Here is a 121,896-nt window from a genome sequence, read left to right on the forward strand (position 1 = left end):
CAGCCTTGAGAAAAGCTTAAAGACTCCCAAATTCAGAATTATTCTCCTGTAATGCAACCCACTGCATGTACATCTGGCCCTCATCCTATCACCTGCGGGAATTGGGCATGAAGAATTGACACAAGATATTGCTATAAATGCTGTTTGCTGTGAATAACTAATCTTCTATGCCCCTAGCCCAGGAGTTTGGTGACTTCTGTCAGTAAATATGTATGAAACTATGGCAGGCTAACCTGCTAGCTCACTAGAAGAATACACTCTCAGACACTCCCGTTTCCGTCTTAAGAGTGGCAGAATCAAGTTAAAGTAGGCAGAGGCCAAATCATGTAGGGCCATAGATCAGGTACTGGATGGACTGTTGATGTCAAGAATAATGACAGGAGTAGCAGTGAAGAGAAGGACAGGACATCACATGTTGAACTCTTTTGTGATAAGAGGGAAGGACTACCAGGGCAGTAGATAACTGAAGAAGGGAGAATGAATGATGTAGAATAATGGTACATGCCTAAGGGTACAGGATTTTAGAAAGGAAGAGAGAAGGTGTGGAATTGCCAATAGGGAGAAAGCAAGACACCTCGCTCATCTGTAGGCTCTTTGTTTAGGGGAGTGAGGGACTAAAACCCACACACAACTTGAAAGTATTGCAGAGGAAGCCATGTTTTCAGGAAATGGCTGAGTTTTTGGTTAGAGTAAGAGGATAAAGGGAATGTTTAAAAAAATGTTAAAGATATAGGGAATTTGATCTCAGCACAATGGAAGAATCAAATAGATTAAAAGAAATGGGAAGTTAGGCTAGATTAGAGCAAAGCATTGTGGGATTAAGAATCTGTATGTGGGGTCCCCTGGGTGGGTCAGTTGCTTAGGACACTGACTTTTGATTTCAGCTCAGGTCATGATCTCGCAATTCGGGGGTTCGAGCCCCACATTGGGCTCTGTGCTGAGAGTACAGAGCCTGCTTGGGGTTCTCTCTCTCTCTACCCCTCCCCTGCTCTCTCTCTCTCTCTCTCTCTCAAAAAAAAAAAAAAAACTTAAAAAGAAAAAAGAATCTGTATATGAACTTGACCTGTTAAAAGAGGCAAATAGGGGGTGCCTGGGTGCTCAGTCGGTTAAGCGTCTGACTGTTGATTTCGGGTCCAGTCATGATCTCAATGTTTGGTGGGATCGAGCCCCATCCCATGTTGGGCTCTGTGCTGTGACAATGCGGATCCTGCTTGGGATTCTCTCTCTCCTCTCCCTGCCCCCACCTCAAAATAAAGATATAAAACTTTAAAAAAGAGGTAAATAGACATATGAGATATGATGGGGTTATATCTCATTTTTTTAAGGGAGGTATAATTACAGCTTGTTGAGATTGTTCTTTAAGCAGTTTGTAGATGTAATTTAGTCCCTTGGGATTGTTCCCTTAGGCAGTTTATACTGATAAAGTAGGAAGACTTGATGGGGTGGCGGGAGTGTGGAGGGAGCAGACTTACCAGGAGCACACTGAAGTCTGTGCCTCTAAAATCCAGTTGGGATTTTGGCTGAAAGGATCTGTGGAGCCATTATTTAAATCCAGGAACTTTGGGAACCTTGGAGGCTCCCTTTATAGACTAAATCCTTGGTCTTGCTGCTGGACAATCCTCCAGGGACATGGAAATCCTACTGTAGATGAGAAAGAGCATGATGATATAAAATATCTACCTGCAAAACCCAAGAAAAGCAACATCATTTTAGGTCTTTCCTCAGACTTGAACTTCTCAGAGGGTGCTTATTTGAACACATTATCTGAAATAGTATTTTTCACGGTCACTTTCTATCCCTTATTATGCTTCCCCCAACTTCTTAGCACTTATCACCCTGTCATATGTTTATTTGTTTAGTATCTCCTCTCGGGAGAGTAGAAAGATCTTTTTTCTTTTTTAACTTTTTTAATGTTTTATTTATTTTTGACAGAGATAGAGCATGACATGGGGAGGTGCAGAGAGAGAGGGAGACAGAATCCAGGCTCTGAGCCCACACAGAGCCCGACATGGGGCTCAAACCCATGAACCACGAGATCATGACCTGAGCCGAAGTCAGATGCTCAACCGACTGAGCCACCCAGGCGCCCCTATAAAGATCTTAAGAACAGATTTTTTTACTTATTTCCAGAACCCAGAATAGTGCCTGGCACACTGTAAGTACCCAATAAATATTTATAGAATGAGTGAATGGAAACATTGAAGAATATTAGGACAATCAAATGAGTTCAGTAATGAGACCAATTATAAAACCACAATAGTATTTCTACAGATAGCAAAAGCCATTTGAAAAATACAGAAAAAGATCATAATTATAAATAACAAAAAAATATAAGATATCCAAAACTAAATAACATTCAAATTTTACTGACAAAAGAACTGAATAAATAAAGAAGTATACCATGTTGTTGAATGGAAAAACATATTGTAAGAATTCCCCCTAAGTTAATCTATGAAGTTAACACAGTATCAATCAAAACCCTAAAGTTTTAGGGGAAAGGGGGAAGAAGACTTGACAAAAAGATTTTAAATGTCATCAGGAAGAATAAATGCTGTAGAACAGTGAATTAAATTCTGAAGAAAGGTACTGATAAGGGACCTTGCTCTACCAGACACAAAAACGTAGGAAAAGACAAATTGGTGGTATATATCAAAAGCTTTACAAAAAAAAAAAAAAAAAAGGATATACCCTTTAGCCCAGATGTACCATTGCTAGAATTTTTTCCTGAGAAATAGACAATATGGCAAAACTGTTTATTAAAGCAGTGTCTGTAATGCCAAAACAACAGGAACAATCGGTGTTTCACAAGTAGAGAATGGTTCAAACCAATCATGGCTTAAACAAATACCTGTGGAATACCATGGAAGCTTTGAGAATTATGTAGAACTACATTAATTGCTATGGGAGGTATTCACCATATATTTCTGTGTTTGTTTTTTTTTTTTTAAGCTGATTATAAAACAGTGTATCTAGCAGTGTCCTCATTTATGTAAAATTTTTAAATAATAATTTACATATACAGGTGGAGAAATAACCTGGATGGAAGGTTATACATCAAAATATTAACAGTAGCTCCCTTGAAATAAGAATTAAGGATTATAAAACAGGTTTTTGTTTGTTTTTTTGAGTTGTATACTGAAAAACTAGTTTAGTTTTCCCCCAAAATGGGATGACAGTTAAATTCTTCACTGTTGCCACCTGGTGGCTACCACAGAAAAGTTTCTTATTTCTTTGCTATCACCTTAAGAAATAATACATGCAACATCATAATTCTAAAATTGTAAAGAAATCTATAGTATCACCTAGTTCTATTCATCATTTTATAGCTAAGGAAATAAAAGCAAAAAATTTAAGCCACTTGACTGAAGTCACACTGTTGGTAAAACTTATTAATAGTAACAAACATTTGTTGAGCCCTTTTTTCTAAGTACTTTATATGGATTATCTCATCTTATTCTCATAGGAACCGATGAGGTAGATCCTGTTTATACTCTCATTTATCCCCATTTAACATATGAGGATCCTGAAGCTCAGAGAAGTTAAGTGACTTACCCAAGTTTGCACAGGCAGGGCAGAGCCAGGCATTGTGAGGTCCACCTCCCTCTCCTGAACCTTCTCCGTTGTGCCATCGTACTATATGCCAACCCCTCTTCCTTCACTGCTTTTGGTGACAATTCTTGGCATATCCCCAATGTCATGTTCCTCGTGGTTGGAAAAAAAGTATAAACATATCCTGAGAGGGAAGCGAAATAACTTTACCCCCCATGCCTTGTAAGAATCCTGTCCAGGTAAAAACAGACTTAACTTTGAGTTGTTCCAGGGTCCAGATAATAGAGACTCTTCTGTCAGAGACTTGGGACTAGGGATGGGTTTACTTGGGTTCCCCTGCTCCAGTTTTATGGTATGCTCCCTGCTTAAGTTTTTTGATCCCAGAGCTTAGAGTTAACATCACTACATGCACTTATTCATGAACTACCCCCACCCCCCTCTCTCTCTTAGTTCTTGCCCAAATTCTCGGGACAATAGTCTCTGACTTTGCATCTCTATCCTTGTGCCTCAAAACCAAATGGTGTAAGTGCTAATAAATGTAAATCCTGTGCTAGGGGTAAATCTATTGGAAGTGAAATTAGAAATCTGAAACAACTAGTGGCTTTACCCTCTGAAACCCTTTGGAAACCCAGGAAGTCTTTCAGAATTGCTCCCAAAATGAAGGCATATCTTTGAATTATCATCTAATTAAAGCTTTTTCTCAGGTACCATCTTGCTTGAAAATAAATTTTAAAATGTATACAAAGGGGCAGCTGGGTGACTCAGTCGTTTAAGCATCCTACTTCAGCTCAGGTCTCATGATCTCACGGTCTGTGAGTTCGAGCCCCATGTCAGGCTGACAGCTCAGAACCTGGAGCCTGCTTCAGATTGTGTGTCTCCCTCTCTCTCTCTCTGCCCCTCCCCTGCTCATGCTCTGTCTCTCTCTGTCTCAAAAATAAATAAAAACATTTTTTAAAATGTATACAAATATTGTAAAAGTGTTATTTTCTTTATTTTCCAGCTTTATATTTTTAGAGGACAGTGCAAGCATGAAAATACCTTAGGTGCTAGACAGTCTTGAGTTAAAATTCACATATTAACCATCACACATTAGGTATGACTTGAGTAAATTATTAAATTACATTTTCATTTAAACTTTTTCTTATCTCTAAAATTAAGGATCATAACATCCGCTTCTAGAGTCTTCCCTTCCCCTCTTCCTCCCTTTAAGAAGAAGAGATGATGATTTTTCCTGTCTGAGATTGTCTCCCATATGTCCTGCCTCCTTAAAGATCTTGACTTAGCCTTTACATAAGTCTCTCCCATTTTAAATAAAACTGAAAAGAAGAAAAAAATTCCTCTGTCTGCATCTCGAGTCAGCTGCCCATCTCTCTCTCCTGCTTTTTAAAGTCAAACTTTCTGAAATACAGTAAAACCTTGGTTTGCAAATATAATTTGTTCCGGAAACATGCTTGTAATCCAAAGGACTCCTATATCAAAGCGAATTTCAAGAACCATTGGCTCAGTTGTGATCATGTGACATTCGGTGTCATGTACTACTTGTATTGCAAGACATTGCTCATTTATCAAGTTAATGCTCATTTTGTGGAACACTCACAGAACAAGTTACTCGTGATCCAAGGTTTTACTGTACTTCTTTACCATCTTTGCATTGCATCACCTCTCATTCATTCTAGTTTCTCCAAAAGTCCTTAGAAACACCTTACTCCTGCTTTGGTAATTTTCTTCCCTAAATTTTTCCAAGACATACTTCTTTTATTGTTTTTCTCCTACTTCCCTGATTGCTACCCTTCTTGTCCCTTCCCTTAAAGTTTGTGTAACTCACTTTCTGATCTGGGTTCTTCTTATTCTACAAAATCTCCCTTGGCGATCTTTCCCATGTCCATAGCTTCAATTACCACCGAAATCCGTGTGCCCAGCCCACATCCCCCTCTGCTGGACTCACAGATTACATGACCTAGTGCTTGCTTGATTCCCACTTGGATTTCTACAAGTGCCCCAAAATAAAGATGTCATCTTCCTTCTCCAAACTTATTTCTCCTCCAGTGTTACTTATTTTTTAGTGAATGGTGCCATCACTTAACCAGGTGTTCATGGGTTTTTTTCTTGGTTTCTCCTTCTCCTTCAGCTCCTCCCACTCCCAGTCCAGCTAATCATCATGTCCCATTAATTCTACTATATTGGATTAAATTGTGTCCCTCCCTCAAAAAATATATCTAAGTCCTAACCCCCTGGTAACTATGACCTTATTTGCAAATAGGATCTTTGCAATGTGATTAAGTTAAGGATCTCAGACAAGATCATATGACTGGTATCCTTATATGAGAAAGAAGAGGTGGAAGGAAAGGGAGAATTGAGACCCAGACAGAGGGGGAAAGGCCTTGTGCAGGCCCCTGTGATGGTGCAGGGAGCTCCTGGAGTGATGCTGCTCCAGTCCAAGGAACACCAAGGACTGCCAGCCCTATCAACACCTTGACTGCAGCCTCTGGCCCTTGAAACTCTGAAAGAACAAATTTCTGTTGTTTTGAACGTATAAGAGTGTGGTAATTTGTTATGTAGTCCTGGGAAAACTAACATAGCTACCTTCTAAATATCTCTTGAGATCCACCCATGTTTCTCCATCTTCACTGCCCCTATCTTATTCAGGCCACAATTAAATCAATCTTCTGCCTTGTCTCCCTGCTGCTAGTCTCAGCCCATCATTTGCAAATGCATGAAATCTCCCTTACTATTGACAATAGTAAGTGAGTGGTTTGCCAATGACTCCTGGATTGAGTCTAAATGCCTGGTGTCATAGCTTACAGGACTTCCACTTTGGTTTCTGCTTGTGTAGCCTTATTTCTCACCCACCCTCAATTCTACACTCTGGGCACGGTAATAATTTCTGATATTTATGGGACACTTACTCTGTGCCAGACACAGCTAAATCTCACAACCACCCCACAAGACAGGAACAAGCTTCTTTCAGTGTCTCAGCCTTTTTTTCTCTTGTCTCTGGGACTTTGCACATGCTGTTCTCTGCCTAAAATAATCTTACTTCCTCTTCCCTTGTTCTTTGTCCCCCTCCTCATCTAGCTAATTCACACTTACACCTTAGGTCTCAGCTCATCCAGCACCCCCTCCATGAGGGATTCCCAGACCTTCCTAAATCTGGGTTATGTGTCCCACCCCAATTGCCCATATTTGCATTACACCCTGCACTTCTCCTATCATCATATACAATATAATTGTCTTATATTTCTTTTTTTTCTTAGTCCATTTGGGCTACCATAAAACATCGCAGACTGGGCGGGGGGAGAGGGAGCAGTGGGTATAAACAACAGACATTTATTCCTAACAGTTCTGGAGCCTGGAAGTCTGATGTCAGGGTGCCAGTGCCGGGAGTGGGTGATGGCCCTCTTTTGGGTTGCAGCCTTCTCTTTGGAACCCCACATGGTGAAAAGGGTAAGCAAGTTCTCTCTTCAGCCTCTTTTGTAAGAGCACTAATCCCATTCATGAGGCCTCTACTCTCATGAGCTAATAACCTCTCAAAGGTTTCTCTTCGTAATCTATCAGCCTTGAGGGTTAGGATTTCAACATATGAATTCACATGGAACACATTCAGACCACAGCAATGGGCCTATATCTCACATTGTGTTTTATGCTTCCTGTGGACTGAGGCCATACCCATGTCTTGTAACACCATCCCTGGAGTCTAGCACAGTGCCTGGCACATAAGAGATGCTCAATCAATACATGTTGAGTAAATGAAAGAAACTTGAATAAAGATTGCTAATAGCATTATGTCTCTAACACCAGCTAGGGTGGAAAGGAATGTACCTCCAGACCAAGTTGCCAACTGTTTCCTTCCTCAAAATCCTGATGCCTCCTAAGCCTTTGCTTGGGCCGGTTCTCAAACCTCATTGCAAAGGATTTCCCTGAGACCTGTAGGGCCAGTGAATCCTCACTTCCCTATCATGCTCAGCTCCTCCCCAATACAAGACTCTCCAGGTGGTCGTCCTCTCCCATTCTGCTCTGCAATCCTACCAGACCCTTCTTGCTCTTTTTCCCTGGGCCCTCTGGCACTCCAGCCTATTTGAAACAAACTCACCTATATTCTCATCCTTGTAACAAGATACTCCTTCTTCCTCCTGGCTTTAAACAGAAAGCCTTCTGCTTTCCCTTGAGAAGACTACCTTTTCTACCACCACCTGGCGTGGTTATGTTAACCATACTGGATTGATTATTCTTTTGGAACGCTAGGCTGTAATTCATCGGGTTCCTGAGATTTGAATTTAGTTTCGACCGTTTCCAAGTATTGGCTATTACATAATAGAAGAATTAGAGTTTCTAAAAGGATTTGAAAACAGCAGTAAAGATGTTTATTTTGGAAAGATCCTATAACCATGAATTGCTTTAAAAATGTCACTGAACCTAACCATAGCCTCTGAATTTGTCTCACAACTACCAAATTCAAAATAAAAGTACAAAACAAGTGGCACCTGTACCTTGGAGACCTCAGAAACACCACATACATTACTGATACTGCTTCTTAGCAAACACCGGGTTTCCTCTAGGCTGTAAGATCCATTGCCCATGAGATACAGCTGCTGCAGGTAGGGGTGGGGTCTTATCAATTAAATGTCTGACCTAGAGCAGTACTCATATCTTGATTTAATTTCTAATGGCCCAGGACTTTGTGGCAAATGATAAAAATCATTAGCTTTTTCTTTTATAATTTATCTCATTTCTAACCTGATGCAAACTGTTAGACTTTCCAGCTGTTAGGCTCCAGCAGTAAGGCTCCTATAGTCCAAAATGCAAATTGAAATACCTGGTGATTTTTATTGAGCACTTTCTGGTCTCTTACTCTGGCTCACTGAGACATCTTCTGACCTAAGACTTGTTTAAAGAGGATTAGTCACTCTGTATGATGACCTTTCTTGTGGTAAGTTAATACATTTAAGCCGGCAGTCTAATTTATTCAGACACTTGTGTGAACTAATCTCCCCTAGCTTTATTACCAGTGGATAAACTTCTAAAACAGAGTTCCTGAACCTGCATTTTAGCCACATTATTCCTGTTGTCTAACATAATATACTATTACTTGAAGCAATCCATTAGCTGGTCATATGTAAAAATCATGTCAAGTCATAAGGAAATACAAATTCTTTGTTACCTTACAGGCTGATTTTGATTATGGAAATTATCCACCTTGTGCTAATCAAATTAAGGGCATATATAAAGTGTTCATAACATATTTCTAGTTGAGATAAAACTCATTCATTTAATAAATATTCAGTGAGGGTCACCTGGTTGGTTCAGTCAGTTAAGCATTCCACCTTCGGCTCAGGCCATGATCTCATGTTCATGAGTTTCACACATGAGGGGTGTGAGGTGTTCACGAGCCCCACATTGAGCTCTCTCCTGTCAGCGCAGAGCCCACTTCAGATCCTCTTTCTCCCTCTCTCTCTGCCCCTCTCCTGCTTGCAGTCTGTCTCAAAAATAAATAAACATCAAAAATAAATGAATAAATAGATAGATAAATAAATATTCAGTGAGCTTTCCTTTGTGCAAGGCTTTATGGTCAGGGTAGTGAAAGATATAAGAAAAATACATGGTCCCAGGTCCCAACCCAGTTTGGGAGCAAAGATCTCTATAAATAAAAATGCCAAGTAAATCAAGAACTAAAAACAAATTTGAGTTGTCACAAACATCAGATGTTCTCATGTGAATAGTAAGATAGATAGGAGTTGAACTTCTAGGAAGGGGGCATCAATCACTGTGGCAAGGGGTGCTTCACAAAGAAAGTGAAAAATATGTTGGGCTATGGAAAGGAATGGGAATTATAGGGTGAATTCCATGCTACATTAATGGAATGAGCAAAAGCTTAGATTTTACAAGTTGGTCTATGAGTCAGTTTGGCTGGAGAGAGCTTTGTCTAGAGGAATTGTGGGAAATCGGATTGCAGAGGTAAGATGAGGCTAGACTATACCACTAAAGTCAGATGTGTGTGCCAAGCATGAAGATCCATTTCATGTTGGATGAATTTCTTTTATCCTACATGCCCCTCACATATCAAAAGCGCCCATTCTCATATTTAGACTACAAGCCTAGAACATGGTAGAGCACAGAATCACAGTAACAATCCTGATTTCTAATTTTGGTGGGGCCATGTGTAAAGCTCGCATGGCTCCAAACATATGTAAGTGTTCGATGAATGCTCCCTTTGAAATCTTAACACTATTCTCAAGTAGTCAAATCATGGAACTACTTACAATTTTCCTGCTTCTTACTGGTAGATTCATTCACTCATGCAACAAATATTTATTAAGTACCGACTATGTACAAGGCATTTAGTATACACCATGGCGGGTATATTTAAAGACGAATAAACTTGACTTCTAACCTTAAAAAGCTTCTCACCTTGAACAACATGGAGGTCAGGAGTGCCAGCCCCCACACAGTCGAAACTCCAGATGTAACTTTTGACTCCCCCAAAACATAACTACTAATAGCCTACAATGTTGACAGAAAGCCTTAATGATAACATAGTTTGTTAACATATATTTTGTATGTCATGGATTATATGCTGTATTCTAACAGTAAAGTAAGCTAGAGAAAAGAAGAAAATCAGGAGGAAGAGAAAATACATTTACACTCCTGTACTATAAAAAATCTGTAGGGGTGCCTGGGTGGCTCAATCAGTTAAGCGTCTGACTCATGATTTTGGCTCAGGTCATGACCTCACTGTTCGTGGGTTTGAGCCAAGTGTCGGGCTCTGTGCTGACATCTCAGAGCCTGGAACCTGCCTCGGATTCTGTGTCTCCCTCTCTCTCTGCTCCTCCCCCGCTTGTGCTCTGTCTCTCTCTCTCTCTCAAAAATAAAATAAACATTTAAAAAAATTTTTTTAATTTTGCATATAAGTGGACATGCACAGTTCAAACCTGTGTTTGTTCAAGGCTCAACTGTAACAGTAAAAACAATAAGGTAAATATTCAAAGTTTAAGATAACACACATATAAAAATGGCTACAAGAAAGATGGAATGTGCTATGAAAGATCAGAGAAAAAAGCTGAGAAAAATCTTAAAAAATGGGCAGAACTGGCTTAGTTGGTAATAGAGGAAAGAATATTTCAGAAGAATAGGAAGTATGAGAAAAGGCTTGGCATGGGAAAGCATAGGAATGTTTATAGAATGGTGAAAATCTTTTATTTGTTTGTGCATAGATAAATGTAAAAGTTTTCCAGCTTTTTTTTTAATGTATCATTTCATTTTATTATTTGCCTTTTCAAAATTTTTTTCTAAGTAGGTTTCACGCCCAGGATGGAGTCCCTCTGGTAATAATCAGTTTGTTCTCTATAGTTAAGAGTCTGTTTCTTGGTTAGTCTTTTTTCCCTTTGCTCATTTATTTCTTAAATTCCACATATGGATGAAATCATATTGTATTTGTCTTTCTCTGACAGACTTATTTCGCTTAGTATTATACTCTCTAGCTCCATCCATGCTGTTGCAAATGGCAAGATTTTGCTCTTTTTCATGGTTGAATAATATTCCATTTATGTATATACTTACCACAGCTTCTTTATCCATTCATCAACCAATGGACACTGGGACTGCTTTTATAACTTGCTATTGTAAATAATGCTACTATAAACATAGGAATGCATGTATCCCTTTGAATTAGTGTTTTTGAATTTTTGGGGTAGATACCCAGTAGTGTGATTACTGGATCATAAGGTACTTCTATTTTTATCTTTTTGAGGAACCTCCATACTCTTTTCTACAGTGGCTGCACCACTTTGCATTTCCACCAATTCAAGAGGATTCCTTTTTCTCCACATCCTTGCCAATGCTTGTTGTTTCTTGTGTTATTGATTTTAGCCATTCTCACAGGTGTGATATCTCATTATAGTTTTGATTTGTATTTCCCTGATGATGAGGGTTATTGAGCATCTTTCCATGTGTCTGTTAGCCATGTATTCTTTGGGGAAATATCTGTTCATGCCTTCTGCCCATTTTTTAATTGGATTATTTGTTTTTTGGGTGTTAAGTTGTATTAGTTCTTTGTATATTTTGGATGCTAAACCTTTATTGGATATGTTGTTTGAAAAAATCTTTTCCCATTCAGTAAGTTGCCTTTTACTTTTGTCTGTTTCCTTCACTGTGCAGAAGCTTTTTATTTTGATGTAGTCTCAATAGTTTATTTTTGTTTTTATTTCCTCTGTCTCAGGAGACATATCCAGAAAAATGATGCTATGGCTGATGTCAGACAAATTACTGTTTATGCTGTCTTCTAGGATTTTTATGGTTTCAGGTCTTTTATCCATTTTGAGTTTATTTTTGTGTATGGTGTTAGAAAGTGGTCCAGCTTCATTCTTCTGCATGTTGCTGCCTAGTTTTCCCAACATTCTTTAATGAAGACTGTCTTTTTCCCATTGGATACCCTTTGCTGCTTTGTTGAAGATTAATTGATCATGTAGATTTCCAGCTTTTTAATTATGATGTGCCAATATTCTATTTGAGAAAGACTTTGTACAACAAGAAAGGAATGCGGCCCTTTCTTTTGTCTTTCAATGGTCGTGTTTTCAGTAAGCAGCCAATGTGGTCCTCTTGACCACATAATCTGTAAAGTTAACCGCATGTTCATGAGCAATAATGAAAGAGTACCCAAGGCACAACATTAATACAGACTAATAACCTTATTTGGTCAGAAAGATTCATTTAACTGTTTAAAAGAAGTCCAAATGCTTCATAATAATTTCTTCTCTAACAGGAGAAAGCTCAACATTGGTTTTTCTACAGCATCTCTAAAGGGATAGTACTCAAAATATAAAGGAATTAACCATTGATATATGCAACAAAAGTGACTCTCAAAATAATTATGCTGAGTGAAAGAAATCAGATTTTAAAAAGTAAATACTGTATGATGTCACTTATAAACCTCTAGAAAATTCAAACTAATCTATAGCTATAGAAAGCTTTAGTTGGAGGCTGGAAAGGGTAGGAGAGAGGGATTACAGAAAGGCATAACGAAACTTTCTGGAGTGATGAATATGCTTACTACTTGGTGCTGACAATTTCATGGGTGTGTACATGTACCCATTGTACATTTTAAATATGCAATTATTTTCTCTTAAATACAGAGAAAAACTGAAGGTTGATGGTGGGAGGGGTAGAGGGCAGGGAAAATGGGTGATGGGCATTCAAGAGAGCACTTGTTGGGATAAGCACTGGGTGTTGTATGTAAGTGATGAATCATGGGAATCTACTCCCAAAGCCAAGAGGACACTGTATACTCTATGTTAGCTAACTTGACAAAAAAATTATGTTAAAAAAAAAACACTTCCCGGGGGGGCCCTGGGAGGGTCAGTCAGTTAAGCGACCAACTCTTGATTTTGGCTTAGGTCATGATTTCATGGTTCTTGAGATTGAGCCCCACATTGGGCTCAGCGCCGAGCCTGCTTGGGACTCTCTCTCTTCCTCTCTCTCTCAAAATAGATAAATAAACTTAAAAAAATGCACTTCCCTTTGAGGACCAACTTCATCCTTTATACCATTTTATGCCAAATTTGACTAAAAGATTAGTGTGCAGTTTTAATAAGATCTGTGTGTGTGTGTGTGTGTGTGTGTGTGTGTGTGTGTATGTTTTAATTTCTGGACCATATAAGGTAATCATGATGATAAAGACAAAAGAACTTGTATAATTAGTTATACACTATTATAGTCAAAAAAGTACCTTGCATAAAGTAAAATGGCCCACAATATCTTATTCTATAGATTGAAATTACTTAACTTTATTAGAGAACAAATATTAGGGAATATTTAAATTCAGAGTATAAGTAGTTAATGGAATAAATAGTCCTGTTACTACCTCATGTAATAATATAAAAACAGGCCATTCATTGACAGAGAAAGTTTAATTTTAAACAACATCTTCATTTAGATGTAAACTATAGAGACAACATTGCTACCTAGTTTTTGAATACTGAGTATATTGTTAAAACATTCTGGGAGCACCTGGTTAAGTGTCTGACTCTCAATTTTGGCTTGGGTCATGATCTCACAGTTCATGAGTTTGAGCCCTGTGTCAGGCTCTCTCTGTCCCTCCCCCACACTCTGCCTCTCTCCAAATAGATAAATAAACTGAAAAATAAATAAAATAATCTGGATGGTGTTTAATTTCTTTTTAAAATTTTTTTAATGGTCATTTATTTTTGAGAGATAGAGACAAGTGCAAGCAGGGGAGGGGCAGAGAGAGTGAGACACGGTATCCACAGCAGGTTCCAGGCTCTGAGCTGTCAGCACAGAGCCCGATGCAGGACTCGAACCCACGAACCTGGAGATCATGACCTGACCCAAAGTTGGATGCTTAACTGACTGAGCCATGCAGGCACCCCTAGTTTCTCTTTTATGGAGCTATTCAAAGAACATATAGAAGGCCCAAATCAGTTACATTACAGCCTCAATCACAGGCAGGTGATTGTGATTCCTATGACCACCTCATCTTAAAGGCTCCCCTGTATTACACACACACACACACACACACACACACACACACGGAAAACAAAAATAAAACAACTTGGTCTCTGCCCTGAGGAGATTATTCTAGTCAGGGAAACAAACAACTAGGCATTTTAATACACTGTACTGGTGCTCTGGGGGCAGGGGTACAGAAATGATGTAAGCTCAGAAGAGCAGTGGAGCAGCTGGGGTTTAGGGAACACCAGTGGAAGCAAGTTTATCTGGTGGAAACATTAAGTAAGAGGATGACAGTGATGAAAGGACGAGGTTGGAAGTAAGGCAACATGAGACTGCAGTGCCCTGCCAACTATTTTATTCTAGAAGCAATGGGAAGCTTCTGAAGGATATTAAGCCAAAGAATGAAATAATTAGATTTGTATTTTAGAAATAATATTCTGGTTGCAGTATGGAGAATAGATTAAAAGGAGATAAGATTAGAGGCAGGGAGACCAAATAAAAGTTGTTGGAGTAATTCAGGAAGAGATGATATTAAACTAGGGTTATAAACATGGAAATGAAGAGAAGTGGGTGCACTTGAAAGATGTCTTGCAGATATAATTAATGTGACTTGCTGAACACTAACTGTGGAGAATTAGGAAGAGCAAAACAATAAAGATGTTGCTGAGTTGACAACTGAGTGGATGGCGGCACCCAAAAAATGCAGGAGCAGGTTTTGAGGAAAAGATTATAAAATTCAATTTTAGCTCCTGTTGAGCTGGAGGACTCATGGTATACCCAAGAATATATATGCATTTGGCAACTGGATATTTGGGGTAATGTTCAGTAGAGAGACCTGGAACTCTTCAGCACTGATATCATGGGAGTAAACAAAAGCACACTTGGATATATTTCAGGAAATGGGCATAGAATGGAAATAGACATGCACATAGAGTGAAAGGAAAATAAACAGAGAAAACAGAAGAAATAGCCAGGAAGGCTCCCTGCCTTCTCAATCCACCTCAGGCAGGCAGCCTGCTAATGATTGCTCCCTTGGGCTGCCACTGTTTTCCATCTATGCATCTATCAAGGCACTCCTCATCTGTCATTGAGTATATTTATCTTTGTCTCACTTTTTACTGAACTGTAAGGATCTTTTTTGTTTCAAGTTTTTATTTAAATTCTAGTTAGGGGCACCTGAGTGGCTCAGTCGGTTGAGCGTCCGACTTCCACTCAGGTCATAATCTCGCGGTTCATGGGTTTGAGCCTTGCGTCAGGCTCTGTGCCAACAGCTCAGAGCCTGGAGCCTGCTTCGGATTCTGTGTCTCCCTCTCTGTTCTGTCCCTCTCCCACTCAGTCTCTGTCTCTCCCTCCCTCCCTCAAAATAAACAAACATTAACAATTTTTTAAAAATTGTAGCTAGTTACCATATAGTACAATATTGGTTTCAGGAGTAGAATTTAGTGACTCATCACTTACATATAACACCCAGTGCTCAACACAAGTGTCTTCCTTAATACCCATTACCCATGTAGCCTATCCCCTGCCCACCTCCCTCCAGCAACTGTTTGTTCTCTATAGTTAAGAGTCTCATATAGTTTGCTTCCTTTTTTTTTCTTTCCCTTATGTTCATCTATTTTGTTTCTCAAATTCCACATATAAGTGAAATCATATGGTATTTGTCTTTCTCAGATTTATTTTGCTTAGCATAAAAAATATGGAAGCTTCATGAATTTTCATGCCATCCTTATGCAGAGGCCATGCTAATCTTCCCTGTATTGCTCTGACTTTAGTATATGTGCTGCCAAAGTGAGCACTGAACTGTAAAGATCCTTTTTCTCTTTTTCTTAATATTTATTTATTTTGGGAGGGACAGAGAGAGGGAGAGAGAGAGAGAGAGAGAGAGAGAGAGAGAGAGAGAGAGAGAATGAGAATGAATCCCAAGCAGGCTCCATGCTATTAACACAGAGCCCCACATGGGGATCAATGTCACAAACCATGAGATCATGACCTGAGCCGAAAGCAAGAGTTGGACGCTTAATGGGCTATGAACCACCCAGATGCCCCCGAACTGTAAGGATCTTTAATTTTTTTTTAATGTTTATGTATTTTTCAGAGAGAGAAAGAGAGACATAGTGTGAGCGGGGGAGGGGCAGAGAGCGAGGGAGACACAGAATCTGAAGCAGGCTCCAGGCCTGCCAACAAAGAGCCCGATGCAGGGCTCAAACCCGTGGACCGCAAGATCATGACCTGACCCAAAGTCGGACGCTTAACTGACTGAGCCACCCAGGCACCCCATGAACTGTAAGGATCTTAAGACAGGGATCATGTCATATTCATCATTAGATTTCCAGGACTTAGTACAGTGGTGGGGTCTTTAATAAGACTTTTATGAAATAATTAATAATGGGAAAAATTTTATTGAGTACTTTTTGCCTTAGGTACTTTATATACAAAGTCTATTATTATAATAACCGTGATGTATTAAGACTCAAAAGTTAAATAAATTGCCCAATAAGCTTCCAGGATTCAGAACCACGTCTGTAAAAGACCATGCTTTTTCCACTGTATCATATACTCTCCAAAAGACTGATAGAATGAAAGCTATATTTTTGCAAAAACAGAAAAGAAGGGATTGCATCTTATGTGAAGCACAAACACTGGCCCTTATGCTAAAGAGGCGCAGTGCTATGGAGAAAAGTCCTCGCACTCTGTCTTCTGGGATGCCTGCTGCATGCCATGCCTGCCAGAGAGTGGCAAATCAATAGCTGCATGTCTTCAACCATAAGGAAGTCAGGCAGAGATTAGACCATATACTACCACACTCAGCATTTTGCACAGCAGTTCTGGAAGGATCCAGCAATTACCGCCACACCATGAATCTAGAAACATTCCTACAAAGATAAGTTCAGACATTGCCTGGGACCACCAATTTATCAGTTCTGTTTAAAACAACAGGGCCAAAAGCTGAGAAACTATAGCTCCATCCAAACTTCATCCCTGTTCACTGTTCAGAAGACAACCCTCTCACCGATCCATCACCTTCCTCTCATTTCTTGTCTCCCAACTGCTGTGTACCTGACAGCATTCCCTCTTAAGGCCTCACCCTCACCTTTCCCACAATACCCTCCTTCAACCCTATCCAGGGTGGGCTTTGGCAACCTATTTCACTATAAACAAACTCACCTATATCCTCAGCTTTTTAAATGAACATGTCTATTTCCTTGATCTCTTTCTCAAAGATCTTGCTTCCTTTGCTGTTTCCTCAAATTCTACATATCACAAGGCTCAGAATTGGTATTGGTATTTTGTCCCATAGTCCCTTTTAAAACATTTCACTTTCCTGTAAAAACCTTCATTCCTTTGAAGTTCATTCCATCCAATTTTGCCACCTTTTACCTTCTTTTGTCCCTAATATCCCTTAACCCCCAGGTCATTCCCCCACAATAACATTATACCTGGATCATGTTAAGCCTTTAAATCTCAATTTACTTCCTCATTTCCTAAGGTATCTCAACATTCCTGTGGATGGTCTGTCAAACACCCAAGAATCACAGTTCCAAGGCCACTTCAACCCATTCCCTTGGCCATGCTCTCTACTTTGTTATAGAATAGCTCTGACTGATTGCAATACCCTTCTCTTTCCATTCATATTACCTCCAGTATGCCCAATCCAGAATCTCATCAAGAGCTCTATTCCTGTAAGACTGCTTTTTCTTCCAATTTATTCTTGGTCCCTTTTCCATATCTGACCTAAATCTCTTAATTGGTCACATGACCTACTCTCTTACCAATGTTTTCAATCCCCTTCCATTTTTTATTTATTTTTTTTTTTTTCCTTTCCTGGTATTTCTTCCAAATCACATTCCTAGAACAGTGCTATATTCTGCCTGGCATCAGTGCCCTCAATCCCCTTCATCCTTGTCTTTCTCCTCTGTCATCCAACTCACAATTCTGGATCAGTCCTATAATATGCCTGGCCTATAAGCCATTCAGCTGAGATGCTAGAAATAATGATAAAGCCACCATACTTTCATGATTTCCAAACTCAGTTTGGTGGTTAACATCACGATTAATGCCTTTGTTTTTAATCTACTGTCTATTCCAGACTGTCTCCATTCCCTTCAAATCCCTTTTTTACTCCCTCCTACTCCACAAATTACATCAGCTATTTTCCTACTTCACAAAAAATATTGAAGCCAGATAGTAAAAAAAACCTCTCCTCTCACAGCTATAAATTTATTTATAACCATTCCCTTATTCCCCTAGTTTCTGAGAAAAGGTATTTTTTTTCAAGGCCCACCTTTTCTGTCTCCTTTGGGGCCTGGTCTGGCTCCATCAATTTTCCCTCTCCTTCTCTACAAGTTCTTTTTCATTCAAATTACAATCATGCTCAGATCTGTCAACTGTCATGACCCTTTGTTTTACCCTTATTTCCTTCTGGTTTCTGCCCTCCATCTCTCCTTTCCACCTTAATCTCCAAAGCATCTTGAAAAAGTGACATTCTCTTGAAGTCTAGGTCTTGATCTCCCATTTGTTTAACTTGTTCCCTGGCTTTAATTCCCACTGCTCTGTGGAAACTGTTATTACCAAGTTGATGAAGAACCTCCTCATGGCAAAATCTAACAAATGTTAGAATTTGTGAGTTTATAATAGTTTTCAAGAATGGTAATGTTTTCCCTCATTTTACTTAGGAGAACTCACTCTTTGGCCTAAAGTAGAATATGGTGGTTTGGATGAAAGGTAAGAACAGATAGACCCTACTTTCTTGGCTTCTAATTATAATACTTTAGCAAGAAAGCTTGGCAGTTTCTGATAATCAATACATCTATAACATACAGCTCTTGGCCACTTTACTACTGGCATCTTATCTTCTAGAGTAGTTTCTTTCGCAGGACGCTGTATTTCACTTAAGGGAGAGACGGATGATAGTTTCTAATTCATGGAATTGGTAAATGATCTTGGACACTTACCTTCACCATCTTAAAGATGTAGTTCCTCATTGCAAGAGGAAATCCCAATGCCAGCAGAACAGGGGTTTGTGGGGAAAAAAAAAAAAAAGAACTGTCAGCTTAAAGTATGTTGTATATATCAAAAGGGATATACAAATACTGTATAAAAATGCATAGTTTAGAAAACATCCATAGTTCAACAATTCTTTCTTCTAAAATTCTAAATAGCACAGAGCATTTAACTTCAGTAATAGTTCTCTGGGCAAAACAGTGGGGTCCAGGAACACAGCGTAGTTTAGTCTGCCTTGAAACAAAAAACTTGGTTCAAGTTCCCGCTCTAACATCTACAGGTCTGTAACCTGAACACCTAACTCATCGCTCACTACTACCAGCTGGGTGCCTTTAGCAAGTCATTTAACATCTCTGAGATATACCTTCATCTATAAAGAAGGGATTAATACCTACATATGAGCACTTTGGAAATTACAAAGGGTAGTAATGTTTTAGATATCATTGGAGCCACTTTTCCTCCTAAAAAGTTGTGTCACATATCCTGGTGGACTTCCCTTAATTCTCTCATCATTCTTGGTAAATCAGTAAAAATACCATGTCATTTTGGAGAGTATACAAACCCAAGAAAACCTTGTTTTAATTGTAGATGCATTTTTATCTAGCCATTTTTTTTAGTAGGGTATAAAATATAATAGTTTTATTGTTTTAACTTTTAAAAAATATCCTATATAGATCCAAAATTAACAAAGACATCAAATCTTAATTAACATTTTGACACATTTAAGAATGTTTTTTGAGGGGCTCCTGAGGGGCTCAGTTGGTTAAGTGCGTGACTTCAGTTCAGGTCACGATCTCATGGTTTGTGAGTTCAAGCCCCACGTTGGGCTTTGTGCTGTCAGTACGGAGCCTGGAATCTGCTTTGGATTCTGTGTCTTCCTCTCTTTCTGCCCCTCCCCTGATCACACTCTGTCTCTCTCTCTCAAAAAATGAATAAACTTAAAAAAAACTTTTTTTAATGTTTTTTAAGAAATAAAAATTATAGGCTACCAATGTGCCTCTCCCTCCTATAAAGAGAACCTCTGTCCTGAATTTTGTTTTTGTAATTCCCAAACCTGTTTTTTAAGGCTTTATTTATTTTTTAAGATTTTATTTTTAAAATCTTAAAATATACCCAACATGGGGCTGAACTCCCAACCCCGATATTAAGAGTCACATGCTCCACTGGCTGAGCTTGCCAGGCACCCTTTGAAACCTTTACTTTAGGGCATGTGGGTGGCTCAGTTGGTTGAACGTCTGACTCCTGATTTTGGCTCAGGTCATGAGCTCACATTTCTTGGGGTCAAGCCCCACATCAGGCTCTGTGCTGACAGTACAGAGCCTACTTGGGATTCTCTCTCGCCCTCTACCCCTCCCCTGCTCACTCTCTCTCTCTCTCTCTCTCTCAAAATAAATACACTTTAACAAACCCCTTTACTTTAAATAAATGTATCCATAAACCACACACTATTGTTTTACATCAAAAAATTTACATACAAGAAATGAGGCCATTTAACTTGCCTTTTTTTTTTTTTTTTTAAATAACCACCATTTTGGAGGGTAATTTGATTCACTTAATGCTGGCTTATTCATTTTAACTGTACAGCATTCCATTAAATGAATATAGCACAACTTATCCATTCTTATGTCACAGACACTTTATTTCCAAATTTTATTATTATAAACAATACTGTGATGAACATTCTTGCATGTCTCTCTGGCAAATATGAAGGAATGTTTACAGGGCATATATATGTGTGTATATATATATCCTAGTGGAATTGCTGGTTCATAAGGCTATGCACATGTTTAATTTTAGTAAATAAATACTACCAACTGCCCTCATAAGTTATACCTATTTATATTCCTGAAGACAGTGCCTGAGAGTTCCTATGTTGTTTTCCAACCTCCTTGCCAACATTTGATATTCAGACCTTCTAAAATGTTACCACCTTGATGCAGTGTCTTGATTTTGACCCTGTTGATCCTCCTCTTTGAAAAACTTTGATTCCCCAACAGCATTATTTTCTAGTTTTTTCTTTTAACTAATACTATTTCTTGGTCTCTTTTGCTAGCTTCTCTTCCTCTACCCGCTTCTCTTGGCATTTGTGAGTTATCACCTTTGTTTTTTTCCTGTGAGTCTTGTCTAGGCCACACCACTCACAACTAACTCTTCAAGATCGACAAAAGCTCTCTTCTAAACATCAGACCCATCTGCCTAGCTGCCTACTAATCTTCAGGGATTTACATGTCCTATAAACGCCTATAATTCATTGTGAAAAGACCTTTTTCCCTCAATTTCTTTTTTCCAACTCTGTTTAATGATGCCGTCCAAGGCAAAGTGTTTTACGTCCAAACCCCGGACGGACATCATGAACTTTTACTTTTCCTTGCATTGCCTTCTGCCTTCCAACAAATCAGCTGACCTATGTCCTACCTTCTTAACATCTCTTGTATCCTTGCTCTCCTCCCCGTACTTAATGTTGTTGTCCTTACTACTTTTTGCCAAAGGTTACATTCATCAGAAGCAAGCACTTTGGAGTTAGACACACCTGGGCTTGAATGCAGATCTTTGTCACTAATAACCTATGTGACTGTAAGCAACTATGATCAAGTTTTCTGTTAAATGGGAATGATCTCTTCAAGAATTATATCAACTAACAAATGCAAAGTGCTTACTACATTGCCTGGCACATAGCAAAAGCTCAATGATGGCTATTATTAGCTCAGCTTGAGTCATATTACTAGTTCTGATGATTGGAAGCAAGCTTCCAATCTTGTTCCCCATCCTCATCATATTAATAGAATTCTCTCACTTATCCTTCCCTATTTCTTCAATAACTCTCCTTTGCTTATACAAAGCCAAATCCAATCTTTTAGTAAGTCGTCTAATACTCTTATTCTGATCCCCAGCCTCATTTCCCAGATTCTATTCACACTAGTTTACATGGTCCCTGAATACATGTTTCATGTATCTGTGCCTTTAGGTACATGCTACCTTCTATCTGTCTAGGAAACTGGTTTTTCTCTTTCCAAACTCAAGTGAGCATTCTGTTAAACTTATCTTAGTCCATACAAACAGAAATGTGTACCAACTCCTAGGAGGGTTATAAACCACTGCTGCACTCATTTCTTGATTTGTCTGTCTCCTTTACTAGCCCGTAAAAAATGTGATAGGCATTCATTAACTACCAGATGGATGGAAGGACACTGGGACTGGCCTAATATCACATCTCCTAAATAGCTTTAAACAGCAAGCATCAATCTACCAACTTTGCTAACACTAGTAAAAGTCAAAATGATCATGGAGGATGGAGGTATTACAGGTGTTTTTCTCTACTATGAGAAAAGGGAAAACAATGTAAAGTTCTCACAAGTGTAAAGTAAAATACTAGGGAAAAAAAAATTGAGCTGTTAGTACCTAGGAAAAGATGATCAACGATTTTCCTGTACTTTAGTCAACAAATAAGGATAACCAAGTTGAATATTGACAAACAGGAAAGAACATCCTTTTGCAAATGCTGGTATCTGTATTGAACACTTACTATGTGTCAGGTCTTGTGGTAATCACTTTCTATACAGTATGTGCGTTACTTAATCCAACAACTATGAACTAAAAATTCTTATTAACTTTCCTCAGGCACCTGTCCTTGGGAAAAGCTTATGTTTTCAACTACATCACGCTACTGTCATTACCAAGCTACAATGGATTTACGCCAGAAATTTAGCACTTAGTCACAAGGGTCAGAGGAAAGTAACCATAAAGCATTAAGGCCAGGCTTCTCTGGGAAGAGGCTAAAACAATTTAGACTTCACAGTTTGCAAAGGTGAGGGAAGATCATCCATCTCTACGCAATCAAGAATGACAATGAACAGTATCAAAACCACCAGATTCATTTATCAAATCCTCTAACCAGCCAAGAACAAGCTAGACAGAACTGATGATTGTCTGTAAAACAATTCCTATTCTATAAAGAAAAATACTGGATTAGAAAGATTTGGGATATCTACACAGATGTTATTTCAGATCTCACAGAGCAAGTTTTGGTTTGACACAGGATTGTGTAATATGTAAATCTCCTTTCCAGGTTCTACACTAACAGGCCAACATTTAGCTTTGAATTCTGTCTGTCCTAGAATCATGGCTCCTTTTACATCTGAGATATGTAATTCACTTGTTTATGTAAAATTAGGGAGAAAAAAAAACATATGTATTTGATTGCAGGGTAGGCATGTGTGACTTTCCAGGGAGTAATACCTCACACCCATTCTTATTTAAAACCCTGCCAAGTCCATGCTTTGCTTTGGTACTCATCCACTCAAAAACTCAAGCATCTATCCATGGCAATTATATTTTAAAAGTTGCTTCAGTGGAGACAAGTTACCATGACATCCAATAAAACCATGACTTTTTTCTCTTTGAATACCAACATCTCAGGTAGTAGAACAGCAGCATGATTTAAGCAAAGAATGGACTTTGAAAACAATCAGAAAGCTCTGGACAGAAAGTTCAAGAAGTTTTCTCCTTAATGTAAGATGGGGAAAAGTTCATCTTTTTGCACTTACATAGTTGCTTCCCTCTTCAATTTGAGGAAGAAATTTAATACTATAAAATGCTTTAAATTTCATCAAGGACAGTGGGCCTCAACTTTGGATGCACCCCAACCAGGATGCACCTGGGGATGGGGGGTGGTCGGAAGAGAAGCCGACCATCAGCACCTGGCCCGACACCAGATCATTCAAATCCGAATGGCCCCGCCATTGAGAAGGTTGTCTTTCAAATAGCTCTCCTGGGATTCTAATAAACAGGGTTAAATTTATGTCTTGAAAGGATTCCATTGCCTATCCTAAATAAAGATCAACTGTGGACCACAGCTGTTGGCTGTGAACACTGGCTGTAGGTCATGTGTCTAAAAATAACCATTGCAGATCCTAACCCAGTGTTTCCTTAGTTGTAAGGATTAAAAGTGGAGATACTAGGCTGTAGACAACAGAGCCTTGTAGGTAGGTGGTTGGTGTGTGTGTCATCTGTCTCCTCATACTATCTGAAAGATGAAAAGCAACTACTGAATGACAATCTCTGTAGTGACTTAATTCCACTGATGTGATGTTTAGATGGGTGGCTGGTTGCTAAAGACACGAAGGATGTGAGTAGATTTACTCGCAACTTATGCAACAATGACCAGGCAACTGAAAAAGTTAGAGAATGGTCCCACTCATCTTGCTTCCTACAAGGCCAGTCACAACCATTCCACTGACAAACTATAGGAAAAAAGCAAAAATTTGATGTGAGAGATGTATTCAACCGAAGTAAAAACGTAATGGATCTGTGGTATTTTGAGGAAATTCCTGAGACCAACAGAGAGGCACAGGGGGAAGGATGAATGAGAATACTCTTAAGTCACAGGTACGGGATAAAAAATTTGTGAGCCTTTGTAGGTGACCTGAAAGTTAACAGTACTTTATTGCTGTTTTCTACAATCTGTAGGGCAATATTAATATTCACAGCAAATTTAACAAGGATTTGAATACCTACTATGTACTGTCCTAGTTATTATACCCCCATACTAAAATGTACCCAGTGTAAATCCTTAAGATTTCATACATTAGAAATGGATTTACAGGAGTCTGAACAAAGCATTAGTCATTTAACTTCATACTGCATTTAGACATTTCTCTCAAGTAAAAAGCATCCTAGCAGGTGAATGAAAAATGCTAAGTGCAATGGAATGCTTGAAATAACAAGTAGGCTCTTGAAATAAAACTTTTAAGTTCTAAACAAAATCACAAGTTAAACAGGTGGCTTCTGAGGTCCTCCTCAGTGAACATCTAAATTATGCTAACAGTAAACAATGCTAGCTGAATACAGGTTTCTGAATACTTCTATTACTGTTATTAATATACAGTAAATCTTTTTTATTAAGTTAATGAAAGGAAGAATTAGTATTTCACATTCCAGAGTTCAGAACTTAAAGGATCTGGGAGATATTTACTATTTACTTCTTAAATGGCTCCATTCTCATTTTTAAAGATATCAACCAGCAGTCTGACTACTGGAAAACAAATACGTAGTTTGAAAGAAAGATGAAAAGTGGTGGCCAATTTAATTATTCATCATTAATGAAGAAAACACCAAAGTTTTGGAAGAGCACTTTAGAAAACCCAGTGCCTATCTCAAGTGTGATGAAGCATCAAGCACCGGTATATGGACCCGATAAACCTGCAGATGAAAATAAACAAGGGCAAGTTCATGAAACCCCTTCAGGAAACTATAGTAGACTGGAAAGATATCACAGAATGGTATGGCAAAAGGCTTCTTGTTTGTTAAGACAACGCACAAGTAACTAGATATAGAAGGGAAATGTAATTATCAGCTGAAAGCAAGCTATGGGACTCAAATCATATTCCAGAAATCCCTTTGCTCCTATGTTGTTTCCAAACAAGAGGATCATTTGTACTTCTTGAGGCCAAGCTGATTTAGCAAAAGCAGAATCTTAACATTCAGGAAACTTTTCATCACATATTCATCAAGGTCAATTATTTCAGTTAAGAACTGTACCACTTGTGTGAAATAAAAGACTGTTAAAATAGACACAAAGGTCTAATATAAAAGCTGTAACAACTACTTTCCAGTCTTGTCGGATTGCCAAGTATCAACTTCACTTTCACTAAAGCCACCTCGAAACCAAGTCTATACTGTTTTTGGCATATAGAACTCTATAAAGAGCACTGAACATTTAAGATACTAAGCTTGTCTATAGTTGACAATTTCATACAAGTTCTAATTTAAACTACCATTTTTTTTCTTCTGGCTTCAATCCCAAGATGGTGTCCTTTCAAAGACAACTGGATAAACGGAGAGGCTGGAAACTTTAAGACCTGCTTTCCTACCGCATACTGCTCCCTTTCCTCCTGCCCATCTTTATGTCATAAAAGAAGCAGGTCTTGAGGGGAGGTAGCAATGTTACATCGGCTGTATAACCTACAGTACATGACAAATACTCTCCTCCTTTACTGAAATATGAACATTTTCTCCAGAATCTCCTGCACACTACCAATTCTTTTGACATCCACCCTGTAGGTTGCATACTAAAAGGTAAAAAAAAAAAAAAGTACACTTCAATAAATAACCTTTTGCAAAAATGTCTTATTGCTATAAATAGTGAGATAATCTTCCAAATTGGAACAAAACTTAAGGTTTCAGCTCCCTGTGGGGCAACACAGCCATTTCATGCGACTGTTTTTAATGTAGGTTTGGCAGTGGATTGAATGGCATCAAGAAACCTTGCCTGTAACTTAAAGGAGTGTAGCATGAGCTGAACAGGAAGCCTACCTTCCACTGGACAGGTTGGTCTTTCTTTCCATTCTCTTAGTAAGAGTTATTTCAAAATTTAAGGCTAGTAATTAGTAAGACGTGTGTGTGTGTGTGTGTGTGTGTGTGTGTGTGTGTGTGTCTTGTAGGAAAATTCAACACTTCACTTTTTTACCTGTCCCAAACAGATGCTACGCATGGCAACTGAAATATTCCTACAAACTGTGCAGGACAGAGACTTCCCTGAATTTATCATCACCTACCTGAAACTAGACCATGCTTGTCTGGCCTCTTACAATCATAGCCTTCGTCTCACAGCCCTAACAGCAGCACACCGTGGAGTACAAACACCCCTGAAAGACAAAGTCCTCATAAAACCCACAGAAAAGCTATTCACTAATACTGGGACTACTTTTAGCCATGCTAGTAGAGATCACGCTTTATTTTTGTGCATCGTAAATACAGAAAAATGTTGAAAACGTAGGACTCAACTATCTAATTAAAGCTGAGTAAACTAACCTGGTCAGATCTTAATTTTTAAATGAGAAATGACAAGAGTAGTAAATATAAAGAAAAACAAAAATAACTTTACTTTCCTATGTTAATACAGGTCAAGGGACCCTTTCTTCTGAAAAGGGTTGTTAACACCAGTTCTCAGCAATAAACATAAGGCACTTGTTTAGAATACAACATCACTGCATTTTTTTCCCACTTGTTTTTCTAACCCTGTTTCCCCCCACAGTATCATTTGGAATTAATAGAGTGAATGAGGCAAATGTGGGATGATCCAGTCGATACTACTCAGAGCAAGACAGTACAGTACAATGTTTCGGGGGTGCTGTCTGGACATAAAACGAACCCTGTCAAGGTCCTCTGACACCAGACAATGTATCCACTATCAAGTAAACCTGAAAGAAAATAAAATATTTATTCAATAGTTCCAGTAAAATTGGGTCGGAGTACAATATACATGTTAGGAATTTTAGCTCCTCACGGGTGGAATCTGCATCAAGAGTTCTGAGTATTTACGAATTTTCATTCTAAGACAGTCTACATCAGTTGAACATTGTCAAGACAAATATATGAACTTCATTTCAATATACAGTAGAGTTGAAACATAATTCACACATAAACACCCCCTATCATATGGCTGGTGCCTCCTCCCAACACCTCAGTAGTGGCAGAGGTAGCACTAGTGTTCTTTCCCAACAATGAGAACTTCGGTTGCCACTCATAGGAGAAGTTGAAAAAAAGTTTGTGGTGGTGGTGGGGTTTTTTTTGTTTGTTGTTTGCCATCTGTGAAGATGTTCCTGAGACAGGGCCAGTTAATAAAACGGAACAAAGCACTGGAGTTCGGCTTGTACTTCTCTTTACATCACTAAATCGTTAGACCGGGATGCAGAATGCAGGCCACGTACTATGAAAGGTTGAGTTTAGCACAACTGTTCAATCAGTAGAAGGATCAGGTCTCCTGAAAATTCCCTTTAGAATATATGCCCTAGAAACTAAAAGTACCACAAAAAGATCAATCATATATACAATTGATTCATTTTACTTAATCTTATTTGCTCAGATCTTGCAAACGCAACGAGGATATTGAGCCTGAGGCCAGTTCTCAGTATACAGGTTTATCATCGTAAGGCTCAGTCTCTCCATCAAAATCGCAGTTCTCAGTTTCCTTTCAAATTAGGAAATTAGGAATTACATTCATAGTACCTGCCACCATCCTCGCCCTCAAGGAAAGGTTCATGCAGGAGCAGCACTACACCTGCATTACGGAGTCCCCTGACACCGGCACTCAGCCCGCAGCGAACGCAACCATCTGCGCTCATTTTACAGCACGTTACATTGCCTCTGGCTTGCACCTCTGTTTCCACCTGTGTATTTTCACAGAAGCCCAACACAGATTAGTTGAAATATTCACACAACTGTTTTTCAAAACAATTTATTGCATCATATTTGGTACCTTATGTTTGACAACAAAAAGGAAATTACATCTGTAACTGCAGGAAAAAGAAGCTGGTCTGTTATTGAAAAAAAAAAAAAAATCTTGGGCCCTTTAAAAATTACAAAGTCTTGGGCTTGCCTGAAACAACTGAGCAAGAAATATATTCTTAGAAATGTAGGGCTTCAAGTATTACAAACCTGTGACACTGTGGAAAAATTCCAGAGGTATCTAAACTGCAGCACTTTTTTTCTGCATATCGTGAACAAGGCCTGCTGAGGTTTTTAACTATTAGTCTCTTGATCAGTCATAGAATGGTAGTCAGGAGTTCTGCTCTTTAACTTCAAGCCATGGTAGATTTTCTTTTTTCACTCTTGGGTGAAAAAATTCATGCGTGCTAATTAGTTGGTGCCACATCACAGTGCATTTGGTTCTTGCATTACAGTTTTAACAAGTTTGGCCAAAACAATGCTGAAAGGTTTGCATTGCTATTTTAGTTCTTCAAGTTTTAGTTAAAATTGAGATTGTTCCAACTGGTTCCTTCAGTTAAAAACTGTGGTACAAGAACACCAAACTGATCATGTACAGTGAATTTTGGAAACACAACAAGCATATTGAACACCCTCTAGGTTTCTTAGAAATTCTGCTTGGTATCTATATGTCCCAGCTTCTACAACATCAAGCATCTGTTGTAGGTTTCTCTGTAAATAGTGATTCACATTGCATACTTCCTATGGTCAGAATCAACCCCGTAACAAAATCAGTCAGATGCTAAAGCCCCAACAACTCTTTGTGCTCAGTGAAAGAATCCAGTGCTAAAACAGCATTTATGCTGTCTGAGATATAGTAAAATCTCACAAGACAAATTTTAAAGTAATATTTCTGCCACACACCTGCTTTGTTAGCTGTAATAGCCTCCAGATTTTATATAAATTAGTTAAAAAACATGGGTGGGTAGGTAGGAATAGAATAAGGTATCTTTTTTTTAATCCCTCAATTTTAGCAGCTTTTAATTTTTTAAGAAACTGAACCTATATCCTGTAATACGTTAGATATTTTATATATACTTTTTCAGCAGGATAAAAAACGTAAAACACTATTTGAAGGCAAGAACATTTACTCTTCTCATTCTGTGTAAGTTAGAGCAATGCAGCAGGTGCGTGACAAAAATATTATACACTAGATATGGTCCAAAGTCATTCCATTTGCTTGTTTAATGATGTTCAGATTTCATTGGCCAGTTCTTCAGTTTCTGCAGAACTATCTCCATTAACTGTGATCTTCATATCCTCTTCATATCCAGGAGGCATGAAAGCCAAAGCATAAGGGAAAAGCTTATGACAATTTGCTCTATAAACTTCAGCAGCTTCTTTACAGTCTCCTAGGCTACCATCACACAAGGCTTCTAATACCTCCATACATGTCTAAAGAAAGAGAAAAGGTAATATTATAACTTGTCCAAAAACAAAAAGAAAGTTTTTTACTGTAAATTTATTAGACATTTCATTATCAACACATTTTCTAAGCCAAAGGCAAATGTACATATTGAAGACACAGAAAGCATTCTATACCAGCATATTCAATCCCTAAGAAATAGTTTCTTCAGAATCGCAGGGCTTATACAAAGGACGAATTCATAAACAGGGCCAGGACTAATGTGGGGCAAGCAAGATATGCAGCGGCTACATTTAAAGACACACTCACTCTCAGCAAGTGCTTGACCCCAGGTGGCAACTTTGCCTCAGCCCAGGCAGGCTCTGTGTATAAATGTCAACTTTTCCACGCTAATGTCAGGTATTGAACTTAAGCTCTTTAGTTTTTTTTTTTTTTCTTCTTTAAGAGGCTTAGAGACAGCTGGTGGTATCAAACATTGCTTTTCAGCTCTGTATTAATTAAAGGTTTGTCCACTGAGAGGAAAGGGAGGGTCTCAAACCAAAGGGCATATATGCAAGAAAAATTTGTTCATGAAAATTGGTAACTGTTTGAACCAAACCCCTTGGGAGATATTCTTAGATTTTAAAATGATGCATGTTAACTTACATTCCTCATGTTTTCTTTATCTTTTCACTTGGAAAACATGTAGTTTGCAGATATATAGTATCCAACAAACTTTGCCAGTCTAGAAATGTTATAATCTAAATGATGTATTAATTAGCAATCAATAAGTCAAATGTTTCTTTCTTAAAAGTGTTCCTTCATTTGCTATTAAAGGACTATATCAAATGCTTTATCTGGCCAATTATCATAGGAAGTAGCGCTATGTCCTTTGTTTTTAGGCTAAACTAAAATCGGTATCTTGCAAAACATATCCATGTATCTTTTATATTTCAAGGTACATTACAAGTTATAAAATGAGTGTTTTGATTTGATCCCTGGTATGTACATCTTAAATATGTCAGAATCTTCACTGAGACTACTGCTTGGTCAGAAATGTAGAGACAGGAATGAACCAAAATCTAAAATTAACTATGGAATATATATATATAATTTTACTAAAACAGATTCCTAGAAAAAGCATTTTAAATAAAGATGTGGAACTAGTTCTTGAAGGCCAAGTAGCCTACTGTGCATGTGCACACACAGACAATCCTAAATAAATTTAAGATAGGGTTAGTTTCTGATGTAGATTCATAATGGCTTGGTGAATAATACGCATAATTAACAAAAAAACAATTATTTGGTAAATGTATTCTCTTTGTGAAAAGAGAAACAGAAAGTAGTGAGGTATCCTTCAGAGAGATTATGAAAAACTTTACCTGGAGGTTTCTGTTAGTGAGGGATTCATCAAGTGTTGTTGCCAACTCTATAGCTCGCTTCTGACTAGAAGGATCTAAATAATATACCATTTTGGCAGCTAAATGAGAAGAAAAAAGAAAAATTTTTTTATTTTAAAGTACAACCAGCATCTTATCCTCTATTCATTCAAATATCAAATATAACATATATGTGCACACAGAGTGTGGCACTTTATTAGAAAAGTGGGAAAAGCCATTTGAAATAAACCAAAAAAATCATGAGAGGATAGATCAGAAATAGCTTAACTGTCTAAACTAGGAGAATGATTAAGGTAAAAAACTATGAAGAAATACAAATATTCTAATGATAGTTGTTTTTGTGTAGTGGGAACATGGATTTTTCCTCTTTCTAAACTGAACAGGGGTGCCTGGGTGGCTCAGTTGTTTGAGTGTCCCACTTTTTTTTTTTGAGAGAGAGACAGAGAAATAATGTGGGAGAGGCAGAGAGATAGGGAGCCTGAAGCAGGCTCCAGGCTCTGAGCTGTCAGCACAGAGTCTGACATGGGGCTCGAACCCACGGACAGCGAGATCATGACCTGAGCCAAAGTTGGACACTTAAGTGACTGAGCCACCCAGGTGCCCCAAGTGTCCCACTCTTGATTTCGGCTCAGGTCATGATCCCAGAGTTGTGGGATTGAGCCTTGTGTCGGGCTCTGCACTAAGCCTGGAGACTCTCAGGATTCTCTCTCTTGCTCTCTCTCCCTCTGCCCCTCTCCTCACTTGCACTCTCTCGAAACAAACAAACAAACCCCATAATTTGGGGCTGTGGGGAATACTCCATTTAATGTGTGTAGGAGTGGGGGGCCTGGGGGATTGAGGGTGTGGGAACATGGGAGGAGAGAGATACTCAAACTTGATGGCATGAGCCAAAAATCTGAATTCAGAATTCTACAAAGGCATACAAAGCTGCTGGCCTTCTTAGCCAGGTATTCTAAAAGCATCCTACTAAAGCACTATCCATACGATCCCATCAAGTGCAGATTTTGGACTGCTAGCACAGACCTTTGCCTATGAAATGATTTTAGGTGTTTTGCGCTGTCCAATTTAATATCTTATAAGCATGAAAAATAGAAGCTGATGGTCACATCCAAGTGAATCTTAAGAGCATGTTGAAGGAGGAGAAAGAAAAAACAAAGAAAGCCCTTCCTTCCTTATATGTAATATATAGTTAAATGAAGTTATATTGCTTCTTTGTAAAAAGCCTATGCTGAACCAGAAGAAACTACTGACCTTGATTCACAGTAATAATTTTAAGAAATTTAAAAATTTAGGGGCGCCTGGGTGGCGCAGTCGGTTAAGCATCCGACTTCAGCCAGGTCACAATCTCGCGGTCCGTGAGTTCAAGCCCCGCGTCGGGCTCTGGGCTGATGGCTCAGAGCCTGGAGCCTGTTTCCGATTCTGTGTCTCCCTCTCTCTCTGCCCCTCCCCCGTTCATGCTCTGTCTCTCTCTGTCCCAAGAAAAATAAATAAACGTTGAAAAAAAAAAATTAAAAAAAAAAAAAAAAAGAAATTTAAAAATTTATAGGAAGCATATTTAAGCTGCCTGTGTTCTTACAATTAAAATGTGACATACACACAATGCCTCTTCCATGTGAGAAATGTGTAACCTTGCCATGAATCCATTAAAATAAAAACTAAAATTATTTTAGAAGGCTAAGATAAAAAGAAAATGAAGTGATTACCTGATAATCTGTGTGGCAATGAATCAGAATTCCTTTTCAGAAAAGTTTCATTAAAATTCTTTGGATTTGTTGCTCCAAAAAGACGATTCATTTCTTGTTTTAATACTGTCCTAACTGTATCAGGTAAATCTTTACTTTCACACACTGCTGAACAAATTAAAAACAAAATTCTATTAGCAGTCAGATACTCTGATATGATTTGCAGAAGTAAAGAAATTACTTGATGAGGCCAATGAAACAAAGCAATTACATGTAAAGATTAAATGAACCTACTTATAATTCAACATGTAAAGAGCTTACCATATAAATGTAAAAAAATGTGTATCAGGAAAATAATAATTTTTCTAACAGCATTCAAAGACATTTCACTGATAAATGATTCATTTCCAGAAAAACAAAACAAAACAAAATGCAAAACAAATAACAAAAGATGTAGTTCCATAGTCTTCTAAGCTCTTAGGGTCTGGCCCCCTCAACTTTAAAACAAATTTATAAAGTAGGGCTCTGATGGCACCCACCTGATAAATAATGTCACAGCAATTATGCAGTGCAGAAGACAAGAGGATTTTCTTCACCTTCTCCATATTCTATACCCAAGTAAGGCATTACAAAATTTATTAATTTTAAAAGAAAACATGACTGACTTCATTGACCTTTATTTGCAAGGGCTACATAAATTTAGTTATCACTATATAATAAACTCCAAAGGACCACCAAAGTATTTTCCTATAATGAATACACTCTGATAATCATATTCCCAGGCCTTGGGATTCAGAGATGGAAAAGCTGAACCCCTAACCTCTCTGACTGAATGTTAGTATGCTTTTTTCATTACTATTTTGGTATAGACAGACAGTTTGAAGCTTTGAGCCAGAAAGACCTGGGTATGGATCTAGGCTTGAACAAGTCACAACCTCTCTGAACTTATTTCTTGATCCGTAAAACTGAGGAGCTATCTAACCTAAAAGGATCACAGTAAGGAAAAGTTACGTTTTTAAAAAAAAATTGTTTTAACGTTTATTTATTATTGAGAGACAGACAGACACAGAGCGTGAGCAGGGGAGGGGCAGTCACAGAATCCGAAGCAGGCTCCAGGCTCTCAGCTGTCAGCACAGAGCACGATGCGGGGCTAGAACTCACAAATTGCAAGATCATGACCTGAGCCGAAGTCTGTCACCTAACCAACTGAGCCACCCAGGTGCCCCAGAAAAGCTACATTTTTTAAAGTTAATTATATAATAGCTAAATATATAATTCAATAAAGTGCAGTTATTATTTTTGTTATAGATTGAAAATATATTTTCCTCATGGTTAGGAACTATGGTGGTCGCTTTAAATGTGGATAACGACCATTTGTACTGCTGAATATGTATCCTATATACATAAATTACTATGTGAGGCAAAAGTTTCATGGAATACTAACCTTAATTTTGTGCCATGCATTCTGGTATTTTCTACTCTATTCTTTTTTTAAGAGAGAGAGAGTGAGAGAGCGTTGAGTGGGCGGGGGGAAAGGGGCAGAGGGGGAGAGGGAGGGAGGGAGGGAAGGGGGGAGAGGGAGAGAGAGAGAGAGAGAGAGAGAGAGAGAGAGAGAGAGAGAGGGAGGGAGGGTGAGAGGGAGAATCTCAGGCAGGCTGCACCCTCAGCGCAGAGCCCAACTGGGGGCTTGATCCCAAGACCCTGGGATCATGATCTGAGCTGAAATCAAAAGTCCAACACTCAACCAACTGAGCCACCCAGGTGCCCCTCTGCTCTATAGTATATTTCTATATTAGGCTTTCGAATGGTAGTAATGGCCCACTTATTGTCTAATGGATCACTACACCAAGTTTAAACACACTGAATTCTTGAGTGGTTAACATCTCTGAAATATTCTACACGTAATTAGTAACTGAATAATTGATTGATGTGTCCTTTGTTAGTTAAATAGCATTTCTTCTATCATTCTATTGAATTGGGTGGTTCAAATAAATGAGTTATTAAGGAATTTTGCTTAATCTCCATTATGGCTGTACTTGTAACTTGATTTTGGCAACTTATCAACAGATTTCAAGGAGCGCGGGAGTGCAAACAGAAAGAAAAGTTGGTAAAACGGATTATAGCCAATCACAATGACTATTATATCAAAAAAACACAGGTCTTCTAAAAAAATGTTATATCCATGAGCCTTACTGGTTTGAATGAAGTGCTTTCGGGACACTATATGCAGATGGGAAAGTAACTGTATAGTTACATTATAGTTGGTTATAAGTGGACGCTATGCTTTTCATGTTTTTTATTACCTTCATTAATTTGTTTTCCTCAGATTAAAATAATCCCCCAGAAAAATCGAAACTGCTTTAAGAAAAAAAAAAAAAAAGCCCACACAATTAAAAACAAATATATATATTCAGGATGTATAAAGAAGAAATATTTATATAACTCCGAACTTCCACTAATAGCTATTTCCAAAAACATTTCCTCCCCAAGTCACAAAATGTTTGAGGCTGATTGTTAGCTCCCCTACACTATGTAGATTGGCACTATAATTTCCAGGAAGATACTAATTAAAAAAAAAAAAAAATTCAACTGCAGTAAGACTCAGAAAGTTGTATGAATTCTGTGTAATGCAATATTACCTATGTCTTTCAGGAAAGGGGCAATCTCATGCATCACAGGTCTACTACGTAAGCTTTTATTACTAAAGATTAGTAGGGGATGAACCAATCTAAAAGTCCTTTGAAAGTGACTAAAATGAACAAAAAAATATTGAGGTCTCAGGAAAATAAAACATCTGAGACTACTGAATTAGCTTCCTTGTTACCTTATGATACAATAGTAAGTCTTGTGAATCAAGGAAAAATAATAATTGAGGGAAGGGGAATAAAACTTTTTATGAGAGGCTTCTGAATCCTCTGACATCCTAAAATTAAAATAATGTTTGGTTCATGCTCTGAGCTTATTAGCAGACTGGATTAATTTAGTAATTGTCAATGGTTAAAAGTCGCACTGAAAAAGGGGTAGATTCTTAGCCAAAAGAATTTTTCTGGGTTCCTAGGCTAGCTCCCTGTTTTGTTAATAATTTGGGTAGAAAATGCTCATATTCTGTGCAAGATAATGACTACTCACTACTAGGCTCTAAAGCACAACCTACTAAGTGATTACTATTCAAAAGGGTAAAATAGGTTAAATAAGAGGATCAACAAAGCTTTTAGGGGAGAAATACATAAGCACAGAAGAAAAATAATCTGCAGATAAAAGGAAGAAATGGGTTTGTACAAATGAGAGAAGAAAAGATGTAAGATTCACTGTAGATCAAGGTGACCAAACAGTGATTTTTTTTAAAAGTATGTAAGGGAATAATAAACAACTGAATCCCTAAACTCCTTTTACTTAGTACCAAGCAGAAATGTAGTTTAAATTGCTTTAAGTCCTACAACTTTAAGAAAAAGTGAAAAACTTGAAAAGGGCACATACCAAATCATCCTCATAATTAAAAAGGGGAGAGGAAGATTGACATATATGGTAAATTAGTTTAGGCAGCAGATACTAATTACACTGGTAGTATAACAACATTCTGAAGATTTGGAAGGGTATTCATAACCAGGCTAAAATGAATATTTACTTAGAGAAGTTTCTGTAATAAAATAGGTGTCAAGGCACCGTTTTTTTCCCATATTCCCCAAGAAGGTGTTGTAAGGGTTTCTTTGTAAAGAAGCAGTTGTAAAATATAACTTGACATGACAAATGTGTTCTTGAAAAATTACTTCAAAGTTAAATCTTATTTTAAAACTACCAAAGCTATCAGTTTTATTAAAGGAAACTTGTGGGGTATATCAAAGATGCCCCTACTCTGGGTGTCTGTGGTTGCACAAATACTTTTACATACTACACAACTGTACCCAAATTCTTGAAGGCCTTTTAAAGACAGTGCATCTTTATCACTCCAAATTATCACTGCTTTAATGCCTAAATTTAGTCAAAATAAGGATTACTTTGTTACTCTTCCAGACAATGTCTGGAAGCTACGGATACAGCTCACAGCTAACTAAATAATTCTAACTCTTATATCAGGACCATTCTGCCTTTCTTTGTTCTTCTGAAGCATTTTTGTTCCTAATATAACTGTTCTAAGACAACAGCCATATGTTCATCAATCCACATACTTACTATAAGCAAATACATTTAAATATGCCACTTTTAATTCATATTTCAGAGGGAAGTCTCCAAATCCATAAGACTTCTATATATTATTTTACTACTACCTTTTAGGAAAGAGTTGATTATACAAGAACAAAGTGTTCATGTTAATTTTGAGAACAATTTAAGTGCACTCCATCCTAAGCAAGAATGGATTTAAGACCATTATTCCCGGCCTTAATTTTCAGACTCATGACTTCAAACAAATTTTAATATGAAAACACTAGAAAGAAATTTCTCTATTTTCTCTAAGAATAGCAATTCCTTCTTCTATTTTATGAGGTGGTTATGTTATTTTTTACTTTCAGAATTAAAAACACTAAAAAACAGTTCAGTGTCTATAACGAATCTTTTTTTTTTTTGACAGGCATAAATATACTTTAAATAAGGATTTACTTTTTCTTAGAAGTCAAAACAAGGTTTGTTTGTGTTTTTATTTTTTTAATGTTTATTAATTTTTGAGAGGGAGAGAGACAGAGAACGAGCAGAGGAGGGGCAGAGAAAGAGGGAGAGACAGAATCCGAAGCAGGCTCCAGGCTCTGAGCTGTCAGCAGAGTCTGACGTGTGGCTCAAACCCACGGACCACAAGATTATGACCTGAGCCAAAGTTGGACTCTTAACTGACTGAGCCACCCAGGCACCCCCAAAACAACTTTCTTCATCGGGAGGACAATTAAACATTTTTCAAAAGACTGACTGGGATGCCTGGTTTAATCTCGTTATTTCCAGGTATGTATGGATTCATATGTGACTGAGTATTTAGCAATGAGACAGGTAACTTAATAGTATTTGCAGACTGTTCTATTAAAAATTCAATTTCCCTTCTCTATTCACTTAAAAATCAAACCACCACCACACTTGACTACAGGAGTACTTTACTCTAAATTTCAAGCTCTTGTGGTAGTAGAAAGAACAATTTGAAAACCTGAGCTCTCATCCCTGCTTCATTACTAATTATTTATGTTACCTTGAATAAGTCATTTAATCTTTTAGGGTCCCATATTTCTCAACTATTATTAAAATGAAAAACAATTAGCATAACATTCTACCTTTTACTCTCTAAAATTCTATAGTTCTACTTTGTTAGTAGTAGTATATGGATCTTATTGTGAAAATATCTGAAAAGTACAATGATTGTCTTAAAGTTCTTTTAAACCTGTATTTATTAACAAAAATTTTATGACAAAGAATTCTGAAGACAGATAAATAAGGAGACAGCTAGTCAATTTCAAAGAGATCCTTCAATTTTAGAACAATTTACTAAAAGCTTTACATAACGAATATGATTCACAATTTCAACTTACGTGTTAACTTTTTAGAAACAGAAACAAAGGTGATTCTCAAATATCTGGACTAAACAATTCTATTATCAAAATCAAGTAACATTTCTAGCCTTAAAATAAATACCTTCATCACAAAGAAAAGAACCCTGCTTTTCCCCTTAGCTAATTTAATACCCAACAGCTTTAAAATGATTAAGTTTATGACAAGCTTATATAGATCACTTATACAGTCACTATCAACTACTATAACCAAATACTTAAGTAATGGAAAACAAAAACATACCAGTACTAAAGAGTCGAATCATACACTCATGAAGCCAGGGATGACTAGAATCAATAGCAAATGCCCTCTTTACTGATTGTAGCATCAAAAGAAATTTTTCTATAAAAAGAAAAAGATATATTTTGATCACATGATAAAATAAGATGCCCTCCTTTGGAAGATTAAGATCTTACAAATAGAGAAACTAATTTAGAGTCAACCACATTTGAACTGCAACGTAAGTGAAGCAAATGATTTCCTCAGATTAGCAACATTAGCTAATGATTTCCACACAATATTCTTTTAAGAAAAAAGGTTTTATGAAGTACAAAAAAAATTAGATAGCATTCAATATTTGAACTTCTGCCATAGGAACAAAATTTGAAGCCATTTCACTTCTTAACCTCCTTTAATCAGAATAAAGGGATCTTCTGCACTACTTATAAATCTTGATTGTTTATACTTGAATCTCCTTTCTTGGGTTTTGTGACATGTGAAATGGTTTCCCTCCTATCTGACTGTCCTCTCCTATCAATCCTTGACTCCTGTTTCTCCTCAAAAAGTACAGTATTTACCAAGGTTATTATTTTCAGTGATTTCTAAGCTCTCTCTATACTATCCCCATACTCACACCCCCATGTTTCCCCAGCTTTAGTAGTGTTTCCACCTGTTCCATGGAAATTTCACCTGAATACTTACTGAACTTCCAAGTCTCATCTATAACTACCTCCTCTTTGTTACGACTTCCCTAATTTGGTACCGTTCTCCAAATAACACAATTGAAACCTCCAGGCTCCTCTGACATTTTTCTCTTACCCAACACTCAAAAAGCTAAAAACACTGCCATACCCTTTACTACCCATTTCACACAACAATGAAATCCAACAGCTGAAGAGCCCTTCAGAGGTCTTTAGAACACAACCAAGAAGCCAACTGAATGGAATTTAGATTCCCCTTCCTCACTTCAAGCAGAACAACTTTTTTATACTTCGGTATTCCATTTAAGAATATTTATTAAAAAGGAAGTTATAATTAACTGTTCTTTAAAAGTTTCTAAATTACTTGACTATTTACTAAAGTTTATTTTCTAAATTTTGGAAAACAGAATTATGACAAAACACTGTAATCACTCAATCCATCAAGAGACCTTCTGTTATTTTTTTTATCTATTTCTTCCTGGCCTTTTTTCTATAATACATATTCATGTAAGTATCTTAATAAAAATTAAAATCAAACTATAGCTTTTTGTCCTATTTTCAAGCAATGCTATATGAGAACCTTTCCCCATTATTAATTACCTTTGATAAACATGATTTTTAAATGGAAACTCTATAGGGGCACCATTTTCCACCTCTTTAAGTAGAACGTAAGTTACACTGCTTGGAACAACAACCTTCTGTCAGAGCTTATTAACCAAGTTCTGTTCCCTTCCCTTAATGATATACTTAGTTTTTTTTCAATGAACCACTTGGATTACAGCAATTCAATTCCACAAAATCAGTATCTATATGTAGTTGAGGCATTCTAAACAAGACAACCAAGACCCTTCATTTATTTTCTATCTGGTTTGGGCAATACAGAAACCTCTACATTATTTACACATACTTGTGTTTTCTTAAAGCATCCTCTTCCTTTCTATCCAGCTCTTCTTTTAGAAATGATTCATCCTTCAAGATACACCTTAAGCGCCACATCTTGTAACAATAGCTAATAAAAACCAACATTTATTCAATGCTTACTGTGTATCAGGCACTAATCTAAGCTTTATGTCATTAACTTTATTCACACAAGTACACGGCAATTACTACATATGACCTTAATCCTAGTTATGGATGTTCATCTACTGTTGATTTTAATGTCCTAGAAGAGATAATAGTATCATTATACCTCCCCACAACATCTTGCACATGTAGCACGCATTTCTGTGAGGAAGCTGCATTGGCAAAAAATCCTACACTGGTAAAGCTACTGGACTTGGGTGACTATATCTAAGAAATACAGTGATCAATTTTATCAGGGCCACTATCCCCTAATTGCCTACCTTTCCTAAAGTAAATCTCAAAGGCAAAAAGATGCGTTTCTATCTTGTTCTTCACCAAGTTCTTCAACGGTGTTAAAAATTTAATAGCTTCTTCCAATGGAGTTTCAACCTAACAAAAATAAAAGATATTATACAAATGGAAGCAAGATGGAGGGGTATGATGTTATTCTCTCCATTAAAAACACTTTCTGGTTTTTTATTGTTGTTGTTGTTTTGGTAAAAATCACTTACCCATTACCCAGAAATACTGTCATATTTTAACCTCCCACAGTCTAAAGGAAGGGGATTTTGAACTCTAGAACTCTTCACTGGTTTTTAACCACAGATATTACATTATCTCTAAATAGAAACTATCCAACAAGTAAAGATGAAGATAAAACAGAACCAGGGAAAGAAAGACAGTGAGATAAACAGGTAAGATAATTGGGGTGGGGTTGGGGGGATGGGAACCGAGGAGAGATGTTAAATAGGATGAAGAGGGGTAAGAATGAGAGGTGGAGAATATTACAGAGTGAGTCAACGTTCTTTTCAAACTCAAAGTGAAGTACAATCAAGCTATTAAAAAAAAAAGATTCCATCTTGCATTGTTCTAATAATACAAATTCTATAGAATTCATATTTATTCTAATGCCATGCTAATGGTGAGATGGCATGTGAAAATATTTATACTTATAGAACTCTGTCTCTACCACCCTTTAGTAATTATATAAATGTCATATTAATTACATAATTGTAATCATTATTGGGCAGGTATAATGTTTACTACATAATTGTGCTATTGTTACACTTCTAGACTGAGTATTTAGACAAGATTCTTCTCTGTAGACTGAGTGTGGGTGGGGAACAATACCACATTTATCAGAAAGGCACTGAATATCTGTGCCTGTTTGTCTTGTCTCATGACAGAGGCAGTGACAATTTATCCTTGATGGAATCTGGATTTGCCATACCTGTCTAACATGCCTCTTCTAATTTGGTAATTGTGTTTCACCGACACAGTTTCTGGCTAAGGAAATGATTTCACAGTATTAAAAAGGAAAAAAAAGTTGAACAAAAAAGTGATGTCTATGAGATTTGCTGTATACTACTAGCATGTAAAGCAGCTGGCATTATTCTGAAAGATATGTGCTCTGAACAAGAAATCAATATATGGCACTGTCACTCTAATAGCTGTAGATACCAGGAGACAGAGGGGGAAAGAGGGGCCCTCAGAAGTATGTCTTTCTCACACATTTTTAATATTTTGCTTATCTTATTCCCATGATTCTATGTCCTACTGAGTTGGAATTTGTGATATACAGGGAAGAAATGTCTACCAAGGAAGGTAAAAAACTGGAAACTGAAATTGTAATGGAGCTGTATCAAGCTTGAAATGAAGACTGCTGTACTGATCAGGGTAATTTATCACCAGGGAGATATGGCTGCTGTTAACAAAATCGATACAAGGAATATAGGGCAGCTGAGTCATACAAACATTATACTTACTGAAATCAAGTTTTTGAACTTGGAAAAAGAAAAGGGAAATTCTACCTGCATTTCTAGTAAGTGAGAATACATGCCTCCACAGGAGATCTGGATCTGAAATTTCTACATGTTTCCTTGTGCCTTACTTGCATAGGGAAGATTTTGTTAGGCTAAATCTGAGTGCTTAAACATATGTCCATAACCACAATAAAGATAACTACATTCTACATTCATATATACAAAATGAAGTATAGGGTTATATACACAAAAGCCTATCAACAGGGATGAATTCTAAAATCAGTGCTTAAGATCAGGAGAAAAAAAAAAAAAAATCAACAGAACTACCCTTGAAAATTCCTAAAGTTGTAAAGACATATATATATATATATATATATATATATATATATATATATATATATATATATATATATATAATTAATTTGCATTATATGTATGAAAACCATATATTAGGTACCAAAATCCTAATCCCTGTAGCAAAATGTTCTCATTAGGAGAAGATGCACACAGAAACTGACAGGGACTAAACAAATGGTAGTTATACTTCTATCATACTTAGTTAGGGTTCTATGTTCACTGAGTGGAATACTGGATGAAATTGCTAGAATTATGCATACTCATTTGTTTCTCAAAAAAAAATTACATCCAGTACCTGCTCTGGCAGCACATATATTAAAAAAACTACAATGAGTCATGAAGATTTGAATTTACTTAAGTTAAAGAAATGTACACTGGGATTGCATTGTGTTGATGGGCAATATAAGAGATCTGCAAGGGTGGTTTGATCAAATGCAATTTTTAAATTTATAAACTGATGTGAAGTCTAATCCACGTTACACTACGTTATATAGGAGTACGTCTCCCTATGCTCCCAGCATAGCAACAAAAAGCTTGAAACTATTATACCTTATACAGCCAGAATATTAAGGACACACTGATAAAGAACATGTGTGTATACAGAAGGAAAAAGTAGTCCGGCTGAGGTAAGTACTGACTGAAGGTGAGGAGGGACACAAGATGGGTGGCACATGAGGGAACTCAAAAATAACAATTTATTGCCTCATGATACACTGGAGAAACTTCAGGTTTATATTCAGTTAACTAAATATTAAACTCACTCACTAAACCTTTTCCTATTTTCCTTACCTGGAATTACCGCTAACCTAACGATGCTTCTACTTCATATTATATATATAAAATCCTGAATGACACTAAATATACCACTTATCACATGAAGAATGATAAAATATAGGATCACAAAAAATCACAATCTATAGACAGTAGATCCAGACTTGGCAGGCAGCATTTAAAAGAGCCTACAATGCCATACCTTATTATGATGGCTTGGTATAATCTGGTGCTGCCACCACACTGGGGATATACGTAAGTGTGGATGCTATTAGAAGGGGGCATCCTGGTGGCAGTTATCCTAGGAAGAGAAGGGTGTTATGTGCCCAACAAGCAAGAGAAGTATATATTAAACAGCACCCCAGATCAGGGTGCCTTCCACTGGGCTCCTTCCAAATAAAGCACTTTCTGTAGGCATTATTTTCTTCTGAGACTCTACAACCCTATATAGGTATTAATAATTAGACTATAACTTGACGTCTGGTCCAAAAGCAGCCATGATAAGCTAGACACAAGAAAAACTCAAGTCAAAAATAAAAGGAAAACCCAGTAAGGAGGCCTGGTATGCTAGCATAAGAAATCTGCTCTGTGGGATTACTCTTTATTAGACAAGGACTAAACAAGCCAGACAGATCCTCTTTTTAAAAAGTATAATGTGAGGGGCGCCTGGGTGGCGCAGTCGGTTAAGCGTCCGACTTCAGCCAGGTCACGATCTCGCGGTCCGTGAGTTCGAGCCCCGCGTCAGGCTCTGGGCTGATGGCTCAGAGCCTGGAGCCTGCTTCCGATTCTGTGTCTCCCTCTCTCTCTGCCCCTCCCCCGTTCATGCTCTGTCTCTCTCTGTCCCAAAAATAAATAAACGTTGAAAAAAATAAATAAATAAAAATAAAAAAATTAAAAGTATAATGTGAGATATGAAGTGTTACAAAGGAAAAAGTCATTAAGGAAAGTCAAGGGAAAGAATGGTGCTGGCAGACAAGTTAGTGGTGGTAGTAATAAAGAAAGCTGAGGTATAAAGATGGAGGGCCCTTAAAGTTGATATTATCCCTGAATAACTGCAATTCTCCATGAGGCCTAAAAGGTCCATTTTCTGTGCTTCCTCCCTATTCTGTATATTTTTCCAATAAGCACCCAACAATAAAAAGTAGTATCTTGGGGCGCCTGGGTGGCGCAGTCGGTTAGGTGTCTGACTTCAGCCAGGTCACGATCTCGCGGTCCGTGAGTTCGAGCCCCGCGTCGGGCTCTGGGCTGATGGCTCAGAGCCTGGAGCCTGTTTCCGATTCTGTGTCTCCCTCTCTCTCTGCCCCTCCCCCGTTCATGCTCTGTCTCTCTCTGTCCCAAAAATAAATAAACGTTGAAAAAAAAAAAAAAAAAAAAAAAAAATTTAAAAAAAAAAAAAATAAAAATAAAAAGTAGTATCTTTGTTCCTAAAATAGTTACACAATTATTTGTGAAAAGATGTCAATATATCCTTTGAAATCCAAGCCAGATTTCTCTATGGTTCTTAAATAGCAACACTGCTATGAGACATTACTGTCCATCTGCTCTGGTATAATCCTAAAACTATTTTCCAACTCTATTTACTAAGTATTATAATTTTTCTTCATTATAGAGCAGTTGATTTTGGTTTTTTAGTTACTAGCGAGGCTAATACTGAACTCTAGGGCAATGTGCTCACTATATTTATTGCTTTAACATAATAAATATGCAATTATTTTCACATGGAGTAGGTCAATGTCAAGAGCCAGGAGTACACAGGTACGTTACTAATCAAAATGGTTTGTGTGACAGTGAATACCTTGGTTTCAGCTTAATGATTAAAAATGGCACATGTGATTTTGGCCTGGGGGAAAATATTTAGGAACTTTAAAGACATTAGGTTCGAATAGCAAAATTAATAAATAAGGACTGTAAACTGACACATGGATGAGAAATATACATATACACTCACTTTTTAACAAGCTCAGTTTGGTCTCTAGATATAAAAAGTTGCATGTTACCACTTGTAACAGATGCTACATTCTTTACACATATAGTTCCTTTCTTTAATCCTAACATCTCTGCCTAGTAGGGATTTTTACTAGTCCCATTTTATAGATGAGAAAATCATCAGAGAGGTTAGACAAAGTGTCCAAAACACAATGAAGTGTACATGCTGATATGTGGACCCAGATCAGAATGACTCAAAAGCCAAAACTTTCCACTATACCATACTAGATTACTCTGGATCATGATCATTACTACAAGTTTTAAATGTGAAGTATGATCAGAGAGAGAGAGAGAGAGAGAGAGACAGAGGAGACTAAAAATTAAAAATTTTCACTCAAATAATAATCAAATTGGTTGAATAAGACCATATTTAATGATAATAGCTGTCATGAAATTTCACTAAATTGTGCTAAACCCTTTATTAAGTACCTTGGCCAGTTTCTCAGGGATAAGTTCTTCTTTGGGACCTCCAATTTCTTCATCATCATCATCCTTTTTCTTTTTCTGATTTCTCTGCTGCTTTTCTTTTTCTGCATTTTTTTTCTCTTCTTCTATCTGGGCTTTCTTTTGAGCTCTTCTTTGTTTATTACGTAGCTTCTTTAGCTCTTTGTCAGACATGTTTGCTGTAGGCAGTAAGTGTTAATTAATTAAAAGCATATAAATCAGGTTAGTAATGATCAATCACTAATTTAATATTCTCACTAAAACTCTCATAAAAAACATTACATGTTAGGGGGGCCTGGGTGGCTCAGTTGGTTAAGCCTCTGACTTCAGCTCAGGTCATGATCTCACGGATCATGAGTTCGAGCCCTGTATCAGGCTCTGTGCTGACAGCTCAGAGCCTGGAGCTTGCTTCAGATTCTGAGTCCCTCTCTCTTTGCCCCTCCCCACTCACACTCTGTCTCGCTCTCAAAAATAAATATTAAAAATTTTTTAAAAATATTAAATGTTATATGTGTTCATATGCCTATGTGTATCTAGCCCTTTAACAGTTCCACACACATAGAGAATACTGCAACCTCTTTAAAAATTTTTTTTGAAAACAGGTGGAGACCTGGTGCTGCAACCATGGCAAAACATAAAAAAGTATACAAGTTCATCCAACAATATTAAACTAGTTGCAATTCTAGAAATGTTCATATTTCTATGGCTTTGGACTATGCTTTTTCTTAGTTATGCCCCTCTAACCTTGTCAGTTATTCATTCTCTACTCTGTGCTGCCACTATGACATATATTTTGCTTGTAACAATACTTTGTTTATACAGGTGTTTCTCTTTTAGACTGTGAACTCCTTGGTGGAAGAGACTTTGTCTTCCTCATAATCTTTGTATTCTCAGGGCCTAGCAGAATATACAGAAAACACTCAAGTATTTGTTGACGGAACAATGAATAACTGTAAGATAAATTAAAAATTTGACACTAAAAATTAACAATAGCTCTTGAGTATAAACTATGGATGTCTCAAAAGACAGCCTGGAAATCACTGATAAATATGTAATAATGAAGTAAAAACTCTATACTATTTAGTCTTCAAGCAGTAAATCTGAATGCTACATGTACAATTGGTATTTATTTGGTAATACTTGTTGATACCAAGAAATGAAAAAAGTCATTCTAAAATATACCACCACTGTGGTGACTTTAAAATATGCCCATAAATTGGAGCGCCTGGGTGGCTCAGTCGGTTAAGCAGCCGACTTCGACTCAGGTCATGATCTTGCGGTCCGTAAGTTCGAGCTCTGCGTCAGCCTCTGTGCTGACAGCTCAGCGCCTGGAGCCTGTTTTTGGATTCTGTGTCTCCCTCTCTCTGACCCTCCCCCGTTCATGCTCTGTCTCTCTCTGTCTCAAAAATAAATAAACATTAAAAAAAATTTTTTTTTAAATATGCCCATAAATTCTTTCCTTCAAAAGGCAGAACCTATTTCCCCGCTTCCCTTCATTGTGGGCTATACTTACTGACTCACTTCTAACACATGGAATGTGCTAGAAATCAAAGTATATGACATCCAAGATCAGAACATAAAAGCACTGTGGATTGCTCCTTGCTTTCTCTTGGACAACTCAGAAGAAACCAACTGCCATGTTGTGAAGATAGCCAAACAACTTTATGGAAAGACCCATGTGGCCAAAAAAAGGCTTCTGGGTATGAGACGAAGCCATCTTGGAAGCAGATTCTCCAACTCAAGTCAACCTCTCAGATGCCCTGGCTTTCTTGACTTCAACCTCCTGAAAGACCCCTACATCTTTCAAAATCATACAGCTAAGTGACTTCTGAATTCCTGAGCCACAGTAACTCTGATATAATAAATGTTTGTTATTTAAAGCTATGTGTAAGCAATAGCAGCAACAGATAACCAAGACAGATTTTGGTACCTGGAAGGGGGATGCTGCTGCAATAAAAACCTAAAATGTAGAACTGGTTTTGGTTCCAGAGAGTGGCAAAAGGTGGAAAGACTTGGAGAAAAGCATTAATGGAAGCTCAAAGAACCCTAGACTATTAACAGAGTTGATTTTGAAGAGGCTGCAAATCGATTTTGAAGAGACATGTTATAGTCATGTAGAGGCAGAAAGTTAAGTAACATTTATAAAATCTATCAAATGAACTGGGTGATCTAGTTAGGGGTATTTCCAGACCAAAAAAAAAAAAAAAAAAGGTAGTTAAGGGGGCATCTGATTCCTCTTTCAGCTTGTAATAAAAATGCAAGAAAAAGAAACAAATGGAAGAAGGATTTAACGGCTCTGAAAATTCTCAGCCTCTCCAGAAATGGCTGCTGAGCAAAGATCAAATTCAGAGAACTGCCAAGAAAGCATGTCAACAGGGAAAGTTGAGTTTGGCTTTAAAATCTTTTAGGACTCGGGTGCCTAGGTGGCTCAGTTGGTTAAACATCCAACTATTAATCTTGGTTCAGGTCCTATGTTGGGCTCCATGCTGGGTATGGAGCCTACTAAAGACAAGGAAGGGAGGGAGATTCCTTTAAGGCTTAGAACTCAGAAAGATGGTGCCTCAGTTACTAGTCACCCCAAAATTTTAAGGGTATGAGTCACAGATCCTCTCAAACAACAGAGCTTCTAAGAAACTTAAGGGTGGTGTCCTCTCAGTGCTCAAGGTAGACAAAGATATTTGTGCATGTGGATTCTAATAAGACTCACAAAAGATCCCTAAAAGTTTTAAGAGAATTAGATGGGTAGAAACAGCAAATCTGGACTGAAAGGAATGGAGATAGTATAAAATGAAAAGACCTCCCAAATTTTGGAAGCAGACTGAAAAACTACTAAGGTGCAAACAAATGTTAACTATCAATTAATTAATTAATTTTTAAAAAGTAATCTATACACCCAACGTGGGGCTTGAACCCATGACTCCAAGATCAAGAGTCACAAGCTTTTCCAACTGAGCCAACCAGGCATCCTGCAAATGCTATCTTTTAAGAACAAGAAAAGATGATACAGAAGGTGGAACCAAGAACCCAGAACATAGAACCAAGAGCCATAAGAGAATTATTCCTACACTGTGAGTCCTAATCCTGTACCCAACTGGACTTGAAAACTGCCATGAACCAGTCACTCTTGTGTACCTCTCATTCCTCCCTCATCACCCCTTTCTGAATAAGAATATCAACAGTGGGTACCCTATGCCTCTGCCATCAATTTATACTGAATATGTGGTTGATACAGGATTTCATATCAAGAACTATACTTGAAGAGCTATACTAACTATACTAAAGAACCATATTCAAGAACCCTTATCAGCACCTGCGCCTCATTTATATGTAACATTCTGGACTCTGAGCCAATGCTGTAATGGAATGAGACTTTTGAAGGCCTTGGGAGGGGCAAGTGTATTTTGCATTTAAGAATAATATAAATAATTTGTGTCCTGATTGTAGAACATGGCAGTTAAAAATATATCTACAAATTGTTTCATTCTTCTCCCACTCAAATATAGTTTATACTCGGTAATTCACTGCTACCAATTAGAATGTGAAGGAAGTAATGGAATGTTGTGTCAAGAGAACAGAACATTAAAAATGTTGTGGCTTCTTCCTTGCTCTCTCATGGCTAGCTTGATGAACTCAAGAAATCTAGAGAGACTGACATATTATGGCCACCTGCCAAAAGCCATGCAAGTGAGCCATCTAGGAAATGAATCTTCTAGTCTAGTTAACTAACTAGCTTCTAGTTAAGCTTTCGGATGACTGTAGCCCCAGCCAACATCTCAACTACAACTTTATAAGAGACCCTAAGCTGGGCCCACCTAGAGGCTACTAAATTCCTAAACTATAGAAATAATTATTTTAAGCTGCTAAATTTAGGAATATTATGTGGCAATAGATAACCACCATCAGAACAAATACAGACTTGTTTCTCTTTTCCCTAGTAAAGAAGCCCTTACTACTGAAAAATAAAATTTCAAACAAGGATGAAAATTTACATTCTGGAAACAAAAGACTATAAATGAGTAGCCACAAAAATGCTGACCTTTTAATGACTGGTACAATAATTGCTACCACTTGCATCCCATCCCTACGTTATTTTATTTAATGTCCTTAATAATCTCGTGGATTAGAGTATATTATTTTATGTATGAGAAAACTAAGGTTTCAGAGGAAAAACAATAACTCAAGTAATAATAAAAGGCACAGCAAGTATTTAAATCCACTTCACTCTCATTCCAAATTCTGGGATGTTTCTTTCCATTATGCTATACTGGGGGTCAGCAATCATTTTCTATAATGAGCCAGATACTAAATATTTTCAGATCTCTGGTGCAACTAAACTCAGCTCTTGTAGCACAAAATTAGCCATAGATAATATATAAATGAATAGGCTCAGCTGTGTCCCAATAAAACTTCATTTATCAAATCAAACTGCAGTACGGATCTGCCCACTGGCTAGTTTGTGACCTTATTCTATATTATCTGCCACTGCCTTGAAAGGACCCATGTAGTTAATAATAATAGAGTTGCCATACAAAAATAGGAAAGGAATAACTACATAAGAAATTAATATAGAAATTAATTCAAATCCTATTTCAGTTAATGTAGCACTAACTTATCTGGATAAGCACTGTCTAAATTTTGCAAGAATTACCTATGACTTATGTTAACATAAAAGAGGCTCAGAATTTCAGCTCAAGAGAAACCAGAGAAGAATTCTCCTATGCTAGAATATTGCACTATCTCTTAAATAAAACTGTGTGTAGGGGCACCTTGGTGGCTCAGTGAGTTAAGCATCATGGTCTGTGAACTCGAGTCCCATGTCGGGCTCTGTGCTGATAGCTTGGAGCCTGGAGCCAGCTTCAGATTCTATATTTCCCTTTCTCTTTGCCCCTCCCCTGCTCTCTGTCCCACTGCCTCTCTCTCTCAAAAATAAACATTAAAAAAAAAACTATTTAAAAAATTGTGTGCACGTATGAGTGTGCACACACACACATGAATGCATAGCAAATAACATCTAAACCTAGAGTATCCAGCCAAATCAACATTCACACAAGAAAGCAAAATAAAAGAAACCTGGCCACATAAAGACTGTAGGTTTACTGAAAAGATAAAACATAAAAAGTGAAAAATAACTTCTCAACCAAATAAAGGGTAACTACCACATATTTGTTACAAATAGCAAGCTTTACGGTGGATGGACCATGAGAAACATTATGTCTAAAGATAAAGAAGGCAGCAAGCACACACACTACTGTTTCTGTTAGCAGTTTCTGCCACCCTCACCAGTGCAGTAAAGCATGGAAAAGAGAGGAATAAATTCTGAAAGAAACCAAACTACTAATGTTTACAGATTAACATAATAGCTTACATAGAAAATTTTTTAAAAATCAACTGAAAAAACAACTAAACCTAATATCAGAGTTCAATAAGGATACCAACTTGACAAAAATTATAATAATATTCATTTAGAATACTGTTAAAAGATGGGGTGCCTGGGTGGCTCAGTTGGTTGAGCTTCCAACTTCGGCTCACGTCATGATCTTGTGGTTCATGACTTCGAGCCCCACATTGGGTTCACTGTTCTCAAGTGTGGAACCCGTTTCAGATCCTCTCTCCCCCTTTCTCTGCCCCTACCCTGCTTGTACTCTCAAAAATAAATAAACATTAAAAAAATTTTCAGAATACTGTAATGGAAAACAAGACATGTAGAGATAATGCTAGTAACAAATTCACCAAAGTTATCGGACAATAGAAGATACAATGCATTCTAGTATGCAAAGACTTAATAGTAATTGTTTAAGATATCCCCACCCCAAACAGTAATCTAGATGTTAAATGCGATTCAAATTAAAAATTCCAAAAGAAACTTTCTGGAATCAAGCTAATCATACAGTTCATATATAAGCAAAAATTTGCATGTAAAGGCAAGAAAATTCTAAAGACATAGTATTAGATTAAGAGACAAACAGATAAGAACAGAAAACTGAATACTGATGTCAATATCACAATCTTAACATCTGTATAGTAAGTTTTGATGTTGTGTTAGAACCAGACACCAGGGGGCGCCTGGGTGGCGCAGTCGGTTAAGCTTCCGACTTCAGCCAGGTCACGATCTCGCGGTCCGTGAGTTCGAGCCCCGCGTCGGGCTCTGGGCTGATGGCTCAGAGCCTGGAGCCTGTTTCCGATTCTGTGTCTCCCTCTCTCTCTGCCCCTCCCCCGTTCATGCTCTGTCTCTCTCTGTCCCAAAAATAAATAAACGTTGAAAAAAAAAAAAAAAAAAAAATTAAAAAAAAAAAAAAAAAAAAAAAAAAGAACCAGACACCATATCCACAATTCACTACATCACAGTTTAGTATTTTGTTTATTTGTTTATTTATTTATTTGAAGGAGAGGTTGGGGGTGGGGGAAGAGGGAGAGAGGGGGAGGGAGGGAGGGAGGGAGGGAGGGAGAGAGAGACAATCTTAAGCAGGCTCCATGCTCAGCACAGAGACATCGCAGGTGGGCCTCGATCCCATGACTCTGATCATGACCTGAGGTGAAATCAAGAGCCAGACGCTGAACTCACTGAGCCACCCACGTGCCACTTTATTTAGTTTCAAAGATTTTATTTTTAAGTAATCTCTATACCCAACGTGGGGCTCGAACTCACAACCCCAAGATCAAGAGTCGCATGCTCCACAAACTGAGCAGCCAGGGTCACCTAAAGATGGCATTTTAAATAGCAGGGAATATGACAACTTATCAATAAATATTGTTGAGGAATCAGCAGTCTACTTGCAGGTAATAAGCTACCTTCTACCTCACATCAGTATATAAAAATTAACTCCAGGTGATTAACAAATTGTAAACATAACAGAACAATTGTTATAAGGAAACACAGAAGATATTTATGAATATATTTTAAATTCTGATGTAGAAAAGTCTTTTTATGCAAGACCTAGAAGTCACAAAAGATTAAAGAAATCTTATCTCATAAAAACACTTTTACATAATAAAAGATACCCACCATAAAGACCTAAATAAAACAGGAAGAAAATTTCTGCAATATATAAATAAAAATTAAAGTCCTGACTATGTAGAAAACTCCTATAAGCCAAGAAGTTGAAAACTAAAATGGGAAAAGATAATCCAAAAACCAAATAATCCAATGAAGAAATGGGCAAAAGACATGTATAGACACTTCTCCAAAGAAGACATCCAGATGACTAACAGACACATGAAAAAATGCTCAACATCACTCATCATCAGGGAAATACAAATCAAAACCACAATGAGATACCACCTCACACCAGTCAGAATGGCTAAAATTAACAACTCAGGCAACAACAGATGTTCGCAAGGATGCAGAGAAAGAGAATCTCTTTAGTACTGTTGGTAGGAATGCAAACTGGTGCAGCCACTCTGGAAAATAGTATGGAGGTTCCTCAAAAAACTAAAAAATAGAACTACCCTACGACCCAGCTATTGCACTACTAGGCATTTATCCATGGGATACAGCTGTGCTGTTTCGAAGAGACACATGCACCCCCATGTTTATAGCAGGACTATCAACAACAGCCAAAGTATGGAAAGAGCCCAAATGTCCATTGATGGATGAATGGATAAAGAAGAGGTGGTGTGTGTGTGTGTGTGTGTGTATGTGTGTGTATATATATGTACATACACACACACACACACACACACACACACACACACACACACACAATGGAGTATTACTCAGTAATCAAAAAGAATGAAATCTTGCCATTTGCAACTACGTGGATGGAACTAGAGGGTATTATGCTAAGCAAAATTAGAGAAAGACATGTATCATATGACTTCACTCATATGAGGATTTTAAGATATAAAAATAGGGAGGGGGACAAAACATAAGAGACTCTTAAATATAGAGGACAGAGTGTTACTGGAGGGATTGTGTGGCGGGGGGGGGGCGGCTAAATGGGTAAAGGGCATTAAGGAAGACACTTGTGATGAGCACTGGGTGTTATACATAGGGGATCAATCACTGAAATCACTGTTGCACTATACGCTAACTTGGATGTAAATTAAAAAATAAATTTTAAAAAAAGGGAAAAAGATATGAACAGGCAATTCATACAAGAAACCCAAAGGCCACATGAAAACATAGACAGCTGTTCCCCTCTTAAAAATTTAGGAATTATTAAGCAGGTATTTTCCCAAAAATAACAAAAATGTAAAGAATGGATAATTTTCTGTGTTAGCAATAAAATAAAAGATAATCTCACAATACAGTGTTTATGGCAATAAAAACTGACGAACCTCTTAAGAAAGGCAATTTGACACTATTTCAAACTTTCATACTCTTTAACCAAGTAATTTCCACTTCTAACAATCCATGCTAAATAAACATGTGCAAAATGATGTACAAGGATTTACTATAGCACTGTAATAGTGGGGGGAAAAACACACAAAGGTTCCCACATGGCCCTTAAATGACTGATAATTGTAGTAAGTTTATGCCCAGACATGGAGCAACACTATGAAAAATAAAGTCTAAGTTGCAGAATACCAGGGATAATATGACTCATTTATGAAGCTAAAAAAATAAAACAAATGAAACCAAACAATCTCAAAGAACTGCTCTGAAACGTGTGTGTAGAGTTTACGTACACATAAATGTAATTGTGCACAAAGGAAACTGAATGTTTTATACGGATAATCTTTAAAAGAAGATGACCTACAGGTAAGAGAACAGTGAAAGGAAATTTTCGTATTTGTTAGTACATTTCTGAACTGTTTTAACTTTGTATAATTAGAGTTAATTGTATATTATTTGTATAATTTGAAGAGAAAGGCAGGAGGAGTGAACAGAAAGAAGTCAGTGAACAAAAGAAGTCAGAGGACAGTAACTCTCAGATTCAACAGTAAACTCTTCCATAGATTCTTACTGGCATTTTCTAGTTGAAGCAACAAGTAGAGAGACAGTCAAGTGAAATCTGTACGAGGGTTTCAATGTGTGGTTTTAGAAAGTTCTTAAGGGTTCCTAGGCAATAGGAAGTAAAATTTAACAACAAATTAACAAAATGATTCTCCTTAGCAGGAAGAAGGATACAGGAAACAACCAACCATAACTTCAGAAGAATAAACTCAGGACTGAATAATAACATGGTGACACACTTCTTACACCCCATCTCCTGTAACATTTTTGCCACAAATTAAGTCACAAAATATCTGGATGTACAATTAATTTATATCCTTCTACATGTCTCTTTCATTTTTATTGAAATTCTTCCCCAAATAATTATCTAAGGAATACTATACATCTGACATCATGGTAGAAAAACAGCACTTTAAAAACTGGCCAAATGATAAATCACTAGGCAATTTTACTAGTTTAATTCCAAGCTGGCTTTTAATATTGTTTTTTTTTTTTTTTTTTTTTTTTTTTGAGAGACAGCAAGCAAGCATGCACATGCACTCACAAGTGCACAAGCGGGGAAGGGGCAGAGAGGAAGAGAGAATCTTAAGAAGGCTCCAAGCCCGCACAGAGCCCAATGCAGGGCTCTATCCTATGACCATGAGATCATGACCCAAGCAGAAATCAAGGGATGCTTAACTGACTGAGCCACCTAGGTGCCCCATCCAAGCTGGCTTTTAATGTTCAAGCAATATTTGCCTCTCAGTAGGTTAATTATAAATAACTATTAAAAAGAAGAACTAGATATACTGACAGGCAACACTAATGATACAGTTAGCAATTTATAGTATCATAGTTAGCAATTTACAGTACTGGCTAAACCAGTTATTAAATGCTAAACTCATGAGATTCAACTTCTTAAAAGCTAATGACCAGTTACAAATTAAATTCTTGCTTTTCAAAGTATAAACAGTATTTTTCTTTCGTTGCTTAGAGAAATTCACAAACGTCCATCGTCATTTTCTAAGCATGTATAACATCTTCCCACAGGTGCTTAATAAAAAGCTCAAGAAAAATCTAAACTACACAAAAATATAAATATACATACACATATCATAGCAAACAATAAGAAATCTTTGAATATTATACCTGTATCAGCTTCATGTTCTTTATTCTCATCTGTTAGGGGGTTGTCATGAAGCTTCAAATAGATCTCTATAGCAATTCTTGCTGCTTTGAAGTAAAATGGATGCTGTCGAAGTACATCTTCTAGTTTTAATAAGTCCACATATGATCTAAGGGTAATCTTCCTCATACAGTAAGTATGAAAGTCAAACTGGTCGTCAGTGATTTCTATAAAATGCTAACAAAATCATCTTTTTTATTATACTGAAGTATAACAATGTTAAAAAAAGCTATAGAAATCAAACTTTTAGATTTACTGGTTTCCTATGCATGAAAAAATTAATAAATTAAAAAATATTACATATTACAATCATCCAGTATAAATACTTTCCATATCAAATAAGCAAATACAAGTGACCATCCCCTAGCACATTATATGGCAAACACCGGGCAATGATTTATTTAAATGAAAAGGAAGCACAATCATTTGAAACATATATACTTATTCCTTCTTTAACCATACTTAAATAAAGCTAGCATGACAAATCGAACATTATTAGTATACATAATGATGCAATAGGTTTACACACTAAACATTGTTTTTATATTCAGAATGATCTGCAAAGATTATAGTATACAGTATTTGGTAATTTTTCTGAAAATACAAATCTGAGTCCTACGCAATGTTATGTTGGTATGCGAGAGAGAAATCAATTAGTGAAGTCGAGCAACCACAACCTAGCTCATTTCAACTAAGTTCTGGGGTTCTCGACTTGGTAAGAGAAAAAGCATGAAATTATACAAATTATCTTTATCTGTGAAAAACACAAAAAAGGAAAGCCAACCACTAGTGATACAAATGAATCAGAAGTGAAGAGGACGAAGAAAACAATGAATTTATCAAAAAAAATGAGGAATTACATAGGCTACAAAAATACCGTAAAAAGACTTCAAAACTTGTACGAGTATCAAGAGTGTATTGCATCACCAATCAACCCCCAGTTTCTAGGATACCTTAATGAGCTTTGTATTACTGAAGATACAGCAGCAATTTGAAAGAAACATTCAAAAATCAATCAGAACATAACAAGATGCAACTCTCCAAATTTTTTACATGAATTCTTGCAGGCAGAGTAGACAATGGGGAAATCTGCTCATAATATAGTCAGCAACATTTTTATTGAAAAACTGTGAACACTGATATTTAGAATTCACAAGCTGTGAATTATAAAGAGGAAGAAAAGAAAAAACAGTTGCCCCAAACCTTCAACATATAACAGAATAAAATAAGAAATTCACATATACAGGGTACTTACTCTTTCAATCTCATGACATTTCTTAAGTGCTTCACCAAATTTATTCATTGCCTTATAAGCCTGGGCACATTCTGTCTGGAACCACATGCACTGCATTTCATTCAAATTCTCTACTGCTGATGTTCCTTCCTATATAAAAATTATATGCATTCAAGACCATGTCTTACCAAATACACTACTTCACCAAAGAATTTAAGAAGGAAAGTATGGTCTATTGACTTTAATTCTTTCAAAATCACTTTCTATATTAACCATTTTCAGAATGAGGGAACAGATATTATAAGAAATTGAAATTATATTTCTAATCACTGGGAAAAAAATGTACCTTTGTAAATAATCAAAAGATCTACATAACTGGGGTTGGAGAGTAACATAAGATACAGAACACTAGTACACAGCAGGTATTCAACTAATATTAGTTCCTTTCACTCCTAAAAAATTTCATCTGAACACATCTCAATGTAAATCAGTTTAAAAACACACTGTACAATAAATAAATAAAAAATAAAAAAGCATTGCGCAACCACCTAAAAAGAAAAATGTTTTATACTATTACTGATGTCAGTATTAGTATCAAAGGGAATTTAATTAAAATCCTGTTTTGATATTAAAAATATTAGAAAAAATTTTTGAAAAATAAGCAAGGTATACAAGTATAGACTGTTTATTCATAAGAACAGTAGCTGTACAAACCCTTGTAAACTTTGAGCACATTTCTTCAGCCTCTTTTATCAGATTGGCTTTTAGCATGTACTTTGCACACTTCGAATTGATAAATCTGTCTGCTGTGTCCAAGGCCTGGGCTTCATCCATCCACCTTGCAGCTTCTCTAATATTTCCAGCATGCTTATAGGGTAGAAAAGCAAAATAAACCAATCAGTATGCTAATTTTACTAGGCACGTAATTAGTTACCTATTGACAGGTAACTAAAACACAAGTGAAAAAAAAGGTATTCTTCTGACTGATCTTAGAACCTTAACCAATATACATGCATACATTTTGATACTTTTCTGGCTATACAGAATATAGGCTCCCTGCTAGTAAAAACTTGTTTTATTGTTTACTGTTATACCTCATTGCTTACAACAGTGCCTGGCACATAATGAATACTCAACAACAATGGTTAAATTTAAGAATAAATAATAGTCAAAATCTTTAAGTCAGAACAATATAAAGGTCAAAAAAGGCATCATGGTTGAGTATCAGAGAAATTCAGTTAACATACAAGAATACTTATTTAAAAAAATTATTCATCAACACTGAAAAGTAAAAGAAAAAAAAAAAGAAGAAGAAAAAATAGGCAAAGGTGTGGCCAAGTTTCTACCCTAAAGGAAACATGGGGGGCGCCTGGGTGGCGCAGTCGGTTAAGCGTCCGACTTCAGCCAGGTCACAATCTCGCGGTCTGTGAGTTCGAGCCCCGCGTCAGGCTCTGGGCTGATGGCTCAGAGCCTGGAGCCTGTTTCCGCTTCTGTGTCTCCCTCTCTCTCTGCCCCTCCCCCGTTCATGCTCTGTCTCTCTCTGTCTCAAAAATAAATGTTGAAAAAAAAAAAAAATTAAAAAAAAAAAAAAAGAAAGAAAGAAAAAAAAAAAAGGAAACATGGACACATTACTGACTATTACTGGGCATTCCCAGATGCATTCTAATTCACGTAACTAGTCCATTTGTCAAAGACACAAAACTAATGAGGATAATAACCTGACTTTGAGAAGTGCTTTTAAAACATCACTTAATTTCATTATTTTTTGGTAAATAAATTGTGAGTTTATAATCTCTTCCCTAAGAGATTTTATTACTAATTTGTATTTGTATTAAGAAAGAGAAGAGCCAATTTTATTTTAAGATGATGCTAAAACATAGGACCGGAGATTCTCAAAAAGGACCAAGAAGTTAAGAAGACATGTAAAACTATAAAATTTTCAGTTTCATTTCAGATACTGATCATGATCATACTCAAATGTTAATAGAAACAAACATTTCACAGCAAATTAATAACGTTTGAGTATCTATACTCTTACAACTTAAAACCAACAAAATAATTAGATATGTGTATGTGTGAATACATGAAAATATATAATATGAATAACCACATATCTGAATAACCATATGCATGTATGTATATCTGTGTGTATATATAGACATAAATAAAGTAGCATGACCATGACAAATCTAAAAGTAATCAGACTGAGGAATGCACTATATTCATTCCAGGTTTTACAAGCCATCAAATATATCATTTTTGTTATATCTTTTAGAATTTACAAACTATAGAAAAAATTCTTTCTAAGACACATTACCTTATAAAAAAGGGGGGGGGGGAGATTTTTACCTTATAGATTTTAGCTTTCACAAGAAAGAGTTCTATCAATGTAGGTGTACTTTCAATAGCGGTATTTATGTATTCCAAAGCAATCGATGGCTGACCAATTTTGTCATAATGTTGTGCCAAGTAGTACTGGACCCAAAGTAATGTAGTTGGTGGTTCCTCTTTTCCATCATCTTTGAAAAGTGGGGAAGTGGGTGAGAGAGGAAATAAACCAAGATTAGTCATTAACGTATAGTAAGCGAGTACCCACCTCCAAATGGCTTTATCTTTGTTAATAAGGAAAAATACCTTGAACCATTTATTTACATATCTAGCTATAAAACTATCCTTAAATTTGTAAGATCTTTGAAAGGGACCATGCTTTCTATTCTGTATCATTTCAGCCCCTAGCACAATGCCTTGAATTTAGTAAGAATTTTATATCATAAATATGGCAGATAAACAAGATCAAAGATACAAAAAAAATTACCTAAAAAAAGAAACTAAAACGAGTCAGGGGAAACAATCAGGGCTAGAACTATGAATGTGTATGGACTAGGAAGTTATTTATGAGAGATGGGAAAAAGGTATCAAAAGAAATTTTTCATTAATGTGAGGCTAAAAAAAACGGGCCTGACTGCTTAATATTTCTAGCTAATATGCTAAACTCTACATAAGTATACCTATGATGTGGTTGAGTTTTGGTGATTATATTTTTAATATATGTTAATATTATGCTGATATGCAACGATGCATAATTTAGGTTGAATAAAAACTATACCCAAAAGATGAGGTAAGAAAAAATGCTTACTCTACATTTTAGTTCGTAATTCGACTTCTATATATTCACAAGAAAATGTGTAAGTTAAATATACAACCCACACATGAAAAAATGCTTTTTTATTTCATACCAATATCTAAAATCTAAGAACTGTTATTTGCTTTCAAAGAAAGCAACAGATTGCTTATTTTTATCCTAGTAAAAGCAGGATGGCTCAGTGGACAAACAATAGGAGTGGAACTCACCAACTCCCGATCTGATAGATCTGCAACTAAAGTGCTGCATATTCTTGGGCATGTCATTGAACCTCTTCCACATTTGTAAAATATGTAGGAAAATGCTGATAATCAAAGGAACATCATGATGATTAACCAATGAAACCATGGTAACGCCTTTTAAAAAGTATTATTAAAATTAATCTGAGACCTAGAAACAATAATCAACCCAATAGCATCAAGCATCCCAGGTCCTATACTGGGCTTTCCCACTGTAAGAACCAGGGTTCCTTTGGAAAAACTATTGATTCCAGGTCTGCTATGGACAGTGTGCCAGATGAACTGGAATATCTTGTCACACCAAACTGCAAAAAAGCTATCAACTACTACCATGGTATGTGAAGGCTGGAACCATTTGAAACTGCAATGACTTAAAACATCAAGTATATTTAAACCCATGAATTCATCATACTTCTAAAATGTGCACTGGCATCTTTGAAGGATGCTACTAAATGAATTCATTATTTTGAAAACTGGGAAACAATAACAAAATGTAGGAGAGGTAGGGGGGAAAAGCAGAATTCATCTTGATTTTCCTACATAAACTCAAATACTAGATAAACAGGTAACAGATGAAGGGAAATTTCTCTTGTAAGATAATAGAAAATGAATGATAGAATATCACCAGTTTGTAATTCCTGACAATTGCTAACATACAAAATAAACACTAAATGCTTCCTGATGGAAGAACATTCCACCACCCATGAAATAATCTTGTTCACCCTTTAAATTTAAAAGGAAATGGGTGCTAACATACAAAATAAACACTAAATGCTTCCTGATGGAAGAACATTCCACCACCCATGAAATAATCTTGTTCACCCTTTAAATTTAAAAGGAAATGGGTGCTCAGTCAGTTAAGTGTCTGGCTTTGGCTCAGGTCATGAGCTCATGGCTTCTGAGTTCAAGCCCCACTTGGGGCTCTCTGCTCTGCCAGCAGAAAGCCTGCTTTGAATCTTCTGTTCCCCCCCCCTCTCTGCACCCCCCACCGTTCTCTCACGAGCACGCTCTTTCTCAAATAAACATTAAAAAAAAAAAAAAAAGAAACTTGGGGCGCCTGTGTGGCTCAGTTGGTTGAATGTCCAGCTCCGGCTCAGGTCACGATCTCACAGTTTGTGAGTTTGAGCCCCATGTTGGGTTCTGTGCTGACAGCTCAGAGCCTGGAGCCTGTTTCCGATTCTGTCTCCCTCTCTCTCTCAAAAATAAATAAACATTAAAAAAAATTTTTTTTTAAACTTAAATGAAAGGAAACAAAAAATAACGAACCAAAAAAAAAAAATAAATAAAAGAAAGAAAAACATGACACACACACACCCCCCAAAAACCTAAATCTCATTAAGCCTGTCTGTTAGAAGCTTTTGCAATGATGGAAATGTTCTGTATTTTCCCTGGGCAATATGGTAGTAGGCACTGGTTTTACATGGTACTGAGCAGCACCTGAAATGTGGCTACGGCAACTTAGGAACTGAATTTTTAATTTTACCGAATTAAAAAAATTTTAATAGTCAAGAACTATCATACGACAGTACAGCTCTACATCCAACTACCAATTTACAACAAATTCAGAGGACAGAGGAATAACATGTTAAGTAACACCATGGGAGTTCAGTCAGCAAAATATGGACTGTAGAAAAACTTGAGAAAATATTAAACTTGAAGTATAGATTTCATATGGATCCTCATTCAAACAAACTCCAAAACCAAAAAGGAAAAAAAAAATTTTCTAAGATAACTAGAAATGTAAGCATGGACTTTTTTGGTATTAAAAAAGTATTAATGTTCAAGTGTGGTGACGATATTATGGTTATGATCATTAGAATGCTGAAATATTCATCCATAAAATGATGTGATGTTCGGGATTTGCTTCAGAATAATACGGGAATACAGAGAGGGAAGTAGGTTAAGAATATAGATGAAATATGTTTTCCCAGGAGTTAAAAGTTATTGAAACAGGATGGCTAATAAATGATGGAGGATCATTATATTACCAGGACTAGTTTTGTAGAAGTTTGAAATTTTACATTTTTTTCAGTAAGATAATTAACCAAATATATTCACATAATGTGCAAATTAATGCATCTCTATCTTAAAAAGGAAAAAGTTTAAAATATTAAGCTTACTGTCTAAATTATGAATACTGACCTTCTGATTAAGAATTTCACAATACCTTAAAATTTTTAAGATGTTTGTAAAATATAAAAGCTGAGCACTTACCATTAGGGTTAAATAACCGGCAGCTTTTTAAAGAGGTTTCATAACCTACTACTAATTCTTCTATGATCGCCACCTAGAGTACAAACACACAAGCACACTTTAATAAAATACCTAAGTGCAGTTACTATTCTTGTACAAAACATGTTATTTACTATTAAAGGGCTAAATCAACATTCCAAATTATGCACACACACCTATGTACACACCCTTTTACAAATCTCTTAACTTTTGGATAAAAATTTAAAAGCAAGTAAACTGTACATTTTTGAAGGTGTTATTTTTTTGAAGGTATTAAGATGTAACTTTCTAAAAACTTAATGGCAACTCCTTTCCCTGCTAGAAAATAATGCATCAAGCTGAGTTAGAAATCAAGAAAAGGTTGGACAAAAAGAGGTAATATTGTAGATGACTTATCTTGGTTCATTTTTTATCTCAATTCACAGAAATAACACTCAAAATTAACATTTGCCCTTCAGGAATCAAGAATTAAAAACTACATGAAAAGAGAAATTCCAATAGTTTATGATAGCATCAACTCTCAATTTTATAATCTAAGGGAAAGTATCAATAAAAGTGAAACATGGAACAATAGGTGAGATTCTGAAATCCAGGAGAATGAGTGGCTGTCCAGGTCTGGTTTCTCCTGAGTCATGACTATACCACTTGCTCCTGGCTTTGTAACAGATCTGTGAATACTTTTAATTTATTCATTCCCTCCTTCGCTTAATCCATCTATAATGGATTTCTGTTACTACAGAAGCTGTCCTAAATGACCTCAATTTAACCGACTCAACAGATTAACACCAGCTCTCTCCGTTACCTCAGAAAATTTTGAGGACTGAATGGTCACAGCTAGGTTATTCTGGTGTGCCTATGTTCTTCTGCTCCCACAAGGTGAGCTATATGCTAAGAGTTCTGTTCTCCCAAACCTGTTTGAATCAGTTGCATTTATTATCATTACAGAATTTAATTCAATATTATGTAAATTTAAGAAACAAGAACAAAAGAAAAAACTGTTTCAAGCTGAATGGAAAGATTCAAGGATAAATTAGATACTTTTAACCAATTTAAAAGGTTTAAATGACACAACCATAATGGGGAAAATCATCAAAATATATAGGCTTCTACAATTAAGACTGCTTCACAAGCATCAAGTTTTCACTCTAATGAAACTGAAGACAACAGACCACATGTTATTAATGTGATTTATGCCATTTTTTTTAAAAAGTGAAAGTCATCAAAAAAGCCCATACCTTGGGCCTCTCAATAAAAGACTGGAAAATACGGGCACCTTCCATGCTTTAAGATTAAAGTGTTTAAAAAAAATAAATAAATAAAGTGTTCAGCATGTTTAATTTGTCCCATCTTTCTGATTCTTCAACTGTAACTGATTTCTTTTTATCCAACCAACGTCTTGATGCCACTGTACTTGCAAGCAATATAATCTAAATGAAGATTAAAACATCCTCTTAACAAGCAATTTGAATATTATTATACATAGCTAAAAAAGTAAGTTAACGTACCGGGACAGCAAACTCTCCTGACAGATTTTTCTACCAAATAAAAAAGGAGAAAGACTACGAAGCTAAACCTTAGTTTAAAAAACCATTTCTGACTTTTACCATGAAGAGGGATTACAGGAAATACTGAAGAAATCACTACCTTACCAACTTTTCATACTTATGCTGACTCAAAGTATATAACAGAAATAAAAGTCAAAATAAGCAAACAGTAAATCACTTGACTAAGAAAAGGATGAAAAGTAAGAGGCACAGCAGCATTTAAACTGGATAGGAAAACAGACACCAGATTAACAAAATGTGGACTACTGTCCACAGATAATCAAGAATCAACTATTCCAAATACTGAGCAAAGAAATGATAGTGAAAAGAAAATGGTATTTTGCTTTACCTTCTCTTTATCTTTGTATAATGACCTCAAAGTATTGAAGACTGGTGGACAACCCTTGCTGAAATTCATCCTTAGAAATTTATCCAAACATTCTTTAAACTTCTCACCTTGAAAGAAAAAAATTCTGTTGACTTGCATTTACCCAGACAACTCTAAAATGCATACTTTAATTTTAATATGCATACTCATGTATCTAAAACCAAAGAAACTGTAATTCCTAACATCGTTTTCATTCCTTTGCAATTATTCTCACCAGATAAAAAGTTTAATGGCAGTCTTCTTGGCACCAGTCCCCTGGGGTATTTAGTCCAGGCCTCCTCATAAATTTTTAGTCGTTCTAACATATTAGCTGCAAATTAAAAAAAAATTATTTTTATAGAAGATTTTAACTGGTTATATTTTTTCTAGTAAATTATAAATTTCTCAAAGTATAAATTCTTACTAAGCAGAAAATTTGAAGGTGAAAAGAAAATTATTTATAATCTAACCACCTAAATATACCGAAAATAATTTTAGAATATTTCTACTATTTTCATATTTTAAATCCCTATAATCATCTAAAATATAGTTTTCTTCATCCTGTTCTGCTTTAGGTACCTTTCAAAATCTGAGGACTTCTTTACTTTAGTTCTGAGGCTTGATTATTGTGTTTCCATGGCTTCTCCACTATTCTCTTCAGGTTCTCCTTTATTTTGGAACTTTGGGATCTATCCCCTAATCTTCCATTTCTCCATATTTCTTTTTTTTTTGTTTTTAAGGTTTTTCTTTCTTTTTTTAAGTAGGCTCCATGCCCAAAGCGGGGCTTGAACTCACAACCCTGAGATGAAGAGTCAGATGCTCCACCGACAGTCAGCCAGGAGCCCCTCTATATTTCTTTCATTCTGAGAGCTCTCCTCTGTTCAAATCTTCCAGTTCACTAATTTCTCCTCAGCTGTGGCCTCTCTTCCATTCAATCTACTAAGATTTTTTATGTCAATTCCCTTTTTTCATCTTAGTTTCTTCCATTACTACCTTTTGCTGGCACGAATGATAACCATTCCTGTGATGGTTTTCTAGAGTAGTACAATATTCTTTGTTATAAGGTTCCTTGCATATATCAATGTATCAGTAATGACTCACTACCGGTCTTAAGGGAAACGGCCTCAAATCAGATTGTCTTGGCTAAAGACCCCATTTGTAGAGGACATGTTTCTAGGCTTATCGTCACAAGTGGGTCCCATTCGGGAGAGGCTGATGGGAGTGTTGTGGGGAGAGTCTCTGGATCCAAGTTCATTTTTAATGATGGAAATTTAGTCCCTCTTCCCACACAGGAAACAGTGCTGCTCTTTCAGCATGGCTACATTCATGTGCCCTTGGGAGGCCATGGTGCTGTGACCACAGAAGTTATGCATGCTTCCTCCCTTTAGGGTGACATCTCTAAGTAAGGAGATGTTTCTGTCAGTAGAAATTTCCCTTTCAATTTCTTGATGCTGCCATGCCATTTATGAATTTTTAGGTTGTTTCTGAATTTTTCTCAACTACTTCTATAACTCTGTAGAAGAGAGGTTTCAGAAAATGCTCAGTCTGCCATATTAAGTCAAAGTCTGCAACTGTAATTTTTTATTTAAATTCTGAATCAATTCATAACCACTATTTTTCTAGTTATGCTTTTCAATGAGTTAATATTTATCAACAAAGGAAGCAATTAAAACAAAAAGGAAGTTTTAGGGGCGCCTGAGTGGCTTAGTCGGTTGAGTGACTTTGGCTCAGGTCATGATCTCACGCTTCATGGGTTCCAGTCCCATGTTGAGCTTTGTGCTGACAGTGTGGAGGCTGCTTCGGATTCTCTGTCTCCCTCTCTCTCTCTGCTCTTTCCCTGCTTGTGCTCTCTCTCCCTCAAAAATAAATAAACGTCACAAAAAAAAATTTTTTTAAAGAAAAAGAAAAGGAAGCTTTTTTGAACAATAGTACCTGGTTTGAGTGCCTTTTCCAGGCCCTTGTAATAGGCCCAGTTTTCAGGATTTCTCTCCTGTAATCCTCTATAAACATCGGCTGCATCTTCCAAACGACCTAACTGCAACAGAAGTTCCCCTGATGAAAAACAAATTAAATTAACTAAATGTCTTCGGATTATAACTTTAATCTTCCCTTAAACTTTCTCTTAAAACCTCCTCAATGTTGGGAAATGGATTTGGTGTCCTAAGTTTCCAATTTCCTTCAACAAGACTACCATGTTATTTTGTCTTTTTTTCTGAAGTTCATATTTAGAAATGCCATCCTGTCCACATCCTCAATTTATTCAGGTATTCGTCTAACTCCAAGCTACTTCCCCAAATTCACTGAACACGATCACCAAGACACCATCTACTACTTAATTATTCCTGACATTATACAGACAATTTCAACATCTGAACTCATTAGTTCAATCCAAAACTCTAACCTTATGCCCCCTAATCAATTATAAAAGGATTCTGCTCTATCAGCCCAGTCATGGCCACATTCAAAACCTGCTTTTTTTTCATCTCCTCCAACTACCAGACAGGGTACCTATCCTGCTCTAAGCTGAACGGTCTTGTCGGGTTTAGTCTTGCCTCACTAATCCTAGCCTTCAATCTTAAAGAAAAGCCATTCCTTTTTCTTTAGACCTTTCAATGACTCATAGACTCATTGCTTGTTTTCTCTGGGCTGCATAGCAATCTCATCCCCAAATGACACTAGCAGCCCCAAGTATCAAAATCAGTCTCAAAACTAAGGCTCCCTTATTTACCAATTAAGTCCTGGATCATCCCAAATGTTTGTTTGCTGCACACCTTCTCACAAAAGGAAGCAGGTCATTAGATGAAGGGACACAGCACTGGTTTCACTAGAAATCTATGAACCCTGAAATTCTTATCATTAATGGGCTTCCATCCACCAAAGGTTATTATTTTCAAATCACAACTTCACCCTTGCATTCTCTGCTCTCATCAGACAATAAAAATAAACACTTACTCAGTGTTCACTGTGTGCCAGTGACTTAAATGTTTCACATGAATTGGATAATTCAATTCTCAAAACTCTATGAAATAGGTTAGTATTATTTTCACTATTTTAAAGCAGAAAGAAGTAAATTTGCTTATGGTCTTTCAGATAGTTAATTGTTGGAATCAGGATTTGAATCCAAGTAATTTGGCTAAAAGAGCCCATATTCTTTACATCTGTATCAGTGGCTCTCAGCCAAGGGCACTTTTGCCACCCAGAAGACATTTGGTAATATCTGTAGATATTTTTTGGTTACCACAATAAGTGGTGCTACTGGTATTCTGGTAAGTAGAAGCTAGGGATGCTGCTAAACTTTCTGCAACATACAGGATGTCGGTCTCGCTATAGTGCCAAGGTTGACAACTGCTCTACACTAACCAAAAACCTACTTCACTAAGAACAAAAAAAAAAAAAAAAAAATCCTGCAACTTTTCTTCCCTACACAATACCCATCCAACATTTCCTTTCCTTAATTTTCTCCCACTTTTTCTTTGCACAGGAACTGGTGGTGTAAGAATTAACAAGGAGACTTTCTGCATAACTATGCCCACTCATCCAATGCAGGAAGTTCCCAAATTATCCAGACCACTAACACAATGTTTTTGTTACTGGAATTTCCAAAAATTAATGTTCTACTCTCGGTTCCTTTCTATTCTCTTTATATACCCTGTCCCCAACATTTGACTCACTGTAAGTATTCAATACATACTTTCCTGGAATGAAATAATGGCTGTTTCCTATTTCACTTAGGAAAATGGAAACAATTAGAGGAGAACTCCCAAATGTCCACTATATCTGTATACCTACTTCCCTATATACTCTGTCTTTTCTTGTTACTGTGAACTATTCATGTTGTTATCTAAAGCTAATCCTTCAGTTTACCCACTAGATCGCTCCTCTCTGCTGTATCAAATATTCTGCCTCTACTGGATTATTCTCCAGTGAGCACAAGCACATGCTATAAAAACAAACAAACAAACAAACAAACAAACAAAAACTTCCTTTGATCCTGTATTCCATTTCATCTAGCACCACCCCACTTTTCTTTCCCTAGAAAACAAAACTCCTTTTATGGGTCATCAATGCACGCTATCTTTAATTTCTTGACTTCCAATGTCATTTAATTCTACTTGATTTGTGTGGGGTTTTACCACTCTCCTTCCAAATGTTCAGAGAGTGCTTTTGTTAAGATCACCAATGACTTCCAAATTCCTAAAATCCATTGATCAATTCCGAGTCCTCATCTAACTTGATCTGTCAGTCATTCTTTCCCACTACTACAGTTATCAAAAGGATCAAAATTAAATGATGCACTTAAGAGTATTTTGAAAACTATCCTGTATTTCAATGATGAAACAAAGGGCCAAGCCTTGCACTTACTTGGTCATATAGCTAGTTAGAAGCCAACGAAGGAACCCAAACTAGTTTTTTCCAATCTTGTAATCTTTCCAGAAATCAGAAATCCCCTCTTTTTATAACTAATAGATGGCTAAGGGATGATCAACTCAAATGAAAGATAGCTGTCCTGGATCTGTAGTTCACAAATGAGCTCCAGCAACCTTAGACTTCCATTTTTTCTTGCCAATAGCATTATCCTCTGTTGAAAGTTCATCTGGCAAATAATGGTTATATCTACTATACACAAAAGTATCACTTTTTTAGTGTTCAACTTCAAAAGGAGCCAAAGGAATGTGAAAACAGCACACATCAAGGGCAAAGTGACATTTCAGATGGTAATTCTTAGAAAAGTACTTCTATTTTCAGTTACTTGTTATTCTTTCATTTTCCATAATCTTCCTCAACTTTTAAAACTCTGAGACTCCTTTTGCTCAGTCCTCTAAAAAAAGGCAGCGTTGGAGATCTTTACTTGGGGATGCCCCCTCCAATCACAATCCACACACATAAAGTCAAACCTCTGGTTTCAATTCATACTCTATGTCCAGAAAGACATTCAGATAAACCATGAAGACTCCGTGACTGCCCCATATGTACTTTAGTAAAGACTGACTTGCCAATAAATATTACAGTCAATAACACATTCAGTTTTGCTAATAAGCTGTTCCTAAGAAACTTATTCCTCTGTCTTACAAAATTAAGCAATTACCTGTGTTTTGAGCAAGACCTATTAATATTTTCAAGTAAAAAACATTTTATTTAAAGAAAAATATTGAGCCATTTCATGTAATCATTGTTTTTCACAATTATTTTTTCCAATATCAATAATATCTACTGTTTAAATGTGTATTTTCCCACATTACAAATTACTCAAAGTTCTGAGTAAGACATAGATTTTCTATCAAAAAGTTGAATTATATGCAATTATCAGCAGCAACTAGATTTTTAGCCTTGCTCTTTGTTGTAATTAAATACTAGAATAAGTGTATTCTTTAAAAAAAAAAAAAAAATACCTTTGGTTTCTTCTACAGCAAGTTTATCACAAATCTGCTTTTCATAGGTACAAAGATGTTCCAGGGCTTCTCTATATAGACCTGCTTCCCGAAGAACTTGGTTCTGATATAAAAGGAGTTCACTATATTCATAATCCACTTTATCAGGGGATGTCTATATATGGATATAAGCAATACTAACAGTAAGAATTTTGTTTGCATATTAGAAAATTGTTTATACACTCAAAATACATATAAGAAGTCAAAGGATAATATCTGATTGCTAAAATTTATTTTTTAAAAATCACTAAGTATCTGTCTAGAGAGCAACTAAGTAAATAATGAAATATTAACTTACAACCCACTGAATAAAGAATCCCTAAGTCCTTATGTATAATTAAAAACAAAACCAAAAACAGGGGAGACAGGAAGGCTCTTACTTAACAGTACAATGTCAAATATTTAATAAATCTAGAAAAAATAAGAGAATCACCACTTTGCAACTATCATAAAACAGTTGATTCAGGCAAGAATCAATGAATGTTATAACTACTGGTGAAAGTTTGATGAGGAACAGGCTATTTATAAAATCTCAAACTGTTTACTAAATACAAAGAGGAAAAAAAATAATTTTTTATAGGTGGCAGACACCATCTTAACGAAGTAATTAAATGGAACAAACAGGGGCGCCTGGGTGGCTCTGGCGGTTAGGCATCCGACTTTGGCTCAGGTCATGATCTCGTGGTTTGTGGGTTCAAGCCCCGTGTTGAGCTCTGTGCTGACAGCTTAGAACGTGGAGCCTGCTTTGGATTCTGTGTCTCCCTCTCTCTCTGCCCCTCTGCCCCCACTCACATTCTGTCTCTCTCTCTTTCAAAAATAAATAAACATTAAAAAAAATAAACAAACATTAAAAAAAATAATAAATAAATGGAACAAATAGACATTATGCGCCTCTCAATGTGATGAACTGAGAAGGGCTAAACATCACTTCTGTGGTTTCCTGCCAAAAATGCTTAAATATAAACTATAATGAGGAAACATCAAACAAATCCAAGTTGATAGACATTCTACAAAAGCACCTGCTCTACTTCTTCAAAAATATCAAGGTCATGAAATACAAAGAAAGTCTTCAAAACTTCCAGATTAAATCAGACTAAAGAGAAATGACAACTAAGTGATTCGAGTAACGGGGAGAGAAAATCTTAGGATCTAAAAAGGACAATTAATATATTTTGAATATGGGCTGTGGATTAGATAATAATAGTCTATGTTAAATTTCCTAATTTTTTGGAAATCTATATAGTATTATGTATACAGTTGGTAACTACAGACTTATTCTTAGGAAATATCACAGTGACGGATTTATGAGTAAAGATCATGGTGTCTGCATTACTGTCAAATTGTTTCAGGAAAAAAATTTAAATAGTTAAGTAAATATGGAGATTGTAAACGTGTCAAATATTAACAATCAGATAATGTGAGTGAACTCCCATATGGAGTTGTTTGTACTATTGTTGTAACTTTTCTGTAACTTTGAAACTATTTCAAAATAAAAAGTCAGCAAGTCTACGTACACTTCTTTTTATAATTAGAATCAGACCCAGTTTACTAGGTCTGGCTTCTGGTTGTTACCTGTTGAGTTTTCCTAAATTCTTCTAAAATCTTTGCTGCCATTTCATAATCTTCTAATAAATGGTAAGCAATAGCATAACCAATCCATGATGCTCTCTGTGCAGGACGCAGCTGAAGTAACTGATATCTCGTTTCCTTTAAGGGGGAAAAGAAACACCACTTTTTCTTAAGTTTACACTGAAAACGAATTCTTCTTAAAAGGTCATATTAATTTCCCCGACAATGCAGAGCGATTTGCAACACAATACTGGAAATAATCATGGAAAATAGCTTTAGACATTCATATTGTGTAGCTTTATAGCTGTAAAAAAAATATTTGGTAAGCGGTACAATGAAGCCTCCAAGACAATCTTGTAACTTTTAAAAGTCAAGACCAGATATGTTTTATTATTTCCTGAATTACTTTAAAAGAAAGGGACAGAATGGAAAAGCTAGTACAAAAGAAAAACTTTTTAAAAACTACAGGCCCCACCTACTGAGATCCACAGAAAACAACTGAGCAGGTACTACAAAGACTAAACAGATCTGAATTAATAGACTGATTTAAGGGTTAAAATATAGGTACAAAGACAGAATACTCCTCTCAACGGAGGTAGAAGAAACAAATAAATACACTTTCCAGACCAATGTGAGAACTAAAGGTTGTAGTTACATGTTAATAGGAGACAAAGGCATTGCCTACTTGAGGAACATCAATGTTAATTTTCACTGAATTAACTCCATTCTACACAGTAATCCAACTCTGCCTCAGAGTAAAATAATTTATTGTAAAAATCTGATTAGTCCAATCAGAACATATACACAATCACTACTGGGAGGAGATGGGTACGACTCAATTAAATTGTTTAAGAACAGAAAATTTTGTTTTCAGGAAGTACTCAAAAGTTTTAAATATTTTAACACCACTTTCCCTTTAAAAGAAAAAAAAAATTCCTACTTTACTTACCCTGTAACCCTCAAGATCTCTCATTTGAATCTGTAGTAAAGAAAGGTCCCTTAAGATTTGAAGATTGTCTTTATCCCATTTTAATGCATTTCTGTAACACTTAATAGCTTCATCATATTTCTTGTCTGACCTCTGGAGAAGGCCATAAACATGCCAACCTAAAGGATTTAGTTAAGGATACATCCCACAAGTCAAGAAGTAATATTACTCCAATAATATTCCTCAAGAAACTCAGAAAACTATGGCTATTTATAAAATTACAAGCTTTAAAAACAGGAGAGAATATAAAGATAGTAGTTTAATAGAATGGAAAACAACATAGCTTTTTGAGCCAGAGAAAACATTGGCTGTGATCTTGAACAAGTTATTTAGTCTCGTTATGTTTCTTCAATTATAAAATGTAAATAGAAAGTCTATACAGCATAGTTTTGCAACTAAATGGAAAAGACTGGTACAAAATAAACGCTCAATATACGCTAGGGATTATCTTTATTTTTAGAAGAAAAAAGAGGAAATGGGTATACACATAATTATTTTACATCATGTATATTTTCTTTAGCTAACAATATCCTTAGTATAGAATGCTTAGTGGAGTACAAAGTTCCTAAAAGTCAACACATAGAAGATAAAAGCCACATATAAGTTAAAATTCATTTAGCAAGTAATTATTAAAATATCTTAATAAGTAGGGTATGGGTGACCAAAATAGACTGTCCCCTGCATTCAAAACATGTAAAGTCTAGGGGCGCCTGGGTGATTCAGTCAGTTAAGTATCTGACTCTTGATTTCGGCTCGGGTCACTATCTCACAGTTTGTGGGTTTGAGCCCTGCATCAGCCTCTGTGCACAAACAGTGCAGAACCTGCTTCAGAGCTTCCATCCACCTCGCTCTCTGCCCCTTCCCCACTTGCTCTCACTTGCTCTCTCTCAAAATAAACAAACATTAAAAAAAAAAAAAGAATAAATTTTAAAAATTTAAAGTCTAATAAGGGCACAGATAAGTAAACGGAGTTACAATAGGTTGTAAAAAAAATGCCATAAAAGGGGGAAAATACATAAATAATTCCATTCCCCTCATACAGGTCTTTTTCACTTTAGATTTTGATTACTGCAGTCACCCATCCTACCTTCAGTCTCTCTGTTTTTATTCTCTATCAGAGTAACCTTTCTAAAAGCCATATAATCCAAAGAGAAGAATTCACTTCCCTTTCCAGAAACTTGTAATGTTTCCTTCCCAAATGAAATTCAAATTTTTCAATTGAACAACTTTAATGCCAGGGATCCTCAACAGAGTCAGTAAAATACATAATGTCTAGGATGGCACAAGTAACTGAAAATACATATTTAATATCATAAATTTTCTTTGCAAAATCCTTGCTTTCATAATATAAATGACAAAGTAAAGCTTAACACAATCTTCTCAGTTGGTTGGAACATGTTTTTAAAAGCCTAAGACACACCCCTTCATAATCTGGCCACCATTATCTATTATTTCAGGACTTGATCACCTCTCTTAAGCATTATAGCAATCTCTTAACTGCCTCTAAACCTCACCCCCTAAAAATTTATACCTAAGGAGTTTAACGTTATTAAAAATTTAAAGAAACGTGGGGCGCCTGGGTGGCGCAGTCGGTTAAGCTTCCGACTTCAGCCAGGTCACGATCTCGCGGTCCGTGAGTTCGAGCCCCGCGTCGGGCTCTGGGCTGATGGCTCAGAGCCTGGAGCCTGTTTCCGATTCTGTGTCTCCCTCTCTCTCTGCCCCTCCCCCGTTCATGCTCTGTCTCTCTCTGTCCCAAAAATAAATAAACGTTGAAAAAAAAAAAAATTTAAAGAAACGTATGGCTGTCAAGAGGAACACAAATAAGGGGCACCTGGGTGGCTCAGTTGGTTAAGCATCCAACTCCTGATACTGGCTCAGGTAGTGATCTCATGGTAGGTAGTGAGATCAAGGCCTAGGTCGATGGAGCCTGCTTGGGATTCTCTCTCTCTCCCTTGCTCTCTGCCCCTCCTTTGCTTGCTTTCTCTCAAAATAAATAAACTTAAAAAAAAAAAAAAGAGGAACACAAATAAATCATAAGTAAATACATACAGAACACTATGTAATCATTAAAAATGATGAAAAGAGATCTATGACAGTTATTAACTAATCCTTTGATTACCCTTTGAGTTTCTGCTTACTCCTGCTTTACTCGATTACTGATAATTTTTGAACAAGCTGTAACGCTTTATGTAATACTCGAACATGTTTCTGTATATGCTGCTAATAAGTTCCTTTCTTCACTGGACTATAAATTCCTTGAGCAAAACCTCTATCTTTTCTTCATCTGTAGTATGCCAGAGGCCTAGTAACACTTGAGATTTTGTTAAGTGTCTCAGCACTTAAAATTATGTCAGCTTATAAAGAGATAAAGAAATATCTATTAAAAAACTATTTTAAAAAAGAGCAACCCACAGTTTTTTCTCTATCTTCTCCCAGACATTTGTACTTGCTCCTAACTTCACACTTCTCTTAAATTTATCTGGTATAGTATCTTAGCATTATCAGGGACTATGTTAAACATAGAATATATCTCATCATGAAATCTTTACAACACCACAATGAGGTAGGTATGGTTATCCTCATTTTACACAAGAGAAAACTAAGCCCTAAGATCACAGAAAGAAACTGAGGTGAAATTCAAATCCAAGAGAAGCATACTCCAAAGCCTGTGCTATTAATCAGTATACTACAGTGCCTCTATTTTCTCTTAATTTATAATGATGATGAAATCTGCAGGGTACCTCTTTATTTGTAGGTATGGGAAGAGCTTTCATAAAAACAGTCTCCCCTTATCTGTGGGGGATATGTTTTAAGAACCCCAGTAAATGCCTAAAACAACAGATAGTACTGAAACCTATCTATACTATGTTTTTGCCTATACACAAATACCTACAATAAAGCTTAATTTACAAATTAGGCATGGTAAGAGATTAACAACAGTAACTAATAACAAAATAGAACAGAGCTAAAACAATATACCATAATAAAAGTTATGTGAGTGTGGTCTCTCTTGCAAATATTTTACTGTACCATACTTACCCTTTTTCTTGTGATGTAAGATGGTAAAATGCCTACATGAGATGAAGTGAGGTGAATGACGCAGGCATTGTGATGCCAATACTGACCTGATAGTGCATCCGAACGATAGTGTGCTTCCAGACCACAGCTGACCTCGGGTAACTGAAACTGCAGAAAGGAAAAATGACCATGGCGGGGGGGGCGGGGGGGCGTACTATAGTATTTTAAAAGGCAAGTCCAATCTACCTGAACAGAACTAATGTTAGAAAAAAGGTAGGTACATAAAAATGTTCCATGAAGACAACTGTGGTTATTCAATGTGAAAAAGAAATCATCTCCTCCGTAGTTACACAGTGAGAGGAATCTAAAATTTCTGATTCCCAAATTGCTATCTTAACTCATGATACCCCAATCCAATTCTTAAACATATCTCAAAAAGGATACACACATGACTCCTCAAGTCATTTCTCAAACCTCTACGAACCAATTCATAAGCTTCTTCTTTTTTCCCCAAACAGTTCAATGTTAATCCTTTCATAGCCAGGGTTTCTATGGAAGGAAGGAAGGAAGGAAGAAAGGAAGGAAGGAAGAAAGGAGAAAAGGAAGAATAATTAAACACGAAGAATAATTAACAAAAAAAGTAATCATAATCTCAAAAACAAATGTTACATTACCCTGAGAATTTAAACCTTCAAGGAGATTGTTTAGAAACTTTCCAGATTTGTACATAATTAAAATATTTAAAAAATTGACAAACCAAGTAAACACATTTCTATTGTCGAGGCATCCCTAGAATTTTTTTTTAGACTAAAAGATACACAAATGCAGGAACATGTGGAAATTCGTGTGCTAACAAGATACCATGACTCTACGGTTCTTCAAGGGACTTCCATGGGGTCACCTCACATAATCATTCAAGTACAGAAAACTTTACCTTAAAACAGACTTTATTTCTGTGAACCCAAGTTACATTAAGATTAAATTCACTGTCCAATGATTAAAACATACACACAAACTGTCTACATTTCTCATTTTCATAAATTTATTTTTAATTGACTCTGGAACACATAAGAAAAATGTCAGACATCTGTCACTCACTATCAAAAAGATTAGCAGAGAGTTGAGGGAAATAACTAAGTTTTCAGAAAAAGAAAAGAAAAATAGATACCTAATCTTATAATGTCTGTGTCATGAAGCATACAGGAATAAAAAATATTTGTTATAATTTACCAAACATTTAGGACTGAAATTTGTAACTTATAGAAAAATTAATTAGACATAAAATGTAAAAATTAAAAGTATTACCCCAAGAAAAAGTCAACATTTATAGAAAAATAAAGATAAAGAAATAGAAGAGGGGGGGAAACTATGTACAAATCATTATAAATCATGTATAACTTTCAAGGAAAAGCAAACAAAATATATTTGGCAAGTAGCCAATTAACAAGGTACTGCATAAGAAATTCTTTGTTGTCAAATATGCAAAGTCTGTTCATACAAGTTTACCAAACATCTTAAAGTGCCTTAATTAATGAAACTCTGGGCTGCCATTAAGTCTTAGACAAACCATCATTTTATGTACTGTTAAAACACTTTCAATTAAATTATGACACCTTATATGCAATCTGATTTCAGATTCATTAACATACAAGGGGAAACTGCATTTTAGAAACAATAAAATTTGGCATTCTCCTGTGTTGAAACTCTATCATGACTATAGTACTGAAAGTTACTTTACCAGTATGCATACTTTAGAAAGGTATATGAAACAATGTACTATCCATCTAACAAAAAAACATTTATTTTTTAACAAGGACAAAGAGATATATTAGGTACTTTTATTTCTACTGCTTTCCACCTCCAAACAATTTTATTATAGTAAAAGTATGCAGGAGTAAAGAGAGCCAACTGTACAAATCTGGCCAATGAAAGCTTAGTTTTCTTTTGCATCTTCACAAGTTAAGCCATGCACTTTTCTCTTACCCTACAAACACCTCACTGTCCAATCTTCTATCCTCCCATAGGCAAAAGCTATGTAAATTTTCAGAACGTTCCAATATACAAATATGTCATAATACAAGACAGTTTTGAAAAATTAACATACAATGCTAAATAAAAAGATGCTGGCTCATGAGCAATGGACAAAATGGGCACTTTCTGAATAAGCTTACTGTAAGAAATCAAATTTTTCCAACTCAAAAGTTCTAAAGCAAATTTTTTCTAATAACATCTTAAATAAACTTATTTATTAAACTTGCGCATATTTTTCCTACTAATTTCCTCAGCCTTTTCTACAGCACTAATCTTCAAAACAGGAATAAACCAGAAATCAAGTAGACTGTGTTAATTTTTATGACATTAAATTCAAACTATGGTATTAAACATCTTACAAAAGTCAAGGATAAGGTCCATTCTCTCCAAAAACTAGTTAAGGCAGCTGAGTAATAGAACCCAAAAACATGAAGCCACACAAGTCAGCAAAGCCCTATTTACTTACACTTACAAACACAGGGTATTTATACTTACCTCCATGCTCTGCAAATTTGGGATTAGAGAGGATTTGTTTACAGAACTTCAACCCATTTCGATACTGTTTATGTTCATAACATCTCTGTCAAAACAAAAAAGAAAAATTTGAATTTAGCAAGAAGTGCAAACAATTTTAAACTCAATCCTAAAATTTTGATTGCTAAATACAACAGAATCATCAAATGTTACTTCCATATTCTCCTAAATCCCACTAAAATGCCAGTTAAAACAAAAACAAAAAAAACCCTGAAGATTCAAATAAATAAAGTAAAACCAAGACAAGGAGACACCATATAGATTAGGAAAAATAAGAAATCATCAGCTCACAAAGGCACCTGGGTGGCTCAGCTGGCTAAGCATCTGACTCCTAATTTTGGTTCAGTCATGATTTCAGGGTTCATGGGATTGAGCCCCGTGTCAGTTCTGTGCTGGGTGTGAAGCCTGCTTAAGATTATCTCTCCCTCTCTCTGTCCCTCCCCCCCAAAATAAACATTTTTTTAAAAATTTATTAAAAAACCATCAACTCACTCTAAAAAGCCCAAATGTTACAGAAAATGAAAACTGAAAAAAAATAAAGGTATGGAAATTATATTTTAAAGCAATACTTTCATTTTACTGAAGGAAAGAAGTTTCTTAAGCCACAAGGGATGAACAAATGCATGCAAAATATAAAGAAGAAAAGACCTACACCATTATAATAAAATCATCATAATAAAATTTCAAAGCCTTGAAAACAAAGAAAAGGTCCTTAAAAACTTCCAGAGTGGGGAAAAAATATCACATAAAAGGATCTGTAATTAGAACGGCACTGAGCTTTTATTCCAAAATAATAATGGAATACTGCTAAAAGCTAGAAAACATCTATACAGTCTTCAAAATTCAGAGTGAAATCCAGTTCCAGTCTAGAATTCTATGCCCAACCAAATTATCAATCAAGTTTATGAGTAAAATGACATTTAAAGGCTTCTCAGAAAACTAAAATTTTACCTCTACACACTCTTCCTTAGGAAGCCATTAAGAGGAATCAAAACAAACAAAAGACAACATGGTACTGGTAAATAAATCTAATGCAGGGGAAAAAAAAAAATTAGAGAACGACCACTCCAAAATAAAATAGGAAGCCAAAGTCCACCATGGACTAGGCTTCCAGTAAGGGCAAAAATGGAACTTGTATACTTCATAATATGGAAATTATGATTTATTAGCACATGACAAAAATTCAGGCACATTTGGGGAAAATGAGCAATACATCCACAGAAAACCAGGCAACTGAATAAATCAGACAGGTTTAATTCTAGGAGAAATAAAGGCTTGTCTAAAAGAGAAAGTATGATCTCATTGTAATATTTGGCTTAACAGTAAATAATACATACGTAATTATAAAAACATATTCAGTACTAGTTTATCAAAATACTATGATACAACTATGATGGGGTAATGAGAGAAGTGGACAAATGTGTGAATGATGAAGTTCTAAGTCCTTCTTTCTATAACCAGAAATCAACAAATGTCTAAAGGTCATGTAACTATAAACAGTGGTGTATTATAAAGCAACAAGAAAGCAAATATCAGAGAAAATGGCTAGGAGGGTGCTTGATTCAGAAGTGGGAAGGCGGGGTGGGGGGGGTGGGGAGAGGACATATTTTTTTCACCATAAATGCGTTAGTATTTTAGTGTTATTTGACTTTCAGGTGTATCAATACGTGGTTTCACTAATAATTTTTTTAAACCACTGTATTGCTGCAGGAAAAAACTGCATGTAAAAGGTCAGGTAATATATGCCAGAATTCATGGTTATATATTTAAGCAAATTTTACTCACAACTTTTGAAACCGTATTTACAAAATATGGGAGAAAGACTTAATGCAAATGACGACAAAATCACAGCAGAAAAAATGTGTAAAAACAATGAAAATGTAAAACTTTACATTTGGCATCAAACATATCAATTACTCACTTCTCCAAAGATGACATCCAGATGGCCAACCGACACATGAAAAAATGCTCAACATCACTCACCATCAGGGAAATATGAATCAAAACCACAATGAGATACCACCTCACACCTGTCAGAATGGCTAAAATTAACAACTCAGGCAACAACAGATGTTGGCCAGGATGCGGAGAAAGAGGATCTCCTTTGCATTGCTGGTGGGAATGCAAGCTGGTGCAGCCACTCTGAAAACAGTATGGAGGTTCCTCAAAAAATTAAAAATAGAACTACCCTACAACCCAGGAGTTGCACTACTAGGTATTTATCCAAGGGATACGGGTATGCTGTTTCGAAGGGGCACATGCACCCCCATGTTTATAGCAGCACTATCCACAATAGCCAAAGTATGGCAAGAGACCAAATGTCCATTGATGGACGAATGGATAAAGAAGATGTGGTGTATATATATACAATGGAGTATTACTCGGTAATCAAAAATAATGAAATCTTGCCATTGGCAACTCGTGGATGGAACTAGAGGGTATTAATAGCTAAGCAAAATTAGTCAGAGAAAGACAATTATATGACTTCATTCATATGAGGAATTTAAGATACAAGACAGATGAACATAAGGGAAAGGAAGCAAAAATAATATAAAAACAGGGAGGGGGACAAAAACATAAGAGATTCTTAACTATGGAGAACAAACAAGAGTGCTGCTGGAGGGGTTGTGGGAGGGGGGATGGGCTAAATGGGCAAGGAAATTACTCCTGAAATCACTGTTACACTGTATGCTAACTAACTTGGATATATATTTTAAAAATTAATTAAGTAGGGGTGCCTGGGTGGCTTAGTCAGTTAAGCGTCCGACCTCAGCTCGGGTCATGATCTTGCAGCTCGTGAGTCCAAGCCCCACGTCCAGCTCTGTGCTAAAAAGCTCAGAGCCTTCAGCCTGCTTCTGATTCTGTGTCTTTCTCTCTCTCTGCCCCTCCTCCACTCACACTGTCTCTGTCTCTCAAAAAATGAATGTCAAAAAAAATTTTTTTAAATAAAAAAATTAAAATTAAGAAAAAAACAATTAAGCTCGATTACAGAATTACTCTATAACTATGTATTCACCATCCCTGCTTTGCTGCTTTTCATCTCAAACCTAATCCATCCAAAACACAACTAAATTTTTCCCCCAGAATCAGTTCTGCATCAAGTCTTCATCATCTCAGTAGATGCTTTCCCCTCAACTCACCCAACCAGATATGAAGCAAAACAAAACCCTATTTATCTTTGGTGCTTTCTTTTTCTCATACCTCCAACCTGCAGTAGGTACCATTAGTTCCAATTTCTCTGCAATATCTTCCTAACTGTCTGGCCCTCCCCACAATCAACTATACACTCAGCAGACAGTGATCTGGGGGATAAGAAGGAGAGGAAAGCAGAAGCAGTAACTTAAGGCTATCATTAACCATAAGTAGTCAAAGAAACATAACTAAGAAAATAAATTTAGCGTTCCTATTTACCCTGCAGAAAGCCTAAAAGTAGTTTGGTTTTCTTACAATAATTACAGTAAAAAGTTTTAAAGTAAGCTATGATATAAAGACTAGTTAAAAGGGACACTCCTGACTTGTCAACGTTTTCCAGGAACCACATACGTACAAAGAACAGTTTAAAGTGCATTGTTCTTAACCCTCAATTAGCTTTCTGAAAATTTATTTCTGTAAAAATACAGTAACTACTTTTGGCCATGATGGAATAAGTGAGGATGAACTTGCCCTTCTACTAAAAACAAGAAAAGTGGACAAAACATATGAAATAACTTGTCAGACACTGGACAACAGGCAGTGCAGCGTTGTGAACCACAAGAGGTGGGGAGAAAACATGACAAACGTAGAAACGCCACTGCTTTATAGATCACAGTACATGGAGAAACGATCCCAAGCAGAGCACAACAGTCCACACAGAGCTGAAGACAATGAATGAAATTCAATGAGGCCAAGCAGATAGTAAAGCAAACACTGATGGAACTATTCAGAGAAACAGATTAAAAACGTGCATGGGATCCCTATGCATTGGTTGCTGAAAATTATTAAGTGCTAAGTCTTGAATATGTAGAGTGAAACTTCATGAGGTAAATAATGACTAGGAAGTAGAAAGTTCAAGAATTTTCAGGGCTCACATGGTACTGAGAATTCCAAGTCACCAGAATGGAGTCTCCTTCAATGAACAAGCTGCACAATTCAGTAACCACTGCAAAAAATCTACTCAGCAGGAGACAAAAACTAGCCCTAGAGTAAGTGTTCTATAGACCCACCCAACAAAGCCCTAGACTTATATACAAGCACCTACACTGCCTGCTATTAACAAAGTCCTACACTCTGTAAAGACAATTCCAATAAAACAATGTAAAATTCATAATACCCAACACCCAATAAAATATTATTAGATAAACTAAGAAGCAGGAAAACGTGACCTATAACCTGGAGAAATAAAAAAGAGAAATGATGAAATTATGAGGTAAAGATATCAAGACAATGATCACAAATAGGATCAAGAATTTTTAAAAAATGTAAACATGTGAAAACAGAAACAGAACACATTAAAAAAAGAACCAAACAGCACTTCTAGAGGTGAAAAATACATACAATGAACACTTACATTAAAGCAATTATGACAATGCAGAAGAAAATAATCAGTGAAATAGAAGACACAGCAATAGAACTACCTAAACTGAAGGATAAATAAGATTAAAAAATAAATTAGTAGAGCCGCCATGCATCTGTTCCTAAAAATTGTTGAGTACTAAGTCTTAAGTATGTAGGGTGAAACTTCATGAGGCCAATGACCCTTCTATACAAAAGAAAAATAAACTGTGAAAACATCACAAATCTAAACGAAAAAGGTGTAACAATAAAACTGCTAAAAAAAAAAAATATTTTATGTTCAGTTAGCAATCTCCCTTATCCCTCAAACAGGAAAGCTTAAATGTTTGAAGTAGCATTAAAAAAACAAAAACAACAACAACAACAAAAAAAAAACGCAGGCCAAAGACATATGCAATGCACAGCAAAGATCTTACACCCAGAAAATATAAAGAACTGTAACTCAGTATCAGTAAGAGATAGCTCATTAAAAAATTGGGCAAGGGTCCTGAAGAAAATGCTCTCAAAAGAGGTTATCCTAACAGCCAATAAACACTTGAGATTCTTAATTACATCAAAAACATGTGCCATGCCTTTAAGTTAAATGTGATTAAAATGTTAGATGATATTAACTGATGAATGTATGGAGCAACTGGAACTCTCATAGATTTCTGGTAAGAGAGAAAACTGATTAATTGGTTCAACTGTTTGGCAGAAGGAGTTTTAGGATATAAAAATTATATCTCAATAAAACCAGATTTTAAAAAACACTGGCAATATCTAATCATACAATCACACAACAATTCTAATTTGAGATTCATACTTAACAGAAATAAAAACATGATACTCACCAAAAGAGAGGAAAAATGTGAACAGAACTTATTAGTAGCTGAGGTTACAAAAATATATGTGAGAGCAACAAAAAATAATGACCTATCTGAAATAATGGCAAAAAAATAACAGTCTCTTTTAATTTACTTTGTATTAAAAACTGCTTTTACACCTAAGGTTTCTATGTACCAAAGCCAACTTAATAAATATGGTACAAAAAGAGGCTAGGTCTTCTCTGCTAAAGTAAACAAATCATAAAGTGTCACCGTGTCATAATCCTAGCATTATATTCATAGGTAACTTTTACATACTAGTTACAATGTGAATGGAAAATTTTACATCAAGGAATTAGTCAAATAATGAAAAGAGCAGTCTTTGGAATCCAATAGTTCTGGTTTTAAACACTGACTTCAGGGATGCCTGGGTGGTTTGGTCGCTTAAGAGTCTGACTCTTGATTTTGGCTCAGGTCATGGTCTCATAGTTTGTGAGTTCGAGTCTGAGTTGGGCTCTGAGCTGGCAGCAAGAAGCCTGCTTGGGATTCTCTCTCTCTCCCCCTCCCTCTTCTCTCTGCTCCTGCCACTTGAGCATGTGTACTCTGTCTCAAAATAAATAAACATTAAAAAAAATTAAAATATAATTAAAAAATAAACACTGACTTCAGACAATAAAGCTACTTATTGCAATGAGTGCTTAAATCATGGAGATAACTTGTCAGAAAAAGACACATAAAACAAATAGTACTATAGCTAACATTTACTGAGCATTTGCTATGTGCCAGGCACTGTGCTAAATGCTTTACAGGGAAAACTCATTTAATCTTAACAATGGTATGAAGTAGGTATTCTTTTTAACCTCATTTTAGATGAGATATCTGAGATCCAGAGAGATTACATAATTTGACTAAGGTCACACGACTACTAAGTGATGGAAAAAAAGATTTAAACCCAGACAATTTGGATTCAGAGCCATTACACCTAGCCATTACAACTACTTTTCTAGGGGCACTTGGGTGGCTCAGTTGGTTAAGCATCTGACTTTGGCTTGGGTCATTATCTCACCATTCTTGAGTTCAAGGCCCATATTGGGATCCACACTGACAGTGTGGAGCCTGCTTGGGACTCTCTCTCTCTCCCTCTCTCTGCCTTATCCTCTCTCTCTCTCAAAATAAATTTAAAAAAATAAAAATAAAAAAATATACATATATATATCTACCTTTCTACTACCCTTCAATAGTGTAGAACAGAAAAAAAAAAAAATAAGAAAAAAGAGGGGCACCTGGGTGGCTCAATCGGTTAAGCTTCGGCCTTCTGCTCAGGTCATGGTTTTGTGGTTTGTGGGTTTGAACCCTGCAAACCCCACGTCAGGCTCTGTGCTGACAGTGGAGAGCCTGGACCCTGCTTCAGATTCTGTGTCTCCCTCTCTCTCTGCCCCTCCCCCTGCTTGCACTCTATCTCTCTCTCAAAAAATAAACATTAAAAACAATTTAAAAAGAGAAAAGGTTTTTTTAAAAAGGAAACCACTAACACAAGTAATACAAAGCCATTATAGAGAGCAGTCAGAAGGAGAGGAAAAAAAAGAAAAAATTAAGCTATATTTCCCATTACAGAGGAAATTGCTAGAAACATTCCGATTTTTTTTAAATGATTATTCTGGCACCTGGGTGGCTCAGTCAGTTAAGCGTCCGACTTTGGCTCAGGTCATGATCTCACTGCTCATGGGTGAGCCTACTTCAGATTCTGTGTCTCCCTCTCTCTCTGCCCCCTTCCCCACTTGCACTCTCTTTCTCTCAAAAATAAACAAACATTAATAACATTTTATTTATTATTTTAATTTTTTTTAACGTTTATTTATTATTTTTTTTGAGACAGAGAGCATGAACGGGAGAGGGTCAGAGAGACAGAGAGACACAGAATCCGAAACAGGCTCCAGGCTCTGAGCTGTCAGCACAGAGCCCGACGTGGGGCTCAAACTCACTAACCATGAGATCATGACCTGAGCCGAAGTTGGACGCTCAACCAACGGAGCCACCGAGGCGCCCCAATAACATTTTAAATGATTATTTATTTTTGAGAAAGAGAGAGAGAGTGCATGGGGGGAGGGGCAGAGAGGAGGGAGAGAGAGAATCCCAAGTAGGCTCCCCCACATGGGGCCTGATCTCATGAACTGTGAGCTGAAATCAAGAGTCAGCTGCTTAACTGACTGAGCCACCTAGGCGCCCCAAAATTCTGATTTTTTAATGAGAAGTTTTAATCCAAAACCACAGAACATTCTACTATCCCACAGTATAAATGGGAAGTGTATAAACAATTCATAAGAAGCATATAAAAATCATAGAAGTTTATATTCTTACTTGACATGTACAGTGTGACTTTTTTTTTTAATTTTCTTAAAGTTTATTTATTTATTTCGAGACAGACAGAGACAGTATGACGGGAGGGGCATAGAGAAAGGGGGGAGAGAATCCCAAACAGGCTCTGCGCTGTGCGCACAGAGCCTGATAAGTGGCTCAAACACACAAAACCATGAGATCATGACCTGAGCCAAAACCAAGAGTTGGACGCTTAACCGAATGAGCCACCCAGGGGCCCCCAACGTGACTTTACTTTGTATAGCTGAACTTAAAATACTCAGAGTTTTTTTCCCCTTGGTCTTACTGGAAATACCTTACATTGTTTACAGCACCACATTTTTTAAAGGGATTTCACACTAATGTATAATTTTCATGATACTCCTGCAAACTAAGCATAAAAGTTTCAATCCTTATTTTACAAGTAAGATTAAGAAAACAAGCAATTTCAAGGTGCCTGGGTAGCTCAGTCAGTTAAGTGTTTTACTCCTGATCTGGGCTCAGGTCATGATCTCACGGTTCATGAGTTTGAGCCCTGCATCAGGCTCCGTGCTGACAGCTGGGAGCCTACTTGAGATTCTCTCTCCTCTCTCTGCCCCTCCCTCACTCATGGAAGGAAACACACGCACATGCATGCTCCCTCTCAAATTAAATCAACTTTAAAAAGAGAACAAGCAATTTACCTAGTTAGTGGCAAAATTTAGACTACATCCTAGACCCTCTAAAGCTCTGAGAGCTCTTTCCATCATACACAGTAACTTTATTAAATTTTATTAACATAAATGTTATCAAAGCCTATATTTTTAATCTTTTACAGATCTTTTTAATAAGTTCATTTATTTATTTTGAGAGAGACAGACAGTACATGCACATGCACAAGCAGGGGAGGGACAGAGAAAGGGAGAGAAAGAGAATCCCAATAAGGCTCTACACTGTCAGTGCAGGCAGGGCTCGGCTTGAACTCACAAACTGTGTGAGACAATAACCTGAGCTGAAATCAAGGGACACTCAACTGACTGTGCCAACCAGGCACCCCAAATCTTTTAACAGATCTTCTAATCAACAAATTCAAATGTTACCTCACCTTTTGTTTCTTTGCTTACTTATTATTATAGTCAAATGGGCAATAAAAATGCCAAAAATAGGTAAGAAAAATGAATGCAACACAGAATAATTAACTAATTGGAGAATTCCCCCAAATAATGGAGTTTACCAATGAAAATTAAAAACCAAACTCCATGGGTGCCTGAGTGGTTCAGTAGGTTTAGCGTCCAACTTCAGTTCAGGTCATGACCTCGTGGTCTGTGAGTTCAAGCCCCAAGTCAGGTTCTGTGCTAACAGCTCAGACCCTGGAGCCTGCTTCTGATTCTGTGTCTCCCTCTCTCTGCCCCTCCCTCCCCAAATAAACAAACATTAGAAAGAAAAAAAAAAAACAATAACCAAACTCCACTTTCTTTACATGTGATAATACTATACTACCTAGTTTTTTTATTTTATCACATTTCAGGTCAGTAATTAAGTTTCAACTAATTCTCGATTAATGAAATTTGGCAGTCTTCCATCTTAAAATTATACTCAATGTCATTAAATCAATTTTCTCCTGTCAATGTGACCTGTAAAAATAATTAGAATGGCATACTCTTCCAAAAAACTAAGAATTCATTTCTTCCCACTGAAGAATCAGTGTGTGTTTAAGGAAATGGATCCCAAACTCTTTTTTTCCTAACAGCCCTACTTCTCCAACAGATCACTCATTACAAATGAGAACAGTATTCCTAGTCTAAGGGAAAAAGTAACAACAAATATTCAATTTAGTTTATACCATAAATTTTCTGCTCTTGCCCAAAAATAAACTGTAGTGACAAACAGTTTTAATAAGAAAAATAGGAAATAGTGTATATTTCATTGAACAATTTCCCTCCAAACATATAAGGCCAAATACATATATAACTCAGCTTTAACACACATTTTTGTCTAATTAAGATGGGGGCACCTGGGTGGCTCAGTCAGTTAAACATCCGATTTCGGTTCAGGTCATGATCTTACGGTTCCTGAGTTTGAGCCCCACATTGGGCTCTCTGCTGTCAGCACACAGAGCCTGCTTCAGATCCTCTGTTCCCACCCCTCTCTCTTCCTCCCCCACTTGTTTTCTCTCTCTGTCTCAAAAATAAATTAACATTTAAAAAAATTCAGGGGCGCCTGGGTGGCTAAGATGGATCAGCATCCAACTTCGGCTCAAGTCATGATCTCGCGGTTTGTGGGTTCGAGCCCCCACACAGGGCTCTGGGCTGACAGCTCAGAGCCTGAAGCCTGCTTCGGATTCTGTGTCTCCTTCTTTCTCTGCCCTTACCCCGCTAGTGTTCTGTCTCTGTCTCTCAAAATTGAATAAAAATGTAAAAAAAATATATATATATATATGAAAGATGATACTTCTGCCAAGCATAAAGCTAATAAGTAAATATGAAGTAACTATTTTCAGCTGTTGGATGAGAGCCAACACAGGACTAAGATCTCAGAAGGGAAACAAGGTAAACCCCCCAAAAATCCTCTTCTCTGCCTAGAGGCATTTTCCAGACTGTAGAATAGGGAAGGGGAAGCCAAACAGAACATGGCAGTCTCACTGATTTAAGCACAAATTTGAGTTAGAAACTGCTCAAACAGCTGGAATTTATGGGGTTGAGTCCCAGAGAGAACTGTACAAAGATGAAGCTTCAGAAATCTGCACAACTATCTTCAGTCAAATATTAAGCCCAATGAGTGGGCTCATTGCAAGATTCTACTGAAGTTAAGCAAAAGACAACTATCAAGTATCATGAGCTGAACAACTACTGGTACTCATACATGGGTGGGAGTAGGTATTAGAGCTCCTAACATCAATTTAGAAACTTTATTAAATACTCAAAGATTCAGTAGAGACCCAGAAAGACCACACCTTAGGAATAGGCTAATCTAGACCCACTTTTATCAAAGCCTCAAAACAAGCCCTGGAGAAAAGCTGATGCACAAGCAAATTAATGGTCTATCTAAACAAAACTCTTCAGAAGGACAATAGGATCCAGACATTTAATATCCTAGTGTCTATAATTTCCAGTATTATGAGAAACAAAAATTATTAGAAATGTAAAGCTGAAAATTATGATCCATGACCTATAGGAAATAAAAAATCAACAACTACTCAAAAATAATGACGATGTAGTAGCAAACACGTTAAAACACTATTAGCTATTAGGTAATATTAAAGGATTGAAAGGAAAACATGGACACAATCAAAAAACAAAAACTGGAAAATGGAAACTTAAAGGAAGGCACATGGCTGGCTCAGCTAGTATACCATATGACTTTTTAAAAAAAAATTGTTAATGTTTATTTATTTATGAGAGAATGTGCATCTGAGCAGGGGGAGGGGCAGAGAGAGAGGGAGAGAGAGAAAATCCCAAGCAGGCTCTGCACTGTCAGCACAGAGCCTTACACTTAACCAACTGAACCACTCAGGCACCCCAAGCATGCAACTCATGATCTCAGGGCTGTGAGTTCAAGCCCACGGTGGGGGAAGAATTTACTTAAAAAAAAAAAAAAAAAAAAAAATGGGGTGTCTGGGTGGCTCAGTTTGGTAAGCATTCAACTCTTGATTTCAGCTCAGGTCATGCTGTCAGGATTCATGAAAACAAGCCCCAACCTGGGCTCTGCACTCAGTGTGGAGCCTGCTTGGGATTCTCTTTCCCTCTCTCTCTCTTCTCCTTCCCTCCCCTGCTCTTACTCATTGGAAATAAATTAACTTTTTAAAGAATTAAATAAAAAAGAAAGAAAGAAAGAAAAGAGAGGCATCTGGCTAGCACAGCTGGCAGAGCATGCGACTCGTGCTCTTGGGGTTGTGGGTTCAAGCCCTATGTTGGATATGGAGATTACGAAGATTAAAAAAAGCTAAAAATATACGTATATTAAAAAAGAAAAGAAAAATGGACACTTAAAAAATATGGACATTGTATGGGCACTTGGGTGTCTCAGTTGGTTAAGCATCTAACCCGTGATTTCAGCTAGGGTCATGAGAGCTCAGGTTCATGAGAACGAGCCTTGTCTTGGGCTCTGTGCTGGGCATGCAGCCTGCTCAAGATTCTCCTCCCTCTGCCTCACCTGCACAGGCACGAGTGCTCTCTCTCTTAAAAGGGGGAGGGGGAGCACTGTTGAATAAAAATACCAAAAAATTAAAAGTTAATCATATGAGCTTAAAATATTAGACAATACAGTGAATTTCAAATCCAGTGCAGTGAACATAAAACCACTGAGAGAACTTAAAGTGACTGCAATGAACCTGAACATCTGTAACACAAATGGTCCAAAATGGAAAATGATGGGGTGGGGGGAGCAGGGAGAGAAAAAAGAGAAACTCAATGACCTGTAGTCTAATAGTCTAACACATACGTGTAACAGGAGTTTCAAAAGGGGATAAAAAGAGTAAAGGGGGGAAAATATAAAAAACTACAAATTAGATGAAAACTCTAAATCCACAGATCCAAGAATCTCAACAAACCCAAGTAAGATAAGCTGAAAAAAAGATGGGAGGAGGGGAACAGAGAGGCATATCACCGTCCAACTGCTGAGAAGTAACAACCAAAGAGAAAGTTATACAACTAGTTAGAAAAAAGCCTGCATTATAAAAGGTCTCCAATTATCTCAGCTTCTACCTTAAGAAATTAGAAAAATAAGAGCAAATTAAACTCAAAGTAAACAAAAAGGAAGTAAAAAAGGTTAAGAGAAGAATCAATGAAACAGAAAAAACAAAAAATAGACAAAATAAGTGAGACCAAAAGCTAGTTCTTTGAGATCAATGAAGTTGATAAAGCTCTAGCCAATCAAAGGCATAATCACAAAAGTGCATAGTACAATGAAACAACTAGAACCCCAGCTTTCTAGCCAGAAGGTGAAAAGGGGAGGCTCAGGGAAATAAAATATCAAGAATATCACAGAGGAGGAACTGGGAGAAGGCAACTCCATAAAGTTAGTTATGAACTCCATGGTTCATAACCCCTAAACTGCACATGCATGGGTCTGATCCTATTCACAATACCAAAGACTGAGAACTGAATTAATAGATACACTGTCCAGGACCCAGACTAGTTACGGGGTGAAACATCAGCAAGACAGATCCAAAAATGACTACAAAGATTTTAAAATCTGAACTCATATTAGAACCCCAGCTGAGGGGCGCCTGGGTGGCGCAGTCGGTTAAGCGTCCGACTTCAGCCAGGTCACGATCTCACGGTCCGTGAGTTCGAGCCCCGCGTCGGGCTCTGGGCTGATGGCTCGGAGCCTGGAGCCTGTTTCCGATTCTGTGTCTCCCTCTCTCTCTGCCCCTCCCCCGTTCATGCTCTGTCTCTCTCTGTCCCAAAAATAAATAAACGTTGAAAAAAAAAAATAAATAAAAATAAAAAATAAAAAATAAAAAAAAAAAAAAAAAAAAAGAACCCCAGCTGAAACAGTTGGGACTTGCAGCCTGAACCTAACCAGATTTGCTAAAATAAAATTAACATTCTCCATAGGATTTCAGCAAGACCCACAGCCTGACAAGCTGATATTCAAAACGTTCAGGATAAAATCCAAACTTAGTGGCATGTGAAGAAACAGGAAAAATCTCAACTTGCAAGGATAAAGACAATCTGCAGATACCAATGTAGAAAGGAGACATTTAAGATTTTAAATTAGCTACTATAAAAATACCAGAGGTAGGGGCACCTGGGTGGCTCAGTAGGTTGAATGACCGACTTGATTTCAGCTCAGGTTTATCCCAGGGTCATGGGATCGAGCCCAGCACTGAGCTCCATGCTCAGCATGGAGCCTGCTAAGACTGTCTCTCTAAAAATAATAATAAAGAATAATAAATAAGTATACCAGAGGAAGCAATTACTGTACACCGTACAACACATTTTTTGGTAGGAGGAAAAAACTCATCATGGGAGCTCAATAACAGAAGGGAGACAACAGGAAAGATTCAGTGTACTGGTAAACCAATCAATAAAATTTATCCCATCTCAAGAACAGAGAGAAGAAATTTAAAAAAAAAACGAACACAGCCTTAAGGCAACTGTGCCAGAGGAATCCCAGAAGTGGATCCTCTCTGGCCCAGCACAGTTGATCAGCACCATGCCTGAGGTGAGGCACTATGGTACCATGAGATCATAAAAATGAAACCGACAATGTTAAGAAACAGAACTTTTGTTCTAATGCTGAAAATTATTCCATTACTCTGCCTAGAAAAATGATCTCTAACTTCACTGATAAGAATATGAAGGAGGTTAAGAAATCTCCAAAAGAGCTGGCTGTTTATATAACTATGTAAGGTTATCTACTGTAGAAAGAAACTTCATCTTTTTCCAAATCCTTGTTACAGAAAAAAACAATTCCTTAGAAGTGGGAACTACAACAGAGCAAATTAAGAAACTAGGCAAATACTGTACATACAATTTAGATTTGGCATTAAGATTACATGATGTTCTTTGGTACTCTCTCTCTCTCTCTCTCTCTCTCTCTCTCTCTCTATATATATATATCCTTCCATTACTTTCCTTCAGCTAATCCAAGAAACCTTTCATTCTTTGAAATTGATTAAAAAGAATGAATCCTCAAATTAAGCTAAATGATAAAAGCCAAATCTGGCTTTAAAAGTCAACCATGTTGAAATGATGCCTGGTATTTTTTCAGAATAATCCAGGGGATGGGGGTCACAGATGAAAAAGAATGAACCAAAAGTTGGTAACTGTCAAAATTAGGACATAGGTTCATAATATTTTATTTTCGTATGTGTGAAATTTTTCACAATTAAAAAGTTAAAAAGAAAATGAGTCTTATGTATGCCAAAATCAAATCAAGAAGCATTTATTAACTTACCAGGAGGCTGACCAGCACTTAGTACCAGTGTACTGGAGCTACTTTAGAAGTTCGACTTCCGTCGAGCAGAAAGGTATAGAGAAAGAGCACATAAAGCCTCAAGAGTCAGAGGTTAAAGCTGTAGCCATTTAACATTTCAGTTAATCAATACTAAATAAAAATTAAAATTCTTCAGTAAAGCTCCTCAGTCACAATATCAACACCTCAAGTGTTCAACAGCCACACGTGAATAGTGGAACATCCTGGAAACTCAGATACAGAACATTTCCATCATCACCAAAAATTCTATTGGACAACACTGGTTTAGAGTTCAAATCTTAGCAACCACTTAATAAACAGCTTTGTATCACTGGTCTAACTATAGCCTCAACGAAATCATCAACCATCCTGCAGGGTGCAGGTGAGAGTTAAACGCAAACGTATGGGGCAACTGTGTGGCTCAGTCAGTTAAGCCTCCGACTGCAGTTCAGGTCATGATCTCGTAGTCCATGGGCTCAAGCCCCACTTGGGGCTCTGTACTGACAGCTCAGAACCTGGAGCCTGCTTCAGATTCTACGTCTCCCTCGCTCTCTGCCCCTCCCCCACTCACACTCTCTCTCTCAAAAATAAACATTAAAAAAAATTTTAATGCAAATATATATAAAGAACCTGAGTAAGCATTCAATAAAAATATTTAAAAAGGGGCACCTAGCTGGCTCAGTCAGTGGAGCATGTGACCCTTGATCTTGGGGTTGTGGGTTCAAGCCCCATGGTGGGGGTAGAATTGACTTAAAAATAAAATTGGGGCTGGGGGGCACCTGGGTGGCTCAGTAAGTTAAGCATCTGACTTGATTTCACCTCAGGTCACGATCTCATGGTTCCTGGGATCAAGCCCCTGCATCTGCTGTCAGCGCAGAGCCTGCCTGTGATCCACTCTCCCTCTCTCTCTCTCTGCCCCTCTTCCACTTGCTCACATTCTCTCTCTCTCAAAACAAACTTAAAAAACAGATTTTCTTTTAAAGTTAAATAAAGCACTATGATATCAGTTACAGCTTACAATATTTAGACCCAACCCAGCTTCACTGAATGCAGAGAAATATGAAAGCAGAAACTGAATTAAACTATTTAATCAAGGAGATCAAAGAGTCTTTCTGAGATGATGGAAATGTTCTACATCTTGAAAGGGGCTTGGGTTTCAAGGGTATATGCATTTGTCAAAACGAGCAGAAAAGTACCCTCAAGACACCTAAAAGAACAGTACACTCAAGACCTGGGCATTTTACTGCAAATTATATTTTAATTAAAAAAAATTTTTTTTAGGGGTGCCTGGGTGGCTCAGTCGGTTAAGAGTCTGACTTCAGCTCAGGTCATGATCTCCTGGTTCGTGAGTTCGAGCCCCACATTGGGCTCTATGCTGACAGCTCAGAGCCTGGAACCTGCTTCAGATTCTAGGTCTCCCTCTCTCTCTCTGCCCCTCCCCTGCTCACCATCTGTCTGTCTGTCTGTCTGTCTCTCTCTCTCTCTCTCTCAAAAATAAACATTAAGAAAATTAAAAAGAAAATATTTTTAAAAAAATTTTTAAAGGAAACACAGAATCTCTACTTTTATCCTCCATTTCCTAAAATTATTTTAGTTGGAACTTCAATTTGTAGACAATATGTCATCCTTTATATATCATATAATTTCTGGACAACTACAACAACCATGAAAACAAATTCTAAGGATAACCTTTCTCCTCCTAGTTTTATACTGTTTTTTTAAAAATGTTTCTCTTACTTATACAAAAAAACAAAAACAAGATCCACTAAGATAAGACTCAACAAGTCAAGGCTATTTTATAGTCTCTTAGTTGGAAGAGACCTTAAACATCATCTGGTGTGAATGGTCACACAGCTCATGTCTACTTCCAGCTCACTCTTTATTAAAATGTTTTTAGATATACCAAGGCAAACACTAGCTCCTTCTAACTTCTGTTTATTCATTTTAGGTCTGTAAGAATTCAGTTTTCCCTTTTAAGCTAAACATCTTTGTTCTTTTAGCTGTTCCTTACCTGAAAGTTTTAAGTACTTTAACAATCAGGGCCACTCTGTGAGGTTGATAAAATACCATTTCCATACTTATATATTTTTTCAAAACCAGCAAAATTTCAAAAACAAAAATTGGATAATTTAAATGAGGTTGCTAAATTTTATTTTTTCTCAGTAAACCATTTTTAAAAATCTGTCTCTAATATTTCACCAAACAAAAGGTATTTCAGTATTTTAAAAGTAACAAGTACATAGTCTCAAAATAAAACAAAGAAAGGTCTGTGGGAATTTTATACCAATATTCTTATGGCATATCAACCTGAGGGAGTCACTGGTCCGTATCTTTTGGACCCAGAATTTAAATTAGATATGGTCTTACTAGCAGAATTCAATGTGACCATCACCATCTGCTTTCTGGACACTACACCACTGTTAATGCACTGTAAAATGTGTTTTTATTTTTATTTTTTTTTTGAGCATTAAATGATGTCACTTGAGAAAAAAAAAAGTTGAAGGAAGACTAAGGATTCCTGCTTAATATGAGAACCTCTGATAAAGAAATGCTATAAGCTATGAACTCTAATGCTAAGGATAGAAAAAAATTTAATAAAACTTAAAATATACATGCACATATATATATATGATAATCAGTTATATAATAGAACCTTGTAATTACTTCAATGATAAATACTCCCAGAAGAGTTTGAAAAAAACAATGGAGTGGCTATGAGAACACAGAAACAAATATAACCAATTATTCAATTATAAAACACAAGTTGCAAATTTTTTTAAAGCACCATTATCAAGCATAGCACGTAAAACCAAAAATTAACTCTTTATAGAATGTCTGCTCCCTAATTTCTAAACTTTCCAAAAATCCTCCTAAAAACCATACAGGCGAACAAACAGCAAACAAAATCACCCAAAGCCAGCACTATAAGATGAAACAACTAAAAAATTCCAATTTACATATAAGTGCATAAACATCCGATACAAGAAGTTCCAATGGGAACTGTCCAAAAGATTAACACCACAGGGTCTAAGTGGTGACTGAATATCTGTAATATTAACTAGGATTTACCCTCAGAAGGTGGTCCCATCCTGAAGGGAAGTATTTAGAGACATGACAGATGAAGAGCAATGGCTACTGGGAGTCAAAAGAAGAGACTTAAGAGAGTCTGTTAAGACCATCTCTTTGACTATGGTGTTGGGAAAAATGGAGAGCAACATGCAAAAGCTTCTGCACAGCAAAGGAAACTCAACAAAACTAAAAGGCAAACTACTGAGTGGGAGAAGACATTTGGAAATGACATAATCCGATAAAGGGTTAGTACTTATCTAAAGAACTTACAAAATATATAAAGAACTTACAAAAGTCAACACCCAAAACACAAATAATCCAATTAAAAAATGGGCAGAAGACATGAACAGACATTTTTCCAAAGAAGATATACATATGGCCAGCAGACACATAAAAAGATGCTCATCATCACTTACCATCAGGGAAATGCAAATCAAAACTACAATGAGGTATCACCTTACAACAGTCAGATCAGCTAAAACCAACAACACAACACAAGAAACAACAGGTGTTGGCAAGGATGTGGAGAAAGGGAAACCCTTTTGCACTTACGGTAGGAATGCAAACTGGTACAGCCACTGTGGAACACAATCTGGAGCTTCCTCAAAAAGTTAAAAATAGGGGTGGCCTGGCTAGCTCAGTTGGTAAAGCATGCGACTCTTGATCCCAGGGTTGTGGGGTCGAGCCCCACACTGGGTATAAAATTATTTAAAAATAAAATCTTAAAAAAAAAAAAAGTTACAAATAGAATTACCTTACAACCCAGCAATTGCACTACTAGGTATTTATCCAAAGAATACAAAAATACTAATTCAAAGGGATACATGCACCCTGATGCAGTGTATCTATGATAGCCAAATTATGGAAACAGCCCAAGTGCCCATCAATTGATGAGTGGATAAAGGATATGTGATATATACACACAATGGGATATTGCTCAGCCATAAAAAAGAATCAATCTTGCCATTTGCAATGACATGGATGGAGCTAGAGAGGTTTTTTGTTTTTGTTTTGTTTTGTTTTTGAGAGAGAAGCAGGGGCACAAGTAAGCAAGTGGCAGAGAGAGAGAAGGAGAATCCCACGGGGGGGGCAGAGACAGAGAAGGAGGGCTCATACTAACCCAAAGCCAGGCACAAGCTCACCTGAAGCAGGGCTCGAACTCACAAACTGTGAGATCATGACCGGAGCCGAAGTCAGTCAGCCTACTGACTGAGCCATCCTGAGCCATCCAGGAGCCCCTGAGAGCTAGCTAGAGAGTATTATTATGCTAAGCAAAAAAAGTCAGTAAGAAAAAGACAAATACTATATGATTTCACTCATATGTGGACTTTTTTTTTTTTTTAATTTTTTTTTCAACGTTTACTTATTTTTGAGACAGAGAGAGACAGAGCATGAAGGGGGGAGGGGCAGAGAGAGAGGGAGACACAGAATCGGAAACAGGCTCCAGGCTCTGAGCCATCAGCCCAGAGCCCGACGCGGGGCTCGAACTCCCGGACCGCGAGATCGTGACCTGGCTGAAGTCGGACGCCCAACCGACTGCGCCACCCAGGCGCCCTGTTTTGTTTCTTAAAGTCCATGGGGCGCCTGGGTGGCGCAGTCGGTTAAGCGTCCGACTTCAGCCAGGTCACGATCTCGCGGTCCGGGAGTTCGAGCCCCGCGTCGGGCTCTGGGCTGATGGCTCAGAGCCTGGAGCCTGTTTCCGATTCTGTGTCTCCCTCTCTCTCTGCCCCTCCCCCCTTCATGCTCTGTCTCTCTCTGTCTCAAAAATAAGTAAACGTTGAAAAAAAAAAATTAAAAAAAAAAAAAAAAAAAAAAAAAAGAAACAAAACAGAGGGGGAAAAAGAGAAGAGAGAGGCAAACCAAGAAACAGAATCTTAACTATAGAGAACAAACCAATGGCTATCAGAAGGAAGGTGAGTAGGGAGATGGGATAAACAGCTGGTGGAGATGAAGGAGTGCACTTGCTGTGATGAGCACTGACTGGGTGATATATCCAAGTGTTGAATCATTATACTGTACAACCAAAACTAATTTACATTGTATTTAAAAAATTTTTTTTAATGTTTATTTAACTTTCAGAGACAGAGAGAGACAGAACATGAGTGGGAGAGGAGCAGAGAGAGAGGGACACACAGAATCCAAAGCAGGCTCCTGGCTCTGAGCTGTCAGCACAGAGCCCGACACGGCGCTCGAACCCACGAACCATGAGATCATGACCTGAGCCGAAGTCGGACACCTAACCAACTGAGCCACCCAGGCACCTCTTACATTGTATTTTAACTAACAGGAATTTAAATAAAAACTTAAAAAACAAAAAAGACCAAAGTAGCAGTTTAAGCAAGGCATGGCTTTCAAGGAGAAGGAGCCACCTTAGAAGGAATTGACATTTGAAGGTTTGATAGAGAAAGAAGCCACTGAAGATGAGGACCCTACTAAAATATTGATAGAACAACTGGAAAGGGCAGGGGAGAGACATATTTATTTAAAAAACAATTCACTGTAGCAACAAGAGGGTGCTCTCTTGAACTAAGAGATTGAGAAGTCACACAAACCTCACTCCAAAAGTAAAACTATGTATACTATTGGCCTAGTAAAATCCATCACAAATAACCTGAACAGAAAAAAGAACCCAGCACTTATACCAAGTTACGTATACAGAATAAAAAAAGTAAAAAACCCTGTGGCAGATGAAAACACACCAAAAAGCCTAGTGATTAAAAAAAAGGAAACATGTAATATAAGATTCCATGGCAAATTAAAAATAAATAATACTGTACATCTTACAGCATAATTAAATATGCCAGATGAAAATATAAAAGAACACCTCAAATCAGATGTTCAAATTTTTAAATAATGGACAAACAGGAAAATATAAAACAGGTACAGACTGATCTAAAGAAACAGGAAAAACACAACCACATCTCAGAAATGAAGACCAAACTTCAAGATATATGATCTAGGGGTACCTGGGTGGCTCAGTCGGTTAAGTGTCTGACTTTAGCGCAAGTCATGATCTCGCAGTTCTTGAGTTTGAACCCCACATCGGTCCCATTGCTGTCAGCCTGTCAGCACAGAACCTACTTCGAATCCTCTGGCCTTCTCCCTCTGCCCCTCTCTTGCTTGTGCTCTCCCAACCTGAAACCATGTACCAGGGAAAATATATCCAGAAGAGTCAACACAGGGACATAATCCAAGTAAAATGATTCAATTTTACAGATAAAGAAAAACCACTCAGATCTCTAAAAAGAAAGGCTAAATCATCTACAAAGAAATTATGGTGGTACCAGCAACATACAAGTAAGATAAGAGCAGGGCGATATTTTCAAAAAACCAAAGATGATGTGTGCCAAAGAATTTAAATCCAGCCAAACTGCCCTTCAAATATCAAGGCTAGAGAAAAAGTTTAACCATGTAAGAACTTAAAAGATTTCCACAAGCACTGCTCAGGAATTTCTAGTGTATATAAGCTTCATCCAATCAATAGATGATTGAGAAAACTTCAACTAAAGGTCTGCTGGTGAATATAAACTATATTTAATCATATAACTAAATCTAAAACAAAGGTATTGATGAGGGTGAAATAACAGTACATAAAATGACATACTCTCACCAAGCAAAAATAACTTTAAAATGTCAAAGGAAAAAGAGACATGAAAAAAAAACAGTAAAGTAAAATAAGCTCATTCACTGTCTCACACATAAGAAAATAAGACTCAACGGATTCATTTTTTTTCAAGTCCTATTACTTTTTTTTTTTTTTAAGATTTTACTTTTAAGTCATCTCTACACCCAACGTGGGGCTTGAACTTACAACCCTGAGATCAAGAATCACACACTTTACTGAATTAGCCAGGTAGACTCCCCTCAATGGATTTAATTTAAAGCTAACAAAACAGGGGCTCCTGGGTGGCTCAGTGGGTTGAGCATCCAACTTTGGCTCAGGTCATGATCTCACAGTTTGAGAGTTTGAGCCCCACATCAGGCTTGCTGCTGTCAGCAAGCTTTAAATCTCTCTGTCCCTCCCCTGCTCATGCTCGCTCTCTCAAAAATACATAAACATTAAAAAAAAAATAATGAAAATAAAAATAAAGCTAATAAATCAAATAGTAGAAGCCTAATAAGTAAGACAAAAAGAAAAAAGAGGACAAGGGGAATCTTCAAAGGTATAAATATAAAGTTAACTGACCAGAACAAAAATATAAAACTTCCTAAATACCAAAAAAATATACAAAATAAAAACATCAGTTTATAAGACACATGATAAGGACAACATAAAACAAAGATGAAATAAATGAAAAAACAGAAGTTCTTAACAGACTAAACCTACAACAAAGCAAGTACTAATTCACATGCTTTACTGTCTGCCAGGTACTTTTGTATGTATCTCACTACCTGACCAGTGAGGTATGTCAGAAAAGTACTGTTCTATCTTTTTACTCAGATTTGCAAACTGAGTCTTAAAAAGGGTAAGGGATAAAACAGAGCCAGGATTCAAACCCAGAATCTTTCTATTGTTTTTTCCACACCAGGCTCCCTCCACTGAATATCAAAATTGTTTCAAAACACAAATTGAAGGGGCGCCTGGGTGGCTCAGTCTGTTGAGCATCCCACTTGGGCTCAGGTCACGGGTTCGAGCCCTGTGTTGGGCTCTGTGCTGACAGCTCAGAGCCTGGAGCCTGTTTCAGATTCTGTGTCTCCCTCTCTCTCTGCCCCTTCCTGCTCATGCTGTCCCCCACTCTCTCAAAAATAAACATTTATGGGGCTCCTGGGTGGCGCAGTCGGTTAAGCGTCCGACTTCAGCCAGGTCACGATCTCGCGGTCCGTGAGTTCGAGCCCTGCGTCAGGCTCTGGGCTGATGGCTCAGAGCCTGGAGCCTGTTTCTGATTCTGTGTCTCCCTCTCTCTCTGCCCCTCCACCGTTCATGCTCTGTCTCTCTCTGTCCCCCCAAAAAAAAAATAAATAAATAAAAGTTGAAAAAAAAATAAACATTTTTAAAAAATTTTAAAAACACACAAATTGAAAAAATGTGTAATATTTTATTTCCTGCTTTTAAAATATTGGGTATTTTAAAATCCCTGGGTGCCTCGGTTGAGCTTCTGACTTCAGCTCAGGTCATGATTTTGCAGTTCCCAAGTTCAAGCCCCACACAGAGGTCTGCTGACATCTTCAGAGCCTGGAGCCTGCTTTGGATTCTGTCTCCCTCTCTACCTGCCCCTCCCTCGCTCAAGCTTTTTCTCTCTCTCTCAAAAATAAATAAACATAGGGGCGCGTGGGTGGCTCAGTCGGCTAAGCGTCCGACCTCAGCCCAGGTCACGATCTCACAGTTCCTGAGTTCAAGCCCCAAGTCAGGCTCTGTGCTGTCAGCTCGGAGCCTGGAGGCTGCTTCGGATTCTGTGTCTCCCTCTCTCTCTGCCCCTCCCCCCCTCAAAAAATGAACAAACTTTAAAAAAATTTTTGAATAAACATAAAAAAATTTTAATAAATAAAATATCGTCTCCCCCCAAAAAATCTTGAAAATGAATTAGCCTGGGGTGCCTGGTTGGTTCAGTCAGTTAAGCATACGACTCTTGATTTCAACTCAGGTCACAATCTCACGGTTAGTGAGACGGAACCCCTCGTCCAGCTGGGCGCTGACAGCAGAACCTGCTTGGGATTCTCCCTCTCTCTCCCTCTGCCCCTCCCCCACTCATGCTTGCAAGCTCACTCTCTCCAATTAAATAAATACAGTAAAACCTTGGATTAAGAGTAACTTGTTCTGCGAGTGTTCTGCAAGACGAGCAAACATTTCTAATAAATTTTAACTTGATAAATGAGCGATGTCTTGCAATACGAGTACACGATGCCAAATGTCACATGATCACAACTGAACCAACAGTCCCCTCCCTCCCTCTCCCTTTCATTGCAGGATTGTGGGTGATCGTCTCCCATGCTTGGATACTTGGTCTCAGGCCAAGATGTTCAGCAGAAATCAATGATTTTTCAGAATGTTGGAAGGTGCCCACAACAGGCACTAGTGTAGTTTTTGTCACTTCAAAGCACCTACGGACAGTCCTTTGCTTTCCCATAAAAGAATAAGCTTGGGAGTGCTTTGCTTCATTCTAGGTCAGGCTGTCGGCAGATATATAGACCCTTTCCTCTGGTGCCTTATTGCCAGTTACATTAAACACAGTATAACAGTATATGACGAGAGTTTATTAAAACTATACCGTAGTCAACATGTGTGCAAGCATATACAATGGCCCCCATGCAGAAAAAGATTCCATTGACCCAAGAGATAGCAGTGATTCCATTAGTGATGGCAGTGAAAGTTGTCCTACACAATAGCCCTCCTGTTTCGTGTCTCCCTCACACTAGTTACATAGGTTTTCAAAGGTTAAGTGCAGGTTAATTTATTTTTCTTTGTATTTTGCATTTTATTATTTTGTATTATATTACAGTATTGTACTGATTTTTATAGGAATATTTTGGGGTTGTGGAACAAATCATCTAAGTTTCCATTATTTCTTATGGGGAAATGCACTTTGACATGCAAGTGCTTTTGGATTACAAGCATGCTTCCGGAATAATTTATGCTTGCAAACCAAGGTTTTACTGTAAACACTTTTTAAAAATAAAATGAATTAGCCTGAAACTTTTGATAATCTGGAACAAAGCTTCTCCTTAACAAAGAAAATACTGAAGTAAGTTTGTCTTCTTAGTGGCAACTAAGATGGCAAAGAATGTGACACTAGCTCAGATACTAAATGCAAGAAGTTCTTGCTTATTAGTAAACAGTCACATGCCAGAGGGAAAGAAGTTACCCAAACTTAGGCTGTGTGATCACTGTAGCGCTAGGTTAGACAATGTATACAGTCAGTTCTGCTATAATGCTTGCTATGAAAATACGTGTTTGTTACAACATGATTAACATATTAAGGAATATTTTGAACATACTACATTTCAAATTTCATGACTGTTTCAGTGGGATTTTGTCTACCAGGAGTACTAGGTGAACAAAGAAAACTGCACCCAGCTGAAATAAGCCACACAGGCATGTACAGGACAGACATACACCTTAAACATCTGCCAGCTACAACAGTTCTGGCTGTTATGCACACACATCCATACCTGGTATTACAACTTTCCCTCAGACTACAGACAACTTTCCTCCCATTACTTCAAAATAATTCATAAGCTGCAATCCTTTTTAACATTTTTTTTAAGTTTATTGATTTGAGAGCGAGTCGGGGGGGGGGGAGAGAGAGAGAGAGAGAGAGAGAGAGAGAAGGAGAAGAGAGAGAGAATCCCAAGCAGGCTATACACTCACAGTGCTGGCTTGAACTCACGAACCTCGACATCATGACCTGAGCCAAAATCAAAAGGAAGCTTAACTGACTGAGCTACCCAGGCACCTCTGCAATCCTGACACTTCCCAAAAAACAAACTTCTGGTCTTTTCCAAGACAAAGGGCAGCAATTACTCTATATTATTTATGTATTTGTTAACTATTTAACATACAAAAATTGTGCTATCATTTAAATTCAGTTCTATTTGCTTTTTTCGCTAATGAAAAAAACTTTTTAAGTTTATTATTCATTTTTGAGAGAGAGAGGAGGGGCAGAGAGAGAGAGAGAGGCAGAGCCTAACACGGAGCTCAATCTCACAGATCTCACAAACCGTGAGATCAAGACCTGAGCTGAAACCAAGAGTTGGACGCCCAACCAACTGAGCCCCCAGACACTCCTTCACTAATGAAATTTTCGACTGTTGTGCTAACCTCATTTTCCATAAGCCCTGTGGTTTTTATTGCATGATTTTGCATAGTGCAGTGACTTTTAGGAACCCATTTGTCCTGATACAGCACAAATAACTGTATATAAAGCAACTGAAATCTACTTTTAACAATGTAATTATAAGTATTGTCTATACTTAACTACAATTTCCTCAAAGGAGAGATGCAACATTTGTATCAACTAATGTGTAAGAAAAGTCTAGTATAAAATGTTGCTCAAAATAGATATTCAATAGGGGCCCCTGGGTAGTTCAGTTGGTTGAGTGTCCAACTCTTGATTTCAGCTCAGGTCATGGTCCCAGGGTCGTGGGATCAAGTCCGCTGCAGTCTGTGCTGAGCATAGGGCCTGCTTGGGATTCTCTCTCTCTCCCTCTGCCCCTCTCCCCCCTGTTCATGCCTGCGCTTGCTCTTGCGGGCTCGCTCTCTCTCTAAAATTAAAAAAAAATTCAATAATGCTAGTTTACTTCATTTCCCCTCTTGAAGATTCTGACTCTGTTCCAAAGCACTGATAATCAAAGACAATCCTGTAATCTCCAATGAGATCTCTCTGAAAAATAGAGTATCATATTAAGTGGAAGCCATTATAATAAGGAAAAAAAATTTTTTTAACTGGAACAACCAACCTTAAAAGCTTTTTCCTAGGTCTATACTTTCAAAGCAAACTTTCATTTCTCCTTCTATATACAAGATCTAGATAAAACAACTCTTACAGATGACACACAAGAATGTCTAAATAATCTCCCACATGATGAAATCAAATGGAATCTTCTTCTTCTTCTTTTTTTTTTTTTTTAAGTTTATTTTGAGAGAGCAGGGAGGGACAAAGAGAGGGGGAGAGAGAGAATCCCAAGCAGGCTTCCGCCAACAGCCTGCAGTCCTGCAGGGAGTCCTGCAGGGCCCCACGAACTGAACCGTGAGACTATGACTGGAGCCAAAGAATTGGATGCTCTACCTACCGAGCCACCCAGGCGCCCCTCAAATGGAACCTTTATAAATATCACTGGCTAGGGGCCCCTGGCTGGCTCAGTGGGTAGAGCATGTGACTCCTGATCTCAGGGTCGTTGAGTTCAAGCTCCAAGTTGGACCTAGAGCTTACTTTAAAAAAATAAAAAAATAAAAAATCACTGGCTTGAAATAAAATTATGATGTTACAATTTCCCCAGTGGGCTTTGGTAGAAATTTCAAATTATCTCAAATGAAAATGTGTTCCTATTATATAAAGCAAGGAAATTTTCAGTGGAATACAGCATAACAGGTAACAAAAACATTAACCTCTCCATCACTTATTTCTACATTACAATTTTTATTTTACTTTAAATAGCCCAAAAAGATTGCCTTTATTAAATTAAAATCTTGAGGAGTTAATTCCAAATTAAGTAGTAAACAGTGTAATTCCTATCTTACCTAAGGGGAGAAAAACATATGCAACAAGTTAAACTAGTTTTTTGAAACCAGTTTTTTGAAAGTTACAACTTCAATAAAAGTTTGTACAGTATGCATTGTAAAACAGTTTAGGAGTTAGGTGTAAAGCTGACATTCCAGGGAAATTCTCAAAAGACTTCAATCACAACATAAAATTCCCTCCTCTCCAAACCCTAGTATTTATATTCAAAACATCACTCTTTTAAACCTCTTTAGTTGCTTTTCTTACCATCAGTGCTGGCAACTGACATTTTTTTCAGAACTATTTTTCACTAAGAATCTTAAATTTTTCTCTCTATAAATAGACAACAAAATTGTATTTACATGTGAATACTGATGGTTGCCTAGGCTCAATGATTACTTATGTGGCTTGCTCTGCCATACCAGCTTCCCAGCATACCTTTCCAATTCCAAAAATTCAACCTGATCTTTTACATTTTCTGAAAAACACAAAGCAACTCTAAAACTCTAAACTACAAAATTTTTCCTTCTAACATTTTATATCCCTGTTTTATAATATCATATGCACTGGTCCTCACCCCCAAATCTGTGTTGGGATCAGTTGTAGAGTTTTATGAAACTACAGATGACTGAGTCTTACTATCTGATTCAGCAGGCTCCTCACGACAAACATCCTCATTTAATCCAGATGCCATTTTTCCTCCAATGCTAAAACAACCAAAAGAAAAACAATAAAATTTCCTCTTATTATGTTTCTGTGACTGGAGAAAGGACATGTAAACAAACTAATAGTATGATTCATTCGTAAATGAAACTTCTAAGGTCTTACCGGGTAATACAGGTTCTGCCTGATATCCTACCATTACCTCATGTAACAATGTATTCTACAATGCCAAGGCCCAGTAACTCCCTTTCTCAAAAATCTTTATGTAAGAACACAATCCAAAGAGGTTTCTCTCTTGTCACTGTTTTAACATTCATTTTGTGCAACAAATACTAATTCAATATCTACTTTGGTACATTACTCAAACAAATGGGGGTATGGTAATTAACAGAAAAAAGTCCCTATCAACATAGAACCTACATTTTAATTACAGAAGACATATGACAGGGGTACCTGGGTGGCTCAACTGGTTAAGTGTCTAACTCTTGATTTCGGCTCAGATCATGATCTCAGTTTGTGAGTTCAAGCCCTGCGTCGGGCTCTGCACTGACAGGGTGAAGCCTGCTTGGGATTATCTCTCTCTACCCCTCCCCACTCTCTCAAAATACATAAATAAACATTAAAAAAAAAAAAAAAAAAAAGACATGATAAAACAAATTACCTGCACGTATGCCATAGGTGAGAAAGTGATATAGACAGAAGTAAGGAAGAAAATAAGATTGAGTTGAGAAGGACTTCTGGGTAAGGAAGGCCTCTATACAACATTTAGAGAACATCTGAACAGAATTCTAAGAGAAGAATTGTGCCATGCAGGTATATAGGAAAGAAAATTCTGAACAAACAGTCCTTTGCATATGATCCCTTATATAACCTAGCTTTTTATGTCCAAAAACACTTTTATGAACAAAGAAGATATATTTGAATCAATGCTCTGTGAGAACTACATTGTCAGAAGCACAAGTATTAAAGGAAATAATGCACACTAAACAAAGAGATCCCTACAGCTAAAACAGGTTGGCCAGTAGTTCTCCAGTCCTCCAACCACACAGGGCACCATGTCTACCTCTGTGGAAACTGTCTTTTAACCAGTACTTCAAAGTAATAGTTGGCATAGCAATTCTACTATCATCAAATAACTCAGTTATTGTAATCCCCAGTAATGACCCAGGTCGGCAAGCCTTCAAAATACCTACAGAATCGAACATTCAATTCAGTTCCCTATTAAGCTTTTGTATGTTTTTCTGAACATGTAGAGTTGTCTACTAGCATTAAAAACTAAACTGGGGTCAATGCTTTTTTTTTAAGTTTATTTCTTTATTTTGAAGGGGGAGGGGGCATGTGCAGGGGAGGGGCACAGAGAGGGGGAGAGAATCCAAGCAGGCTCCATGCTGTCAGCAAAGAAGAGCCCAACTTAGGGCTCGACTTCAGGAACCTGAGCCACCAGAGGCGCCCCAATCTTTTTTTGTTTCAAACCAGAGTACTCTATTCTCCAAGTACTACAAGCACTTTAACCCACTCTCTTAACACCCCCCCAAAAAATCGCTTTGAGACATTTCAGGTTTCTCACGCAATAAACCATTTAAAAAAATATATGCTTTGTCAACTTAAATAAAAACATACCTTTATCTGTTTATTCATACTACATTCTATTCCAGAAAGGATTTAGGGCAGAAATATAAAGGAAAACAAAGCACTGAGTTTGCTACATTACCAAAGGTTTTTTCCTAAGATTTTTAGACTTTTTAAAAAGTATTTTGTGTATTTTATAAGAGCATAGTATATTTACATTATAGCAAAATTGCATTTCCTTTTCTAGTACACTTTCAAGGGGAAATTTATTCCAGCTTAAACATCTGATTACCTACTGTGTACAAAAGAAAAAGGACTTCTTAGCAGGTAAAACTTTATTTCCATTTCTTTGTTTTTTGTTTGTTACATTCTGAACACATGCAGTACAGGCAAAAGCATATTAAAACCAATTTCAAGGTGACTGTCCACATTCGGTTGCAAAACTAGAACTGTTACGTAGAAAAATTAAGTCAACTGACCTTCCATGTACATATGGAAATTTACTTAACAATTCCTAATCTTAATTTTATCTGCAACTAAATCCAACCTAAGTGTCATTAAGTTATGTAAAAAGAGCACTTTTTTAAAGGCAATAAATCGTATGAAATAATTTACCTACGATGTGTGGGTATCTAAAATATATCTAGCCACTTACGACAATTATTACAAAACCTTTATTAACAAACTCTCTTTCCCTACACAACCCCACCCCCAACAAATAGATAAACAATAGGCAGGTAGGTATGGGTATAAAAGCCCTAAGATAACAAACAAACAGATTCTTGAATCTAACACTAAACTGTTAATCTTAATCTCAGCCCGCTTCCTTAATAAAAACCGACCCACCTTGAGAATTTTGAGAATAAAGAAGGACCCACAGAGTGCACTATCCAAAATGGTAACCATATACCACCACATATGGCTATTTGAACTTAAACTTAAGTTTATTACATTTAAAATTTCAGTTCCTCAATCGCACTAGCCATATTTCAAGTGTACAATAGCCACATGTGGCTAATGGCTATCATATTGGACACAGCAGATACAGAACATTTCCATCATCACAGGAAGTTCTATTGTGCAGTACAAATGGTAAGTTTTCAGTAAATCACAAATAATATCACCATGCTATACTGACTTCTCTTACCACTTTTCTAGGGAAGAAAAATTCTTTCTCTAGACTTTTACCTAACAACATAAATCATACAGGCAAAATCCAAAAATAGATTAAGGATGTACAATATTTTAAGTACCCCAAACTTGGGTTTTTTGCCCTTACAGCTCACATTAACATCTGAAGAGAGGAAAGCAGCAGCAACAGTCACCAACCTGGCCAACACTTGATTGCAAGGTATTAGGGTATATTCAATTTGTCCAAAGGGGCTAAAATCCAAAAAGGTGTAGGGGCACCCGGATGGCTCAGTCAGTTGAGCCTCGGACTTCAGCTCAGATGGTGATCTCATGGTTTGTGAGTTGGAGCCCTACATCAGGCTCACTCCTGTCAGGCTGTCAGCACAGAGCCCACTTCAGATCCTGTCTCCCTCTCTCTGCCCCTCCCCCACTTGCGCTAACCTAAAAATAAATATTTAAAATAATAAAATAAAAATAAAAACGTGTGAATTTCATCCCACCCTGGCAACCTCATTTTTCCTACCCTTAACCTAGATCCTACAAGAGTGGTGTAAAGATCTGGTAACACCCCCAAACTATTTAGATAAACAGCATCAAGAGGGGGCAAAGTCACAATTTTCTAACGACTTTCAAGTTTTCCAGATTGTTAATACAGTGTAGAATTACAACAACAAAAAATTCACACACACAAAAATACAAACACAGAAACACCAGTCTTTTCTGGTAAACACAAAAAACTCTTCTTTAAACTAACCTCTTACAGGGGCACCTGGGTGGCTCAGTCGGCTGAGCATCTGACTCTTGGTTTCAGCTCAGGTCATGATCTCAGGGTTCATGAGATCAAGCTCTGAGTCTGAGTCAGGCTCCATGGTGAGCACCAAGCCTGCTTGGGATTCTCTTTCTTGCTTACTCTTCCCCCCCACCCACCCCCCTTTCTGTGTGTACTCTCTAAATAAATAAATTTCAAAAAAAATAAACTAAACTCCAACATAATATAGATCCCATTAAATTCACTCCCTGACCTTTCTCCAAATTATAGACAAGACACATTTGCAGACATTGACCAACTTATGACAATTCTTTAGCAGAAAACAGTTAAGTAATATATGAAAAAAAGGGGCCAAATATGCAACAAAACTGAATTTTAGAGATCAACTAAACTAGAACAAGCCAGGCAAATCTATTACAGAAACTTTTTGCAAACTGATGTGTATAAGAAGTTTCCTTTGAAAAATTGAGGCAAAAACATACTTCATTATTTTGAAATTGAGTTTTCAAATATTTAAAAACTAACTTCATTTTCTACACAAATTTACTATGAGCAAGTATGGTACAACTAACAAAGTAGCAGCTCAAAAACTGAATACTGGTGGAATGATTTAACAATTACCAACCTAGCAACACTTATTGCAGGCATTAGAGTATGCCCAACTTTTCAGATGGGGGTGGGAGGGAGAGGGGAGCTTAAAATCAAAAGAGCTAACACACCATAAAAACCGAGGAAGCAAAAGCAGTTTTGAAAGAGCGAATACTAACTATACTTTTGTTTAGCAATGTTTTCTTCATTCCTAGTGTAATAGAATAAGGACATTATATACCCTTTTCTTTAGTAATTTTCACATTTCTTCTGCATATACCTTATCACAATAAATCCTTTAGCACTTTGATTTTAGCAATGAACTTAAAGGTTTTGCCCAACTATCCCAACCAGAAAAAAAACTGTAAAAAGCTTAATCAAAAATTGCTGTTCTATGAATGGTTAAACTGTGGTACATCTATATCACAGAATTCTACTCAACAAAAAGGAACAGACTAGTATGGATACATCCAACAACTTGGATGAACCTCAAGGGAATTATGTTGCATTAGAAAAAAGGCTAATCCTAAAAAGTTATATATTGTATGATTCTTTTCAGTAAGTGTTCTTCAAATGACTAAATTATAGAAATAGAGAATAGAATAGTAGTGGTTGCCAGAGTCTGGGGGTAGAGGGGATGGGAAGGAGGTGGAGGATGTGGTTCTAAAAGGGCAACAAGGATCCTTGTGCAGATGAACTGTTGTTCTGCATATTGACTGTAGTGGTGGTTATGTAATTACACTGTGATAACATTGCACATAACTGAATACAACACACAAATTAGTACTAGTAAACTGGAGAAATCTGAATAAGACTGGTAGAGTGTATCAATGTTACCATATTGAACTACAATTTTGTAAGACATTAGCACTGGGGAAACTGGGGAAAGGGTACAAGGGATCTTTGTGTTATTCCTTCGACTACATGTGAATCTAGTTATATCAAAATTAAAAGTTTGCTTTTTTAAAAACTGCTACCCTAACAGCTAGGATAATCTGAATATGAACTGTACATTCCACAGTATTAGGGAATGGTTGTTAACAGTATTATGGTTATTCAGGGCAATGTCCTTATTCTCAAAAAAATCTTGCTGGAGCATTTAGGGATGAAATATGTCTGCAACTTACTTTGGGAAGAGAGAAAAAGCACATCTGGCAAAATGTTACACATTAAGTTTAAGTAAAGAGTTTATGACTGTTCCTTGTATTCTCTAAACTTTTCTTCTTGAGTTTTTTTTTTTTTCAAAAACAGGTTTGAGGAGAAAGATTTGAGACAAATTTTTATCCTAAAACTGTTACAGTCGAACCTACACACCAGTTAGTCTTTTAAAAAATGTAAAAGTAAATAGTTTTGTTAAAACTATGTTATAGTCCCATCTACACTCATTATTCGTAAAACAAAAAAAAATGGCAACAAGGATTTCGAGGTAAAAGTTATGTGGTATTGGATATAACTTTCTGATAAATGTTTCAACAAAAATTGACTAACTCCATAAGGTATACGCATATTCTTGTAAAATCTAAAGTTAGTTCAGGACGCCTGGGTGGCTCAGTCGGTTAAACATCCAACTTCAGCTCAGGTCATGATGTCACAGTTTGTGAGTTCAAGCCCTATATCGGGCTCTGTGATGACAGCTCAGAGCCTGGAGCCTGCCTGCTTTGGATTCTATGTCTCCCTCTCTCACTGCCCTGCCCCTCCCCCGCTCACGCTGTGTGTGTGTGTGTGTGTGTGTGTGTGTGTGTGTGTGTGTGTCTCAAAAAAAAAATCATTAAAAAAAAATAAAATAAAAAATCAAAGTTAGTTCAACATGGATTACTCCTATTTCTAGAAAACTAGATCCCCAGAGTTCTATTTTTCAAACAAGTGATGTAAACTGAAATTGCAGGAAAAAAAAGCTAACACTTTCATGCACACTGTTTTAAATTTTGCAAACAGTTAATCCTTTCACAAACAGAAGTCTGCATCAAGGGGCAACCCACACACTACATGCCAAACAAAAAATGTGCCACAATGTATTAATTATAGCGCCAAGGCTACAAGATATATTTTACAATGTAAACAGTCCTTCCAAACATAACTGCATTTTAAAGGTATCAAAAAAAGAAACTGCACACATTTGAAATATAGGGAATAAGTGAATTCGAACTACCGTCAAAAAGATCCATCTCAAAAGCTCTTATGTTGTCTTTGCTAAAATTTCGCATCAGTGTTAATACACTTCAGTCCCTAAAAAAAGCCGCGTCTAGAACATCTGAACTAAAAAGTGCATAAACTTTTCACTTCCAGCTGGACCGCCCCCTCGCAATGGGCCCCACCTCCCGAGTAGGGTACGGGGTGGGGCTGTTTCCCGCTCGGAAACTAAGAAATAAATGCCCCTTCCCAGCTCCATCCAGAAAGGAGGGAAAAAGAGAGGCCGAGAATCTGCAAACTCAAGTATGAAACGGACTACAAGAAGGGAGTCGTTTAGAAAGCTTCCTTTCCTTTGCTGAACCTCTTCCTTCCCACCTTCCAGGTCATTCATTGACCCCGGGCCGGGCGGGGACAGGTGAATATCAAGAGAAGAAGAGGGAGGGACGGACGATGGAGAGAGAGCCGCGCTTGGGCAATGAATGAGCTGTGCCGCATCCGCACCACCTGTTCCTTCCAAGGGAGCCACCCTGATCTGCCGGCAGCGTTCCCGCACCACCACCACCACCCCGCCCCCCCCCCCCCGCCCCGGCCGCGACTCCTGCCTGTGTTGCCCGCTTCCCTGCTAAAGACCGGGCCTGTCCTCCCTTCACTTGGGGCGGGTGAAAACCTGCAGTCTAGAAGCTAGGAGAACAGGGCCTAGTCCGGAACCACAGCCTCCGAAGCGTGGAAACAGGAGGAGGAAGCCCGTGGCCGGGGGCGCGCGGGGTGAAGTGGGAACCACAGGGAAGGGACGAGGGGGTGCATTCGGCTTGACTACGAGTACGAAGGCGGGGTTCCTGGCGGAGGTGGCTCGGTGCCCGCCGGGCCGAGGTTAGGGGTGACAGGCCCGTGTACCGGCTAAATCCTCCCCACTGCTTGCCCGGAGTCCCACACTTACCAAAATCCGCTTGAAGAGCGCGTTCTCCTTGGGCGGGAGGCTCACGGCCGGCATCGTTCCGGCTCCTCCCGCTGCTCCCGCCACCGCCCGGCTCGGTCAGTCTGTTTGTCCGACCGCCGCCGCCGCCGCCGTCCCTTGGCTGCTTCAGCCTTAACTGCCCTGATCAACCGCCGCCACCAGGCCTCGAATGTCACCGCGTCGCCCAACCCGACACCCCCTTCCCCTCGTTGTCTTTTTTTCCTTTCTCACTTAATGCTGCCGCCGCCTGCCCCCCCCCCCCCGAACGGGTCTCCGTCGGCGGTTCACGTGGTAACTGAACAGACCGACAGAGGTAGCCAAAATGGCGGACGCGGAGGGCTTTCCCACCCGGGTCACATCTCCTAGCACGCAGGCGCGATGACCTCCTTTCCCCACCTCCTCTGTCCTAGAGATTGCTGGGAAACCTGGAGGCCGGTCGGTGGGCGGAGGCCGTGAGGGTCGCGGCAGGTCCCGCCCATCCCTTCCCTCAGAATGTTTTGGAGGCGCAGAGGGCAGGTTGGCTACGTTTTACGGCCGCCTCCAACTCAGAAATAGCCTTTCTGTTCTTTCTTGCTAGAGTGATCTTTCATTCACTGGGTAGATTTTCCCAGGCTGAATGATCACATTTTGAGCATGAAGTGCTAAAATGCAGGCGTTCAAGAAGTTCTGCGTTTGATCGTGAAGTGCCTAATTAAGAAGCAGAGGCGGAAAGGAAAGAAGGCTTCACCCCAGGGGGACTTAGAAACAGATATGGAAAGGAGAGGCTTAATGGTGTGTGAAAACCGTGAGAGAGCTTTACCAATTAAATGGGCATGGCTGGAGTATCGGTGATTTAGTTTATTACTTAAGGTGAGCCTGGAAAGATAGCTATATCCGAAGCGCCATATTTGTGCTGCCAAAGAAGCATCTGAAAGTTAAAGTGTTTTATTTAGTTGGTGAATCCATACAGTAAAGAGTTAATGACTGGGTCTCCTTGGGGTAGGGAGAGTTCAGGGACATTGACTCCACTGGAGCTGGCTTAAAGCTAGTGCTTAATACTGTGTTCAATTCCCCATCACCAGAAATCTTCAAATCTTGAAAACCGGAATATCAGGCAAGAATACTAGAGAACTGCTGCAGTAGGCAAGATCGGACTAGATACCGAACGTGGCCTGTTCGGCTTAAGTGTATATAAGTGAGGAGGAGGAGGAGGATGGTTAGTTCGTTCATCTTACCTTAAGTATTTGCATATCGCTATTGCCAAAGTGCCTCTTCACAAAAAAATTAGCCATAAATAAATAAATAGCCTCCCAGTTTTAATACTACGAAAGGGATATGTAGAGTGAAAATTCTCCCACTTCATATACTTAAGATTTTCTCTATTGACACTTGTATGTCTTAATCATTAAGTGTTTGAAATTTATAGAAATACAACATTGGGGTGCCTGGGTGGCTCAGTCAGTTAAGCGTCCGACTTCAGCTCAGGTCATGATCTCACAGTTTGAGTTCAAACCCCGCGTCAGGCTCTGTGCTGACAGCTCAGAGCCTGGAGCCTGCTTCGGATTCTGTGTCTCCCTCTCTCTGCCCCTCCCCTGCTCATGCTCTGTCTCTCTCTGTCTCAAAATAAATAAAAAGCATTAAAAAAATTTTTTAAAAATACATTTAAAAAGTCTATATATTTGTCACTCAGATTTAACAAATGTTAACATTTTGTCATTGCTTCTGATTGTTTTTTAAATAAAAATTCACAGGTACATCAGGAACCACATCCCTCTCCAGATCCTAAATTTGTTGTATAATATTCTCATGCATGGGGGCGCCTAGGTGGCTCAGTTGGTTAAGCATCCAACTCTTGGTTTTGGTTCAGGTCATGATCTCACAGTTCCTGAGTTGGAGCCCCAATCAGGCTCCGTGCTGACAGTGCAGAGCCTGCTTGGGATTCTCTCTGCCCCTCCCCCGCCAAAAGTAAACAAAAAAATATTCTCATGCATCATAAATCAATAAACATATATGTAGTGATCTTCTATTTTATATTGTTTTCAACTCCTGCTCTTCTTTAACCCTCCTTGGGAATAAGAAGTGTGAGTCGAGTAAGATGTTGTCCAGAGGAAAAATCTGGGACTAGAACATTGTTTTTCTAGCTGCTAACTCAAATCCTGTCACCTTTTTCCTGGGTCATAAATAAGGTTTTAGCATTCGAGTTCCGGAAATTCTTACATGGATTTCATGTAGCAGCTTCTACCAAAATATCATAGCTACTAGCTCCTGGCTGGAATTGCTTCATCAGGATTTTTCTCAAGATGGAGTTTCACCTACCGCTGCCTACTCCAAGTGTAGGGTTCCATCAGCTCTAACATGCTGAGAGGAATGTGCTTATACTTCATCACTTTCCCAAAATATACACTAGTAAAAGGATACAGGGACTAAAAGAACAAAACGGCCTTTTTCCAACAGCAGTACTGAAATTAGTAATTTGCTTACTGGGTTCTGTATGCTCTGACTAAACATAACTTCTGTTTCAACTTGTTGGATACTAGCAAAACCTGTATCCGGACAAGCTTCCAAGGGATGATGTAGAAAGAATACCACTGTCAGGTTGCTGAGTGGACAAGAAGTTGAGAACCAACAACTGACTCAGCATATTAGTTGGGTGGTTTGCTTACTTGAGCATGAGTCCAGGAGGCTCAAACTAGGTTACAAACTATAATGTGACTCACAGATTAGCAATCTAGTTAGCCATCAGTTACATGTAAAAAAGAACCTAAAAGCATAGTACAATTATTTTACTCTTTGGTCAATAATTTTTGGTTAAATTTTCCCCCCAATAACATTGCTAAAGAAAATATACAGAGGTGGGGCACCTGGCTGGGTCAGTCAATAACCAGCATGTAGTTAGTAAATAAGAGCATGTGGCTCTTGATCTCAGGGTGGTGATTTCAAGCCCCAGGTTGGGCATAGAGCTTACTTTAAAAAAGGGAGGAAAGAGGGGCGCCTGGGTGGCTCAGCCGGTTAAGCGTCTGACTTCAACTCAGGTCATGATCTCGTGGTCCGTGAGTTCGAGCCCCGTGTCAGGCTCTGGGTTGATGGCTCAGAGCCTGGAGCCTGCTTGGGTTCTGTCTCCCTCTCTCTCTGCCCCTCCCCCATTCATGCTCTGTCTCTCTGTCTCAAAAATAAATAAATGTTAAAAAAAATTAAAAAAAAAACCTTGAATTTAAAAAAAAAAGGGAGGAAAGAAAGAAAAAGAGATTTGCTGACATTCATTGTGCTTTTAGATGGCCTTAAGTTTAAAGGATTAAAGTGTTAAAATTTATTATTTCTTTTACCTACATACATATTTTTCACAGTCTTTTAGACATCAGATTGAATTGACAATTGAATGCACAAAATCTGGCTGAATCGTGAAAGATATTTGTTGTCAATACAATGTCTTTGGTAGCCAAAAACAAGTTGTTTACAACTACCAAACACTTTCTAAGCTTCTCAAGGACCCTATAGGTTTTATGTTATAGCTGTAAAACTCAGGCATGCAGATATTAAGTAATTTGCCTAAAAATCAACAGCTACAATATGGTCTACAGGAATGGCAATTTGAACTTGACACTATGAACACTGTTCTACAGCTCATGGCCCCAGGAGACTATCCAAGCCTGTTAAGGTGGGATAAGGAGGCTCACCAGATCTGGGGTCTGAAGACCTTAGTCTGAATCCCAACCTTCTCTGGCGGTGGGATCCTGAGCCTGAGCCAATCAGTGCACTTCCAAAATAGGAAGGTTCTCCCCACAGCGTTGTGAAGCTTTACTACGACAGTGTGTGTGAACAGACTTTTAGGAACTGTTGAGAGGTCTTTTCAAATATATTTCACCTTGGATGAGTAGCTTGCCTTCCTCGAGCTTCATCTGTAAACTGAGGATAATAAGGCATATCAAGTGGTCATTGTGAAGATGAAATGAGACAATGCATGTAAACCATATGATGCATAATGCAGTGTCTGGAACACAGAATTCAATCAAAGTGCTAGTTATTACTCAACATGACACTTCATTTTCAGTTTTCTGGCTCATGTAGCAAGATTTTAGTAAATCTCTTGAGTATCCCTGGGACAGGGGCCTGAAATAAACTCTCAAAGGACAGAGAAGTGGATAAACTTCCCTTTCCCCCTCTTTTAATCATTTCCTCTCTAACCTCATTTTACAGACAGAAGGCTGAGACCAGGAGTGCTAGAGTACTTGGCTTACCAGCGCGGTTCTCCAGAGTCAACACCTCGACGCAGCCTTGCGGCGCGGCGAGTCCTGCACTTTGTTCCGCCAGGGGGCGCTCGGCCAGGCGCCGACTCCGGGGGAGACGGGACGCGGGGAAGGCGGAGCCCGGCCCGGCAAGATGGCGCCGCCCGCGTTGTTGCGCCCGTTTTCCAAGCTGCTGGCTCCGGCCAGGATCCCAAGTGGCTGTGAGTGTCCATCCTCGCTCAGGCCGACCCGACCCCCCCCCCCGCCCCCGTCTGCCACTCCCAGAGTGAACCCAGCCCGCAGGAGCAGGGGGCGGCTGCGGTCTGGACTCGTCCCGCAGTGACCTTCGCCGGCCTGCGTCCTGGATCTCAGCCCTGACTGAGGCTCCCCATCACCCGCCGCCGACCCTCCTCTTAATGCCACTCGACAACTCTGAACCTATTTCTTGGGCTGTTTAAGCGGGGGAAGGTAGTAGTGAAGGAAGAATTAAAAGCAATAAAACGTAAATGTTAGGGTTTTTACTACAAGGCAATACGTTATAGATTTACAGACTCTGACCCCTTTCAGCTTCAGCGCGATCAAAATTCTACGTGCGGGAGCCGGCACATGACGGACCTGACTGGCTGAAAGTTGGACTGACCTTGGGCACCTCCGTCTTCTTGTGGATCTATGTGAGTTTTTACTCCCTTAATGTCACGAGACCCCAACACAGTGGGGAGGAGAAATGTCACTGTGAGATTGTTGCCGAGCAAATCTCCCATCCAGTAGGATGTTTATATAATTGCTAATTACATATTTCTTCATAAGGGAAGTCCCAGAGACTTAAAAGAAATATTAAAGATTTCAGCGGTATTGAGAAAATATGATGAAGCTGAAACTTCTGTCATTCATCCTTAAGTAGCATGATTTTGTGATGAATGGTAGTTTTACTAAATATTAATTGCACTTTATTTCCTAACGAGGATGGAGGCTGGTTGGGTTTTATGAAGGCACTTTTTTTCAGATGCCATAGGGACAAATCATCAATGAATAAGCTATACAAATTAAATCCCACTAGACTTCCCAAACATAAGATTTTAATCGATATTTGCATAAGTACATTGTTGGAAATTGTATTTAGTGTGTTGCAGCTCCACCCCCCCCCCACCCCCCATGCCTTTACATGTAAAAACTCATTTAATCTTTACAGCAACACTACATGGTAGGTAGTTTGCTGAACCCTGGTTCTCCCTGACTTAAGAGTCACACTATAGACCAAGGTGAAACACTGCCTCTCTCTAATTTTTTTAAAGTTGACTCAAAGTATCTGTGCTACATCAGTATTTAAAATGTTTTATTTTGTAGCTAATGAGTTTCTGGCTTCTTACACTGCTTTCCACCTCCAACTCTTAGGTCTCTTAATTTAATTTGGGTTTTCTCATTAAAATGGCTTGTTAAGGGTCGCCTGGGTGTCTCACTCAGTTAAGCATCCGACTCTTGATATCAGCTTAGGTCTTGATCTCAGAGTCGTACGTTCAAGCCCTGCATTGGGCTCTGGAGTCAACTTAGGAAAAAAAAAAAAAAAAAAAAAAAAAAAAAAAAAAATATATATATATATATATATATATATATATATATATAAAATGGTTTGTTGACATGGGAAGGAGTAAGAGATGTTGAAAGTCATTTACAACTTAACAACGACAGTAACTAATCCTTTTTACAATAATATTTGTTACAATGAAATTTTAAAGTTTTCCCCAAAAAGCTTGATTGCTGCTGAGAACTCTGATTGAAATTGGATCTTTGACTGCAACAAATGTCACCCTGTATCAACCATTGTTTTGATATTATGTCGCATTCTGTTAGACAGTGGTTTTAAGAAAGTGTCTATCTCCTGTGACATCTAATTAATACACATATAGTTGAGGGATGGAGTTGATCATTCACTGAAGTATCAAACTTCTACGGTTAGAAGTATAACACACCCACCAACCAACCTGGACCTCATTTAAGAACTCAGTTCTGGTTGGTTGTGTTGGTTTAGCTCCTCTATGGTAAGTTATTTATTATATTAATTACCCCTTGAATGAAATAACTTATTTGGCAGAAGTTGAATTTAAGCTTGTAAGGGCTGCTGTCTTCAAACTTAGCATGCTAGATTGAAGTCAACAAGTATATGCCATTCATAGTTTTTGGGCTTTTGTATCTCTTAGTCTTTCATTTTTAACTAGAATAGTTGTAATTCTTTTTTGCTTTTCCAACCTGTGTAGAAAAACAAATCCAGGCCCCAGTGCCCATGCCTTCCCCAAACCCTAGAATAGTTGTAAATTCTTTTAACCTATTCGTATTTCTCTTGTATACCTCTTATATACCAAATATAAGTATCATTAATTAGCCTCTTCTTTTAAGTTGCCAGGAAGATTACATTTCTAATTTTAATTGTTACCTACTCTAGCTCATCAAACAACATAATGAAGATGTTTTAGAGTATAAAAGAAGAAATGGGTTGGAATAAACTATTGAAATACTAATACAGTAAGTATGCAATTTTATAGGATTAATAAATTATGCAAGTTAATTTGGCCTCTTTTTTTTTTTTTTTTTTTTTTTTTAACGTTTATTTATTTTTGGGACAGAGAGAGACAGAGCATGAACGGGGGAGGGGCAGAGAGAGAGGGAGACACAGAATCAGAAACAGGCTCCAGGCTCTGAGCCATCAGCCCAGAGCCCGACGCGGGGCTCGAACTCACGGACTGCGAGATTGTGACCTGGCTGAAGTCGGACGCTCAACCGACTGCGCCACCCAGGCGCCCCTGGCCTCTTTTTAAATAGTGTATTTTGGTTGTTTTTTAATTGGGTTGATACATTTTTTGAAGTATTTAAGATTTTTTTTAATGTTTGTTTTGAGAGAGAGAGTGTGCACACGCACAAGAGAGCACGCAGGGGAGGGGCAGAGAGCAAGAGAGAGAGAGAATCCCAAGTAGGCTCTGTGCTGTCAACACAGAACCCGATGCAGAGCTGTCTCACAAACTGTGAGATCATGACCTGAGCCAAAATCAAGAGTCAGGTACTTGACCAACTGAGCCACCCAGGTGCCCCTATTCTTTTTTGTTTATTTTATTTTAGCAATCTCTACACCCAAGGTGAGGCTCCAACTCACAACCCCAAGATCAAGGGTCAGATCCTCCTCTAACTGGGCCAGCCAGGTGTCCCTGTTGGGTTTACATTTTTTAGCACCTATATTCCTGTCTGTGACAAATTTTTGAATTTTAATACCTTACCTCAAGTGTCTCTCAGCATAATCATTTTTAATCATTATGCTTTGACTATGTTCAAAGAACATTGTGTTAGAGAATGAAACCAAAATCATATTTTTTATTACATCATAGTCCTGAAGACACAAGTTACCACTATTCTTGTATATATTTCTTTTTTTTTTTTTTTTTTTTTTTATTTTGAGAGAGAACAGGCATGCAAGTAGGGGAGGGACAGAGAGGGGGGAGAGAGAGAATCCCAAGGAGGCTCTGCATTGTCAGTGCAGAGCCTGATGCGGGGCTTGATCTCATGAACCATGAGATCATGACGTGAGCCCTAATCAAGAATCTGACACTTAACTAACTGAGCCACCCAGGTGCCCCTTGTGTACATCTTATCTATTTATCATATACAACACTTGAGTGTAAATTCCATGAGAACGGAAACCTTGTCTATTTTATTAATCATGATGTACTCAGCAAATTGCCCAGTGCCTGGGCCTACTGGGAATTTAATATTTGTAGAATGGATGAATATATATGGGCAGTAGACTGGTGAATCTTTTACCATATGACCATTTCATTATGATTGTCATTACAACTAACACCCAATTGGACAGTTCCTGATAAAATCTGTCTATGAACAAGATACTATACTCTGCATGCTCTGTGATTTAAAAAAAAAAAAGGGGGTGAGTTTATTTTATATGTCAATATATATATGTATATACATAGTATATTTCTGAAAATCCTTTTAAAGAAATTCTGTATTAATCCTTTTATAAAATGAAAACACAAATCTCAACTTTCATGGATTAGGTTGATCAAAGTAAGTAACATATTCACTTGATAATAAAATAGTAAATACTAGCATACACTTTTTAAAAATATTTAACAACTCCCAAACTCAGCTCTTTAGGGTTTGATAATCCAAATTTTTCACTTTTTTTCCTATTGGTACCACCTTGCTGTCACTACTTTAGTCAGCCAATCAAGAGATAAGAATAAAATAGATATTTAAATCAAGATGCTTTTGCTACTTTCTTATAGGTCACATAAAATATTTTTTGCTAGGGGCGCCTGGGTGGCTCAGTCGGTTAAGCGTCTGACTTTGGCTCAGGTCATGATATCATGGTTCGTGAGTTTGAGCCCCTCATTGGGCTCTGTGTTGACAGCTCGGAGCCTGGAGCCTGCTTCTGATTCTGTGTCTCCCTCTCTCTCTAGCCCTTCCCCTCTCGAGCTCTGTCTCTCTCTCTCAAAAATAAATAAACATTAAAAATATATATATATTTTGCTAAAACTTAAGTAAAATGAAGGGTTGATACTCTTTGTGGATTTGTTTTCTAGACTTTCCAAGATGCTCTAAGGTGAATTATTCAGAATGGTCTAATTTTAATATTATTTCTGCTGGTTAATGCTATAGTTTTCATTTTTTTCTCTTCATTATAGGTATGCTTCATATAGTGATTATACCAGTTCCTTTGGATTCACCAATCTGTTGAGTTGTAAACGTGAGAGAAAAAGTTATATGTGAATGTATGTCAAATCAGCATTTGTTTGCATCATTAAATGAAAAAAATAAAAAAACTTCTGTGTTCTTCAGATTATATATGTTGTAACAATATGTCGAAAATGTCAGTTCTAGGGCATGTTATTAGAAATATTTTTATGTGGAAAGTACCATCTGATAACAGGGCCAGTGGTAATTAAGAACACATTGGTAAGAAAACTTACTTATTAAGGAGATAGATTAAAAAATCACTGCTGAAGGATGTATTCCTTATATCAACTTTTTTTTTTTTTTTTTTTTTTTTTTTTTTCAACGTTTATTTATTTTTGGGACAGAGAGAGACAGAGCATGAACGGGGGAGGGGCAGAGAGAGGGAGACACAGAATCGGAAACA

The 121,896-nt window shown here is 37.4% G+C and overlaps 2 protein-coding genes and 1 non-coding gene across 5 annotated transcripts; 1 reads left to right on the top strand and 2 right to left on the bottom strand.

Moving 5' to 3' along the window:
• Window positions 1-15,699: 15,699 nt before the first annotated feature.
• On the bottom strand, window positions 15,700-15,806 carry LOC123596549. The gene has a single exon (XR_006711725.1). It is a non-coding gene; the product is annotated as a U6 spliceosomal RNA (small nuclear RNA).
• Window positions 15,807-26,868: 11,062 nt separating this feature from the next.
• NAA15 (N-alpha-acetyltransferase 15, NatA auxiliary subunit) lies at window positions 26,869-112,936 on the bottom strand. 3 transcript variants are annotated; one of them, XM_045467286.1, is made up of 20 exons: window positions 112,537-112,936; window positions 77,878-77,962; window positions 75,796-75,900; window positions 72,295-72,452; window positions 71,349-71,483; window positions 69,738-69,891; window positions 66,280-66,399; window positions 64,583-64,678; window positions 64,330-64,436; window positions 62,419-62,491; window positions 59,173-59,342; window positions 57,538-57,690; window positions 56,845-56,973; window positions 55,553-55,766; window positions 45,514-45,707; window positions 40,489-40,597; window positions 38,469-38,567; window positions 32,724-32,867; window positions 31,003-31,100; window positions 26,869-29,670 (listed from the first exon to the last, which is right to left on the bottom strand). In XM_045467286.1, the coding sequence occupies exons 1-20, from the start codon at window positions 112,588-112,590 to the stop codon at window positions 29,470-29,472; spliced, it is 2,598 nt and encodes an 865-aa protein (XP_045323242.1). In that variant the 5' UTR covers window positions 112,591-112,936; the 3' UTR covers window positions 26,869-29,469. The 3 variants fall into 3 exon arrangements, 2 of the variants coding, with proteins under 2 accessions (XP_045323242.1, XP_045323233.1); XM_045467277.1 differs by having other exon boundaries at window positions 27,205-29,670; window positions 32,724-32,870; XR_006709640.1 differs by lacking the exons at window positions 26,869-29,670; window positions 31,003-31,100; window positions 32,724-32,867; ... (3 more) ...; window positions 55,553-55,766; window positions 56,845-56,973 and adding an exon at window positions 60,175-60,269 and having other exon boundaries at window positions 57,583-57,690; window positions 112,537-112,909.
• A 3,905-nt stretch (window positions 112,937-116,841) lies between these two features.
• Window positions 116,842-121,599, top strand: NDUFC1 (NADH:ubiquinone oxidoreductase subunit C1). The gene is made up of 4 exons (XM_045467303.1): window positions 116,842-116,977; window positions 117,324-117,427; window positions 119,194-119,273; window positions 121,442-121,599. The coding sequence occupies exons 1-3, from the start codon at window positions 116,911-116,913 to the stop codon at window positions 119,251-119,253; spliced, it is 231 nt and encodes a 76-aa protein (XP_045323259.1). The 5' UTR covers window positions 116,842-116,910; the 3' UTR covers window positions 119,254-119,273; window positions 121,442-121,599.
• The last annotated feature ends 297 nt before the right edge of the window (window positions 121,600-121,896 follow it).

The sequence above is a fragment of the Leopardus geoffroyi genome, chromosome B1 (genome assembly GCF_018350155.1).
Source record: "Leopardus geoffroyi isolate Oge1 chromosome B1, O.geoffroyi_Oge1_pat1.0, whole genome shotgun sequence".
In the NCBI taxonomy this organism is placed as follows: domain Eukaryota; kingdom Metazoa; phylum Chordata; class Mammalia; order Carnivora; family Felidae; genus Leopardus; species Leopardus geoffroyi.

Coding starts and splice junctions, on each gene's coding strand:
- NAA15 (XM_045467277.1), bottom strand. CDS start 112,590: ATGCCGGCCGTGAGCCTCCCGCCCAAGGAGAACGCGCTCTTCAAGCGG. Junction 57,691..59,172: donor TGAAAGCTAAAATCTATAAG/GTAAAAATCTCC, acceptor CTACCCTATAAG/CATGCTGGAAATATTAGAGA. Junction 38,568..40,488: donor TGAGATTTACTTTAGGAAAG/GTAGGCAATTAG, acceptor TTCTTTTTATAG/AAAAATTTCTTTTGATGCTA.
- NDUFC1 (XM_045467303.1), top strand. CDS start 116,911: ATGGCGCCGCCCGCGTTGTTGCGCCCGTTTTCCAAGCTGCTGGCTCCG. Junction 116,978..117,323: donor GGCCAGGATCCCAAGTGGCT/GTGAGTGTCCAT, acceptor GACCCCTTTCAG/CTTCAGCGCGATCAAAATTC. Junction 117,428..119,193: donor CCGTCTTCTTGTGGATCTAT/GTGAGTTTTTAC, acceptor TACCTACTCTAG/CTCATCAAACAACATAATGA.